This window comes from Lemur catta, chromosome X, assembly GCF_020740605.2.
Source record: "Lemur catta isolate mLemCat1 chromosome X, mLemCat1.pri, whole genome shotgun sequence".
NCBI lineage: Eukaryota > Metazoa > Chordata > Mammalia > Primates > Lemuridae > Lemur > Lemur catta.
The window spans coordinates 56,256,751-56,400,500 of record NC_059155.1 but is presented as its reverse complement, the minus strand read 5'-3'; the positions used below and the strand labels follow the sequence as shown (position 1 = coordinate 56,400,500).

At 44.5% G+C, this 143,750-nt stretch overlaps 3 protein-coding genes, 5 long non-coding RNA genes and 2 other non-coding genes across 12 annotated transcripts; 3 read left to right on the top strand and 7 right to left on the bottom strand.

Moving 5' to 3' along the window:
• Positions 1–20,480: 20,480 nt before the first annotated feature.
• Positions 20,481–22,025, bottom strand: LOC123628251 (putative uncharacterized protein FLJ39060). The gene is made up of 3 exons (XM_045537875.1): positions 21,911–22,025; positions 21,603–21,768; positions 20,481–20,619 (listed from the first exon to the last, which is right to left on the bottom strand). Exons 1-3 carry the CDS (start codon positions 22,023–22,025, stop codon positions 20,481–20,483), a joined length of 420 nt encoding a protein of 139 aa, XP_045393831.1.
• Positions 22,026–22,816: 791 nt separating this feature from the next.
• On the top strand, positions 22,817–26,809 carry LOC123628593. The gene is made up of 3 exons (XR_006731700.1): positions 22,817–22,993; positions 25,613–25,757; positions 26,090–26,809. It is a non-coding gene; the product is annotated as an uncharacterized LOC123628593 (long non-coding RNA).
• Positions 26,810–30,156: 3,347 nt separating this feature from the next.
• On the bottom strand, positions 30,157–37,087 carry LOC123628592 (melanoma-associated antigen D4). 2 transcript variants are annotated; one of them, XM_045538419.1, is made up of 13 exons: positions 36,955–37,087; positions 35,795–36,005; positions 34,681–35,529; positions 34,155–34,358; positions 33,988–34,051; positions 33,717–33,796; positions 33,254–33,345; positions 32,669–32,748; positions 32,538–32,580; positions 32,063–32,125; positions 31,285–31,399; positions 30,547–30,999; positions 30,157–30,361 (listed from the first exon to the last, which is right to left on the bottom strand). In XM_045538419.1, the coding sequence occupies exons 2-12, from the start codon at positions 36,002–36,004 to the stop codon at positions 30,565–30,567; spliced, it is 2,235 nt and encodes a 744-aa protein (XP_045394375.1). In that variant the 5' UTR covers position 36,005; positions 36,955–37,087; the 3' UTR covers positions 30,157–30,361; positions 30,547–30,564. The 2 variants fall into 2 exon arrangements, with proteins under 2 accessions (XP_045394375.1, XP_045394374.1); XM_045538418.1 differs by having other exon boundaries at positions 30,569–30,999; positions 36,955–37,086.
• On the bottom strand, positions 31,650–31,775 carry LOC123628993. Its single transcript, XR_006731868.1, has one exon. It is a non-coding gene; the product is annotated as a small nucleolar RNA SNORA11 (small nucleolar RNA).
• A 23,308-nt stretch (positions 37,088–60,395) lies between the features above and the next one.
• Positions 60,396–67,345, top strand: LOC123628591 (melanoma-associated antigen D4). 2 transcript variants are annotated; one of them, XM_045538415.1, is made up of 13 exons: positions 60,396–60,539; positions 61,497–61,707; positions 61,973–62,821; positions 63,144–63,347; positions 63,451–63,514; positions 63,706–63,785; positions 64,157–64,248; positions 64,754–64,833; positions 64,922–64,964; positions 65,377–65,439; positions 66,103–66,217; positions 66,503–66,933; positions 67,141–67,345. In XM_045538415.1, exons 2-13 carry the CDS (start codon positions 61,498–61,500, stop codon positions 67,148–67,150), a joined length of 2,241 nt encoding a protein of 746 aa, XP_045394371.1. In that variant the 5' UTR covers positions 60,396–60,539; position 61,497; the 3' UTR covers positions 67,151–67,345. The 2 variants fall into 2 exon arrangements, with proteins under 2 accessions (XP_045394371.1, XP_045394372.1); XM_045538416.1 differs by having other exon boundaries at positions 60,410–60,539; positions 66,503–66,955.
• LOC123628992 lies at positions 65,727–65,852 on the top strand. Its single transcript, XR_006731867.1, has one exon. It is a non-coding gene; the product is annotated as a small nucleolar RNA SNORA11 (small nucleolar RNA).
• A 3,347-nt stretch (positions 67,346–70,692) lies between the features above and the next one.
• On the bottom strand, positions 70,693–101,893 carry LOC123628525. The gene is made up of 4 exons (XR_006731682.1): positions 101,853–101,893; positions 74,509–74,692; positions 71,745–71,889; positions 70,693–71,412 (listed from the first exon to the last, which is right to left on the bottom strand). It is a non-coding gene; the product is annotated as an uncharacterized LOC123628525 (long non-coding RNA).
• On the bottom strand, positions 83,795–93,968 carry LOC123628526. The gene is made up of 3 exons (XR_006731683.1): positions 93,919–93,968; positions 88,350–88,406; positions 83,795–83,805 (listed from the first exon to the last, which is right to left on the bottom strand). It is a non-coding gene; the product is annotated as an uncharacterized LOC123628526 (long non-coding RNA).
• Positions 101,894–101,906: 13 nt separating the features above from the next.
• Positions 101,907–125,870, bottom strand: LOC123628524. The gene is made up of 5 exons (XR_006731681.1): positions 125,828–125,870; positions 123,459–123,659; positions 121,722–121,836; positions 119,011–119,164; positions 101,907–101,945 (listed from the first exon to the last, which is right to left on the bottom strand). It is a non-coding gene; the product is annotated as an uncharacterized LOC123628524 (long non-coding RNA).
• Positions 125,871–125,910: 40 nt separating this feature from the next.
• LOC123628390 lies at positions 125,911–137,280 on the bottom strand. Its single transcript, XR_006731621.1, has 3 exons — positions 137,151–137,280; positions 135,008–135,235; positions 125,911–125,945 (listed from the first exon to the last, which is right to left on the bottom strand). It is a non-coding gene; the product is annotated as an uncharacterized LOC123628390 (long non-coding RNA).
• Positions 137,281–143,750: the final 6,470 nt, after the last annotated feature.

The following is a 143,750-nucleotide window of genomic DNA, read 5'->3' as shown; positions in this document are numbered from 1 at the left end:
ACAAACAGTCCATTCCCGCCCACTCTTTCACATGGTTAGCCACTTGCCACACCCAATCCGACAGTCCTTGGGCAAAGTCCACGTCGACTCGCGTAGAGTTGACGTGAACTATACTAGCCTGCAGCTGTTCCATCAGAGTCTCAAACTCATTGGACCATGCACCCAACAACTGCTGTGACAGGGTTCGTGATAGGTTAGCTGCCCGGGAAGCGTTCTGAAAAGGGATAGAGGTGACACACATGCCAGGCAGGCGCCACTCGCATCCCAGCTGCATGACCTGCATCAACAAGTCCACTTGTTCTTGAACCAAGTCCACTCTTTGGTTGAGAATCATGATGCCTCCTTTCAGCTGAGCGTTGACGTTTGATTGGGTCGCCAGGGCGGTCGCCACCCCCGACGATAAGTTGTTCAAGGCGGTGGCCGTCTGCACCGAAGTGGTGAGCGCAACTGCAGCCGTCGCCGCGGCAGCCACCGCGGCCGCTACGGCGGCAACTATGGCTGCGGTGATGCCAAAGTCGCGTCGCTGCCGATACAGCATCGTGGCCGAGGGCGCCTCCACAGGGATATCAAACGGGAGGAAAGGTAGTTCTAGAGACTCGTTGGTGGTAAAAAAGCGGGGAAAAACCGTGGCGTCATGCCGGACGGGCATCGGCAGAGGGAAGACATCCATCAGGGCCCAGCGCGCTTCCGGTACCGCCGTCGCCGTCGTTAGGACTCCCGCCAGCATCAGCATCTGCAGTGACGCCATCCTGGCCCGCCGGACGCTCGTCCTCCTCAGCCGTGGTGTGCACCGAGCGGGTCAAGCGCGTCGGAACCCAAATAGGGTCCTCGTGATCCTGCGGGAAAACACAAACAGCTCCCCTGGACCTGGCTATAACCGGATCCGGGCCTCTCCACTGGCTCGTTAAGACGTCCTTCCATTTTACCGCCTCGCGGTGAGCCACCGGGGGGGACGTGTGTCTCTCTGCCGCAGAGCGGCCGGACACATCCAAAGTCAAAAAATTTAAGGTAAAAAGGGCAAGGGAAATGGTACCTTTAGGGGACCTCTGTATGGCCTCCAGGGCATCTCCCCCTTTCTGTTTTTGTAGATAAGCCTTGAGCGTGCCATGGGCACGCTCCACAATGCCTTGTGCCTGAGGATTGTAGGGGAGGCCAGTGAGGTGTTTGACTCCAAGGCGAGCACAAAATTGTTGGAAAACTCTGGAGGTATAAGCGGGGCCATTGTCTGTTTTAATAGTACTTGGCTTGCCCCAGGCAGCCCAAGCCTCCAAGCAATGGATGATGACATGACTGGCTTTTTCCCCCGTTAGTGGCGTGGCGTGGAGGACACCAGAACAGGTATCTATGGAGACATGAACAAACTGAGTTTTTCCCAGAGAGGGAATATGAGTGACGTCCATTTGCCACAATTGTAATGGTCGCAGACCCCTGGGATTTACTCCCGTATGCGCGACATTGCGAAAAGGAGCACAAGCGTGGCACTGCAAGACAATCTCACGCGCCTCGGCACGCGAGATGTGAAATCGGAGACGCAAGGTCTCAGCTGGCACATGGTAAAGTGTATGAAAATCTTTGGCGGCAGCAAGGTTATCAGCCACCCAAAGAGTGCGGGTGGCCTGGTCTGCCATTGCATTTCCCGCCGCCATGGGTCCAGGCAGGAGGGAGTGTGCTCTGATATGCTGAATAGAGAATGGGTTGGTCCTACTCAGGATGATGCTTCTGAGGTCCGTGAATAAGGAGAAAACTGTACTTTTAGGAAGGATATAAGGGGAAGTTTCCAAAACCTTCACCGCGTTAACCACATAATGAGAGTCTGAGATGATATTAATGGGACCGGTGATGGTGCTAAGGACCAGACCAACTATAGCACACTCCACCAGCTGAGGGGAAGTGTAAGGAAATTGCTTAGTAAACACCTGGTCCTGGATAACATAACTCCCAATGCCTGTTTTAGAGCCATCAGTATAGACATCCAGGGCATTTGGCAGCGGGTGTGCCGAAGTCATCTTCGGGAAAATGAGGTCATTCCTCATAGCAAATTGCAATAGGGGATGTTTGGGGTAGTGATTATCAATGCCTCCTGGGAAAGCACACCGCAGCACCGCCCATGCATCAAGAGTGGCACATAAAGTGTCTATCTGGTTGGCAGTGTATGGACAGATGAGGCTCTCTGGGTAGCGCCCGAAGTGGGAGAGAGCCATGTGAAGGCCCTTTAATGCGAGGTCAGCTACACAGGTCGGGTAGTGACCAATCACCTTTCCCGGAGAGGCTTGAGGATGTACCCAGAGAAGGGGACCATCCTGCCAAAGCACTGCTGTAGGAAGTGTAGGAGAGGGGAGCAGACATAGAAGAAAAGGGTCCTGGTGACGAATGCGTACTAGGTGCGCATTCTTAATGGCTTCTTCAACCCTATGTAAGACCTCTAGGGCTTCCGGAGTCAAGGTTCTAGGGGATGTGATATGAGGGTCTCCCTCAAGAATCTGAAATAAAGGTTTTAGTTCAGAAGTGGTAAGGCCCAGAAAAGGCCGAAGCCAATTGATGTCTCCTAATAACCGCTGGAAATCATTTAAAGTTCTCAAAGCATCTCTTCGAATGGACAGCCTTTGAGGTACAATTTTATCGGGAAGGATGCTACTGCCAAGAAATGAGCCCACCGCCCCTTCCTGCACTTTATCGGGAGCTATGGACAGCCCCCTTTCCTTTAACTGAGCGTGAAGGAAGGCAAAGACCTGAAGCAACAACTGGGCATCCCGATGGCATAGTAGAATGTCATCCATGTAATGGATGATTCTTACCTTAGGGTACCTCTGTCGAACAGGCTGGAGAGCCGCGCTCACGTAAATCTGGCATAGAGTGGGACTGTTAGCCATGCCCTGAGGCAGGACCCGCCAGTGGTACCTTTCATCAGGCTGCTCATGGTTCATGGAAGGGAGTGTAAATGCAAATCTAATTTTGTCAGATGAGTGAAGGGGAATAGAGAAAAAACAGTCTTTAATATCCAAAATGATCAGATTCCAATGCTTGGGCAAGGCAGAAAGAAGGGGCAACCCTCGCTGGACAGGCCCCATTAGGCGCATCTGGGCGTTGACTGCCCTTAGGTCCTGCAGTAAGCGCCACTTTCCTGACCTTTTCTTAATCACAAAAATAGGGGTGTTCCAAGGCGAGTGAGAGGGTTCAAGGTGCCCAAGAGTGAGCTGTTCCTGTACCAACTCACGGGCTGCAAGCAATTTGTCGGAGGGCAATGGTCACTGAGACACCCACACCGGGTCCTCCGAAACCCAGGGAATGGGCAAGGCAGCCTCAGCGGCCCCTAGGAAAAACCCAGTCCCTGTCTACCGGGATTGTGACTAGGCCTAAGTGGTGTTGTCCTGCCTTGCAAATTCTTTCCTAATCCTTTACCTGGGACCCATCCCATGTTACTCATCATGCCTTGGCTCTGAGCAGAATACTCATTTGTCAGCTTAAGGTCTAACTGTCTCAGGACGTCTCTGCCCCAGAGATTCACTGGCAAGGGGAGAACAAAAGGCTTAAAACTACCCCTACTGCCTTCGGGATCACTCCAAGATAGAGTTCGGGCACTCACGGCTGGGGCCGAAGCGTAACCCAGGCCCTGTAAAGTTGCCTCTGAGCGGGTGAGCGGCCAGCCTTTAGGCCACCACCGCTCAGATATGATACTAGTGTCTGCTCCCGTATCCAGCAAACCCTCAAATTTTATTCCCTGAACAGTCAATACAAGGGTCGGACGGGTGTTTAAATCCAAAGACAAAAATGTACAAGTGCCTCCGGACGACCCGAACGCCTTACTACCACGTGGCTCCTGCTTGCTGGGGAACCAAGCGTGAAGGCTAGGGAGGAGCAGAAGCTGAGCAAATCGGTCTCCGGGGTGGATGGAGATAATTCCCCGAGGTGATGAGCACATGACCTTTATTGGCCCCTGGAAGTCTGAGTCTATAACCCCCGGGTGGACAATCAGCCCTTTTAAGGTAGCCGATGACCTCCCAAGCACTAATCCCACAGTATGATTGGGCAGAGGTCCTTTAAAGTCTGAAGGGATAGGTTGACATCCTAACCCAGGTGTCAAAACTGTGAGGGTGGTGGCACGGAGGTCCAATCCTGCGGAACCGGGGGTGGCCCTCCTAGGTTCCCCCCCGGTAGCGCCGGATTCAAGGAGGGACGAGTCCCCGGGGTCAGCAGAGACGGGCCCGGGGGCCCCTGGGGGCTGTCCTGCGCCAGCATCGCCCCATATGTTTGCGGGCCCTGGGGTCGTGGGCCCCGCCTCCCGTTTTTTGGCGGTGCAGCCGCGCTGCCGCTAGGCCCACGGGAGATGGGCCGGCCGTCCTTATCTTTAACGGATCGGCACTCTGCGGCCCAGTGCCGGCCTTTCTGGCACACGGGGCAAATCCCCGGCTGTGAAGATGATTGCTTCACCTTACTTGGCGCTCGGCACTGTCTTTTTAAGTGACCGGGCTTGCCGCAGTTGTAGCAATTGCGTTGTTGTTGGGCTTGTGCTGCTATGACCGCGGCCGCCAGGCCTTGATTAGTCAGAGGACCCCCAATCTCCCTGCAAGCCTTCAGCCATGCATTTAATCCTTTACTTTTCCATGGCGTAATAGCATTCCGACATTCCGAAGTGGCCTGCTCAAAAACCAGTTGCTCAACCAACGGCAAGGCCGTGTCTACGTCCTCAAAAATCTTTCCCGCGGCGTCCATCATGCGGGCCACAAAATCCGAAAACGGCTCTGCCGGAGCCTGGACAATTTTTGTCAGATTGCCACGCACCTCCCCCCGGTTGGGCAAACACTTCCAAGCCTTAATGGCTATCTGATTTACCTGGACATACACCTCCTCCGGGTAGGCCGTTTGATTATTGGCCCACTGTCCCTGTCCGGTGAGCATGTCAAAAGTCCACGCTGCCCTGCCTCCTCCCTGGGCTGCATTCGCACGGGCCTGCGCGGCACACCCGTCATGATACATGGACTTCCAGTCTAGATATTGGCCCGTGGATAGCGCCGCGCGCACCACCTGCTGCCAATCCGTGGGCGTTAGGGCACTAGCGGCAAGCCTCTCCAGCAGTACTAAAGTGTAGGCTGCGCTATGCCCCCAGTTGCGGACCGCCTCTGCAAATTCCTTTAATTGCTTATGGTCCACAGGTTGCCAATATCTCTGATTATTGTTGTCCACATACACAGGGAAAGCAAATCCTAGCTCTCTCCGCGCTTCTGGGGGGAGGAGAGACGCTCCACCCCCCGGTGCGGGCCCAACGAGGGGCGCTGTAGGTGGGGGCAGGGAATACGGGGGAGGCCAGGTCTCTATATCGAGCCTGGGCGGGGCCTGCCTTCTCAGCTGGACCACATCCTGTTTTTTAAGTCCCCGTATTTCCTTTCTCAACTGCTGAAAAGAGGGGGTAGCTTCTTCCCCCTCCGAGGCGGACGATTCACCTTCCGCCTCGGACAAATGCAAATCTGCAAATTCTGGCAACAGCGGGTCGTCACCCGTTCGCCGGTTCTCTACCTGACATGACTGATCGTCCTTAACCGTTGCAACTCCTTCCCCTCTCCCTCCTTCTGAGAGCTGAGACTGCACTTCCGCAAGCTGTTCTGCTGCACTCTGCGAACCCTGCGGATCGCACTTTAGGCAATCCATAACTAACCTATGAAGTATCAAGACGCCAGGCCTTAAATCTAACGCCTCGCGTAGATCATGGCCCACCTTCCTCCAAGATGGTATGGTGAGCGAGCCGGAGGCTAGGAACCAAGGGGATACCCGGTCCACCTCCCTCAACAATCTCTTTAGGTCATGATCGTCAACATGGATTTTATTTTCAGCAAGCAGAGTTTTCAGAGGCCACAGAAACCGGCGTAGTGGTATGTTGCCCATGTCTCTCTTGGGGGCGGGGAAATTGGCCGTCCCACACTGTAGTTCTGAACTCACCTCACAAGAGGTCGTCTCCGCTGGTGCCCTGGTGGTACAGTTCCCGGGTTTCGGCACCACTTGTCGCGCCCGCCTCGCCAGCAAGGAAGACGCGGCAACAGGAGTTCTTCTAACAGTGCTTTATTGGGGATCCCTCTAAGCTTCAAGATGCGGAAGACCCTGAGCACAAGCTTTCACACAGTAATATACTCTCAGGGAAACAGGAAGTAACAGAGATAGGTCAAAGTCAATCACAAGCGGTCACCAATAGGCCAAGCCAGAAAACCTCATATGCATACTTATATAACAGATCTACAGACGTACTACGCATGCGCCACACTTGTTTACCTCAGCCAGGCCACCGGAAATCGGCGCCATCTTGCAATGGCGTCCGCGCTCCCCACACGGATTAGTGGTGACCTCCTGACTTTCTGCTCCCACAGAAGGAGGTGAAGAACTCGGACAGCTGCACAAGTGGATTTCTGCCCCCCCCCCCCAAGAACAGCGTTGTGAATCTGCAGAGAAACAGCACGGGACAGGCAGTGCAGGGGGCGGGTGGTGAATGGCAGATAGGAGGGCAAACACTGGACAGTGTGAGATACACAGTGGGGAATAGAGCGCGGGCCAGCTGCACCCGCCTGGCCAGCCAGTGCAGTGGGATCTGACCCACAGGAGGATGCCGGCTCCCCCACTGACCTCCACGCCCACTCAGACAGGGATGTGCATGAAGTTGGTACAAAGCTGCGGCACAGGATGGCAGGCTCTGTGGAGAGGAGACAACAGTGGGAAACATTTTGAACTCCCCCGGTGCTCTGTGCTGGACTGCACGGGGCGGGGGAAGGGACTGGTTTGAGTGGTGACTTCCCGTGACTGCGTGAGGGAGTTTGGAGACAGGCACCTCGCCTCTGGGGGTCAGCAGGGCCAGAACAGAGGACGTGAACACAGAAAAGGGGGCTCCGCTCCTGGAAACCACCGATGATACGGCCAGCTCAGAGTGGGACAGGAAGAGCAGGACCCTCTGCTAGGCAGACGTGAGACTCCGGGACTGTGATGCAGAGGTGTGATGCAGAGGGGACACCTGGGGGCCTGTTAATTCAGCCCACCGGACCGGCATCTGCCAAATCCTGAGTGGTTGCCCCCAGCCCTAGCTGTTGCGGTTTCGGGCAGCACCACCCCTCCCTCCCTCAGCCCGGGGACTTTTGCGCCGGGTGTGGCAGGCTCTGCACTTGGAGGTAGAGAGAAGTGAGAAAAGCCACTTTCTCTGTGCGGCTGGCGTTAATCCGTGGGACTTTGGTGCTGAAGAATAGTCCACAACCTGGGGAGCTGGCTAGCCAGGCCAGGGTTGGCGGGCGAATCTTCAGCGCTTACCCCCAACACTAGTACTCCAGGGGTGGGCGGCCGCCATCTGTGGGACCCCCAGCCCAGAGACGCTGGGGTGCGTGGCAGTCTCAGGCAACAGCCCCTCCCCCAGCCCATCCACTTTCATGCCAGGCACAGTGGGCTCCGCCCTTGGAGGTGAGGAGAAGTGAGAAAAGCCACTTTCTCTCTGTGGCTGGTGTCAATCTGCAGGGCCTTGGTTGAACAATAGTTAGCGGCCTGTTGATTTGGCCCGCAGGACTGGCTTAGGTCATCTAATAAGATCGTAACTCTAGGCCTTGCTCTCCACGTCCAGGCGGCTGCCAGCATTGGGGTTTGTGGACAGAGAAGGAGAAACCTGGCCAGAGACCTCAGCAATTGCACCAATTGACCCCTCCCCTCCGGAGCAGCCTCCCAAGTGCAGTGAAAAGGCCCTGGATAACATATTAGTGGCTCCCCCTCGCGGTAGATCAAGCAACCATAGAAGCACACACACCCAGGCTTGCGGGCACCAGCTGTGATCTATCTTGTGCTTAACCCCACCTTAAGGGGCAACAGGGTACAAGTTACCCCCGGTAGTGACAAGACCCTTCCCAAAGATCAGGGCATTCCTATATCCCATCCAGGGGACCAGAGCCTAACACAGAGCCGTCAGATTACCTTGATAACTAGCTCCTCCATGCAAACTACAATCAATGAAAGAGAGGGTAACCCCACAGCTTAATACAGTGCCCTCCATCTCATGCTATTAGAGATCAGTGGAGTCATACACACAAGTGTGATCGACCACCTGGGAGCTTAAGCTGGGGCACCAAACTCACTAATCTCCATTGGCAAGAGGTGAAGACAACAGGTCAGAGGTAACCCAACTTGCTAGAATACCTCCAAGGCAATACAGGACCACTGCACCTCTCCCCAGCACTGTCAAGAACGACCCTTGGGGACTTGGAGGTAGGGCCATAAATCAGTCCTAGCATCCCCAGTTCTTGACAAAGTAGCCTGATGAGAAAGAATCAGTGAAAGAATGCAGGAAACATGAAAGATCAGAGAGAAAAGTCACCCCCAGACAGATAGAACCAATAGGATATATATGAGAGGGAATTTATTAGGGATAATTGGATCACACAATCACAAAGGTGAAGTCCCATGTAAGGCCATTTGCAAGCTGGAGGACCAGAGAAGCTGGTAGCGTGGTTTAGTCCAAGTCCGAAAGCCTCAGAACTACCCCCAGTGTCAGGCTGAAGGCTTGAGAGCCCAGAGGAGGCTAGTGGTGCAAGTCTTAGAGTCCAAACACCAAAGAACCTGGAATCTGACATTCAAGGGCAGGAGGAAAGAAAGGCCTCCTGCTCTGGAAGGGACAGAGAAAGGAAGCTACAGCAAGCAGAATATTCCCCTTCTTCTGCCTGCTTTGTGCTAGTTGTGCCCCCAGCTGACTGCATTATTCACAATCACCAAGATAAGGAGACAACCTAAGTCCATTGACAGATCAATGAATAAAAGAAAGTGAGATTATATATATAGTATTCTTGTATCCTCTAAACAAATACTAGCCCCATACTGTCAGATTCTCACCAGTGATCCCCACATATTCAGATGTCTCTCAGTGACATTGAAATGTCACATGTATCCATTCAGATCTAATCATGCCCTCAGGTATTTCCATGCCCTCATCCAGACATCAGCACTTGGTGTTTTCCGATGTGGTTGGTGGACTCCATGCATGAAAAGATAAGATTAATGTCTATTGATGGGAGGACAGTCAAGGCCTCTTGAATCCCAGTGGTTCCCCCACACCTGTCCTTTGCCTCAGGGGCTCATGAAACAACCTCAGGTACCAGGAAGCCAGGGTTCTGGTTCTTCAGCTGGTTGCACAGTAAACAAGTTGTCCTCATTTAGGCTTCATTTTATCTCTCAGAAGTTTGAACTTTAAATTTAGACTGTCTAAACTGGCAAACACATCCCATGCCTAACTCACTGGCTTCTGCTATTTCTCTCTTAAAATTGGAAATTTCTGGTCATCTTCAGTAACTCTTCCCACATATTTAACGAATTATCAGCTTTCTTTTCACCTAAATGTTAATTATTTTACATTTGCTTTGAGAGACAACACCTGTCACTATTGCCCTTTTAGAAACACCTTTCAACTATCACTAAATTGTATATTATAATTTTTCTCCATTCCTAGAGGTAGCCCAGATGTCCTACAGAACTAGTACCACTTAGCAACATATAATATTGCCCTTGCACAAATATCTCACACTCACAAGCCCATGTCAATTGTTAATTATTCAAGGTCAAAATTGCATGAGTTAAGTTTCTCTTAGGTGATCAGTTTCCAAATATGACTACACATGAACAGGTGGTGACTTCCCTACAGTCTCCATAATCGGTTCCATAGTGCTGGTTCCACCAATGTTTTCTCTACCCCTGGAAAATCAATTCTCTGTTCCCATAGGCTCTGGTCAAGCCTGCATTCCTCTGCCATCCCAAAATAAATCCACTAGTGAGATCACACCCATATCACATGGTGCCGTCACTCAAATTGAGCCCTAGTGGAATAGTCAGAAAGTAAGTATTCCCTAATACGTGCTCAGGAAAGGGGAATGAAAGACCTCATGGCAAATTTAAGATAGACGTGGTAAGGTGGTTTCAGAATAGGAGGTACTTTGCCATTTCAGTTCATCTGAATACTAATTAGTCTTGGCTAAAAATCTCAATATCAGCCAGTGTTCAAAATATTTGTTCATGGTGAATTATAACACAACATAGCACAACTTGAGAAACAACCTTTTTAAAAAACACTTAGCTTAATGTTTAATGGTCATAGCTGATAATATTTATTTGTGCCAGAGGAATAATGTTTTCATGGCTCCTGAATGTAAGTTCTCTATTTAGTAGATTTATTTTTATCTAACAAATTAAAAATACCAGCATGAATATTTTGCTAAAAGAAGGGATTAGATGAGACATTCCAGTGTCTCAGAAAGGGGCATGGATACTTCATCGTAAAATATTCAAAGAATTCCCAAGAGAAACTTTTTAGTGATGCCAAATGCTGCAGTTTATGCTATTCACTACATGAGAGAGGGGGCCTTCATCACGCTTGTCTGTATCCTACAGTGCTTCCATCACGAATTTTACAAAAACACACCCTTGCTAAAATTCTTTCAACCATCACCTACAGAATAAAGTTAAAACTCTTTGACATGTGAGTTTTAAAGACTTTGTATGTTTGCACCAAAATACCTTAGGGGGCCCATCTCTCACCCTATCCACCTGAGATTTACCCCTCCACTGTCACCTGGCACCCATGTCAATGCAGAACTCTCTGTTCTTTTCCAAGTTACTGGTGTATTCTCTCCTAAGGGTCCTGGATCGTGCCTTATTTTTGATGATTGTTCTGTATTTCTTGCAGCCACTGCAGTTTGGTGCCTGCCTGTCCTAAATGGTCAATGCTTGTTGTTCTTCTCCCTGGAACCTGTGGGGAAGAATGGCGTTGTCATTGGCTCAGGAAGAAAAGACAGCCCTTTGACTCAGTGGTGCTGATCTGGGCGGGATTGGGGCTGAGCGACAGACTTTTCCTTACTTGCATGTGTGACTATCTTTTCAGAAACATTATATCTCTGGCCTCTAAATATTCAACATTGGGGACACTGGATGCACTCCAGTCATGGAGGAGTTTATCAAGAACTTTCCAAGGTGAAAGCCTCTTGGTCTTATCTTTCTGTTCTAACTGATTTTCTCCTGGTCCCACCAGGGCAATGCTGTGTTTCTGATCTTTCATGTTTCTTTTGGGGCTCCTCAATCCTCTGTGAAAGATGTTGGGGCACAAAGTTGAAGTCAAGGTGCCAGGAAGGTAACAGCAGTTCTCTGTAGAACAATGTGTGTAACAGACAAGAGGTGAGTCCACTTTCCCATCCTTTTCCCTCTCCATGCCCCACCTCCTTGATAATCCAAGCTACTTGCTCATTTCCTAATCCCATTACGAGAGAGGCGCAAGGGCTGCCTCAGGGATAATAGAGACCCTTGTTTTTGGTAGACTATTGTTCTGAATCTGGAAAACCTCTAACACTTGGGGTTTGAATCCCAGCAGTAAGGCAATAAAACACGAAAGAGGAGTAAGGAGGGTTTAGGTTTAGCAAGTGAGAGCTAGAATAGGAGTCTTTATGGCACTCCCCACACAGTACTGCTGCCTTAGTTTTCTTTTTGTAATGTTTTCAGAGAGGACTGACTTATTTTTAAGTGCATTTCTGAGATCAACATGAACTATCAGGCTCCCCAAATGACTCAAGGAAGGCTATAACAATTGTGTAATGTTTGCGTGGGCTGCAGTTTTGCAACCTGATTCAGATTGGCCATTGGCTGCTGGCTGACACTTCTACATAGCCTCTTCCACCTCCAGCCCGTGCCATTCTGGAGGAGCAGCACACATTTCCCATTACCAAGGTCAGTGGCCTTTGGTGAAACCATGTCCTTTTCAATTTCTGGTAGGCCCTTTGAGGTGTTTAATTTTTCATGGTCACTACTTATTAAGTGAACTCTGGTCAAAGAGGTAAATGTCTTGCTCCAGTTTATAGATTATGCAGAGTATGCAGGGAACTTTACAACTTGAGCAGAGCAATATTTTACAGTATTAACTAACTTTGCCTTCTCTATTTCCTTGTACTCCTGTGGATTTGCACTACAAAATCAGTTGGTCAATCAGCCAGTCAGTGATGGTCCTGGGGAAAGCAGAAAAGGTAGGTACCCCCACTCTTCCTCACATTAGGAGGTTGTTTATGTAGCAGTGAAGGAAGCCTCAGTATGGCCCTTCTCTTCCCTTACCACAATCCCATTCTATGGACTCAAAGACTGTTTCCCTGACAGGAGAAGTTAAATAACGTTTTCCTGGAAGAGACTGAGGCAGAAGTTTTATTTTATTTTATTTTATTTTTGAGACAGAGTCTCGCTCTGTTACCCGGGCTAGAGTGCCGTGGCATCAAGCTCACAGCAACCTCAAACTCTTTGGCTTAAGCGATCCTTCTGCCTCAGCCTCCCGAGTAGCTGGGACTACAGGCATGCGCCACCATGCCTGGCTATATTTTTTTCTATACATATTTTTAGCTGTCCAGATCATTTCTTTCTATGTTTAGTAGAGACGGGGTCTCGCTCTTGCTCAGGCTGGTCTTGAACCCCTGACCTCGAGCGATCCTCCCACCTCGACCTCCCAGAGTGCTAGGATTACAAGCGTAAGCCACTGCGCCTGGCCAAGGCAGAAGTTTTAGATCTCATATTGTGTCTTAATTAATCTGTGTTCTGCAAAAAGCAACAAAAATGTCTTAAGTACAGTTTGATTTCTTCTCTCAATAGAATGGTGAATGAGATTTGGAAAACTAGTTATATTAGCTGGGCTAGGACATAGTAACTGGCCCCTAACATGCACTAACAGTATAAACAGCTATAAAACCGGACAAAATTCATTACGAGACTGTTTGGGGACATTGGACAATAGGCAGCACAGAATCACGATCTTTGAGAGAATATCTGAAATCCCATGAATGAAAACAATGTTTGCCACAGGATATTGCCTGGGAGTATGTTCCGTACTGTAGCATAAGGAGGTGGAACCCAAACAAAGCACAAGGACTTCGCTGAGCTGAAGAGACAGAGAGAGAAGTTTGTAGCTGCTTAAGCACTTGAAATTGCTTTTCATATCTGGAGAAGAAGAAGCAGTTCTGGTCATGGGTTGAGGGTAAGACTCCAAGAAGCCTATGACAGAACAGATGCTGCGGGGCTGAACACAGAGAACTTGCTGAATGTCACAGGCATTCAATTCAGACTCCAGCTAGGCCAGGCATTAGGAATAAGGACCATGTCCCAGAGTAAATACTCCATTCTAGAACTAAGTTCAAAACTGATGTATACCCACCCTAACAAAGAATAAAAGCAAGCCTGGCAGGAAAAATGACCCAGTAGTAATTTGACTACCTGCCATAACAAAACTGAGCAACATTTATGGAAAATGACAAGGTCCAAATTTTAAAGAATGTAACATTCACAACATACTGCACAAAATTAAAAAAGAAAGTTTCCAGACATACCAGGAAGCATGAAAGTGTGAACCAGAATCAACAAAAACAGTAATTAATAGAAATGACCTCAATATGTCTAAACTGTTGGAATTAACAGAAAAGTTAAAGAAAAATATGCCAAAGGCTCCCTTCTTCTTCCCTCACCAACACAATTATCACCACTGATCCTTGCGAATCAAAGAGGTTTGCTTAATAACTTCCTCAAGGTCGCACAGCCAGTGGTGGAGCCAGGATTTGAACCCGGAGAAATTTTTCCACTACATTGGTATCAGTGATCATTTTTGATGCACAAATCACTTCCATACTTAGGAGTTTTGAAAATAGGTTCTTCTTTTTTACATGGTATAAAATGAAATGATAATAGACTAAAAACTATATGAGCTCAGATATTTTATAAGTTAATTTTTTTTTTTTTTGAGACAGAGTCTCGCTCTGTTGCCCAGGCTAGAGTGCCGTGGTGTCAGCCTAGCTCACAGCAACCTCAAACTCCTGGGCTTAAGTGATCCTCCTGCCTCAGCCTCCCAGGTATCTGGGACTACAGACGTGCACCACCACGCCCAGCTAATTTTTTCTATATATTTTTAGTTGTCCATATAATTTCTTTCTATTTTTAGTAGAGACGGGGTCTCGCTCTTGCTCAGTCTGGTCTCGAACTCCTGAGCTCAAACAATCCGCCCGCCTGGGCCTCCTGGAGTGCTAGGATTACAGGCGTGAGCCACCGCGCCCAGCCTTATAAGTTAATTTTTAATGTGATCGCAGAGACGAGAGAAAGAGAGAGAGGGGAGAGAGAGAGAAAGAGAGAATGGACATGTGGTTTATGAACTTCCTCTCCACTCCCATTGTTGTACCTCTGCCTCTACATTTTCTCCATATGGGCCTGGAATGGAGATGCTGAATTTAAACTCTTGCCCAGTAAGGGGGTTCCTTGACTTTATAGCATGAAGAATACTGGCCTCAAATGGTTGGCATGGCCTGGCATAGCTTGGCACTATGGCCCACACATCACCTTATGTGTGTACTTAGAATCTCTGTTTTTTAGGTCGTGATGTGGAAGCAGCCCCCTAAGATAGAGGGGAAAAGATGGAGCCATATCAGCTGGTCAACTGTAGTGTGAGGAACAGAGTCTACACTAGGCTCATCCATCTTGACACACATCACCTTCATTCCCAGCAAAATTCTGCTTTCACTAGCACTAGGCAGTGACTCAGCAGTACCTAAAATGCCATGCTGTAATGAAACAAAACATCAAAAGCCTTTACAAAATATACAAATGTAACATCTGCGATTAATGTACTTTCTGGTGAACTCTGAAGAATCTAATGCAAACCATGATTCCTCAAAGGAAATTTACAAGGCTAACCCCTTTCTAAACTCTCTTTAAGGGAAATGGAAGGAAAATATGGCAGGGGACCCATAAGAATCACTAAACCAGCATCACCAGCCTGTGACACACCTTTATTCTCCCCCTTCTTAATAAAGAACCCTCACTGCAAGGGTCTTCCTGGCACCTGGGTTACTATGATGAAGGGGAGAGCAATAATCTGAGAAAGCGATGGTCCCTAGTAACATGAACAATGGCAATAATGAAAGCTAACATTTATTGAGCACTTATTATGTGCCAGATATCTTCATAGTGCTTTACAGGGACCCTCTCCTTTAATTCTCTCAAACACCCCTTGAGTTTGGTGATTATAGAAATTTCACAAAAGAAGCATTTAGAATTGAGAAAGCAAGAGCAATTCTCTTAAGGTCACATGGCCAGAAGTGATGGACCTAGGATTTGGACCAAGGTCTGTATCCAGCATCCTCACTATTAATGATGATGCCAGTGTTTCATGGATTTCAGTAATCCCTTATTTACCACCTTTACCCTTTTGCCATATTTGAAAATGGTAAAACTATTATAATACTAAATGCTTCCAATCTACATAAATATTTCACTTGCATTTCTTATGTTTTTGCTTAGAATTTTAATTTATTAATCTCATATGATATCCTGATTGTTGTGTTTAGAAGCCCTAGTATTTTCCTTTGAACTAAGTCATTTTACATCAATACATCTATTTTCAAAGGAAACTTTACATCACTACCATAAGTGGAAATCCAGCATCACTTGTCATAAATGGCAAATGACTGAAAAAACAAATTTAAGTGAAACAAAATGAATCGTTTTTTAAAAATGATTAAATATGTCTTAAAATTTTAAATGGTTCATCCAAATGTAGCGCTTGAAATCATTTTGTGTACCATATGAGTATAATATTAGTAAATTTTATCAATTTGAGGCAGTCCTCTGTAGCCCAATTCTTTGTGGATGTATGGATAACATTTAATTTCTGGACCTAAAAAGCTGGGAATAATGGCGATTATGACATGGTACTAACTGCCCTTATAGAGGAACTGACTGGGTGACAAGATGGCCTTCCTCATACATCCTTTGAGTCATTATGCCTTTTACAATGATAAGAGCTGGTTTGTGAATGTTTTCTTCACCAGCCCAGCATACACGGGTTCATTAGTGATCTAGACAGAGGACATGTTGATTTCTTCTCTAGATCTCATACTTTGGAGTATTTGGAGAACACAAAGTTCTCAATAAATATTTGTCAAATAAGTTCTCTTGAGTCTTTTCAAATTCTGTTCCTTCTTCCTGGAACATCTTTCCCACAGCTTTGATGGCTAATAAATTCCAATTCACTCCCTTAAACTTGATGCAAGTGTTCCTGACCCCCTCAGGAAGTTATTTATTCCATCCTCTCTTTTCCTGTCATATATTGTTCATACCTCTATCATAAGTATTATTGTTTCTGAGGTCTATGTCCCCCACCAGACTCTGCAGTTTTCAATGGTGACTATTTTTAGTTCACCTTTTCAAAAGTTCTTCAAATTGTACAGAACCTTTTATTATGTTGGATAATGTCATAGATTGATTCTTCTTTTTCAAGCCAGTTTGGGAGTTCCTGTGGTAAAAGGGAGCCTGACTATCCAACTTGCATGTCATATGATTCCTCAGCCATCAACCCTACCCTAAGAGCTCAGTGAGCTCTTTCATTGTCACCAAATTCTGGGAATTGCCAAAATACAGAAGCCTCAGTTAAGCTTTTTCCTTCCCCGAGACTTCAATCTCTGGATTCAAGGACTTTGTCATCTATTTAAAGACTAAATATCCTGAGGGAAATTGGAAAACACTTCACTATGAGTAAAATAAATGCAAGATCCCAACCTTTGCAAGATGTGGCTATTTCAGCTCTTAGAAGCAAATGGTTGGCTATAAATTCCTATATTAACAAAGAGTAAAGTTCTCAATCTAAATGTTCATGTTAAGACAGAGGGAAAAGAAGGATGAACTAACCCAAAACAGGCAGAAGGAAGGAAATAAGGAATATTAGAGTGATATAAATAAAAAGAGAATAGGAAATAATAGGGGAAATCAACAAAACCAAAAGTTGGTTCTTTGAAAAGTTCAACAAAATTGACAAAATTTTACTAGCTTAAGAAAAACTAGAAAGATGCAAATTATAAAAATTAAAAATGAAATATAGGATGTTAATACAACCTTCCAGAAATAGAAAGGTTATGTGGAATAATGTAAACAACGGCATGCCAAAAAATTTGATAAACTACTTGAAATGGACAAATCTCCAGAAAGATGCAAATTACTGAAATTGCCTCAAGAAGAAAATGAAAATCTGAATAGTTTTATAACAAGTAAAGGGACTGAATTAATAACAAATACATCTCCACAAAGAAAGACATAGGTCTAACTAGTAAAGTCTACCAAATATTTAAAAAATGACATAACACCAAAGCTTCACTTCTTGCCCAACAAATAGAAGAGGTGGGAACACTTTCCAGCTGAATTTATGAGCTCAGCTTTAAGCAAATTCCAAAATCAGAGAAGACATCAGAAGAAAAAAATAAACAAAGCTACAGACTAGTATCCCTTATGAATGTAAGCACAAAAATCCTTCAAAAATTACACATATACCAAATGCAGGAACACACACACACACACACACACACACACAGAAGGATTATACACAAAGACCAAGTAGAACTTATTCCAGGAATCTAAGGTTGGTTCAACATACAACAATCAGTCAATGTAATACACCATATTAATCAAATTTAAAAACCATGTTATCATTTCAATAGACACAGGAAATGTATTTGATAAATCTAAATCCATTTCATAATTTAAAAATGAGGAAACTAGGAAAACAAAGGCACTTCCTCAACTTGATAAAAAGACTCTACCAAAACCCAAGAACTGCTATCAGTCTTACCAGTGAAAGCCTAAAAACTTTCACCCTCAACAAGCAACAATCTCTCCTCTCACTATTTCTAGTGAATATTTTACTGGAGTTTCTAGTGAATGCATTTAGGCAAGAAAAAGAAATAAAAGACCTCCAGACTAGAAATAAGTAAAATTATCTCTATTCACAGATAACATGTATATAAAAGGCACGAAGGAAGCCAGAAAGGAAAACACTATTAAAACACTATTAGTCATTGAGAGTAGCAAGTGTGTAAAGTGTAAGATCAATATAAAAAATACAGTGATATTTCTCTATACTAACAATGAATAATACACAAAAGGAATATAAAAACAATTTCATTTGTAATAGCCTCCAAAGGGAAAAATATTTAGAAATAAATTTTATAAAAGAAGTGCAAGACTTGTACAATGAAAACTATAAAACATTATTGAAAAACATTAAAGAAGACCTAAATAAATGGAAAGGCATACCTCATTCATGGATGAAGAGGCAATAGATCATTAAAATAGTCCACAAACCGATCCACAGATCTAACATAATACTTTTAAAAAATCCCAATAGGTTTTCAGTTTACCAAAAATTGACAAGCCAATCCTAAAATTTCCATAGCAATGCAAGGGATCCAGAGAAGCCAAAACAATCTTAAAAAGAACAAAGATGGAGGACACACACTTCTTGATTTCCAGACTTATCACAAAGCTACAGTAATTGATGTGTTGTAGTACTGGCATAAATATAGGCATACATATCAATGTAATAAAATTGAAATTCCTGAAATCTTTTCATTTAAGGTAAGTTGATATTTGACAAGTGTATCAAAACAACTTAAAGGGGCAAAGAACAGTATTTTCAACAAATGGTGCTGGGACAGTTGGATATGCATGAGCAAAAGATTGAAGTTCGACCACCATCTTACACCATGCCCGAAAATGACCTCAAAATGGACGATAGACATATATCTAAGAGGGAAACCTATAAAACCTGTAAACCTATAGAAGAAACCTTTGGGATAAATCTTAAAGACCTTGAAATAGGCAATGGTTTCTTAGGTATGGCACCCAATCCTGAGTGAAAACACTAAAACACAGATAAATTGTGCTCCATTGTGACCTTAAAAACTTCTGTGCTTCAGAACCCTCGATTGAGCACAAGGAAGACAACACATGAGATGGGAGAAAATATTTGCAAATCATATATCTGATATAGGACTTTATCCATAATTGTAAAAAATACTTACAACTGCATAATAAACAGACACATAGCCCAAATAAAAATGAGCAAAGGATTTTAAGAGATGTTTCTCCAAGGAAGATACACAAATGGTCAATAGGCACAAGAAAAGATGCTCAATATCATTAGTCATTAGGGAAATACTAACCAAAATCACATTGAGACACCACTTCCCAGTCACTAGGGTGGCTGAAGTTGAAAATATGGGCAATAACGAATGTTGGCAAGGATGTGAAGAAATTGGAATCTTAATACATTTCTCCTGGTATTGTAAACGGCTCAGTCACTTTTGAAACCAGTGGAGCAATCCTCACAAAGTTAAACATTGAGTTACCGTATGACGTAAGAATTCCACTCTAGATATCTATGCAAGTGAATTGAAAAAATATGTCAAGTAAAAACCTGTACAATAGTGTCTGTAAAGGCCTTATTCATAACAGCCCCAAACTGAAAACCACCCAAATGCCTACCAGCTGATGAATGGATAAACAAAATGTGGCATTATTACTAGGCTGTTAAAGGAATGACATATTGATACGTGCTACAACACTGATCTAGAAAACATTATGATTGCTGGTAGAAGCCAGTCAAAAAAGGCCATCCTATTGTATGATTCCATTTATATGAAATGGACCCGGGATCCCCTGAGAGGAGTGTGACCACAGAGAAGACCTGGCAGGGGGATACTCAGGAGTGGGTGTGACAGACTCTGCCTTCCCAATAGCAGACTGGACGTCTCCAAAAGATCCTGGAAGTCAGGAAGAGGGGCAAGTGTTAGCGTGGTTCCTTCCAGTGCAGGGCCTGGCTATGGATGTGGGCTGCTTAATTGGAGGGAAGATGTGGTTACTTGGATTGTTTGAACTGAGAGGTTGCAGGACATGGGAAATGGTGGGCAGTTGGGTCCCAGGAAATGAGGATGGGGCTGGACAAATTGGGAGACCTACACCCAGGTTTTGTGTTGCCTTGCTTCACAAATAATATTGCGGGAAGTCTCAGGTCCCACAGCCTCTGGAACAGGGAGCCCATCCAAAGGAGGCAGTTGGCTATTCGGGGAACGGGGCCACGGAAGAGGCCCTCATTAGTCTGGCTGCTTGCCAAAAGCCAGAGGCGACCAGGAGCCTCCTTCCTCTGAGTCTCCCAAGGTCCCGGTAGAACAGGGCTGGGGAAGGAAGTGGGAGTCCTACAAACTGGTCTCATGGTCTGGGCAGGGGTCACCCGGGCCACAGAGGGAAGGATGGAGGGGGACTGTCCTGTGTGACTCTGCCAGTGAGGACCAGAGAACTCTTCCAGGGGCAGCATTTCTGGAATTGGGCCGGGACTTACTTTTGTGTGCTCAAATTGGGGCTGCAGGAAAACCCTCCCACTAGGATGCAGGCTAGAGGGTGGGAACAGGGGGAGGGAGTTGGGGTGGCAACAATCCTAGATTCCACGGGCATGCTTTGGAGGAGAAAGAAATCTGGGTCTCCGAAACCAAGCAGGTTCACTGTGTGGTTGTAGAAATTCCGGATTCATATTGAACCCCCTGCCTTTCTGTCCTCGACCAAGCAGTGAGGAGAGGGCAGGGCAGAATGAAAGAGAACGTCCTTTTGAATCCCTGAATAGGAGCTGTGAACCTCAGAGGAAGACAGAGCACTCATTTCCCTGCGTTTCTCTTTGTCTCATCCTTAGTCCCTAGACCATTAGTCCCAGTTGCCATGGGAACCGAAGCTGAGTGTCTGATGCATTCATTGGACTGTGGGAGAAAAGCAGAGCTGGTCCTTGAAATAAAGGCCCTTGGGAGAGGAGATTTTAGCAAAGCCACCACAATGAAAGAGTTCCCAATTTGCACAGATATATTGATCGCTGAGATGATTATCTCTCTCACACACACGCACACACACACACGCACTCTCTCTCGCTTCATCCTGAACAGACATTCACAGGACTTTACACTGGTGGCCCATAGGTTTCTTGGGGGTGAGGCTGTGCTATGACGGCAAAGGGGTTGGATGTGTGCAGTAGGGGGGCCTAGGCAGGGGAGCGGTTCCCTTAAACAGGCCCCTTGAAACCCAAGTCTGACAGGGGAAGAGAGGATTGGGTGCAGAGCTTGCAATGGGTGGACGCAGCCTGTTGGCGTGGAAGGTCCCCCTGTTTGGGGTGGCAGGCCCTGGTATGACATATGTCCCCTGCACCCCTCGCTCTTGGTTTCTCGAGCTTCGTCCTCTGAAATGGTCCCCACAAGAAGTCCCAGGCAGGACCTGGGATGGCGGATGCCTCTTCGCAGAGGCAGGGCAGGGTTCCCAAACCTGGCCATTTCCTCCTCCCTCACGGCCCATGTCTCCTGCCCCCTGCTCTTAGGCTGTGCTCACCTGTGGCCCCTGGACAAGGACGTCTCTCCCTGTCCTTTCCTCTCCCTCACCCAGGTCCTCCAAAGCCCTTTCCTCTGCCCTCTCTCCTCCTACCTCACCTCAGCATCCATCATCACCCCTCATCTTTCCTCTCTCCCCTCCCTGACTGCCGCCGGCCCTGCCGCCCTGCACCCCCTCTGCTTTCGCCCACGCCTTGCTGCCTGTCCTCCCCTCTTTCCTTTCTCACTCTTGTCCTCCCTCACTCCTCCCTCTTGTCCTCCCTCCTCCTGTCTGCCTTCTCGTCCCTCCCCCCCTCCCCCCTCCCGTCCCCTGCTGCTTGCGGAGTGACTAATAATCAATTCGTTCGGTTATGATGGACCTAACGCCATGTGCCTGGAGCTTTCGACCTGGCAGGGCGGGCACATCACGTCAGCCACAGCCTGTTTGTTCTGCGACAAATTACAGAAGATGATATGGGATTAGATGACAAGGAGCTATGAGCGTGGACAATAGGGGAAGTCGTTTCTCTGGTGGGCTCAGACAGGAAAATGTCACTGATGTTTGTTGTTCTGCCATCCAGCACCCGCCTGTTGCCTCTTTACAGAGCTGGCTTCCCTTTTATTTCTGGGCCAGTGTCCTCTTCTGCCTTTTGCAGCGTGAAGGGACGCTCTCTCTCTCTCAGGGTGTCCTGCCCCCCGCACTCAGGTGTGGACACCAAGTCCCGCCAGATGCCCACTTCCTGCAGTCCGACTCACCAACAGCCCGTGCCAGGCGTTGCCTCCACTTCCCTGTGGACCCTCCTTCCTGCTACCAGGGTCCCCAGGGCACTTTTGTCCCCGTGCTTCCTTCATCCTGCTGCCTTCTCACCCTCACCCCTTCCCTTTCTCCCCGCCCTCCTGGCTGAATTCCTTTGTTTTTAAGGCTTAACCCCGCAAAGACAAAGAGGATGGGTGAGGAGACATTAGAAATACAGTGTCAGGAGATGGAAAGGTGACAGATGGGTGATATCTGACTGAGCTCATTTGGGAGAGCTGATCTTCCACCAGCAGTGAGGAAAGCTGGAAAACCACGGACTTTAACCCCTTCACCAGACCTTCCACCTGTCTGCCAGTTCGGCGCTGCCCTATAGCCCTGCACGTTGAGGGTGACGGTGGGGGCTGTCAGTTGCAGGACTGCTCTCAAGTACACTTAATGACCATTTAGACACCATTTACGCAGCTCCCTGTAGCTCAGCAAATCGCTCTCTGCCAACTGTGTGAGATGAAGGAGACATTTACTCTCTGCAGATTTATGGACTTTGGAACGTCAGGCTCCCTGGAAGGCATATCCCCAAACCCAGAATGGGGATTCAACGTACTGCCCTGCCCACAGAAATTTCTAAGCCCTGGCCCCCTTTGGACTTTGGGTTCCGCTTGCTGGCATCTTGCCCTTTCCCACACGTGCAGGAGGGTCTTCCCTGTGTAATCTCACCTTCTCGGGGCAGAAGACTTGGGGATATTGGCAGGCAAAGGCCTCTCAACTTGTCTTTGTCAGCTCACTGTGGTTTCTGATTTCAATATGAGTTTTTCTTAGCGCTTAGGTTACCTAGCAGGATATAGAGGGAACTTTCTACTGATCTTTGTTATTAATTTCTAGATTCCGTTGTGGCATTGTGGTCAAAGAATATACAAATCACTGAAGCATCAAGTCTTTGTGGACACTCCTGGGATTCTATGTATTTAAATATCTTCACATGAATGTAACAGAGTACAATACAGAAAGGGAACTGCCCCGAACATGAAAGTCCCATTCAGGAAGCTGTTACATTGCAAACATCGGAGTAAGTACCATCTGGGTCAGGAAATGGGGTCCTGTTGCCGGGCAAGTGGGGTCACGCCTGCAATCCCAGCGCTTGGAGAGGCTGAGGCGGGAGGATCGTTTGAGGCCAGGAGTTCCAGACCAGCCTGGGCAACAGGGCAAGACCCTGTCTCTACGCAAAGTAAAAAAAAACAGCTGGGCGTATTGTTGCGCGCCTGTGGTCCTAGCTCCTGGGATGGTGAGGCAGGAGGGTTGCCTGAGCCCAGGAGTTCAATGTTACAGTGAGCTTGGTCGCACCACTGCTCTCCAGCCCGTGCATGCGCCTGAGACCCTGTCTACTGTCTTGACATTTAACACTGTAGTGGAATTTTGCCTCTTTGTGACCTCTTTACACATAAGGAGAACCCTTGTAGTACACATTTTAACAACCGGGCTTTCTTTCAGCAACATTATTTTTATTTATTACTATTTATTTTTGTTGTCACTTGCAACTGTATTTCATTTCTCTTCAGTACTGAACAGTATTTCCATGTGCGAGAATGTAGCACAATTTATCTCTACCTTCTATTTCTGATGGACATGTCAGTAGTTTGCAGCGCTGGAGTGTTGCATTTATCACTGTGTGAACGTTCATCCCAGCATTTATCACTGTGTGAACATTCATGGCATGCGTGTCCTTGGGTCAGCGCGCGTGTGCTTTTAGGGCTGTGTTTGCCGGATCACTGTTGTTACTTTTTCCTCCTTTGTCAGCCTGACTGGTGGCCGCGGCTCTCTCTGGATCTTGTTCCTGATCTCGGAGGGAGAGCTTTCAGTGTTTCACCATGAAGTGTGACTGTCTTTGTAGGCTTTTAAAAGGTGGTCTGATTGAATTAAGAGAGTTCCCTTTAATTCCTCGTTGGCTAAGAGTTTTTTGTCATAAGTGGATGTGCATTTTTAAAAAATCCAGCGCATGAAATACTTTTCCTGCTTCTATACAGAGTACAGTCTGTTCCCTTAATACATTACTTCTGTGAGATCGACCACTTCATTTCTAGAATATTCTTGACTTGTCTGTGACATATGTTTTTAGAGATATAGCTGGATTTGTTTTGCTAATGCTTCATTTAGATTTTTCTCTCCGCGCTTATGTGCAAGATAGGCCTGTGCATTTCATTCCTTGTCACGTTCTTTTAGGGCTTGGGCCTCATGAAATGAGATGGAAAGTGTTTCCTCTTTTATATATTATCTGGCAAGAATGTAAGATTGACATGGTTTCTTTCTGAAACGCTTTGTGGAATTAATTAGGGGAGCGAACGCAGTCTGGAGGTTGTTTTTGTTGTTGCTGCCGGTGCTCTCTGCAGATTCCATTCACGTGGCATTCATCGGCCAGTTCAGACGGTCCCTTTGTTTGGTGGCCTTTTGTTGTGTTTCCTTGAAATTCGTACGTGATATCTAAATTTTCAAATGTATTGGCACAAAGTCGTTTTTTTTTTTTTTTTTTTTTTTTTTTTTTTTTTTGTGAGACAGAGTGTCACTTTGTTGCCCTGGCTAGAGTGAGTGCCGTGGCGTCAGCCTAGCTCACAGCAACCTCAAACTCCTGGACTTAAGCAATCCTACTGCCTCAGCCTCCCGAGTAGCTGGGACTACAGGCATGCGCCACCATGCCCGGATAATTTTTTCTATATATATATTTTAGTTGGCCAGATAATTTATTTCTATTTTTAGTAGAGACGGGGTCTCGCTCTTGCTCAGGCTGGTCTCGAACTCCTGACCTCGAGCAATCCACCCGCCTCGGCCTCCCAGAGTGCTAGGATTACAGGCGTGAGCCACCGCGCCCGGCCAAAGTCGTTCTTGACTAATGATCTCTCTAATACCTTCACTGTCCATAGCCGTGTCTCCTCATTCGTAGCAGACATTGGTTAGTTCGTGATTTCTAATTCCCTCAGACACACGCAAGCCATGGATCAATCCTATCGTCAGCAAAAAGAAGCAACTTTTGGCTATGTTGTTTTATCTTTAACTGATTTAAACTTTTATCCTTACTTCATGCCTCTGCTTTCTTTAGGTTTAACCTGCTGTTCTACTACATTTTTGAGGAAGATGCGTGGGTCAATTATTTCTGCCTTTTTCCCATGTAATATAGACATTTAAACTGTATCCTACAATTTTTTAGTTATTATTCAGCTTACTACATTTTGTAATTTTACCGATGATTTCTTCTTTGAGCTGTGGGTTATTTAGAAGGCTATTTCTTAGCTTAAAAACATAGAAAGGGGCCAGGTGAGGTGGCTCACGCCTGTAATCCTAGCACTCTGGGAGGCCGAAGCGGGTAGATCGCTGGAGGTCAGGAGTTCGAGACCAGCCTGAGCAAGAGTGAGACCCCAGTCTCTACTAAAAATAGAAAGAAATTATCTGGCCAACTAAAAATACATATAGAAAGAATTAGCCGGGCATGGTGGCGCATGCCTGTAGTCCCAGCTACTCGGGAGGCTGAAGCAGGAGGATCACTTAAGCCCAGGAGTTTGAGGTTGCTGTGAGCTAGGCTGACGCCACGGCACTCACTCGAGCCTGGGCAACAGAGCGAGATTCTGTCTCAAAAAAAAAAAAACAACAAACATAGAAAGGATGCCTTTTCTTTCTGTTTCTTGCCTGATTGCTCCAGCGAACCTCCAGTACTCTGCCCAGCAGAAGTGGCCAACGCGGGATCCTTGCCTCGTTCGTGATCTCAGAGGAAAGGCTCTCACGCTTCTGCCGTTAGCTATGATCTTCACAATGGACTTTTTATGTCTGGCTTATAGTACGTGGAGGTAGGTTCCTTCTATCCTAGCTCGTTGAGTGTTTTTATCATCAAAGGTATTGAGTTGTGTCAGAAGCTTTTACCGCAGCGACTGAGGTCATCCTGTGGTTTTGTCCTTCACTGGGTTGACATGTTGCCCTGCATTAACTGACTTCCACTGGCTGAAACTTCCTTGCCATCCACGAAGAAATCCCACGTGGTCATGGGCTTTTAACGTGCTGTCGAATTCGGTTTGCCAGACCTCTGCGGAGTATTTTTGCACAAATATTCTTCTGGGATGGTGGTCTTTCCTTTTATCCTCCTTTGTTTTCTTGTGGTCTCCTAATCTCCCTTTGCTGCCAGGTTCATGCCGGCCTCTTAAAATGAGTTGGAAGTGTTTCCTCCTGGTCAATTTTGGAAGAGATTGAGGAGCACCGGTGTTGATTCTTCTTGAGCTGTTTGATGGGATTCTCCACTGAAGCCGTCTGGTCCCGAGGTTTCTCTGCTGGGAGGTTTTTGATTAGGGATTCAATCTCCTAGCTAGTTATCGAGCTCTGTTCAGAGGTTTTATCTCTTCATGGTTCAGTCTCGGTAGGTGTTTTGTGTCTCAGAATTTACCCATTTCTTTTAGATTATCCAATTGCTTGGCTTATAATTATTCATACTATTGTCTTAAAATCTTCTTCTTTCTGCGTATCTGCTGTAATGTCTCCTCTGTCATTCTGATTTTAGCTATTGGAGTCTTCTCTGTTTTTCACAGTTAATCTAATTAAGAGTTTGTCCATTGTGCTGATCTTTTCATAGAAACCAACTCTTAGTTTCATTGCTTTTTTTCTATTACTATTCTCGGTTTCCTCTGGTTCTACTCTAATCTTTATTACTTCCTTCCTTCTGCTAACTTTGGGTTTATGAGGTTTTCCCATTTCTAGTCCTTGACACATAAAGTTAGGTTGTTGATCTGAGCTCTTTCTTCTTTATTAATGTAAGCATTTACCTCAACAAACAGCCCTCTTAACATTGCTTTTCCTGCCGCATCTGATAAGTTGTGCAAATTCGTGCTTCTGTTTTCATTTGTCTCAAGATATTTTCTAATTTGCTTTGTGGTTTTTTCTTTGACTTAGTAACAATTTGAGAGACTGTCATTTAATTTCAAACTATTTGTGAATTTTTCTATGTCCTTCTGGTGTTGGTTTGTGGTATCATTCCATTTGGGTCAGAAAAGCTACTTGGTAGGATATCAACCTTCTTAAATTTGTTAAGATGCTAAATGTAAACAAAAACGCTAACATATAAAACCTCTGGAAGAGAATGTAGGATAAGGTCCTTGTGAACGTGCTGTAGGCAGAGGACTCATGTCTATTACATAGAAAGTAATAGCTGCAGATAAAAACTGCGAGCTGAATTTCATCAAATTCAGGAATTCTGCTTTTCATCATTAGCAAAATGAAAAGGCAAGCCGTGGATTTTGAAAACGTTTGCAATATATACTCCTTACAAAGGAAAAGAACATGACATTAATGAGAACCCTCACAATTCATTCATTAGAAGACAAACAACTGAATAGTAAATGGGCAAACCATGGGAACAGACCTTCACAGGCACACGGCCGAGAGAAGAGCGTGGGCCAAGGTCACTAGTCGAGGCAGTGGCAGAGCTGGACCAGAGACCTCAGGCAAGGGGCTTCCCTTCTCCAGGTCTGTTTCCTCATGGGTACACTGAGGGGTGCAGAGCCCCAGAGGATCATGGAGGATGCAGTGAGATAGGGCACAAAGCACCCTCGGCCCAGGGCCTGAGGATGACCGAAGACGAGATGAGGAGGAGGAGCAGGATGGATGCCCAGCACCACGCCCAGCCTGATGTCTCAGGGGGCTGGCTGTGGGGGGCAGTGGCAGGCCTCAAAGGCCTCCGAGGAACCTAAGGGTCAGGGAAGCCGCCAGGGGAGGCGAGACTCCTCCATGAAGGGACCTTGCTCAATGAAGGGAGATGGGGAGCAGGTGTACAGGAGGGTGAGGGTGCCCAGCCGGTGGCTGTGGTGCCCCCAGGACGCTGCAAGCCCCTCCATGGCAGGGATACCCGACTGCAGGGCACAGAGCACACATCTTGGCCTCAGAGGGTCCTGGGTTCAAGTCCCTGCTCTGACGCTTCCAGGCCCCAGGACTCGCGGCAAGGGACTTCCCTCTCAGAGCCTCAGTTTCCTCATCCACAAAATGGGCCTATTGTCTCCTCCTCTCAGGCTTGCCTGATAAATGGAAACGGAGGCCCTGACAAGGGATTGTACATGAACACTCAGAGCCACTTGATGTACCAGGTCACAACTGCAACCAAGGGACTCCACAGATGCCTGTTGATCTGCAAGTGTAGGAGCAGGGGGAGGGAGCAGGCTGCGCTGGGGAGGAGGCTGTGGGAGCCCTCAGTGCCACAGCAGGGGCTCAGAGGACACTTGCTGACAGGGACCCTGGGACTTTGTGGCGGGGGGTTGCACAAGGCCCCAGGCTGGGACAGGAGGGAGGCCTGCCTCGGTGTCCCATTGGCCCTGGGAGTGAGGAGGTGGCTGTCTCTGGGGAGGCCGGCCTGACCCTCCCGCGGGACCCAGAGCCTGCCCGCCTTTCCCTCGGTGCTCCTTCCTCCCTGGCCCCAGGCAGCCTCCCTGCCATCCTCTGCCCTGCCCAGCCTGCTCTCAGTGCTGCCCCTGCAGGGTGGGCAAGCAGGGCAGGGTGGGGAGAGCGGGCCCTGGTGAGGCCCAGCTCAGGGTGGGGAGGGGCCGGGGGGAGAGCCCAGCCAGCACGGACGACTGGGAGGTGGTGCCCTGGCCGGTGCCCTATCTCTGAGGGCTGCTTCCTGCTCCTTTCCAGATGAGCTTCCCTATCTCAAGTCCTGCTGCACACAGTGCTCAGACTCACGCCTGGGCCTCCGCATCCTGATCCAAGGGAAGGCATTGCCTCCTGTGTGCATAAAAGCGGCCCGGGAGGCTCTACCCAAATGGCATATAACTGATGACACCAGGGCTGGTGTCCAGGCATCCCTCATCTCTGCCCTAGCCCCAACCATAGACCTGGAAACGAAGGGAAGAAGATTCCATTTCTCTGTGTGTGTGTGTGTGTGTGTGTGTGTGTGTGTGTGTGTTTGTGTGTGTGTGTGTGTGTGTGTGTGTTTGTGTGTGTGTGTGTGTACGTGTGTCCAGTTCCAGTCAATCTCTGGACTCCGTTTCTGTTAAAATCCCAGAAAGTCACTGTGGCCAAGGATGGACACAGGCACCAGAGAGGTAGAAATGACAGCAGCAGCCAGCACGGTGCAGACCCACCCGAAGTCTGTGTGAAGACAGGGTGGCTTCCTGGGTGTGTGACCTGTGCAGTGCCAGGCTCAGAAGGGCTCCACACGTGGTTGAATGCTGTTGTCGCTGTCTCGAAATTCTTACTAATTCTGAGCAAGGCGACCTGCGTTTACATTTGCCACTGGGCCGTGCCATTACGCAGCCCGCTCTGGGTCAGGATCGAGGTCTGGCAGCCATGGGAGCCTCTACTGGGGGCAAAGGGAAAGGGGTGGGGGAGGCAGGATCCTTACACTACTGTCCGCATCCTCTTTGTCTGGGGCTCTGTGCTCCCCAGCTCTGGACGTTACCACAGAGCTCCAGAAAGCCCTGGACTCTGTCCCTGCCTGCCACTGAGTCCTTCACAGGAGGCCGACCTGTCTCTGCCCTCACCGTCTTGCACCCAGAGGATCTACAGCCCTACCCCGGGCTCCCCCAGGTATCACCCGGCCCTTGGACACCCCAGGACCTAGGCCTGGCCCTGGCCTCCCTGGGAGAGCCCTGCTTCCAAAGGAGAAGAGCACGGAAGCCCCCAGACAGGCCTCCGGTCTGTCCCAGGCAACGGACCATCTAGGTGCGCACAAAGCCTCGTCTTCATTCAATCCGGCTCTCCCGGCAATCACGGCTCCTCCTTCTGCCCGCTGGAGCAGGGAGAGCATCACTGCCAGGCCCACCTCGCTGTCCTGAACACTCTGTCCCTAGGACGGGGTTCTGAATCGTGTGAATGATGAGCCAAGGGTTCCAGAACATCCTCTCCAAGATGGGGCTGCAGGAGGCGGGTCCTGCGGTCTGTTGACCCTGTCCCTGGGCGGGAGGGACAGTGGCACCAAGCCAGTCCTCCACTCCATCCCTCCTGCTGCCTCCCTCTTGGCCTGGAACTGGGGCTGCCCAGCAAGCCTTGCGGGAAGTCACACATCATGTTGCCGGGGGGCCTCCTCAAACTCATGGTCCCCACGCTCAGCGGGAACCCCCACACCTGCCAGCATCCCGCCTGCCGCTGGGGACCCTTACAGCAGAGCCGGGCCCACCTATGGCAGAAAGCCCAAGGAAGTTTCCTTGTTCCCAGCCCCGCCACGGGCCCCGGACGGCGCCGCGTACGCAGGTAAAGGAGGGAACAGCCCGGTTAATTCTGCAACTTTAATGGAACACTGATACCAAAACATGACAGCACAAGAAAAAGCACACGACGAAAGCCGGAAGAGCAAAGAAAGCTTCATCTTGCATGCCACCTTGAACTCATAGAAGCTGCCTGGGGCGCTGTGTCCACAGGGACTCTGAGGAGGCCCCCCGGCTGGGCGAGGAAGACTGCTGCAGCTCGTCAGCGGTGTCTGCAAGCACAAGGAATCAAAGTGGGAACATCCGAGGGAAACACGCGTCCACCAGGGAGGGAGAGAAATCAGAAAACAAGCGTCTTTCCACACGCACACCGCCGCTCCCGCCCCGCCCGCCCCCGCCCGCCGGCTCCCTCTGCCGGGTCAGGGCCCCTGCACCGCCCTCCCGCAGAGGCCCTTGCCTTTCTCTTCCGAAACTCTTACTGGATCCAGGAGAAGAAGCTGGCGCCAATCCTGGCGGCATTTCGGGTCCGGATGGTGGAGCTGGTGCTGGGGCCATCTAGGACGCTGGTGCTGGCCCCACCGTTGGTGCCAGTGCTGACACCAGCTCTCCAAGTGGCCCTCCGGTTGGCACGGTTGCTATTCAGAATGTACTGATGGTATCTGGCCCAGAAAGCAAAGGGGATCCTGGCCCAGGCGTCGCCAAAATCTCCGTCCTCGTCCCAGGTCAGGAGCTCGGCCTGGATGTCGTCCCAGCTCCACCGTCCAACCAGAGCTTCCTCCCCGATATTCATCTGGGCCCTCATCTGGGCCCTGGCGTGTTCCTCAGCCATGTCCACATCCATAGTCTTGAAAGCGTCATCCACGGCCTCCAAGAAATGAGCCTTCCATTCCCGGGGGTCTCGGTTCTGATTCTGAGGTGGAAACAGCAACCCCGACCACGTGGGGAGCGGCCCCACCCCCACCGAGCGAGCGCCCAGTGCCCACCTCACACCCTGGGCCACACCTGGGATGTCGCCCCATCCCTCAGGCCGACCACGCCTGCGACCCGCTGTAAGGTGCTCAGGGACCTCTCTGAGCCTTGGCACCCCCACTGGAAACACACGATAACGAGCAAGCCGCAACCAAGAGACAAGCAGGGTGAGGAGGCCCCCCCCCCCCCGCCCCAGCACAGGGCCCCGCACAGAGGCCTCCGTTACCTGGGCGATGAATCTCAGGACCCGCATCTTGCTGGTCTCGTGGCGGGCTCGCAGGCCCCACAGGAACTCGTACTCGGGGGGGTTGCTGTTGGGGATCTTCTTGTACTCCAGGTACCTTAGCGTGGGAGGGAAGAAGCCTCGCGTCTAGCCCAGCAGACCTGATGTTGAACTGACGGGTTCCACGGGGGCCCTTGTCGGCCCCTGCGACAGGCCTGCCCCGCGCCTCCAGCACCGCCCCCCCCCCCCCCCCCCCCCCCCCCCGCCATCGCAGTCTCACTCCCTGCACTTCTGCCTGCGACAGGCAGGCCCCCAAAGCCTCACGCCACTGCTCCTGCCTGGAAGCCGTGCGGGAGGGCAGGGGAGACGGGCCTAGGGCATTTGTTCCTAGGAAGGCCACAAGTGTTCCGTGCCCCTCGTCACAACGACCCCAAGTTCCTGTCGGGTGCCTTGGGAGCAGTCATTCTTCAGGCCCCCTGCTCTGAGCACACCCGCCGGGAGCGTTTCTACCTCGGCCTGGCCCAGCCCGGGAAGGACCCGCCAAGGAAACCCACGGGCGGGGAAGAAACACTCAGCCGCGAGCGGCTTGCTCCATGCCCTCGCCTGATGCTCAGGCACCGCGAGCTCCCTTCTCCAACACCGCCCTGGCGCCCTGCCCCCCACAGGCTCGCACGGGCCGCCCGCACCCGTGCCGCCCATCCCTCTAGTTTAAGATTTGGGACACGGAAAGGCCTTCTCGGCCGCACTCGCACGCAAGCAAGTGAGCTTCCTCCATACTCACTTCTGCTTCACAAATTCTTCTGTGATGAGTTTCCTCAGGTCGCCAAGGAACGGGTGCCTCACCCTGAGGGCAAGGACGGGAATCCATGAGCAGAGATGGTGGCAGTGCCCGACCCCTGGATGAGGGCAGGGGCACTCCCTGGCATGATTAGGAGCTTCCCAGCTCACAGGGCATCGCCACAGAGGCCTGGGCATGCAGCACAGGCCAAGTGACTGCTCGTCAGGGACGCCCCAGTAGGGTGTGACGCAGTCCCTAACTCCGACCCTCTCTCTTCCCGCTCATCTGGAGACACAGAGCAGAGAGGCGGCTGAGAGTTTGGCACCGTTCCCCCATCCGTCCTGACAAGACCCTTTGCCCTCCACCTAGTCTGGGGAGCCTCGCTCCCCTGCACCAGACCACCAGGCTGTCACCATCCCGGGACCCCTTCTGCCAGAGGACGGCGCCGAGGGGAGGATCAGGCAGAGCCCAGTCTCACCCGGGGCGCAGTCCCATCTTGCGTAGCGCCTCCCACAGGACAGCTGCAAGGGGAGAGGAGGTAAGAGAGATTGGCACCGCAGGCAGGCAGAGACTCTGGGCAAGCCCCCGGCTGCAGGCCCAGCCACTCACCCTCGCTGGCACGGTTGCCCTTCATGAAGATGACGCCCAGAATCACCAAGAGGAGACTCAGCCTGGGAGTGTCCTTGGTCCTAAAGGTGCGGAAAGCGGGATCCTGTCCAGCGCCCCTTGGCTGAGGCGGGATAGCCGGCTCACTCTCCTCGCCTCTCCCACACACCCCAGCGCCGGGGCACTTCCTCCCAGCCGTGGGCGCAGCTCACGCCCTGCTCCCAGCCCGTTCACACCTCTGCCTGAGACCTAATCACCTCCTCCCTAAAACATGGACACCAGGCCTTCCCTGCCAGGGCTCCGCAGAGCACAGGGTGAGGCAGGGAGCGGACGCAGGGCACAGGGCACAGGGCAAAGGGCAAGCTGCTTTCCTCGGAAGCCTTGGGAGGAAACCCTGACAGCAGCCTGGGGGGGACCTTGCCGGCAGCAAGGCCTCAGCCCAGGCCACTGTCCCTTTCACGCACACTAGTCCCCACCGTGTGGGAGCCGTGCTCGGCGCTCAAGCTCCGTGTTCCCGCTTCTCTGAGGGGCTGTGGGCCGGGAACGGGCACCACCCAGGAAGGCCACAGCCCTGCTTCCCTTTCTTACTTTCCAAGGAGGCGAGCTGAGGAATCCCGTGTGCAGATCAGAATATACAGGTGTTCTTCCTTGTCGATTTCCTTCAGGTGGATCCCAAACTTCTGCACGGGGGAGACAATGGTGGGGAGAGAGAGATCAAACCCCGTGCTGGGCACCTGGCAGGCAGGCAGTCACCTCCCGGTTAGAACCTCCTCGGCGGGGAATCCAAACTCATGGGCGAGGGTGGAAGGGGAGAGGACCCGGGGGACCTGCCCTGTGAGAGCCTTGGCGCTGGCAGAGCCAGTGAGACCCACCTCAGGAGACAAGGGAAGGCTCGGGGAGCACGAGAGAGGACAGGGAGGAGAGGAGGCGCGGCGAGAGCAGCCAGTGCAGGGGAAGCGCCCAGGCGGACAGGCAGGGAAGGCTCCTGAACCGGCGGCACCGACACCGGCCCCCAGTCTTATTCCGCAGAGCTGCTCCCACCCGCACCCACCTTTTCCAGAGTGTACGTTGCTCGTTCAATGATCTCGGGGAAATGTTCGTCGTATTCTCGGATGACGTCCTTCAGCATGTCTGCGGGAGGGGGCAGTTGGAGCGAGCACCTGGGCTGAGCAGGGGCCACAGAGCTGCGGCCCCCTGGTCGGCCCTGCGGGGCGCGGCACAGCCAGGACCCCGTTCTGTGGCACCGGAGGGACCAGCTGCAGCCTGCTGGGTGGGGGCACAGCCGCAGAGTAGGGGCTGGCGAGGGGGCACGGGCTGCCTACCTGAGCGCTTGATGGGAATCTTCTTGTAGTCCTTAATCATCAGGTATTTCACCAACTTATTTGCCTGCAGAAGGAGGGACACACGGGGAGACCGAGGCACGGGTGACTGCAGAGAAGTGGCCCACGAGGGAGGAGAGGAGGGAGATGGGGAAGGGCAGACTTCTTACCCTCTCTTGCAGAAGGGTCACGTTGCGGGGGGGCAGGCACAGTACGTGCCTTGAGGGTATCTGGGACCTCGGGGCCATCGGGGTCCGAGGGGCCGACTGAGCCCACGCCGTCACCGAGGGCTGCGATGCTCTCCAGGTCTGTGGGACCGTAGGAGGCTCCCTCTCCTCCTCACTGCTCTCATATTCATCATCCAGGTGCTTGGACTGTAGAATTAGAGCAGAGACCAGGGGCCACCAGGCTCGCCGTGCCAACGCGCCCGGCACACACCTTCCCCGAAGCAGGCACGTGCCAACAAGAGCAGGACGGGCAGCGGCTGGCACGTGCCGCGTGCGTACTAAGGGCCAGGCACCGAGCCAGCCTCTTCTCCCACCAGTCCTGAGGGTAGGAACTGCGTGACGTGAAAACATGCTCAGCAAACTTGCGTTGAAGCAACAGGGCCCAGCGGAGGGGAGGGCAGGGGAGAAGAGGGAAAGGAGGGGAGCACGGGAGGGGGGGGGGTGTGTGGAGACGGCAGGGAGATCTCACCTTCTTTGTCCTCTTGCCTCCCATCCTGGTCCAGGGCTCGGCACTGTGCTGAGCGGTGGCAGCTGCACCCTCGGGCTCAGGGATGCTCGTGGCCATCTTGGCCTTGGCAGCAGCTGCTGCCACAACATTCTGAGGCTCCACCCACCGGGTCTTGGCCAGAGCCTTCCCAGACTTGGTCGCCTTGGGCCGGGTGGCTGCCGCCTCCCTGGCAGGTGCGGCCTGGGCCACACCGGAGGCAGCACTGGGGCCCTCCGTGGCAGCCTCTTGGGCCGGGGCAGGTCTCTTGGGGCGCGGGAAGGCCATGCCGCTGACACCTGCCGGCTGAGTGAAATCAAAGCCATCGTTCTGGCCCAGAAACGCCGCCTTGGGCCGGGTGGCATCCACCTCACTGGCACGTGGGGCCTCAGAGAAAGCACAGGCCGTACTAGGGCCCTCGGTAGCAGCCTCCTGGGCCTCCTGGGCCGCGGAGGCTGCCTGGGACTGCGTGGAGGTTGCTGGAGCCCCAGGGACAGCCGCCTCACTGGTGACAAACATCTGGGAGATCTGCGGAGAAGCCAGGGGTGTCTCAGGGGTGGCCCTCTGAGCTTCGGTGCAGGTCGTGGGCTGCACATTGTCTCCCGAGGCCCGAGGTGTGGCCACCCGGTGGTCAGGGAACACCTGGTTCAAGGAGGCGCGGGCGGCAGCGGCGGCGGCCCGGGCGGCGGCCCGGTTGGCACGGTTGGAGGCGGCAGAGCGGGCTACGTTGGCGGCACGGGCGGCCGTCTCGTTGGCGAGTGTTTCCGGATCCAGCTGCAAGGCCTCCACCAGGGTCTGGGCCAGCACAGGGTTTTCCAGTTCCCAGGGCTCATTCTGCAAGGCCGGGGAGAAGGGCAGGGGAGGCAGACCACTCTACACGCTGGCCTCATGCTGCCCTGGGCCAGCCCCCCTCCCTGCCGGCAGCCAGCCCCGACCACCCCAAGACCTTCCCAAACCCCCTCCCTCCAACCAGCAGGAGAGGGAAGGTTTGGGGGAGCTGCGCAGTCCTCCCCCGCTCCACCCTCCCCTTCATCCAACCCCTTTCCCCCTTCACAGGGGAAAAGGCCCAGGCCAGCAGGTGGCCGAGAAGGGGCCTCACCGCTAAGATGCGAAGGCCTGGACCCAAGCTGCCGAAGGCTCTGAGGATGTGCATGTCAAAGCTGGTGAAGGTGCCATAGCCACCAAAAGCACCGAATTCTTCATAGTCGTTGCCTTCGGCCATCCCTCCCTCCCTGACCTCGTGGCTCCCCTCATCCATGGCTTCCACGCTGTGGTTTTCCGATTCCACACTGTAGCTTCCCTCAGCCATGCTGCGGGTCCCAGAGAGAGAGAGAGAGAGAGAGAGAGAGAGAGAGAGAGCTCAGCCTGAGAGGGAGGGGGAGGCAGCTGCAGGGGGAGGGGCGGGATCCAGTGGGAGCTGGGATCTCTAGGGAGGTCAGGGGCCACAATCATCAGGTAACCAGGCAGTAGGCAGTACGAGGGGGTGGCAGTGTCTGACGGGGGACGATTGGTCAGGGACAGAGCCCTAGGAAAGGGACAGCCCTCGCACCGAATAGGGAGTTTAGGACGGGCAGGCTCCCCGTCCCAGCGGCTGCATTGGGATAGCGGGTGTCCTGCAGGGCTGGGGTCCCAAGAGTCCCAAAGGGGATGCAGTGAGAGAGGCGGAAACAAAGGGCTTGAATTTAAGGGCCGGGGCAGGGCACCGGGCTGGGAGGGGAGCACGTGGGAGGGCTCAGAAAACAGGGACAGCGGCAAGCTCTGGGAAACTGAATCCCAGGGACCTTTTGGCCAGGTCCGGGAGGGGGGCATCCAGCTGACTCCGGCCTAGGTGGGGCTCGTGCTGGAGCGCTAGGCGTGGATGGAGTGGGCGCCGCGGACCTAGGTGAGGCTCCAGGTGGAGCGCCGCAGCTCTCACATCCAAGGACTGGCACTCCAGGAAGGGGCCGGCGGTCAGCTCGGCTGGAGTAATCTAGGAGCGGTGGGGTGGGGGTGGGGCCTCCGCGCTGGGGCAGCGCAGCTCGGGCACAGCGCACGGGGCTGCTCCAGGCGTTCGGGTCACGGGGTCCGCTGTAGAAAGGGCTCGGATCCCAGCGCCTGCGACTGACGGGGATGGGAGCGGGGGCTCCCGCCTAGACCTTGGGTCGAATGGGGTTCCGGTTCTGCGTGCTTGGGCTTTGTTCAGATCCGGAGGGGGGAGGAGGGCGCAGCGCGTCGGGTTCCACTCGCCCTCTCCGGTCCGGGCTGGGGCTGGATCCTTACCTTCCCTGGGGCTCCAATGGCGTCCGTGCTCAGCACCGGGAACCCCGCAGCCGCGCCCTCGCCTACTGCTGCCAGCACAGCAGCCCGGACCACCCCGCCCCTTTTCTTCGTACACCCCCCGCGGCTGGGGAGCCTGCGCATGCGCGGACCCCTCCAGCCCGCCCGCTTGCCCAACAAAAGCCCGTGCCTCCAGGTCCCCAGTGCGCATGCGGTTCCGCGGGTGGGGGGCTCCTTCCCGCCAGATTCCCCTCACCCCTCCTCCTCCGACCTCAGGCGCGCGCACTGGTACCCCCGCAGTGCAGCTCCACCCACCCAATCAGCTACTCTCAACCCCCCACTTTGCACAGTGCCTCTCTGTCCTGCCCTGTCCTTTCCCCCAGACCCCTCCAGGCTGCTTGGACATACGCTCTGCCCCGTTTCCCCAGCATAAGCCCTTAGGTCACAATTAACGCGGTCTGCTAGCTGGGGTCTCTAGCTGCAACAAGTGGAACTCCTCAACCTGCGGGGCCAGGAGGAAATGGAAATGCCAGAGGATGGCAGTCCCCTTTGTGTTCTTCTCCACTAGCCACCTCTGTGGCCCCCAGACACGTGTCCTTCCTCAGCTACCCATTTCGCAGCTCTGTACGTCGCCGCGGCATCTGTGCGGGGGCTTATCGTCGTCCTCTCACGGCAGCCCTGGGAGGTGGATGTCGGCATCCCCATCTTACACATCGGGAAGCTGAGGCACAGACACACCGCAGAACTAGACAAGGCCACAGAGCCAGTGAACGGAAAAGGCAAAATTTGAGCCTGGGTCTTCCTGACTCCAAAGCCCATGTCTAGCTAGTGCTGGGCTGGGGACCCAGGCACCAACCCCCTTCCTCCATCTGTCGCAAAACGGGAAGGTTTGTGTTCTAGGAGGCCTGAGCTCATGCTTTGCATACGGAGGGGGGGGGGGAGCGGAGGGACACAGGCAGAGGCCCCCAACCCACCAGTTGCCCACTCTGTGTGGGTCCATCCAGGCGTGGGAATTGTTCCTTGGGGTCCACTCTGTGCTATGACCGTCAGCCTTCTTCATTGTCAGTCACACAATCTCGCTGCCCCTGAGGCCTTCTTGGTGCCCGCTGGAGCAGCCCCGACAATCAGGCACCTGTGTGTGGGAGCCACGGAAGCCCTGGTTCCTTCCGGGGCCTGGGGCAGCTGTGGTCTTGCGGAAAGAAGCTGTCTGTCCCTAGCTGTGTGAGCCCACTAGGGCCACTGATCTTCTCTGAGCCTGGTTTCTTTCTCTCTCTCTCTCGCTCTCTCTCTCTCTCTCTCTCTCTCTCTCTCCTCTCTCTCTCTCTCTCTTTTTCTGTGCCTGGTTTCTCCATATGCAAAAGAGAAAGTGCAGTAAGTGGTTCCTACCCAAGGACACACAGGCTGCTCTGCTTCCAGGATGACTGGAGAAACTGCTTTTGAGGCAGAAAATGCTACAGTCCCAGCTCACATTGAACCTGGACTGTTTACGAAATCCGCAGTGGATTTTTATATTGGTTTTTATATCAGCCTTGCCAGGACCCCTGTGTGTGAATGGGACCTCAGCTTTCACTCTGCTGTGGCCATATCCATTCTGCTGGCTCTCTGGCTTTCTTCAGCTGCGGTATACCAATCTCCCCTGTCAGCTAGCTGCCTGTGTCTCTTTAGCCCTTCCTTCATAGCACGTCCTCTGTGGGAGGTGACCAGACCCTACAAACGAAAGCCTTGATAACCTGCTATCTGCTAATCACTCCAAAATCTACAACCCCAGTTTGAACGTTTCCCCGCCTACATTCATACATTCATCTCCACCGTTAACAGAAAAAAAGCCGAACTCTGTTAAATAATTTTAAAGAGATTTACTCTGAGCCAAGTTTGAGGATTATGACCCGGAGCCACGCTCAAGAAATCTTGAGCAAGTGGACTCCGTGTGGTTGGATTACAGTTTGGTTCTATGCATTTCAGGGAGACAGGGGTTACAGGTAAAGTCATAAATCAATACATGGGAGGCATACATTAGTTTTGCAGGAAAAGGTGGGCTATCTGGAAGGGGGGTGCTTACAAGTTATAAATCGGTTTAAAGATGCTTTCACTTGTAATTCTCTAAATGCCTGAAGCTTCGTCTAAAGGCTTGGAATGTTTTAACATAAGGAGCTATTTATCAGAGACAAGCCACCGGACATAGTTTTGTTGTGTAAATTGAGGACCTGCAGGTTTGCCTTGCATACGCTTAGAACTGTTAATGGGTTACAAAGGATGTCTGTCTCCAAGAAGGGAGGGGGCATGAGGAGGCACGTCTGCCACCTCTCCTCCTGGCAGGCTCTTTAGTTTTAGGATATTCCTTTGGCCAAAGGGGGTCCATTCAGTCAGCCGGTGGGGGGGTGAGCCTTAAGATTTTATTTTAGTTCACACCACTTGGCTGTCTTAAGGGCTCTTCATCGTTAGCCCGTGTAAAACTGGTCCCTTGCTATACTCGCCTCTCCCACACACTCGCCGCACATCCCCATGTCTCTTGTTTTTCTCCTATCTTCACAATCTCAGTAAATGGCACCGCTGCCCACACAGGTACACACTCCAGAAACTGCGAGGCATCTACCACCACTCCCCCTTTCTCATACCCTGCGTCAAAACCGGAAAGCTCCGAAGATCTGCAGAGCTGCCTCTCGTGCAGCTCTCTCCTCTCCATTACTCCCAGCAAATCCTAGTCCTATTGGCCTCTTGGATTCTCAATTCTGTCTCCTTCACTCAGGTTGTCCATCGGGCTCTGCTTGTGTTCAGTCTTCCCGTGTTGCAGCCCGCAAACTCCATCCAGGCAAGGAGCTGGCTGGGGGAGTTGGGCCATCAGAGGGCTCACCTGGTTAGGTTCCCTTCTCTCAGGGATCACTGTCCCATGTAGTGATGTAAAGTCTTATAATTTTTTGGTTTATGTGTATTTAGGGGGGAGGGTGAATCTGGTTCCTGTTAATTCATCGTCAAATTCCTAATTTTTCTTTCACTGAGCCCTGTGCTTTTAAGATGTATCCATGTGGCTATGCAAACATCTAAGGTGTATCCAAGGTGCTCTGCAGAGAACCCATGCTGTGCTTCATGACATTTTACCTATTCATTCTCCAAAATATGAAGAAACTTTTTTTTCATCTATGGTTATCAAAAGCCATTGTCAGTCCTAAGCAATGGGGGTGTGATAATTGTTTTTATGATCATTTTTTTAAAAAATGATGTCTCTGGAAGCAACATGGGGAATGTAGTGGAGGTGCAAGAATCAAGACACTGAAAAACTGGTTAGGAGGTTCTTTCTGTCAGATGTGAGAAATAATGATGACTTGTACAGAGGCTTTCAGCAAGATGGACGTGTTTCTTCCCCATTCATTGCTCGGGGAGTTCAATCCTCCTTGGTCTTTCTAGCATCTGGTCTCCTTTTCTGTGTTCCTATGAGAAGGCAGTGCTCTACTGACTTCTTAGACACATGGTGATGCAAAATCAGGACTGCAAGCAACTAGAATGTCTCCTGACTCCCAGTGGTTCCCCCACACCTGTCTTTTCCCTCATGGGCTCATGCATCAAGTTCAGGTACCAGGTTCTTAAAGTGGTCTCACAGAATGCAGGTTGTCCTTATTTTGGTCTTGGTTTATCTCACAGAACTTTGAACTTGACATTTAGATGATCCAAATTGCAAACACATCCCATGGCTGACTCACTGGCTTCTGCTATTTCTCAGTTGGAATTGGCCACTTCAGGGCCTCTTCAGTAAGTACTCCACCGTATCTAACCAACTATTGTCTTTCCTTGGGCACAATGCTATTTTATGTACCTCATATTTTATAATTGCCTTGAAACAGACAAAACGTATCACTATTGCCCTTCTGAGAAATGTCTTTCGGCTATTTCATATAAAACTTACAGCTAAGTTATATATTAAAAATATTCAGCAGAATTCTTTTTGGCTTCTCACCAATCACCACCCTTGCCCCCTCCCAAAAAGGATCTGAAGATAAAAAGGAATTATCTAATGATAACTTTCTTCTTGATGACCACTCTCTGAACATGCCTCACAAGTATGCTGGTGATCAGCCTCTTGGTTGGTTAGGGCTGTGGTAACTGTTCTAGAGCTGCTGATTACCATTGGAAAACCAATGTTGCACTCTTGTAAGCTGTCATCATGGTCTTTTCCTCTGTCCTCCCCAAATAAATCCCATTGTAAAGCCATATCCATGCCACATTCACCACTCAAAGGTACCCAATGTGGGAATCTTTGTAAACTTTTATCTACCTCATATCTCAGAAAAGAGGAAAGGAAGAGAATATGGGAAAATAAGATCATTATGTTACAGTGGCTTCAGTATGGGAAGTACTTCTCCATTCGAACCTTGAGATGTTGCCCATAATCCTCTATTAGGTTCAGGTAACAATTCAGGCCCATGGTGAATTATTTAATAAAACATAATGTAGAGCTTGGGAAACATCAGCATTTAAAAAATATGGCTCTTTGATTCCCCTGAATCTCATTACTATTACACCTGCCACAAAAATGTCCTTGGTATGTCATGGCCATGGTTCCAATGTTCTTATGGCTTGCTATATTCTCTATTTCATTTTACAAGTTTGATATGATAAATTCCCAATACTAGGAGCAGGGAAAATTTAATCTGGAATTCCTTGTTTTGTGCCTGAGAGGATTCAATTTCACCTCAGTGCCCCATCGTGGGGAATTCTCCGTGAGGTATTATACAAGACTTGATGTTTCCTTCTGTTTTTCTTTTCACAATAATGCATACATCAGTCTATTACCTTCACAGTATGTGTTTCCCACACAGACACATGAGTGCAGCTTGCTTCAGAAAGAGTAGTGCCTTCCTGTCCCTGTCCTTTTCCCTGCACCATTACTACTGGTAAGATCTCAGCTGCTAGCTTTTCACCAAAAGCAATGACTGGAGTGGGACCTTTGTTGCCTTAACTTTTACAAACAGCTTTAATTTTTCATGGCTAATGTTTAGAGTTGAAGGTAAGGAAAAGAAAAGTGGGAACTTCTGGAATTCACTATTCTTTTGTCTTTGCTTTTTTATTATAAGTTTTATTTTGTTTTTGGTTAACTCATAATAATTGTACCTATTTATGGGATACAGTGTGATGTTTTGATACATATATGCAATGTGTAATGATCAAATCAGGGTCACTAGCACATCTATCACCTCAAACACTTGTTATTTCTTTGTGGTGAGAACATTTAGAATCCTCTCTTTTAGCTGTTTTGAAGTATGCAACACATTATTGTTGACTATAGTTACCCTATTGTATAATAGAACACCAGAATTTATTCTTCCTATCAAGCTGTAACTTTGTACCCATTGACCAACCTCTCCCCATCCTCCTCTCACTCCCTACTCTCCTCAGTCTCTGGTAACCACTATTCTACTGTCTACTTATATGAAATCAACCTTTTTAGATTCCACATATGAGTGAGATCATGTGGTATTTGTCCTTCTGTGATTGACTTATTTAATATGATGTCCTTTAGGTTTATCTGATGTTGTCACAAATGACAAGATTTCATTCTTTTTATGACTGAATCGTATTCCATTGTGTATATATACCCCATTTTCTTTGTCCATTTATCCACTGATGGACACTTAGGTTGATTGCATATCTTGCCTGTTGTGAATAGTGCTGCAATAAACATTGATGTGCAGGTATCTCTCTGACAAATGGGATTACATCAAACCAAAAAGCTTCTGCACAATAAAGAAAACAATCAACAGAGTGAAGAGACAATTTATAGAATGGGAGAAAATATTTGCAAACTATGCATCTGACAAAGGGTTAATATCCAAAATAGGTAAGGATGTCAAACAACTCAATAGCAACAAAACAAATAATCCAGTTTGAAAAAGGCAAAAGATCTGAATAGACATTTCTCGAAAGAAGACATACAATTATCCAACAGGTATATAAAAAAATGCTCAATATCACTAATCATCAGGGAAATGTGAATCAAAACCACAATGAGATATCAATTCCCTCTAGTTAGAATGGCTATTATCAAAACGACAGGAAATAACAAATGCTGAGGAAGATGCAGAGAAGGAGAACTCTGACACACTATTGTGGGATTGTAAATTAGTGCAGCCATTATGGAAAACAGTATGGAGATTCCTCAAAAAATTAAAAATAGAACTACCAGTGATCCAGCAATCCCACTACTTTGTATATATCCAAAGGAAATGAAATATTTTGATCACTGTGCAGTTGTCAGGAGAGGTTTTTTGTTTTCTGTTTTTTTGGCTTTCTTCCTGCCCCTGGCTTTGTGCTTGCCACCTTGTAGTCTTACCTCCTGTCTTTAACCTCCATCTCTTCCTCATCTTCCTTGCTTCCCCTCCCCACCCCCACTGCTATCTCTCTCTTTCTTCCTCTCTCCCTCTCTCCCTCCTTCCTATGTATTTTCAGCCCTCCGATTGGCTTTTCATTCCATCCTTCTCCCACCCATCTGTCTCCTCCTATATTCCATATCTGGGTATCTTTCATCCCTTTGCTGTCCCTCACACATCCATGTCTGTTTCCCCACTACCAGGGACTTGGGGAACCACACATGAGGGAAGACCATGAGTACATGCATTTATCCACCAGTCTCTGTATCAAGCTATTCATCCTTTCCATTTGCTTTTTCAATTCATTCATTCATTGATTCATCTTTCCAACAAACATATTTGAGAGTCCAATATGTAGCAGGCACTGTACTAGGCCCACAAAATGTACAGTGGAGAACAAAACAGACATTAGTAACTTTTACTATAGGGCTTGCACTGGAATAGGGAAACAGATGTTTCAAAAAAGATCCCTCTAAATAATATACACCATTATGACACATACTGATAAGTGCTATGGAGGAAGTTGTCAGGGAGCTAAGAGAAAGTAAAAGTGCATGAATTAAAAAGTGGGCAAAGGACATGAACAGAAACTTTGCAAAAGAAGACAGAATAATGGCCATCAAACATATGAAAAATTGCTCAACATCTCTAATTATCAGGGAAATGCGAATCAAAACCACAATGAGATATCACTTAACTCCAGTGAGAATGGTTTTTATCAAAAAGTCCCAAAACAACAAATGCTGGTGTGGATACAGAGAGATAGGAACACTCATACACTGTTGGTGGGACTGCAAACTGGTACAACCTCTGTGGAACATAATATGGAGATACCTCAAAGAACTAAAAGTAAACCTACCATTTGATCCAGCAATCCCACTACTGGGCATCTACCAAAGTAAAAAAAGACATTTTACAATAAAGACATCTGCACTAGAATGTTTAGCACAATTCACAATTGCAAAGATGTGAAAACAACCTAAGTGCCCATCAATACATGAATGGATTAATAAAATGTGGCATATGTATATCATGGAGTACTACTCAACCATCAAAAACCATGATGAACTAGCACCTCTTGTATTATCCTGGTTGGTGCTAGAGCCCATTCTTCGAAGAGAAGTATCACAAGAATGGAACAACAAGCACCACATGTACTTACCATCAAATTGGTACTAACTGATCAACACTTAGGTGCACACATGGAAGTAATGCTCATCAGGTGCTGGGCAGGTGGGAGGCGGGTGGAGGGGGTGGGTAAATCCATAACTAATGGGTGCAGAGTGCCCTGTCTGGGGGATGGGCATGGTTGTAACTCTGGCTTGGGCAATGCAAAGGCAATATATGTAACCAAAATGTTTGTACCCCCATAACATTCTGAAATTTAAAAAAATAAAAAAATAACAATGGTAAAAAAAGACAAAAATGGTCATTATATAATGATAAAGAGAGTAATACAACAAGAAGATGCAACAATTCTAAATAAATATGCACCTAACACAGGAGCTCCCAGATTCATAAAAGAAATTCTACTAGATCTAAGGAAAGAAATAAAGAGCAACATCATAATAGCCAGGGACATCAACACTCGGCTGACAGAACTGGACAGATCATCAAGACAGAAAATTAACAAAGAAACACAGGACTTAAACAGCACTCTAGAACAAATGTACCTAATAGACATTTCCAGAACATTCTACCAAAACTGCAGAATATACATTCTTCTAATCAGCACATGGGGAATTTTCCAAGATAGATCATAGGTTAGCCACATAACAAGTCTCAGAAAATTCAGAAAAATTGAAATAATACCATGTATCTTCTCAGATCACAATGGAATGAAAGTGGAAATCAATTCCAAGAAGAACTGTCAAAACTACACACAAATACATGGAAATTAAACAACCTACTGCTGAATGATATTCTTCTCCTAGTTTGTAACTTGTCTTTCTGTTTTTTAATCCTTTTAATGAACAAAAGTTCTCAATTTAAAAAGGACAAATATCAAAAGATCTCTTGAATTGAAGGATAAAGATGAAAACAGCTTCCAAAATCTCTTCCAAAAAAGCAATGCTAAGAGGAAAATATGTAACCTTAAATGCCCACATCAGGAAGATTGGAGATCACAAATTAAAAACCTAATATCATACCTCAAGAAACTGGAAAAAGAAGAAAAAACCAAACTAAAAGCTAGCAGCAGAAAATAAATAACACAGCTCAGAGCAGAACTAAATGAAAAGGAAAGGGAAAAAAAAACAGCTATACAAAGGATCATTGAAACAAAAAGTTGGTTCTTTGAAAAGGTAAAAAAAAATCAATAAAACACTAGCCAGATTAACCAGAAATAGAAGAGAAAGAACTCAAATAAGTTCAACCAGAAATGAAAAAGGAGAAATTACAACTGATAACACAGAAATACAAAAGATCATCTGTGGCAACCTCTATGCACACAAACTATTAATAGAAAATCTAGAGGAAATGGATAAATTTTTGGAAATACACAACCTCCCACATTTGAATCAGGAAGAAATAGAAATCGTAAGCAGATCAATAATGAGTAGTGAGATTGAAGCAGTAAAAAAAAAAATCTCTCAACAACAACAAGCCCCAGATCAGACACTTTCATGGTCAAATTCTACCAGATTTACAAAGAACTGGCACCTATCTTACTGAAACTGTTCCATAACAGCAAGAACGAGAGAATCCTCCCTAACTCATTCTGTGAAGCCAGTATCACCCTGATACAACAAATAAACCTGCAGACCAATATGCCTCATGAACATAGATATAAAAATCCTCAATAAAATATTAGCAAAGTAATCCAACAGCACATCAAAAGATAATTCATTGGCCAGGCGCTGTGGCTCACGCCTGTAATCCTAGCCCTCTGGGAGGCCGAGGCGGGTGGATCGCTTGAGGTCAGGAGTTCGAGACCAGCCTGAGCAAGAGCGAGACCCCGTCTCTACTAAAAATAGAAAGAAATTATCTGGCCAACTAAAATATATATAGAAAAAATTAGCTGGGCATGGTGGCGCATGGCTGTAGTCCCAGCTACTCGGGAGGCTGAGGCAGTAGGATCGCTTAAGCTCAGGAGTTTGAGGTTGCTGTGAGCTAGGATGACGCCACGGCACTCACTCTAGCCCGGGCAAAAAAGTGAGACTCTGTCTCAAAAAAAAAAAAAAAGATAATTCATCATGATCAAGTGGGTTTCATTCTAGGGATGCAAGGATGGTTCACTATATGCATATCAATCAATGTGATTCATATGTAAACAGAATTAAAAGCAAAAACAATATGATCATTTCAATAGATGCAGACAAACGATTTGAGAAAATCCAGTACCACTTCACGAAAAAATCCACAACAAACTAGGCATAGAATGAACATACCTCTAAATAATAAAGGCCATTTATAAGAAACCCACAGCCAATATCATACTGAATGGGGAAACATTGAAAGTATTCCTCCTAAGAACTGGAACAAGACAAGGATGCCTGCTGTCACCACTTTTATTCATCATAGTGCTGGAAGCCCTTGCCAGAGTAACCAGGCAAGAGAAAGAAATGAAGGACATCCAAATCAGGAAAGAGATGTCAAATTATCCCTGTTTTCTGATGATCTTATGTCTAGAAAACCCTGAAGACGCCTCCAAAAGACTCCTAGAATTGATAAATAAATTCAGCAAAGTCTCAGATTACAAAATTATTGTTACACAAATCAGTAGCATTTCTATATATTAATTACAGTCAAGCTAAATCTCAAATCAAGTCCTCTATACCATTTATAATAGCTGCAAAGAAAATAAAATACCAAGGAATATACTTAGCCAAGGAGGTGAAAGATCTCTACAAGGAGAACAGCAAAATACTGAGGAAAAAATCATAGATGACACAAATGGAAAAACATCCCATGCTCATGGATTAGAAGAAACAACATTGTTAAATGTCCCTACTGCCCAGAGTGATTTACAGATTAAACACAATTCCCATCACAATACCAATGTCATTTCTCACAGATCTAGAAAAAATAATCCTGAACTTTATATGGAACCAAAAAAGAGCATGAATAGCCAAAGCAATCCTAAGCAAAAGGAACAAATCTGGAGGCATCACATTACCTGACTTCAAATTATACTTCAAGGCTATAGTAACAAAAATAACATACTACTGGTATAAAGGTAGACATGTAGACCAGTGGAACAGGACAAAGAACCCAGGAATAAACCTGGGTCATATAGGTACGACCAACTGATTTTTGACATAGCAGACAAAAACTTACACTGGGTAAAGGATGCCCTATTCAAAATATGGGCAAAAGATTTGAATAGACACTTCACCAAAGAAGACACATGAGGGGCAAATAAACATGAGTAAAGATCCTCAACATCATTTTTCATTAGGGAAATGAAATTTAAAACTATCAAATACCACTACACATGTATTTGAATGGCTAAAATAAAACCTGATGATTGTACATAAACACTGTACTCTAGTTGTTAATTTACCAGAGGATATATGTTAGCAATTCTGAAGCTACATTATATATACCCAGGTGTTCTAATGTCAAAGAAAGAAGAAATTACAAATAAGCAAGGGTAAAAAGGGTAAAAAGCTAGAATAAAATCTGTGGTATTAGAGTGAGAGATATCAATATGGAGAGAGAGAGGTGTATTCATGGATTAGTACACATAGCTCTTCCCACTAAGAGAACATAGAAGCAGTGATGCCATAGTAATAATGTGTACACCCTATGCCCAGATCTTGATTTCTAAATATCATTATCCAATAAAATGAACGAGAGCTTATGTTTGCAGTGTTGATTCTAGAAGAGAAAAAAGAAATGATGACTAATTGCAATGCGGTATCCCAGATTGGACTTTTGAATAGTAAAGGAACATTAGTAGAAAAAACTGGAGAAATCTGAATAAAGTCTATCATTTAGTTAATAGTAATGTGTCAATGTTAATTTCTTAGTTTTGACATATGTGCCATAGTTATGTAAGATGTTAATGTTAGAGTTAACCAGGTATAGGATACAAAAAACTCTCTGTACTATCTTTAAACTTTTTTAAAAAAATCTTAAACCATTCCAAAATGAAACATTTGTCTTAAAAACTAACTAATTTAATATATTGAAGACATTTTCCTTGTAATTACAATTAGTTCTTAAGATATCAGACTCAGATGTTGTATGAAATCATTCAAAGCTAACCTTGTCTCTCTTGACCACTGCTATACCCCCAGCATTTTTACAGTGCTTGACATACAATAGGTATGCAATAAATGTTTTTGAACAAGTTAAATAAATGTTTTTCACACATGTAGTTAAAACACACATTCAGATGTTACACTCATTTGGGACCCACTCACTAATTCAGATGTCAAACACACACTCAGGTATTTGTCAAATACTTTTTTTTTTTGAGACAGAGTCTTACTCTGTTGCCTGGGCTAGAGTGCCGTGGCGTCAGCCTAGCTCACAGCAACCTCAAACTCCTGGGCTCAAGCAATCCTCCTGTCTCAGCTTCCTGAGTAGCTGGGATTACAGGCATGTGCCACCATGCCTGGCTAATTTTTTCTAGATATTTTTAGTTTTCCAGCTAATTTCTTTCTATTTTTAGTAGAGACGGGGTCTCGCTCTTGCTCAGGCTGGTCTCGAACTCCTGACCTCAAGCGATTCTCCCACCTCGGCCTCCCAGAGTGCTAGGATTACAGGCGTGAGCCACCCCGCCCGGCCTCAAATACTTTTCATATATGGCACACAAGCCTTCACATAGCATACATAGTATCTTAGCTGTCATAGGTAGGCAGTTGTTACTTACACTCTTGAATAATACTCACATATTCAAATGACACACACCCTAATTTGTCCAGAGCCTTGAGGCCCGGCTACAGCATTGCCTCTGACCTTGAGCACACTAGTTTTCCACTCCACAAGCAGCAGCACAGTTATCTCCACCGTGGGAGAGACTGATGCTTCCCGCCTTGCTTAACGGTTGCTTTTTGTCTTTACCCCGCCTTCTCCTCTCCCGCCTTGCTGACCTATATAACCTGCCATTCAGCGTACAATAAATGAGACTTGATCAGACTCCTGTCTTGTCTCCATTTCTCGCATCTCTTGTCCCCCCAATTCCCACTCCCTCTTCCAGGGTCCGCGTTGACAGTCCTGCGGGTCGGGACACTAATTCAGGTGTTTTAACGCCAAGTTCAGGTGATTGGCTTGCTTATATGGGTGCCACATACACCCATTCAATATTTACAAACTAATTGGGATATTAGAAAAATATTCAGACGTTACATACATAGATGTCACCCTCAACCATCACACATTCATCATAATATCACATACACTCAAAAAAATATAATACACACTCTCTTCTCAAATACTCATTGAGAAGTTATAATACTTTTAGTCATTTCACTCATTCAGTTGTAAACCTCTCATAGAGTAGTCTCACACATTCATGCAGATGACACAAACAATTATTTAGTTTTAATCTACACATTCAAATATCACTCACACATTTAAAAGGTCACACTCAGATGATACATATGCATATGTCTTGTAGTGTTGCTCACAACCAGTGAAATGCAATATACTTATTCTAAGGTTAAAGCCTTCATTAGATGTCATAACCACTTATATTAAAATACATTAATAAGATGCAAACCACCTATTCTGATATTCCACATTTTAAGATGTAATTCATGTTAACTCTATATTTCACACAAATTTAATTGGATGTAAAATGCTACAATGAAATATTCAAAACATTCCTTTATATATCTCTCACTTCTTCATGTGACACACACATTCATTCTGATGTCACTCTCACAATCAGATCAAATATTTTACTTACATGTCCTCAAATCATTGCTGGATTCCCAACAGTCACATGACTCCGGACTCTCAGGTTTCCTGTCCATGGACTACTACATGTGGGCAAGTTTTCATCTAAACAAGTACTCTTGAATAGGATGGGAACTTGTATAAAAAGAGCAGATGGAAGAAAAGGATGGTCTATCATTAGTCTCTCTCTCTCTCTCTCCCTCCCCTCCTCCTCCACCTCCTCACCCCCCCTTACACACACACACACACACACACACACACACACACACACATACCTGTGACCAGGTTCCAGGTATCCTGAATAATATGCAACATTTCACTGATTTCTCCGAAAAGGACAAGACACTGGCCTTTCTAAGGCCTTTAACACACCTACTGTTTGTGTTTCTATGCACATTTCTCCCCAAGCTTTATTGTGGTATAATTGACAAATAAAAATTGTACATATTTAAGGTGTAAAACATGATGACTTTGATATATGCATACATTGTGAAATAGTTAACACAATCACGTTAATGAACACATCCATCACCTCACATAGTTACCACTCTTTGTGTGTGGCGAGAGCATTTAAGATCTACTTAGCAAATTTCAACTATACGATACAGTATTATTAACTATAGTTACCATGCTATATGTCAGAGTCTCAGAATTTATTCATCTTATATTATAAGAGAAAGATTATATCCTTCACCAGCATCTCCCAATTTCCCCTACCCATCAGTTCCCAATAACCACCATTCTACTCTCAACTTTCATGAATTCAACTTTCTTAGAGAAATATGTGAGATCATATGTATTTTTTTCTGTGTCTGGCTGGCTTATTTCACTTGGTATAATGTCCTCCAGGTTAATAGATGTTGTCACAAATGACAGGATTTCCTTCTTTTATGGATGAATAATATTCCTCTGTGTGTATGTGTGTCCCACATTTTCTTTATCCATTCAACTGTTGATGGACACTTACCTTGTTTCCATGTCTTGGCTATTGTGAATAATGCTGCAATGAACGTAGGAGTGCACATATCTCTAAAACATACTGATTTTATTTCCTTTGACTATATACTCAGAGTGGAATTGCTGGGTCATATGATAGTTCTATATGGGGGAGAATAGACAAATTTATCATACAGAAGAACACCAAATAATTTATGTAGAAACACCGTAGTCAAGGAGGCGAAACATCATCTCCGCTCCTGAGATGTGGGTTGCTCATAGTGACTTAATTCCAAAGAGTAAGGTATAGAAAGGTGAAAAAAGTAACTTTTCAGTATTCAAACCTGACAAACACTTTTCCAGCCAAGTGATCAAAGTTAAACTCAGTAGTGATAAATCATATTGATAGTAGGTACCCTTGACATAATGTGAAGAGAATAGCATTTTATCTCTCTGGGTGTTCTCCCAAAAACCCATAGCCCCAGTCCAATCATGAAAAAAACATCAAACAAATCCCAAGTAGGGGACATTCTACAAAATACCTGACTAGTACACCTCAAAACTGTTATGATCATCAAAAACAAGAAAAATCTGAGAAACTTTCATAGCCAGTAGAGCCTAAGAAAACATGATGACTAAATGTAATGTGGTATCCTGGATGGAATCCTAGAACAGAAAAGATACATTAAGCAAAACCACAGAAATCTAAGTATGGGCTTTAGTGTTAATATTGGTTCATTAATTGTGACAAATTTACGTACTAACATAAGATGTTAATAATAGAAAAACTCTCTAGACTATCTGTATTATCTTCAAAATTTTTTTTGTAAATCCAAAACTATTCTAAATTTTTTTCTAAATTATTTTTAAAAAGAATAATGTCAGGAAGAAATGGCTTGTGATCATTACAGTGAGTTTAAACAAGAAGATAAAATTATAGTAATTAGGGAAATAATTAAAATGGGGAACAAAGTTAATATCAAATTAGTTCAATTGGATCCCCGAAAGTATAGACTGCTACAAATGGAATATAATGTAATTTCAATAGTATAATGTAGGAAGTTTCCCTTGAAATAAAAAACATGATGAAGCTGTGGCTTAAAAAAGCACATCACATATTGGAAAAGTATGTAGAGAAATAATGACAAAGATGAATCCAATTTAAGTTATTTAAGTTGAAGGATAAAGACATAGTTATTCAGATATTCGGGCAGAAAATGCAAATCACATACAGGGAAGAAAAATCAGTTTGAGCTCAGATTTTCACACCAGCACTTCATGCCAGAAAGCAATGGAGCAATATCCACAACTGCTGGCAGGTTTTTTGTGTGTTTTTTTTTATCCATTCATCCAATGATGGACATTTAGGTTGTTTCCACATCTTGGCTATTGTGAATAGTGCTGCAGTAAACATTGGAGTGCAGATATCTCTTTGAGATCCTGATTTCAATTCTTTTGGATAAGTACCCAGAAGTGGGATTGCTAGACCATATGACAGTTTTATTTTTAATTCTTTTTGGAGGAATCTTCATACTGTTTTCTATAGCAGCTTCACTATTTTCCATTTCCACCAACAGGATACAAGGGATCCAATTTTGTCACATCCTTGCCAACATTTGTCTTTTCCTTTACTGACAATAGCCATCATAGGGATATTATGTTATGCGAAATAAGCCAGTCACAAAAGGACAAATACTGTATGATTCCACTAATATGAGGACTCCAAAATAGTCAAACTCATAGAATCAGAGAGCAAAATGGTGGTTGCCCAGCACTGGGGTGGAGGAGAAATGGGGAGATGATGGTCAAAGGATACAAAGTTTCAGTTATGAAAGAGGAATACATTCTGGAGATAATGTACAGCAATGTGACTATAGTTAACAATACTGTATTATATACTTGAAATTTGCTAAAAGGATAGATCTAAATTTCTCAACACAAAAAAGAAGGAAAAAACCCAAACTGATAACTATGTGAGGAAATAGATATATTAATTAACTTGATTGTGGTGATTATTTCATAATGTATATCAAAACATCAAGATATATACCTTAAATTTATATAATTTGATTTGTCAATTTACCTCAATAAAACTGAAAAAAAAATTCACTTTTTAAAATTCACATAGTTTTTCTCAATGGATCCACACATTTTAGCAGTTTCCAGAATTGGTGCATTTGGTACTTTAGCAATAAAATCAATTTTTACAGATGGCCTACTTTTTCTATGATCAGATGAGTTTCTACCCATGGTTCCAGGTCACTGGGTGTGGGGCAGCTTTCTCTTTCTAATGCTAATCATTTCAGGGAAAACCCTCTTCTCCCAATCCCTTTCCTCAGTCCCTCCTTGGAGAGGCAAGACTGATGGTCAGAATCAGGAGAACTATGAGCAGTACTACTGTGCATTGCTAGCTGACAATCACACATGGAGGATATGACCATGCTCTTCTCTCTCTTACACTACCCAAGTGGTAAGCTGAACCAGTGCCTACTTGTGAAGGCTGGGCTCTGCCACATTATTTTCTATTCCTTTCTTCTCACTGGATATTTTGGGCTCTGTCATCCTTGCACACTAGGAGTCAGTTGGTGGTAAGATGTAGAATGAGAAAGCAGAAGAAATCCTGCTTCCTGCTTGAGCCTAAGTCTGTTCTTTAACTCAACTTGACCAGAATGTTCTACATTGAGGGGTCATGGGAACTGGTCCAGGAAGTGATATTATGGGTCTTTGTGTGTATGTATCCTTTAGAGAAAGCCTGTGACAGGGCAGAGAAGCAATGTAAGGACATAACACATTCTTTTATCCTCAAAACAAATACTAGCCCCATACTGTCAGATTCTCACCAGTGATCCCACATATTCAAAATGTCTCCCAGTGACATTGAAATGTCACATGTACCCATTTAGATAATCATGCCCTCATGTGTTGCCATGCCCTCATCCGGACATCAGCACTTGATGTTTTAAGCCATGGTTGGTGGATTCCATGCATGAAAAATAAGGTAAATGTCTGTTGATGGGAGGACAGTCAAGCTCTACTGAATTCCAGTGGTTCCCCCACACCTGTCCTTTGCCTCAGGGGCTCATGCACCAACCTCAGGTATCAAGAAGCCAGTGTTTTGGCTCTTAAACTGGTCTCAAAGAAAGCAGGTTGTCCTCACTTTGGCCTTATTTTATCTTGTATAACTTTGAACTTCACATTTAGAAGGTCCAAATTTCAAATACATCCCATGGCTGACTCACTGGCTTCTGCTATTTCTCAGTTGGAATTGGCCACTTCAGGTCTTCTTCGGTAAGTATTCCACCATAGCTAACTAGTTGTTGCCTTTCCTTATGCACAGTGTTATTTTATGTACAGTTGACCCTTGAACAACATGGGTTTGACCTGTATGGGTCCACTTCCATGCAGATTTTAAAAAATAAATATCTTGGAAAATTTTTTGGAAATTTGCAACAATTTGGAAAAACTCACAGATAAACTGCATAGCCTAGAAATATCGGGAAAAAAATTAAGGAAATGGTAGATATGACATGAATGCATAAAATACATGTAGATACTAGTCTATTTTATCATTTACTCCCATAAAACATACAAATCTATGATAAAAAGTGCAGATGTCTTTATTATAGAATGTCTTTTTTTCCTTTGGATAGATGCCTAGTAGTGGGATTCCTGTATCAAATGGTAGTTCTATTTTTAGCTCTTTGAGGTATCTCCAAATTACTTTCCACAAAGGTTGTACTTATGTCCTCTTGATGAATTGGCCTCTTTAGCCTTATAAATGATCTCCTTTATTCCTGGTAATATGCTTTATTCTCAAATCTGCTTTGTCTCATCTAATATAGCTATTACAGCTTTTGTTGGTTAGTGCTAATATATCTTTTTCCATCCTTTTACTTTTAACCAATTTGTGTCTTTATATTTAAAGTGGGTTTCATGTACACAACATATAGTTGGATCTTGCTTTTTAAACTCCAGTTTATCATGCCCCAAATCGTATGTTCTTAGGGGAATGTAAGTTAAAACAATGAGATACCACTAACACACTTATTGGAATGGTCAAGGGCCAGAACACTGGCAACGCCAAATGCTGGCAGGGAAGTAGAGCAACAAGAACTCATTGCTGATGGAAATGCAAAATGGTACAGCCACATTGGAAGATAGTCTGGCAGTCTTTTACAAAACTAAACGTATTCTTACTATACATTGCAGCAATTGCACTCGTTGGTATTCATCCAAATGAATTGAACACTCATGTTCAAAACCTGTACATTGATGTTTATAGCAGCTATATTCATAACTACCAAGACTTGGAAGCAACCAAGATGTCCTTCAGTAGGTGTGTGGATAACCTGTGGTACAATGGAATATTATTTAGTACTAAAAAGAAATGAAGTATCAAGACATGAAAAGACATCGTGGAAACTTAAATATATATTACTAAATGGAAGAAGACAATCTGTAAAGGCTATATATTGTATGATTCCAATTATATGACATTCTGGAAAAGGCAGGACTGTGGAGACAGTAAAAAGATCAGTTGTTGCTAGGGGTTAGAGAGAAGGGAAGGATGAATAGGCAGAGCACAGAGGTGTTTTTTTTAGGACGTGAAACTAATCTGTATGATACTATAATGGTGGAAACATGTTGTTGTACATTTGTCCAAACTCATAGAGTGTACAATACCAAGAATGAATCCTAATGTAAGCTATGGACTGGGGTGATAATGATGTGTCAGTATAGGTTTATCAGTTGTCCCACTCTGGAGGGGGATGCTGATAATGGGGAACACTGTGCCTTTGTACAGACAGGGGGAATATGGGAACTCTATGTACTTTCTGTGCTATTTTACTGTGAACATTAAACTGCACTAAAAAATAAAGTCTATTTATTACAAAAGGAAAAAGAACCCAATTTGTCAATCCATACCTTTTAATTGGTGTGTTTAGACCATTTGTATTTTTTGTAGACAATATGATTCCATTTATATAAAATAATAAAACAGGCAAAACTAGATCATAGTGTTTAGGGAAGTGTACTTGGGTCATAGAATTATAAAGAAACACAAGGACATAATGACCACAAATGACAGGAGAGTAGTTATCTTTGGAAAGGAGTCAGGGATTATTTATTGGAAGGGGCACAAGAGGGGATTCTGGTAGACTACATTTAATGTGGTTATTGATATGGTTGGGTTTAAAACTAGCATCATGGAAATTGTTTTGTATTTGCTCATCTGTTCTTTGTCCTATTTCCCTCCTCTTTTTAGGACTTATTTTATAATAAGTGAGCATTTTATGATTACATTTATCCTCTGTGTTTGCCATATCCACCATGTGGCCATAATTACTTGGGTGGCAAAAACATGGTTTTATAATGGATGTGTCTTTAACTTATCACAGTCTACTTACAAGTAATACTGTACCACTTCCCATATAAAATAAGAACCTTACAACAGTATACATCTATCCCCCAGTCATTGTGTTATTAATGTCACTGAACTATTAATGTCTAAGAAATTAATTCTACATAACTTATAAACCCTTCACTGTATTCTTGTGAAGATGTGCTTTAAACAGTCAATTATCTTTTAAAGAGATTTTGAAAATAAGAAAATAAATATATCTAACCTCATGTTTACTATTTCCAGTAGTGTTCATTCATTTGCATAAGCCATATTTCCATTTAGTGTCACTTTTCTTGTGTCCGAAAAACTGTCTTCAACATTTATTTAAAGAATTCTTAGGCCGGGCGCGGTGGCTCACGCCTGTAATTCTAGCACTCTGGGAGGCCGAGGCGGGTGGATCGCTTGAGGTGAGGAATTCGAGACCAGCCTGAGCAAGAGCAAGACCCCGTCTCTACCAAAAATAGAAATAAATGATTTGGACAGCTAAAAATCTATATAGAAAAAATTAGCTGGGCATGGTGGCGCATGCCTGTAGTCCCAGCTACTCGGGAGGCTGAGGCAGTAGGATTGCTTAAGTCCAGGAGTTTGAGGTTGCTGTGAGCTAGGATGATGCCACGGCACTCACTCTATCCCGGGCAAAAAAGCAAGACTGTCTCAAAAAAAAAAAATTGTTAAAGTGCACGTGTAATGATGAGTCCTTTCAACATCTGTGTGTCTAAAAAACCTACTATTTTAACTTCATTTTTAAAAAGTGAGATATATTTATAGAGCTATGAGTAGACATTATTTTTATTTCACTATTTTAAAGATGGTGTGCCACTTTCATCTGACTTATACATTGCTGATGAGAAGTGTCCTGTCATTTGCTCCTTGGTCATCTGAATATTTCTCATATATTTCTGATGTCGTGATTACTTAGGATAAAGGGTAAATCCCTAGGAGAGCAGAGAGGTAAAATGTCATGAAGCACAGCATGGGTTCTCTGCAGAGCACCTTGGATACACCTTAGATGTTTGCATAGCCACATGGATACATCTTAAAAGCACAGGGCTCAGTGAAAGAAAAATTAGGAATTTGACGATGAATTAACAGGAACCAGATTCACCCTCCCCCCTAAATACACATAAACCAAAAAATTATAAGACTTTACATCACTACATGGGACAGTGATCCCTGAGAGAAGGGAACCTAACCAGGTGAGCCCTCTGATGGCCCAACTCCCCCAGCCAGCTCCTTGCCTGGATGGAGTTTGCGGGCTGCAACACGGGAAGACTGAACACAAGCAGAGCCCGATGGACAACCTGAGTGAAGGAGACAGAATTGAGAATCCAAGAGGCCAATAGGACTAGGATTTGCTGGGAGTAATGGAGAGGAGAGAGCTGCACGAGAGGCAGCTCTGCAGATCTTCGGAGCTTTCCGGTTTTGACGCAGGGTATGAGAAAGGGGGAGTGGTGGTAGATGCCTCGCAGTTTCTGGAGTGTGTACCTGTGTGGGCAGCGGTGCCATTTACTGAGATTGTGAAGATAGGAGAAAAACAAGAGACATGGGGATGTGCGGCGAGTGTGTGGGAGAGGCGAGTATAGCAAGGGACCAGTTTTACACGGGCTAACGATGAAGAGCCCTTAAGACAGCCAAGTGGTGTGAACTAAAATAAAATCTTAAGGCTCACCCCCCACCGGCTGACTGAATGGACCCCCTTTGGCCAAAGGAATATCCTAAAACTAAAGAGCCTGCCAGGAGGAGAGGTGGCAGACGTGCCTCCTCATGCCCCCTCCCTTCTTGGAGACAGACATCCTTTGTAACCCATTAACAGTTCTAAGCGTATGCAAGGCAAACCTGCAGGTCCTCAATTTACACAACAAAACTATGTCCGGTGGCTTGTCTCTGATAAATAGCTCCTTATGTTAAAACATTCCAAGCCTTTAGACGAAGCTTCAGGCATTTAGAGAATTACAAGTGAAAGCATCTTTAAACCGATTTATAACTTGTAAGCACCCCCCTTCCAGATAGCCCACCTTTTCCTGCAAAACTAATGTATGCCTCCCATGTATTGATTTATGACTTTACCTGTAACCCCTGTCTCCCTGAAATGCATAGAACCAAACTGTAATCCAACCACACGGAGTCCACTTGCTCAAGATTTCTTGAGCGTGGCTCCGGGTCATAATCCTCAAACTTGGCTCAGAGTAAATCTCTTTAAAATTATTTAACAGAGTTCGGCTTTTTTTCTGTTAACGGTGGAGATGAATGTATGAATGTAGGCGGGGAAACGTTCAAACTGGGGTTGTAGATTTTGGAGTGATTAGCAGATAGCAGGTTATCAAGGCTTTCGTTTGTAGGGTCTGGTCACCTCCCACAGAGGACGTGCTATGAAGGAAGGGCTAAAGAGACACAGGCAGCTAGCTGACAGGGGAGATTGGTATACCGCAGCTGAAGAAAGCCAGAGAGCCAGCAGAATGGATATGGCCACAGCAGAGTGAAAGCTGAGGTCCCATTCACACACAGGGGTCCTGGCAAGGCTGATATAAAAACCAATATAAAAATCCACTGCGGATTTCGTAAACAGTCCAGGTTCAATGTGAGCTGGGACTGTAGCATTTTCTGCCTCAAAAGCAGTTTCTCCAGTCATCCTGGAAGCAGAGCAGCCTGTGTGTCCTTGGGTAGGAACCACTTACTGCACTTTCTCTTTTGCATATGGAGAAACCAGGCACAGAAAAAGAGAGAGAGAGAGAGAGGAGAGAGAGAGAGAGAGAGAGAGAGAGAGAGCGAGAGAGAGAGAAAGAAACCAGGCTCAGAGAAGATCAGTGGCCCTAGTGGGCTCACACAGCTAGGGACAGACAGCTTCTTTCCGCAAGACCACAGCTGCCCCAGGCCCCGGAAGGAACCAGGGCTTCCGTGGCTCCCACACACAGGTGCCTGATTGTCGGGGCTGCTCCAGCGGGCACCAAGAAGGCCTCAGGGGCAGCGAGATTGTGTGACTGACAATGAAGAAGGCTGACGGTCATAGCACAGAGTGGACCCCAAGGAACAATTCCCACGCCTGGATGGACCCACACAGAGTGGGCAACTGGTGGGTTGGGGGCCTCTGCCTGTGTCCCTCCGCTCCCCCCCCCCTCCGTATGCAAAGCATGAGCTCAGGCCTCCTAGAACACAAACCTTCCCGTTTTGCGACAGATGGAGGAAGGGGGTTGGTGCCTGGGTCCCCAGCCCAGCACTAGCTAGACATGGGCTTTGGAGTCAGGAAGACCCAGGCTCAAATTTTGCCTTTTCCGTTCACTGGCTCTGTGGCCTTGTCTAGTTCTGCGGTGTGTCTGTGCCTCAGCTTCCCGATGTGTAAGATGGGGATGCCGACATCCACCTCCCAGGGCTGCCGTGAGAGGACGACGATAAGCCCCCGCACAGATGCCGCGGCGACGTACAGAGCTGCGAAATGGGTAGCTGAGGAAGGACACGTGTCTGGGGGCCACAGAGGTGGCTAGTGGAGAAGAACACAAAGGGGACTGCCATCCTCTGGCATTTCCATTTCCTCCTGGCCCCGCAGGTTGAGGAGTTCCACTTGTTGCAGCTAGAGACCCCAGCTAGCAGACCGCGTTAATTGTGACCTAAGGGCTTATGCTGGGGAAACGGGGCAGAGCGTATGTCCAAGCAGCCTGGAGGGGTCTGGGGGAAAGGACAGGGCAGGACAGAGAGGCACTGTGCAAAGTGGGGGGTTGAGAGTAGCTGATTGGGTGGGTGGAGCTGCACTGCGGGGGTACCAGTGCGCGCGCCTGAGGTCGGAGGAGGAGGGGTGAGGGGAATCTGGCGGGAAGGAGCCCCCCACCCGCGGAACCGCATGCGCACTGGGGACCTGGAGGCACGGGCTTTTGTTGGGCAAGCGGGCGGGCTGGAGGGGTCCGCGCATGCGCAGGCTCCCCAGCCGCGGGGGGTGTACGAAGAAAAGGGGCGGGGTGGTCCGGGCTGCTGTGCTGGCAGCAGTAGGCGAGGGCGCGGCTGCGGGGTTCCCGGTGCTGAGCACGGACGCCATTGGAGCCCCAGGGAAGGTAAGGATCCAGCCCCAGCCCGGACCGGAGAGGGCGAGTGGAACCCGACGCGCTGCGCCCTCCTCCCCCCTCCGGATCTGAACAAAGCCCAAGCACGCAGAACCGGAACCCCATTCGACCCAAGGTCTAGGCGGGAGCCCCCGCTCCCATCCCCGTCAGTCGCAGGCGCTGGGATCCGAGCCCTTTCTACAGCGGACCCCGTGACCCGAACGCCTGGAGCAGCCCCGTGCGCTGTGCCCGAGCTGCGCTGCCCCAGCGCGGAGGCCCCACCCCCACCCCACCGCTCCTAGATTACTCCAGCCGAGCTGACCGCCGGCCCCTTCCTGGAGTGCCAGTCCTTGGATGTGAGAGCTGCGGCGCTCCACCTGGAGCCTCACCTAGGTCCGCGGCGCCCACTCCATCCACGCCTAGCGCTCCAGCACGAGCCCCACCTAGGCCGGAGTCAGCTGGATGCCCCCCTCCCGGACCTGGCCAAAAGGTCCCTGGGATTCAGTTTCCCAGAGCTTGCCGCTGTCCCTGTTTTCTGAGCCCTCCCACGTGCTCCCCTCCCAGCCCGGTGCCCTGCCCCGGCCCTTAAATTCAAGCCCTTTGTTTCCGCCTCTCTCACTGCATCCCCTTTGGGACTCTTGGGACCCCAGCCCTGCAGGACACCCGCTATCCCAATGCAGCCGCTGGGACGGGGAGCCTGCCCGTCCTAAACTCCCTATTCGGTGCGAGGGCTGTCCCTTTCCTAGGGCTCTGTCCCTGACCAATCGTCCCCCGTCAGACACTGCCACCCCCTCGTACTGCCTACTGCCTGGTTACCTGATGATTGTGGCCCCTGACCTCCCTAGAGATCCCAGCTCCCACTGGATCCCGCCCCTCCCCCTGCAGCTGCCTCCCCCTCCCTCTCAGGCTGAGCTCTCTCTCTCTCTCTCTCTCTCTCTCTCTCTCTCTCTCTCTCTCTGGGACCCGCAGCATGGCTGAGGGAAGCTACAGTGTGGAATCGGAAAACCACAGCGTGGAAGCCATGGATGAGGGGAGCCACGAGGTCAGGGAGGGAGGGATGGCCGAAGGCAACGACTATGAAGAATTCGGTGCTTTTGGTGGCTATGGCACCTTCACCAGCTTTGACATGCACATCCTCAGAGCCTTCGGCAGCTTGGGTCCAGGCCTTCGCATCTTAGCGGTGAGGCCCCTTCTCGGCCACCTGCTGGCCTGGGCCTTTTCCCCTGTGAAGGGGGAAAGGGGTTGGATGAAGGGGAGGGTGGAGCGGGGGAGGACTGCGCAGCTCCCCCAAACCTTCCCTCTCCTGCTGGTTGGAGGGAGGGGGTTTGGGAAGGTCTTGGGGTGGTCGGGGCTGGCTGCCGGCAGGGAGGGGGGCTGGCCCAGGGCAGCATGAGGCCAGCGTGTAGAGTGGTCTGCCTCCCCTGCCCTTCTCCCCGGCCTTGCAGAATGAGCCCTGGGAACTGGAAAACCCTGTGCTGGCCCAGACCCTGGTGGAGGCCTTGCAGCTGGATCCGGAAACACTCGCCAACGAGACGGCCGCCCGTGCCGCCAACGTAGCCCGCTCTGCCGCCTCCAACCGTGCCAACCGGGCCGCCGCCCGGGCCGCCGCCGCTGCCGCCCGCGCCTCCTTGAACCAGGTGTTCCCTGACCACCGGGTGGCCACACCTCGGGCCTCGGGAGACAATGTGCAGCCCACGACCTGCACCGAAGCTCAGAGGGCCACCCCTGAGACACCCCTGGCTTCTCCGCAGATCTCCCAGATGTTTGTCACCAGTGAGGCGGCTGTCCCTGGGGCTCCAGCAACCTCCACGCAGTCCCAGGCAGCCTCCGCGGCCCAGGAGGCCCAGGAGGCTGCTACCGAGGGCCCTAGTACGGCCTGTGCTTTCTCTGAGGCCCCACGTGCCAGTGAGGTGGATGCCACCCGGCCCAAGGCGGCGTTTCTGGGCCAGAACGATGGCTTTGATTTCACTCAGCCGGCAGGTGTCAGCGGCATGGCCTTCCCGCGCCCCAAGAGACCTGCCCCGGCCCAAGAGGCTGCCACGGAGGGCCCCAGTGCTGCCTCCGGTGTGGCCCAGGCCGCACCTGCCAGGGAGGCGGCAGCCACCCGGCCCAAGGCGACCAAGTCTGGGAAGGCTCTGGCCAAGACCCGGTGGGTGGAGCCTCAGAATGTTGTGGCAGCAGCTGCTGCCAAGGCCAAGATGGCCACGAGCATCCCTGAGCCCGAGGGTGCAGCTGCCACCGCTCAGCACAGTGCCGAGCCCTGGACCAGGATGGGAGGCAAGAGGACAAAGAAGGTGAGATCTCCCTGCCGTCTCCACACACCCCCCCCCCTCCCGTGCTCCCCTCCTTTCCCTCTTCTCCCCTGCCCTCCCCTCCGCTGGGCCCTGTTGCTTCAACGCAAGTTTGCTGAGCATGTTTTCACGTCACGCAGTTCCTACCCTCAGGACTGGTGGGAGAAGAGGCTGGCTCGGTGCCTGGCCCTTAGTACGCACGCGGCACGTGCCAGCCGCTGCCCGTCCTGCTCTTGTTGGCACGTGCCTGCTTCGGGGAAGGTGTGTGCCGGGCGCGTTGGCACGGCGAGCCTGGTGGCCCCTGGTCTCTGCTCTAATTCTACAGTCCAAGCACCTGGATGATGAATATGAGAGCAGTGAGGAGGAGAGGGAGCCTCCTACGGTCCCACAGACCTGGAGAGCATCGCAGCCCTCGGTGACGGCGTGGGCTCAGTCGGCCCCTCGGACCCCGATGGCCCCGAGGTCCCAGATACCCTCAAGGCACGTACTGTGCCTGCCCCCCCGCAACGTGACCCTTCTGCAAGAGAGGGTAAGAAGTCTGCCCTTCCCCATCTCCCTCCTCTCCTCCCTCGTGGGCCACTTCTCTGCAGTCACCCGTGCCTCGGTCTCCCCGTGTGTCCCTCCTTCTGCAGGCAAATAAGTTGGTGAAATACCTGATGATTAAGGACTACAAGAAGATTCCCATCAAGCGCTCAGGTAGGCAGCCCGTGCCCCCTCGCCAGCCCCTACTCTGCGGCTGTGCCCCCACCCAGCAGGCTGCAGCTGGTCCCTCCGGTGCCACAGAACGGGGTCCTGGCTGTGCCGCGCCCCGCAGGGCCGACCAGGGGGCCGCAGCTCTGTGGCCCCTGCTCAGCCCAGGTGCTCGCTCCAACTGCCCCCTCCCGCAGACATGCTGAAGGACGTCATCCGAGAATACGACGAACATTTCCCCGAGATCATTGAACGAGCAACGTACACTCTGGAAAAGGTGGGTGCGGGTGGGAGCAGCTCTGCGGAATAAGACTGGGGGCCGGTGTCGGTGCCGCCGGTTCAGGAGCCTTCCCTGCCTGTCCGCCTGGGCGCTTCCCCTGCACTGGCTGCTCTCGCCGCGCCTCCTCTCCTCCCTGTCCTCTCTCGTGCTCCCCGAGCCTTCCCTTGTCTCCTGAGGTGGGTCTCACTGGCTCTGCCAGCGCCAAGGCTCTCACAGGGCAGGTCCCCCGGGTCCTCTCCCCTTCCACCCTCGCCCATGAGTTTGGATTCCCCGCCGAGGAGGTTCTAACCGGGAGGTGACTGCCTGCCTGCCAGGTGCCCAGCACGGGGTTTGATCTCTCTCTCCCCACCATTGTCTCCCCCGTGCAGAAGTTTGGGATCCACCTGAAGGAAATCGACAAGGAAGAACACCTGTATATTCTGATCTGCACACGGGATTCCTCAGCTCGCCTCCTTGGAAAGTAAGAAAGGGAAGCAGGGCTGTGGCCTTCCTGGGTGGTGCCCGTTCCCGGCCCACAGCCCCTCAGAGAAGCGGGAACACGGAGCTTGAGCGCCGAGCACGGCTCCCACACGGTGGGGACTAGTGTGCGTGAAAGGGACAGTGGCCTGGGCTGAGGCCTTGCTGCCGGCAAGGTCCCCCCCAGGCTGCTGTCAGGGTTTCCTCCCAAGGCTTCCGAGGAAAGCAGCTTGCCCTTTGCCCTGTGCCCTGTGCCCTGCGTCCGCTCCCTGCCTCACCCTGTGCTCTGCGGAGCCCTGGCAGGGAAGGCCTGGTGTCCATGTTTTAGGGAGGAGGTGATTAGGTCTCAGGCAGAGGTGTGAACGGGCTGGGAGCAGGGCGTGAGCTGCGCCCACGGCTGGGAGGAAGTGCCCCGGCGCTGGGGTGTGTGGGAGAGGCGAGGAGAGTGAGCCGGCTATCCCGCCTCAGCCAAGGGGCGCTGGACAGGATCCCGCTTTCCGCACCTTTAGGACCAAGGACACTCCCAGGCTGAGTCTCCTCTTGGTGATTCTGGGCGTCATCTTCATGAAGGGCAACCGTGCCAGCGAGGGTGAGTGGCTGGGCCTGCAGCCGGGGGCTTGCCCAGAGTCTCTGCCTGCCTGCGGTGCCAATCTCTCTTACCTCCTCTCCCCTTGCAGCTGTCCTGTGGGAGGCGCTACGCAAGATGGGACTGCGCCCCGGGTGAGACTGGGCTCTGCCTGATCCTCCCCTCGGCGCCGTCCTCTGGCAGAAGGGGTCCCGGGATGGTGACAGCCTGGTGGTCTGGTGCAGGGGAGCGAGGCTCCCCAGACTAGGTGGAGGGCAAAGGGTCTTGTCAGGACGGATGGGGGAACGGTGCCAAACTCTCAGCCGCCTCTCTGCTCTGTGTCTCCAGATGAGCGGGAAGAGAGAGGGTCGGAGTTAGGGACTGCGTCACACCCTACTGGGGCGTCCCTGACGAGCAGTCACTTGGCCTGTGCTGCATGCCCAGGCCTCTGTGGCGATGCCCTGTGAGCTGGGAAGCTCCTAATCATGCCAGGGAGTGCCCCTGCCCTCATCCAGGGGTCGGGCACTGCCACCATCTCTGCTCATGGATTCCCGTCCTTGCCCTCAGGGTGAGGCACCCGTTCCTTGGCGACCTGAGGAAACTCATCACAGAAGAATTTGTGAAGCAGAAGTGAGTATGGAGGAAGCTCACTTGCTTGCGTGCGAGTGCGGCCGAGAAGGCCTTTCCGTGTCCCAAATCTTAAACTAGAGGGATGGGCGGCACGGGTGCGGGCGGCCCGTGCGAGCCTGTGGGGGGCAGGGCGCCAGGGCGGTGTTGGAGAAGGGAGCTCGCGGTGCCTGAGCATCAGGCGAGGGCATGGAGCAAGCCGCTCGCGGCTGAGTGTTTCTTCCCCGCCCGTGGGTTTCCTTGGCGGGTCCTTCCCGGGCTGGGCCAGGCCGAGGTAGAAACGCTCCCGGCGGGTGTGCTCAGAGCAGGGGGCCTGAAGAATGACTGCTCCCAAGGCACCCGACAGGAACTTGGGGTCGTTGTGACGAGGGGCACGGAACACTTGTGGCCTTCCTAGGAACAAATGCCCTAGGCCCGTCTCCCCTGCCCTCCCGCACGGCTTCCAGGCAGGAGCAGTGGCGTGAGGCTTTGGGGGCCTGCCTGTCGCAGGCAGAAGTGCAGGGAGTGAGACTGCGATGGCGGGGGGGGGGGGGGGGGGGGGGGGGGGCGGTGCTGGAGGCGCGGGGCAGGCCTGTCGCAGGGGCCGACAAGGGCCCCCGTGGAACCCGTCAGTTCAACATCAGGTCTGCTGGGCTAGACGCGAGGCTTCTTCCCTCCCACGCTAAGGTACCTGGAGTACAAGAAGATCCCCAACAGCAACCCCCCCGAGTACGAGTTCCTGTGGGGCCTGCGAGCCCGCCACGAGACCAGCAAGATGCGGGTCCTGAGATTCATCGCCCAGGTAACGGAGGCCTCTGTGCGGGGCCCTGTGCTGGGGCGGGGGGGGGGGGGCCTCCTCACCCTGCTTGTCTCTTGGTTGCGGCTTGCTCGTTATCGTGTGTTTCCAGTGGGGGTGCCAAGGCTCAGAGAGGTCCCTGAGCACCTTACAGCGGGTCGCAGGCGTGGTCGGCCTGAGGGATGGGGCGACATCCCAGGTGTGGCCCAGGGTGTGAGGTGGGCACTGGGCGCTCGCTCGGTGGGGGTGGGGCCGCTCCCCACGTGGTCGGGGTTGCTGTTTCCACCTCAGAATCAGAACCGAGACCCCCGGGAATGGAAGGCTCATTTCTTGGAGGCCGTGGATGACGCTTTCAAGACTATGGATGTGGACATGGCTGAGGAACACGCCAGGGCCCAGATGAGGGCCCAGATGAATATCGGGGAGGAAGCTCTGGTTGGACGGTGGAGCTGGGACGACATCCAGGCCGAGCTCCTGACCTGGGACGAGGACGGAGATTTTGGCGACGCCTGGGCCAGGATCCCCTTTGCTTTCTGGGCCAGATACCATCAGTACATTCTGAATAGCAACCGTGCCAACCGGAGGGCCACTTGGAGAGCTGGTGTCAGCACTGGCACCAACGGTGGGGCCAGCACCAGCGTCCTAGATGGCCCCAGCACCAGCTCCACCATCCGGACCCGAAATGCCGCCAGGATTGGCGCCAGCTTCTTCTCCTGGATCCAGTAAGAGTTTCGGAAGAGAAAGGCAAGGGCCTCTGCGGGAGGGCGGTGCAGGGGCCCTGACCCGGCAGAGGGAGCCGGCGGGCGGGGGCGGGCGGGGCGGGAGCGGCGGTGTGCGTGTGGAAAGACGCTTGTTTTCTGATTTCTCTCCCTCCCTGGTGGACGCGTGTTTCCCTCGGATGTTCCCACTTTGATTCCTTGTGCTTGCAGACACCGCTGACGAGCTGCAGCAGTCTTCCTCGCCCAGCCGGGGGGCCTCCTCAGAGTCCCTGTGGACACAGCGCCCCAGGCAGCTTCTATGAGTTCAAGGTGGCATGCAAGATGAAGCTTTCTTTGCTCTTCCGGCTTTCGTCGTGTGCTTTTTCTTGTGCTGTCATGTTTTGGTATCAGTGTTCCATTAAAGTTGCAGAATTAACCGGGCTGTTCCCTCCTTTACCTGCGTACGCGGCGCCGTCCGGGGCCCGTGGCGGGGCTGGGAACAAGGAAACTTCCTTGGGCTTTCTGCCATAGGTGGGCCCGGCTCTGCTGTAAGGGTCCCCAGCGGCAGGCGGGATGCTGGCAGGTGTGGGGGTTCCCGCTGAGCGTGGGGACCATGAGTTTGAGGAGGCCCCCCGGCAACATGATGTGTGACTTCCCGCAAGGCTTGCTGGGCAGCCCCAGTTCCAGGCCAAGAGGGAGGCAGCAGGAGGGATGGAGTGGAGGACTGGCTTGGTGCCACTGTCCCTCCCGCCCAGGGACAGGGTCAACAGACCGCAGGACCCGCCTCCTGCAGCCCCATCTTGGAGAGGATGTTCTGGAACCCTTGGCTCATCATTCACACGATTCAGAACCCCGTCCTAGGGACAGAGTGTTCAGGACAGCGAGGTGGGCCTGGCAGTGATGCTCTCCCTGCTCCAGCGGGCAGAAGGAGGAGCCGTGATTGCCGGGAGAGCCGGATTGAATGAAGACGAGGCTTTGTGCGCACCTAGATGGTCCGTTGCCTGGGACAGACCGGAGGCCTGTCTGGGGGCTTCCGTGCTCTTCTCCTTTGGAAGCAGGGCTCTCCCAGGGAGGCCAGGGCCAGGCCTAGGTCCTGGGGTGTCCAAGGGCCGGGTGATACCTGGGGGAGCCCGGGGTAGGGCTGTAGATCCTCTGGGTGCAAGACGGTGAGGGCAGAGACAGGTCGGCCTCCTGTGAAGGACTCAGTGGCAGGCAGGGACAGAGTCCAGGGCTTTCTGGAGCTCTGTGGTAACGTCCAGAGCTGGGGAGCACAGAGCCCCAGACAAAGAGGATGCGGACAGTAGTGTAAGGATCCTGCCTCCCCCACCCCTTTCCCTTTGCCCCCAGTAGAGGCTCCCATGGCTGCCAGACCTCGATCCTGACCCAGAGCGGGCTGCGTAATGGCACGGCCCAGTGGCAAATGTAAACGCAGGTCGCCTTGCTCAGAATTAGTAAGAATTTCGAGACAGCGACAACAGCATTCAACCACGTGTGGAGCCCTTCTGAGCCTGGCACTGCACAGGTCACACACCCAGGAAGCCACCCTGTCTTCACACAGACTTCGGGTGGGTCTGCACCGTGCTGGCTGCTGCTGTCATTTCTACCTCTCTGGTGCCTGTGTCCATCCTTGGCCACAGTGACTTTCTGGGATTTTAACAGAAACGGAGTCCAGAGATTGACTGGAACTGGACACACGTACACACACACACACACAAACACACACACACACACACACACACACAAACACACACACACACACACACACACACACACACACACACAGAGAAATGGAATCTTCTTCCCTTCGTTTCCAGGTCTATGGTTGGGGCTAGGGCAGAGATGAGGGATGCCTGGACACCAGCCCTGGTGTCATCAGTTATATGCCATTTGGGTAGAGCCTCCCGGGCCGCTTTTATGCACACAGGAGGCAATGCCTTCCCTTGGATCAGGATGCGGAGGCCCAGGCGTGAGTCTGAGCACTGTGTGCAGCAGGACTTGAGATAGGGAAGCTCATCTGGAAAGGAGCAGGAAGCAGCCCTCAGAGATAGGGCACCGGCCAGGGCACCACCTCCCAGTCGTCCGTGCTGGCTGGGCTCTCCCCCCGGCCCCTCCCCACCCTGAGCTGGGCCTCACCAGGGCCCGCTCTCCCCACCCTGCCCTGCTTGCCCACCCTGCAGGGGCAGCACTGAGAGCAGGCTGGGCAGGGCAGAGGATGGCAGGGAGGCTGCCTGGGGCCAGGGAGGAAGGAGCACCGAGGGAAAGGCGGGCAGGCTCTGGGTCCCGCGGGAGGGTCAGGCCGGCCTCCCCAGAGACAGCCACCTCCTCACTCCCAGGGCCAATGGGACACCGAGGCAGGCCTCCCTCCTGTCCCAGCCTGGGGCCTTGTGCAACCCCCCGCCACAAAGTCCCAGGGTCCCTGTCAGCAAGTGTCCTCTGAGCCCCTGCTGTGGCACTGAGGGCTCCCACAGCCTCCTCCCCAGCGCAGCCTGCTCCCTCCCCCTGCTCCTACACTTGCAGATCAACAGGCATCTGTGGAGTCCCTTGGTTGCAGTTGTGACCTGGTACATCAAGTGGCTCTGAGTGTTCATGTACAATCCCTTGTCAGGGCCTCCGTTTCCATTTATCAGGCAAGCCTGAGAGGAGGAGACAATAGGCCCATTTTGTGGATGAGGAAACTGAGGCTCTGAGAGGGAAGTCCCTTGCCGCGAGTCCTGGGGCCTGGAAGCGTCAGAGCAGGGACTTGAACCCAGGACCCTCTGAGGCCAAGATGTGTGCTCTGTGCCCTGCAGTCGGGTATCCCTGCCATGGAGGGGCTTGCAGCGTCCTGGGGGCACCACAGCCACCGGCTGGGCACCCTCACCCTCCTGTACACCTGCTCCCCATCTCCCTTCATTGAGCAAGGTCCCTTCATGGAGGAGTCTCGCCTCCCCTGGCGGCTTCCCTGACCCTTAGGTTCCTCGGAGGCCTTTGAGGCCTGCCACTGCCCCCCACAGCCAGCCCCCTGAGACATCAGGCTGGGCGTGGTGCTGGGCATCCATCCTGCTCCTCCTCCTCATCTCGTCTTCGGTCATCCTCAGGCCCTGGGCCGAGGGTGCTTTGTGCCCTATCTCACTGCATCCTCCATGATCCTCTGGGGCTCTGCACCCCTCAGTGTACCCATGAGGAAACAGACCTGGAGAAGGGAAGCCCCTTGCCTGAGGTCTCTGGTCCAGCTCTGCCACTGCCTCGACTAGTGACCTTGGCCCACGCTCTTCTCTCGGCCGTGTGCCTGTGAAGGTCTGTTCCCATGGTTTGCCCATTTACTATTCAGTTGTTTGTCTTCTAATGAATGAATTGTGAGGGTTCTCATTAATGTCATGTTCTTTTCCTTTGTAAGGAGTATATATTGCAAACGTTTTCAAAATCCACGGCTTGCCTTTTCATTTTGCTAATGATGAAAAGCAGAATTCCTGAATTTGATGAAATTCAGCTCGCAGTTTTTATCTGCAGCTATTACTTTCTATGTAATAGACATGAGTCCTCTGCCTACAGCACGTTCACAAGGACCTTATCCTACATTCTCTTCCAGAGGTTTTATATGTTAGCGTTTTTGTTTACATTTAGCATCTTAACAAATTTAAGAAGGTTGATATCCTACCAAGTAGCTTTTCTGACCCAAATGGAATGATACCACAAACCAACACCAGAAGGACATAGAAAAATTCACAAATAGTTTGAAATTAAATGACAGTCTCTCAAATTGTTACTAAGTCAAAGAAAAAACCACAAAGCAAATTAGAAAATATCTTGAGACAAATGAAAACAGAAGCACGAATTTGCACAACTTATCAGATGCGGCAGGAAAAGCAATGTTAAGAGGGCTGTTTGTTGAGGTAAATGCTTACATTAATAAAGAAGAAAGAGCTCAGATCAACAACCTAACTTTATGTGTCAAGGACTAGAAATGGGAAAACCTCATAAACCCAAAGTTAGCAGAAGGAAGGAAGTAATAAAGATTAGAGTAGAACCAGAGGAAACCGAGAATAGTAATAGAAAAAAAGCAATGAAACTAAGAGTTGGTTTCTATGAAAAGATCAGCACAATGGACAAACTCTTAATTAGATTAACTGTGAAAAACAGAGAAGACTCCAATAGCTAAAATCAGAATGACAGAGGAGACATTACAGCAGATACGCAGAAAGAAGAAGATTTTAAGACAATAGTATGAATAATTATAAGCCAAGCAATTGGATAATCTAAAAGAAATGGGTAAATTCTGAGACACAAAACACCTACCGAGACTGAACCATGAAGAGATAAAACCTCTGAACAGAGCTCGATAACTAGCTAGGAGATTGAATCCCTAATCAAAAACCTCCCAGCAGAGAAACCTCGGGACCAGACGGCTTCAGTGGAGAATCCCATCAAACAGCTCAAGAAGAATCAACACCGGTGCTCCTCAATCTCTTCCAAAATTGACCAGGAGGAAACACTTCCAACTCATTTTAAGAGGCCGGCATGAACCTGGCAGCAAAGGGAGATTAGGAGACCACAAGAAAACAAAGGAGGATAAAAGGAAAGACCACCATCCCAGAAGAATATTTGTGCAAAAATACTCCGCAGAGGTCTGGCAAACCGAATTCGACAGCACGTTAAAAGCCCATGACCACGTGGGATTTCTTCGTGGATGGCAAGGAAGTTTCAGCCAGTGGAAGTCAGTTAATGCAGGGCAACATGTCAACCCAGTGAAGGACAAAACCACAGGATGACCTCAGTCGCTGCGGTAAAAGCTTCTGACACAACTCAATACCTTTGATGATAAAAACACTCAACGAGCTAGGATAGAAGGAACCTACCTCCACGTACTATAAGCCAGACATAAAAAGTCCATTGTGAAGATCATAGCTAACGGCAGAAGCGTGAGAGCCTTTCCTCTGAGATCACGAACGAGGCAAGGATCCCGCGTTGGCCACTTCTGCTGGGCAGAGTACTGGAGGTTCGCTGGAGCAATCAGGCAAGAAACAGAAAGAAAAGGCATCCTTTCTATGTTTGTTGTTTTTTTTTTTTTGAGACAGAATCTCGCTCTGTTGCCCAGGCTCGAGTGAGTGCCGTGGCGTCAGCCTAGCTCACAGCAACCTCAAACTCCTGGGCTTAAGTGATCCTCCTGCTTCAGCCTCCCGAGTAGCTGGGACTACAGGCATGCGCCACCATGCCCGGCTAATTCTTTCTATATGTATTTTTAGTTGGCCAGATAATTTCTTTCTATTTTTAGTAGAGACTGGGGTCTCACTCTTGCTCAGGCTGGTCTCGAACTCCTGACCTCCAGCGATCTACCCGCTTCGGCCTCCCAGAGTGCTAGGATTACAGGCGTGAGCCACCTCACCTGGCCCCTTTCTATGTTTTTAAGCTAAGAAATAGCCTTCTAAATAACCCACAGCTCAAAGAAGAAATCATCGGTAAAATTACAAAATGTAGTAAGCTGAATAATAACTAAAAAATTGTAGGATACAGTTTAAATGTCTATATTACATGGGAAAAAGGCAGAAATAATTGACCCACGCATCTTCCTCAAAAATGTAGTAGAACAGCAGGTTAAACCTAAAGAAAGCAGAGGCATGAAGTAAGGATAAAAGTTTAAATCAGTTAAAGATAAAACAACATAGCCAAAAGTTGCTTCTTTTTGCTGACGATAGGATTGATCCATGGCTTGCGTGTGTCTGAGGGAATTAGAAATCACGAACTAACCAATGTCTGCTACGAATGAGGAGACACGGCTATGGACAGTGAAGGTATTAGAGAGATCATTAGTCAAGAACGACTTTGGCCGGGCGCGGTGGCTCACGCCTGTAATCCTAGCACTCTGGGAGGCCGAGGCGGGTGGATTGCTCGAGGTCAGGAGTTCGAGACCAGCCTGAGCAAGAGCGAGACCCCGTCTCTACTAAAAATAGAAATAAATTATCTGGCCAACTAAAATATATATATAGAAAAAATTATCCGGGCATGGTGGCGCATGCCTGTAGTCCCAGCTACTCGGGAGGCTGAGGCAGTAGGATTGCTTAAGTCCAGGAGTTTGAGGTTGCTGTGAGCTAGGCTGACGCCACGGCACTCACTCTAGCCAGGGCAACAAAGTGACACTCTGTCTCACAAAAAAAAAAAAAAAAAAAAAAAAAAAAAAAAAAACGACTTTGTGCCAATACATTTGAAAATTTAGATATCACGTACGAATTTCAAGGAAACACAACAAAAGGCCACCAAACAAAGGGACCGTCTGAACTGGCCGATGAATGCCACGTGAATGGAATCTGCAGAGAGCACCGGCAGCAACAACAAAAACAACCTCCAGACTGCGTTCGCTCCCCTAATTAATTCCACAAAGCGTTTCAGAAAGAAACCATGTCAATCTTACATTCTTGCCAGATAATATATAAAAGAGGAAACACTTTCCATCTCATTTCATGAGGCCCAAGCCCTAAAAGAACGTGACAAGGAATGAAATGCACAGGCCTATCTTGCACATAAGCGCGGAGAGAAAAATCTAAATGAAGCATTAGCAAAACAAATCCAGCTATATCTCTAAAAACATATGTCACAGACAAGTCAAGAATATTCTAGAAATGAAGTGGTCGATCTCACAGAAGTAATGTATTAAGGGAACAGACTGTACTCTGTATAGAAGCAGGAAAAGTATTTCATGCGCTGGATTTTTTAAAAATGCACATCCACTTATGACAAAAAACTCTTAGCCAACGAGGAATTAAAGGGAACTCTCTTAATTCAATCAGACCACCTTTTAAAAGCCTACAAAGACAGTCACACTTCATGGTGAAACACTGAAAGCTCTCCCTCCGAGATCAGGAACAAGATCCAGAGAGAGCCGCGGCCACCAGTCAGGCTGACAAAGGAGGAAAAAGTAACAACAGTGATCCGGCAAACACAGCCCTAAAAGCACACGCGCGCTGACCCAAGGACACGCATGCCATGAATGTTCACACAGTGATAAATGCTGGGATGAACGTTCACACAGTGATAAATGCAACACTCCAGCGCTGCAAACTACTGACATGTCCATCAGAAATAGAAGGTAGAGATAAATTGTGCTACATTCTCGCACATGGAAATACTGTTCAGTACTGAAGAGAAATGAAATACAGTTGCAAGTGACAACAAAAATAAATAGTAATAAATAAAAATAATGTTGCTGAAAGAAAGCCCGGTTGTTAAAATGTGTACTACAAGGGTTCTCCTTATGTGTAAAGAGGTCACAAAGAGGCAAAATTCCACTACAGTGTTAAATGTCAAGACAGTAGACAGGGTCTCAGGCGCATGCACGGGCTGGAGAGCAGTGGTGCGACCAAGCTCACTGTAACATTGAACTCCTGGGCTCAGGCAACCCTCCTGCCTCACCATCCCAGGAGCTAGGACCACAGGCGCGCAACAATACGCCCAGCTGTTTTTTTTTACTTTGCGTAGAGACAGGGTCTTGCCCTGTTGCCCAGGCTGGTCTGGAACTCCTGGCCTCAAACGATCCTCCCGCCTCAGCCTCTCCAAGCGCTGGGATTGCAGGCGTGACCCCACTTGCCCGGCAACAGGACCCCATTTCCTGACCCAGATGGTACTTACTCCGATGTTTGCAATGTAACAGCTTCCTGAATGGGACTTTCATGTTCGGGGCAGTTCCCTTTCTGTATTGTACTCTGTTACATTCATGTGAAGATATTTAAATACATAGAATCCCAGGAGTGTCCACAAAGACTTGATGCTTCAGTGATTTGTATATTCTTTGACCACAATGCCACAACGGAATCTAGAAATTAATAACAAAGATCAGTAGAAAGTTCCCTCTATATCCTGCTAGGTAACCTAAGCGCTAAGAAAAACTCATATTGAAATCAGAAACCACAGTGAGCTGACAAAGACAAGTTGAGAGGCCTTTGCCTGCCAATATCCCCAAGTCTTCTGCCCCGAGAAGGTGAGATTACACAGGGAAGACCCTCCTGCACGTGTGGGAAAGGGCAAGATGCCAGCAAGCGGAACCCAAAGTCCAAAGGGGGCCAGGGCTTAGAAATTTCTGTGGGCAGGGCAGTACGTTGAATCCCCATTCTGGGTTTGGGGATATGCCTTCCAGGGAGCCTGACGTTCCAAAGTCCATAAATCTGCAGAGAGTAAATGTCTCCTTCATCTCACACAGTTGGCAGAGAGCGATTTGCTGAGCTACAGGGAGCTGCGTAAATGGTGTCTAAATGGTCATTAAGTGTACTTGAGAGCAGTCCTGCAACTGACAGCCCCCACCGTCACCCTCAACGTGCAGGGCTATAGGGCAGCGCCGAACTGGCAGACAGGTGGAAGGTCTGGTGAAGGGGTTAAAGTCCGTGGTTTTCCAGCTTTCCTCACTGCTGGTGGAAGATCAGCTCTCCCAAATGAGCTCAGTCAGATATCACCCATCTGTCACCTTTCCATCTCCTGACACTGTATTTCTAATGTCTCCTCACCCATCCTCTTTGTCTTTGCGGGGTTAAGCCTTAAAAACAAAGGAATTCAGCCAGGAGGGCGGGGAGAAAGGGAAGGGGTGAGGGTGAGAAGGCAGCAGGATGAAGGAAGCACGGGGACAAAAGTGCCCTGGGGACCCTGGTAGCAGGAAGGAGGGTCCACAGGGAAGTGGAGGCAACGCCTGGCACGGGCTGTTGGTGAGTCGGACTGCAGGAAGTGGGCATCTGGCGGGACTTGGTGTCCACACCTGAGTGCGGGGGGCAGGACACCCTGAGAGAGAGAGAGCGTCCCTTCACGCTGCAAAAGGCAGAAGAGGACACTGGCCCAGAAATAAAAGGGAAGCCAGCTCTGTAAAGAGGCAACAGGCGGGTGCTGGATGGCAGAACAACAAACATCAGTGACATTTTCCTGTCTGAGCCCACCAGAGAAACGACTTCCCCTATTGTCCACGCTCATAGCTCCTTGTCATCTAATCCCATATCATCTTCTGTAATTTGTCGCAGAACAAACAGGCTGTGGCTGACGTGATGTGCCCGCCCTGCCAGGTCGAAAGCTCCAGGCACATGGCGTTAGGTCCATCATAACCGAACGAATTGATTATTAGTCACTCCGCAAGCAGCAGGGGACGGGAGGGGGGAGGGGGGGAGGGACGAGAAGGCAGACAGGAGGAGGGAGGACAAGAGGGAGGAGTGAGGGAGGACAAGAGTGAGAAAGGAAAGAGGGGAGGACAGGCAGCAAGGCGTGGGCGAAAGCAGAGGGGGTGCAGGGCGGCAGGGCCGGCGGCAGTCAGGGAGGGGAGAGAGGAAAGATGAGGGGTGATGATGGATGCTGAGGTGAGGTAGGAGGAGAGAGGGCAGAGGAAAGGGCTTTGGAGGACCTGGGTGAGGGAGAGGAAAGGACAGGGAGAGACGTCCTTGTCCAGGGGCCACAGGTGAGCACAGCCTAAGAGCAGGGGGCAGGAGACATGGGCCGTGAGGGAGGAGGAAATGGCCAGGTTTGGGAACCCTGCCCTGCCTCTGCGAAGAGGCATCCGCCATCCCAGGTCCTGCCTGGGACTTCTTGTGGGGACCATTTCAGAGGACGAAGCTCGAGAAACCAAGAGCGAGGGGTGCAGGGGACATATGTCATACCAGGGCCTGCCACCCCAAACAGGGGGACCTTCCACGCCAACAGGCTGCGTCCACCCATTGCAAGCTCTGCACCCAATCCTCTCTTCCCCTGTCAGACTTGGGTTTCAAGGGGCCTGTTTAAGGGAACCGCTCCCCTGCCTAGGCCCCCCTACTGCACACATCCAACCCCTTTGCCGTCATAGCACAGCCTCACCCCCAAGAAACCTATGGGCCACCAGTGTAAAGTCCTGTGAATGTCTGTTCAGGATGAAGCGAGAGAGAGTGCGTGTGTGTGTGTGCGTGTGTGTGAGAGAGATAATCATCTCAGCGATCAATATATCTGTGCAAATTGGGAACTCTTTCATTGTGGTGGCTTTGCTAAAATCTCCTCTCCCAAGGGCCTTTATTTCAAGGACCAGCTCTGCTTTTCTCCCACAGTCCAATGAATGCATCAGACACTCAGCTTCGGTTCCCATGGCAACTGGGACTAATGGTCTAGGGACTAAGGATGAGACAAAGAGAAACGCAGGGAAATGAGTGCTCTGTCTTCCTCTGAGGTTCACAGCTCCTATTCAGGGATTCAAAAGGACGTTCTCTTTCATTCTGCCCTGCCCTCTCCTCACTGCTTGGTCGAGGACAGAAAGGCAGGGGGTTCAATATGAATCCGGAATTTCTACAACCACACAGTGAACCTGCTTGGTTTCGGAGACCCAGATTTCTTTCTCCTCCAAAGCATGCCCGTGGAATCTAGGATTGTTGCCACCCCAACTCCCTCCCCCTGTTCCCACCCTCTAGCCTGCATCCTAGTGGGAGGGTTTTCCTGCAGCCCCAATTTGAGCACACAAAAGTAAGTCCCGGCCCAATTCCAGAAATGCTGCCCCTGGAAGAGTTCTCTGGTCCTCACTGGCAGAGTCACACAGGACAGTCCCCCTCCATCCTTCCCTCTGTGGCCCGGGTGACCCCTGCCCAGACCATGAGACCAGTTTGTAGGACTCCCACTTCCTTCCCCAGCCCTGTTCTACCGGGACCTTGGGAGACTCAGAGGAAGGAGGCTCCTGGTCGCCTCTGGCTTTTGGCAAGCAGCCAGACTAATGAGGGCCTCTTCCGTGGCCCCATTCCCCGAATAGCCAACTGCCTCCTTTGGATGGGCTCCCTGTTCCAGAGGCTGTGGGACCTGAGACTTCCCGCAATATTATTTGTGAAGCAAGGCAACACAAAACCTGGGTGTAGGTCTCTCAATTTGTCCAGCCCCATCCTCATTTCCTGGGACCCAACTGCCCACCATTTCCCATGTCCTGCAACCTCTCAGTTCAAACAATCCAAGTAACCACATCTTCCCTCCAATTAAGCAGCCCATATCCATAGCCAGGCCCTGCACTGGAAGGAACCACGCTAACACTTGCCCCTCTTCCTGACTTCCAGGATCTTTTGGAGACGTCCAGTCTGCTATTGGGAAGGCAGAGTCTGTCACACCCACTCCTGAGTATCCCCCTGCCAGGTCTTCTCTGTGGTCACACTCCTCTCAGGGGATCCCGGGTCCATTTCATATAAATGGAATCATACAATAGGATGGCCTTTTTTGACTGGCTTCTACCAGCAATCATAATGTTTTCTAGATCAGTGTTGTAGCACGTATCAATATGTCATTCCTTTAACAGCCTAGTAATAATGCCACATTTTGTTTATCCATTCATCAGCTGGTAGGCATTTGGGTGGTTTTCAGTTTGGGGCTGTTATGAATAAGGCCTTTACAGACACTATTGTACAGGTTTTTACTTGACATATTTTTTCAATTCACTTGCATAGATATCTAGAGTGGAATTCTTACGTCATACGGTAACTCAATGTTTAACTTTGTGAGGATTGCTCCACTGGTTTCAAAAGTGACTGAGCCGTTTACAATACCAGGAGAAATGTATTAAGATTCCAATTTCTTCACATCCTTGCCAACATTCGTTATTGCCCATATTTTCAACTTCAGCCACCCTAGTGACTGGGAAGTGGTGTCTCAATGTGAGTTTGGTTAGTATTTTCCTAATGACTAATGATATTGAGCATCTTTTCTTGTGCCTATTGACCATTTGTGTATCTTCCTTGGAGAAACATCTCTTAAAATCCTTTGCTCATTTTTATTTGGGCTATGTGTCTGTTTATTATGCAGTTGTAAGTATTTTTTACAATTATGGATAAAGTCCTATATCAGATATATGATTTGCAAATATTTTCTCCCATCTCATGTGTTGTCTTCCTTGTGCTCAATCGAGGGTTCTGAAGCACAGAAGTTTTTAAGGTCACAATGGAGCACAATTTATCTGTGTTTTAGTGTTTTCACTCATGATTTGGGTGCCATACCTAAGAAACCATTGCCTATTTCAAGGTCTTTAAGATTTACCCCAAAGTTTTCTTCTATAGGTTTACAGGTTTTATAGGTTTCCCTCTTAGATATATGTCTATCGTCCATTTTGAGGTCGTTTTTGGGCATGGTGTAAGATGGTGGTCGAACTTCAATCTTTTGCTCATGCATATCCAACTGTCCCAGCACCATTTGTTGAAAATACTGTTCTTCACCCCTTTGAGTTGTCTTGATACACTTGTCAAATATCAATTTACCTTAAATGAAAAGGATTATTTCAGGAATTTCAATTCTATCACATTGATATATATCCCTATATTCATACTAGTACCACAACACATGGATTACTGTAGCTTTGTGGTGAGCTGGGAAATCAAGAAGTGTGTGTCCTCCATGTTTGTTCTTTTCCAAGATTGTTTTGGCTTTTATGGATCCCTTGCATTGCTATGGAAATTTTAGGATCGGCTTGTCAATTCTGGAAAGGAAACAAACCTGCTGAGATTTTTTAAAAGAATTATGTTGGATCTGTAGATCAATTCATGGACTATTATCATTTGTTTTTTGCCTTTTAGTATATTTATTTTTATACATTGAAGACAGAGCATGAATCAGTGAAAAATATCTATCACTTAAATTTTTCTTGAAATAATAAAATTATTTTGATAATTCATTTAAAACAATATTTATTTTGTCTTTTCTCCTCTTAGACTCCATTTTACTCATATAAGTTCACAGAACAACAATCTATTGATTGTTTTTCTTCCCTTTTTTTTGTAAGAAGTCACATTTTTCTCTGTCTGTGAAAAAAATATTTTCTTTCACAAGTTTTATGAAGTCCATATAATCTTTGCCCTTTCAGACATGAAACCTTTCAAAATATTTTTTTCTAATTGCATCCATATTTATCTTTTATCTTGTAGATAACAATACAATAAGCTAAACTCCACTAAAGCTAAAGTTCTTTTGTGACATTGACTAAATCAACTCTTCCAGGCCATGTGATGTAATAGAATTTACTTTCACTCATTCAAAAAAAAATAGTGAGTATTTACTACCTGTTAGACACAGTTTAGACCATTTGAAATCTACATAGTTGAAAAGGCATGATGTTTGCTTCCAAGGTGTTTATAGCACAGTAAAGAGACAGACTGACAACATGTGATAAATTCTAAAACAACAGTACAGGTTAGAAAAAATATAGTTTAAATGATAGATAACTATTTTAAGAGAGTAGGCTATATGGAATAAACAATGTTTGCATACATTATTTTAGAATTAAAGAGTTTTGGTAATTTTACATTAAATTCGGAGAAAACTATAGTCAGAATGTTTGTGTCCTGCCAAAATTCATATGTTGAAACAGAATCACCAATGTGATGAAATTAGGAGGCAGGGCTTTGGGGATGTGATTAGGTCATGAGGGTAAAGCTATTACGATGTCATTAATGCCCTTACAAGATACCAAATATGCCTCAGTGTAGGACTTCTCAGCCTCCTAACCTGTAAGAAACAAATTTCTGTTGTTTATAAGCCACCCAGTTTTTGGTATTTTATTATATTAATAGCAGCCCTAGTGGACTAAGACAATGTGGCAACAGTATGTAAAAAAAAGTCAGTATTTTAATAGTGCATTTGAAGAGTTACATATTCATCTGTGTCTCTGGAATATAAGATACAATGCTAGGAAATGAGGATCATAAAAATATATCAAATAGGAAAGCAAAGGGCATGCTGAGATGTGATTTCATTTTGAAAACAATGAAGAACCATATACTAATTTTGAGGAAAGCATAAACATGACCTAAAACATTGTTAGAATAATATAAACAACAAGGGAGAGAAAGGTACACATAAAATAGATTAACTAAGAGGATGTATCCACATGTTTTATTTAGTGATCATATAAAAGAGATAAAGAAGAAGAGAGAACAAGAATTATTGACAGTTTGCAGGTGTGCTTTTGGCTTGTTTCTGACAGGAGGATAGCAGAGCCATTATGAAGGCACAAGTCTTTTTAAAGTTCTTTCAAGTGAAATTTAATTTACATAGAATGAAATGCATGGCTATTACATGTTGGATAAATTTTGACAAAATCCCTATATCCCATAAACCCATTTGCATATCACATATAGATCATTTCCATCACCTAGAAATGCCCCTTCCTATTCAATCCTGCTACATTACCACCCTCTAACCTACAGTGCTAAAGACCACCACTATTCTAATTTCTTTCACCACAGACTGGTTTTGCTTGTCCTAGATGTTAATGATTTACTGTCTCTCCATTCATGAATAAGGAACGCCTTTCCATTTATTTAGATTTTCTTTCATTTCTTTCAATAATGCTTTGTGGTTTTCAGTACACAAGTCTTATACTTTTCGTTAAATTTATTTCTAAATATTTTATTCCTTTAGATGCTATTATAAATGAAATTGCTTTTAAATTCCTTTTGTGTATTATTCATTGTTGTTATACAGAAAAACAACTGTACCTTTTATATTGATCTCTGCAACCTTGCTAAACTCAATGACTAATTCTAATAGTAATTTTATTTCTGGCTTCCTTAGTGTTTTTTATATACATGTTATGTGTGAATAGAGATAGTTTTACTTATCTATTTCTAATCTGGAGGCCTTTTATTTCTTTTTCTTAGCTAAATACATTAGCTAGAAACTCCAGTAAAATGTTAAATAGAAATGGCAAGACCAGACTTTGCTGCTTTCAGGCTGTCACCAAGAAGACTGATAGCAGTTGTGGGGGTTTGATAAAGTCTTTTTATCAAGTTGAGGAAGTGCCTTTGTTTTCCTAGTTTCTTGATTTTTTTTAAATTATGAAATGGTTGTGGATTTGTCAAATATGTTTTCTATGTCTACTGAAATGACATTAAATAATATGGTTTTTAAATTTGACTAATATAGTGTATTACACTGATTGATTTTTTTGTCTGTCAAACCAACCTTAGATTCCTAAAATAAGTTCCACTTGGTCTTTGTGCATAATTCTGTGTGTGTGTGTGTGTGTGTGTGTGTTCCTGCATTAGGTGTGTGTGTAATTTGTGAAGGATTTTTATGCTTACATTCATAAGGGATACTGGTCTGTAGTTTTGTTTATTTTTTTCTTCTGATGTTTTCTCTGATTTTGCAATTTGCTTAAAGCTGGGCTCATAAATTTAGTTAGGAAGTGTTTTCTCTTCTTCTATATTCTGGGCAATGTAGTGGAGCTGTAGTTTAATGTCTTCTTTAAATATTTGGTAGAATCCACTAGTTAGACCTGTGCCTTTTTCTGTTGAGATGCATCTGTTATTAATTCATTCTCTTTACTTGTTACAAATCTATTTAGATTTTCATTTTCTCCTTGAGGAAATTTCAGCAATTTGTGTCTTTCTGGAGATTTGTCCATTTCAAGTACGTTATCAAATTAATTGGCATGCTATTGTTTGCACTATTCCACATAACCTTTTTATTTCTGAAAGGTTGTACTAACATCCTATATTTCATTTTTAATTTTTGTAATTTGTACCTTTTCTATTTTTTCTTAGGCTAGTAAAGGTTTGCCAATTTTGTTAATCTTTTCATAGAACCAACTTGTAGTTTTGTTGACTTTCCCTATTATTTCCTTTTCTCTTTTTATTTATATCACTCTAATAATCCTTATTTCCTTCCTTTTGCCTGTTTGGGGTTAGTTTATCCTTCTTTTTTCTTTGTCTTAACATGAACATTTACACTGCTTGAGAACTTTCCTCTTTGTTAATACAAGCATTTGTAGCTATCTATTTGCTTCTAAGAGCTGATTTAGCTGCATCTTGCAAAAGTTAGGACCTTGGGTTTATTTTACTCATAGCAAAGTGTTTTCTAATTTCCCTTAGGATTTCTTCCTTTATTTTTCTTTTCTATTTTTCCTTTTTATTTCAGAATATTATGGGGTACAAATGTTTTGGTTACACGGATCACTTTTGTACTGCTTGAGTCAAAGTTATAAGTCTGTCCATCACCCAGATAGTGTACATTGTACATGTCAGGTATGATTTCATGAACTCTTGGAAAGCATTTTCTGCATCCTGCTGGTTGTGAAAGCATTTTCTTTGCAAAAAGTTGTCAGGATGCTGGAAGAAGTGGTAGTCGGTTGGCGGGAGGCCAGGTGAATATGGCAGATGAGGCAAAACTTCCTAGTCCAATTTGTTCAACTTTTGAAGTATTAGTTGTGTGATGTGTGGTCGGGCATTGTCATGGAGAAGAATCGGGCGCTTTCTGTTCACCAATGCCGGCTGCAGGAGTTACAGTTTTCGGTGCATCTCATTGATTTGCTGAGCAAACTTCTCAGATGTAATGGTTTTGCTGGGATTCAGAAAGCTGTAGTGGATGAGACTGGCAGCAGACCACCAAACAGTGACCATGACCTTTTTTTGGTGCAAGTTTGGATTTGGGAAGTGCTTTGGAGCTTCTTCTCGGTCCAATCACTGAGCTGGTCATTTGCAGGTTGTTATATAAAATCCACTTTTCATTGCACTTCACAATCCAATCAAGAAATGGTTTGTTGCTGTTGCATACAATAAGAGAAGACGACACTTCAAATCAATGATTTTTTTTATTTTTGGTCAGCTCACGAGGCACCCACTTATTGAGCTTTTTCACCAATCCAATTTGCTTCAAATGCCAAACAACTGTAGAATGGTCAACTTTGAGTTCTCTGGCAGCATCTCCTGTAGTTGTAAGAGGATCACCTTCAATGATTGCTCTCAGTTGGTCATTGTCAACTTCCGATGGCTGGCCACTGCGCTCCTCATCTTCAAGGCTCTCATCTCCTTTGCAAAACTTCTTGAACCACCACTGCACTGTACATTAGTTAGCAGTTCCTGGGCCAAATGTGTAGTTGATGTTATGAGTTGTCTCCGCTGCTTTACAACCCATTTTGAACTTGAATAAGAAAATCACTCAACTTTGCTATTTGTCTAACATCATTTCCATATTCTAAAATAAATGTCAAATAAACAGCAAGCAATAAGTCATTAGCAAAAAAACATAAAGTGAGAAATGTGCATTAAAATGATGTATGATATAACCACATTTAAGAATCTATTTCAATATCAAATGGCAAATTTCAACAATGCTAAAACCGCAATTACTTTTGCACCAGCCTAACATTTCTGAACCTCAGTGACTAATGGGGATGTTGATGAGCTGAGTCTGGCAGGTTTTTTTGTCTCTAGGTTGTCTTCTCTAGGTGGTGATAGGGTGGAGATACCTGCTAGAAGTACAATGAGGCGTGAATGGATAATGTGGTCAGATATCATCTTGCATACTTCTTATCTCCCAGGTCCTCCCTTCACCCTCCTACCCATCCTATCTCCTTCCTCATTTATTAATACATCTGCCACAGGGAACTCAAAGATGTTTAGGGAAACTTTAGATGAAATTTCTCCAAAAGTAGATTTGATATGAGGCCAACAAGATAATTTCTGAACCGAAATATTTTTCAGAGAACACACTTTGATTAAGAAACAATGGTATATTGCTTCTATTTTTTTTCTCCCACACAGTAAAAAGCATACTTAGTCTTTAAAGTAGATGACAAAGTCCTTGAATCCAGAGATTGAAACTTGGGAGAAGGAAGAGGCTTAACTGAGGCTTCTGTATTTTGGCAAACTCCAGAATTTAGTGACTATGGAAGAGCTTAGTGGGGCTCTAATGATAGAGCCGATGGCTGAAGCATCATATAACATGCACAATGGATGGTCAGGCCCCCTTATACCATAGGAACTTTCAATCTGGTTTGAAAAAGAAGATCCAACACGTGACATTATCCAATATAATGAAAGGTGTTATAAACATTGAAGAACTTTCAAAAGTATGAACTAGAAATAGTAATTGCTATTGAAAAGTTCATAGTCTGGTGAGAGAGACAGGCCTCAAAAATAATAATACTTATGATAGAGGTATGGACAGTATCTGACAAGAACAGAGAGGAGGGAAAAAATAACTTTCTGAGGGCATCAGGAGCACTTGCAACAAGTTTAAGGACTGAGTTAGAGTTTATCAGTCATCAAAGCTCTGGAAATGATATTCCAGGAAGAAGGAACAGAATTTGCAAAAACTCAAGGGAACATATTTGACAAACATTTATTGAGAACTTTGTGTTCCCCAAATACTCCAAGGTTTGGGTTCTAGAGAAGAAATTAACATGACCTCTGTCCAGATCACTAAGGAATCCATGTACACTGGACTGGCGCAGAAAACATGCACAAACCAGTTCTCATCATTTGAAAAGGTACAATGACTCAAAGGATGCATGAGGAAGGCCATATTCTCAACCAGTAAGTTTTCCTACAGGGGTAGTCAGTGCAGTGGTATAACCAGCTTTTTAAATGCAGAAATTAAATTTTGTCCATACATCCAGAAGAAATTGGGCTACAGAAGATGACCTCACATTGACAAAATCTACCAATATTATACCCATGTACTATACAAAATGAATTCAGGAGCTACATTTGGATGAACCATTTAAAATTTTAAGACATATTTAATCATTTTATAATGTGATATATTTTGCTTCACTTAAATTTGTTTTTACAGCCACCTGCCATTTATGACAAATGATGCTGGATTCCCACTATGGTATACTACAAAGTTTCCCTTGACAATATAGTTATTGATGTAAAATAATTTTGCTCAAAGAAAAATGTTATGTTTTCTAAACAAAACAATGAAGATATCTTGTAAGATTAATAAATTAAAATTCTAAGCAAAAGTATAAGAAATGCAAGTGACGTATTTATGTAGACTGAATACATTTGGTATTAATATTATACTAGTTTTACCATGATCCAACATGGCAAAAACCGAAGAGGTGGTTAACAGGTGATTACTGAAGTAAAAACAGACTCTGTTTTTCTCCCACAGTCCAATGAATGCATCAGACACTCAGCTTCAGTTGTTCCCATGGCAACTGGGACTAATGGTCTAAGGACTAAGGATGAGACAAAGAGAAACACAGGGAAATGCGTGCTCTGTCTTCCTCTGAGGTTCACAGCTCCTATTCAGGGATTAAAAAGGACATTTTCTTTCATTCTACCCTGCTCTCCCCTCACTGCTTGGTGGACGAGGACAGAAAGGCAGGGGGTTCAATATGATTCTGGAATTTCTACAACCACACAATGCACCTGCTTGGATTGGAGATAGAGGCTTTCTTGTCCCTGAGGCACCTTCTTACCCAAAATTTGTTTTACTTCCAAAGCATGGCCACGAAATCTAGGAATCCTTCCATCCCAACTCCCTCCCTCTGTTCTCCACCCTCCAGCCTGCATTATAGTATGAGAGTTTTCCAGCAACCTCAATTTTATGGCACAAAAGTAAGCTCCAGGCCAATTTCAGAAATGCCGTCCCCAGAAGAGTTCTCTGATCCTCACTGGCAGAGTCACACAGGACAGACCCCCCTCTGTCCTCTCCTCTATGCCCTGGGTGACCCCTGCCCACACCATGGGACCAATTTGTAAGATCCCCACTTCCTGCCCCACCCCTGTTCTACCAGGGCCTTGGGAGACTCAGAGATGGGATATTTCTTTTTTTTTTTTTCAAAATATTAAGTGGGTACAAATGTTTTTGGTTACATGGATCACTTTTATAATGCTTGAGTCATGACTACAAGTGTGCCCATCACCCAAATATTGCTCATTGCACCCAGAGATTTATGATAGTCTATAGCTTTTGGAAAACAGCCAATCTAATGAGGGGCCTCTTCTCTGTCCACTTTCCCTGAGTAGCCAACATTTCAGAGGTGGGACAAACATGGTACAAGGCAGGATGTGAGATGTCCCACAGCATCCATTTGTGAATTTGTGAAGAAAGAAAACACAAAACCTGCTCCTAGGTCCCTAACTTCTACAACCTTCATTTCCATTATTCCAGCATGTCTCTGAAAGTCCAATTATCCAGACCCACTCTCATTTCCTGGGACCCAACTGCCCACCATTTCCCATGTCCTGCAAACCCTCAGTCCAAAGAATCCAAGTAACTTCATCTTCCCTCCAACTGAACAACCCACACCCATAGCCAGGCCCTACACTGGGAGGAACCATGCTAATGTTTGCCCATCTTCCTGACATCCAGGGTCTTTTTGAGATGCCCAGTCTGCTTTTAGAAAGGCAAAGTGTCTCACACCCACTCCTGAGTATCCCCCTGCCAGTGTCTCCTCTGTGGTTCACACTCCTCTCAGGGGGATCCCAGATCCACGTGAGTGCTGGTCTCTCTCTGGATGACCAGGACCAGTTTCCCAAGGACAGGGACCAATGAGGAATGCTGATGCAAGGGAGGCAGTGCTTCCCTTGACTGCTCTATTTCTTACATCCCCCAAAATACCACTCACAAGACTATTGACTATACATGACTTCAATAGAGGATGAAAAATTACTAGATAAAATTATAATGTGCAACAAAACTATAGGAAATGATGGCTAAATATGGTTAGAGTCCAAGAAGAATCACTCATCCTCTGCTTCCCACAAAATACATAAGGCCTTCTGGGGAGATTCCACTTGGGGTTAATACCTGTTTATAGCTTTTCTTCTGTTTTGGGGAGTGCCTTTTTCTCCCCCTGAAAAGAAGAAAGTCCCCTTCCTTAATTTGCTTCATTTGAGGGATTTCTTTTTTTCCTAACAATGTGATATATCCACATCTTCACCTTGCTCTGAACACACACAGACATTCACATAAACACCAAGAACTATGGTGGTACACAGCATGGTATACTATGGTACACGGTAATCCAAATCTGATACATTTTGCAAAATTTGAATTTGTCAGTCCATAGTAAACTCCATTACTCAGCTTGGATCTCAATGTGCTTCAAACCTCATTCCCTCACGCTCTGGATATCTCTGCCTTGACAATCCCTCATTCTCAATTTGGCTATCCACAGGGATGTAGGTTATCAGCATGTCTTTAACTAAGAATATAAAACTCAGGGCATCTCCAGTTGATCTAGTCTTTACTTCTCACACCTTTAAAGTTTTAATTCCCATAGATAGATCATTGCCATTTCTCTTGCATCTTCAAATTGTCCTACTCCAGTGGTTACTCACATCAGCATACATTTATGCTCCACTGTCCTCTATTTAAACAAATACCTTTCCTTGATGATACTTCCCTACCAGCTATTCCGTCTTATCTCCTGCCCTTCACAGCAAACCTTTTCTGGTAAGTTGTTGAAATGGGTTGTCACCACTCTCTCATCTCCACATGCAATGTCTTGTATCCCCTTCTCCTCTAGACACGCTTTTTCATGGTCTTTAAAAAATAATGTAAAGGCAGTACTAAGAGAGAAGTTTATAGTGATAAAAACTACATTAAAAAAGAAGAAAAGTATTAAATAAACCTAACATTACACCTGAAAGAACTAGAAAAAGATGAAAAAACGAAGCTCAAAATTAGCGGAAGAAAGAAAATAATAAAGATTACAGCAGATATAAGTCAAACAGAGAATAAGTCAAATAGAAAAACAGTAAATAAAATCATCAAACCTAGGGGTTGGTTTCATGAAAAGATCCACAAAATTGACAAACTCTTAGCTGGACCAACTAAGAAAAAAGAGAGAGAAGACACAAATAAATAAAATCAGAAATGAAAAGATAAGAATTACATTCTTGTGATACTTCACTTAGAAGAATGGCCTCTAGTTCCATACAGGTTAATACAAGAGGTATTAGTTCACCACTTTTTATGGCTGAGTAGTACTCCATGGTATACATATACATTTTATTAATCCATTCATGTGCTGATGGGCACTTGGGTAGTTTCCACATCTTTGCAATTATGAATTGTGCTACTATAAACATTCCAGCCTGGGTGTCTTTTTTATAGAATGTCTTTTTTTCCTTTGGGTAAATACCCGGTAGTGGGATTGCTGGATCAAATGGTACTTCTATTAATACTTTTAGTTCTTTGAGATATCTCCATACTACTGTCCATACAGGTTGTACTAGTTTACAGTCCCACCAGCAGTGTGTAAGTGTTCCCATCTCTCTGCATCCACACCAGCATTTGTTGTTTTGGGACTTTTTGATAAAGGCTGTTCTCACTGGTATTAAGTCATTTCTCATTGTGGTTTTGAGTTGCATTTTCCTGATGATTAGAGATGTTGAGTATTTTTTCATAAGTTTGTTGGCCATTAGTCTATCTTCTGAAAAGTTTCTGTTTATGTCTTTTGCCCACTTTTTTATGAGGATGTTTTGTCTCCATAACCTTGGAGTATCAAATGTTTCTTCTTTAATTACTCTATTCCTTGAATTTATTTTTAAATTTTTGATATAATTTAACTTACAGAAAAGTTACAAGAACAACACAAAAAAAGACCCATATGCATGCCTTCCAGGTTCCCCAAATTTTAACGTTATGCTATTTCCTATATTATTCTCCACCTCTCTAATTCTCTATATATCTAGCCACATAATTTTTTTCTGAAGCCTTTAAGAGTAAGTTGCAGGCAGGGCACAATGGCTCACGCCTGTAATCCTAGCACTCTGGGAGGCCGAGGCAGGAGGATCGCTCGAGGTCAGGAGTTCGAGACCAGCCTGAGCAAGAGCGAGACCCCGTCTCTACTAAAAATAGAAATGATTTGGACAGCTAAAAAATTATATATATATAAAAAAACTTAGCTGGGCATGGTGGCGCATGCCTGTAGACCCAGCTACACAGGAGGCTGAAGCAGAAGGATGGCTTAAGCCCAGGAGTTTGAGGTTGCTGTGAGCTAGGCTGACACAATGGCACTCTAGCCCAGGCAACAGAGCGAGACTCTGTCTCAAAAAAAAAAAAAAAAAAAAGAGTAAGTTGCAAACATAATGTCCCTTTATCTCTAAATACATTACTGTGTATTTCCTTAAAAACTATGAAATTCTCTTTCATAATCACAGTTCAGTTACAAAAATCAAACAACTAATATTGATGTATATCATCTAATTATAGAGCTTATATTTTATAAATTCAAATGAATCTATTTTTTATGGCCTCTGTATTTTCAGTCTGAGTTGGAAAGCCTTTCATTACACATAGGTTAAGGAGGAATTTACATATGTTCCTCTGGTATTTGTATGATTTCATATTTTTACATGTAAATCCTTGGTCTATTTGGAATTTCTTTTTTTTTTTTTTTTAAAGAGGCAAAGAGCATGGCACTCGGCCCCCACCATGGGGGCCAGTGGATCCCTCCCCCCACACTTGGAATTTATTCTTGTGTATAGCCTCAGGTATGGATTTAATTTTCTCTTTAGTAAAACCAGTCATCCCAACACTATTTATCAAACAGTTGATCTTCTATCAAGCCATTTGAAATGCCAACTGTATCACATACTGAAGTTTTACACATACTTTTATTTATTGATTGAAATTCTCTTCTGTTCCACTGGTCTTTCATTTCATGCATCAGTGCTACAATACTTCTTTGGTTTTATTGTTGTTGTTCATTGGACTTAGTGAGAAGTAGCACTACAGTTTTAATTATAGAGGCTTTATAGTGTGTTTTATGTCTTTAAAGTCTTAAAAGACTAGACCACCCTCTTTTGTGGCTTTTTCTTTCTTTCTTTTTAAAGATGGGGTCTCACTATGTTGTCCAGGCTAGATTCGAAATTCTGGGCTCAAGTGATCTTCCCACCTCAGCCTTCCAAGTAGCTGGGACTACAGGCATGCATTACCATGCCCAGCTGTAGCTTTTTGTTTTGTAGTGTTTTCTTGGGTATTCTTGCATGTTTATTTTACCATATGAAATTTAATATCAAAATGCCTGGCTCCATTGAAATGCTGATTGATATTTTTATTGAGATTGAGTGAAATTTATTAACTTAAAGAAAAAGTATAAATTTATTACATTGAATAATCCTATCCATGAACAACTGAAGTCTTTCCATTTGTTCAAGTTTGTGTCTTTCACAAGCACTAACATTTTTTTCTAAATAAATTTAAAATATATTCCTAAGTACCTTATCATCATCTTTTTCTATTTTAAATGGATTTATTCTATAGAATTATAATCTCTAACTAGTGTTTGTTTCTATAAAGACCATTAAGATCTATATGGTAAATTCTATCCTATTTATTGTATTGAATTGTTTCTTGTTTGAGTAACCTTTATCCTTGATTCTCTTGGGTTTTCCAGGTACATGATCATATCATCTGCAAATAGAGGTAGTTTTAATTCTGAGTTCTTATGCTTCCGATTAATTATTTTTTTCTTTTTATTTCAGCATATTATGGGGGTACAAATGTTTAGGTTAAGTATATTGCCCTTGCCCCACCCAAGTCAGAACTTCAAGCCTGTCCATCCCCCAGACGGTGTGCACTGCACCCATAATGTGTGTATATACCCATCCCCTCCTCCTCGCTTCCATATGCCTGACACCCAATGAATGTTATTACTATATGTGCACTTAAGTGTTGATCAGTTAAAACCAATTTGATGGTGAGTACATGTGGTGCTTGTTTTTCCATTCTTGTGACACTTCACTTAGTAGAATGGGCTCCAGCTCTATCCAGGATAATACAAGAGGTGCTAGATCAGCACTGTTTTTTGTGGCTGAGTAGAACTCCATGGTATACATATACCACATTTTATTAATCCACTCATGTATTGATGGGCGCTGGGGTTGTTTCCACTTCTTTGCAATTGTGAATTGTGCTGCTATAAACATTCTAGTCCATATGTCTTTTTTTGCTTCTAATTAATTTAACTAATTGCATTGGTTAATACCTCCAGGACAATGATAAACAGTCGTGGAGATAGAAGGCATCCTTGCCTTTGTCCTGATCTCTTAATGTATTAATGTGACATGTATTTAGTGTTTTATCATTAAGAAAGATGAAGGGTTTAGTATGAAGATTGCATGTGTGTGTCTGTGTGATATACAACATGACTGAGTGCTATCTATCTGTATGATTCTTTTTGGTACTACCTTATCAAGTTTAAGCATCAGTGTTTTAGTTGCTTCATAAACACACTTATGAGGTTTCCCTTAATTTTCAAAGCTCTGGAACAGTTAATGGAGCATTGGGACTATCTGGTTTTTGAACACTGGGAAAATCGCCCTTTGAAACCATCTAGGCTTGGTGCTTTTAATGAGATAATTATAAATTTATCTTTTATTCTTTCTACGGAAATTAGTCTGTTTAAGCTTTCCATCTCTAATGGAGTCAATTTTGATAAACAATGTTTTCCTAAGGAATTATACATTTCATCTGTCTATAATCCATAGAGCAATATAAATATTTTATGATTTTTAAAAAGTATGCCTGTCTTAACTATTATCCCTTATAGTTTAGATTGTATATTTGTAATTTCCCTGCTTTTATTAATGAAGTTAGCTAGTGTATCATCTATTTTACTTTTTCCAGAAATCGATGGTTTTGATTTATTAATTAGTTCTAACATTTATCTCTCTTCTAAATCATTACTTTCTCCTTTTTTCTTTATAGTTTCCTTCCTTGTGCTTTCTTTTACTTTATTTTGCAGCTTTGTTTTTAGCTTTTTGAGGTAGAAATTCAATTAATTTATTTTCTTTTTTTTTTTTTTTTTTTTTTGAGACAGAGTCTCGCTTTGATTCCCGGGCTACAGTGAGTGCCATGGCATCAGCCTAGCTCACAGCAACCTCAAACTCCTGGGCTTAAGCGATCCTACTGCCTCAGCCTCCCAAGTAGCTGGGACTACAGGCATGCGCCACCATGCCCAGCTAATTTTTTCTATATATATTTTTAGTTGGCCAGATACTTTCTTTCTATTTTTAGTAGAGACGCAGTCTCGCTCTTGCTCAGGCTGGTCTCGAACTCCTGACCTTGAGCGACCCACCCGCCTCGGCCTCCCAGAGTGCTAGGATTACAGGCGTGAGCCACCGTGCCCGGCCATTCTTTTATTTTTATTGATGAAAATGTCTAAGACTATGACACTTTTTTCTGTGATCACAGTTTTAAATGTATGTCACAGATTCCCATATGCCGTGTTTTTTCATTATTTTTTGTTTCAAAATCCTAACATTTTTGTTTGCATTTCCCATTTTACCTGAGAGTTTTATAAATAGACTTTAAAAAAAAAATTCCAGGTGGAAGGTTGTATGTGCTTTATCATTTTATTTATAATTTTTAGTTTTATTAAATTGTAATCAGGTAGTATGGTTTGTAATATTTCTACTTTGAGGAATAAAATAAGGTTTTATATGTAACCTAATGAAGATGTTTAAGCAAAGCCCAAATGGCCAAAAAGTTTTTTTACGTTTATATATGTGTGTATGCAAGCTATGAAGGATAAAAATTGATAAATATTCTATTTTATTATTTACAGCTAACATGAAGAATTTCTGTTCATCAAAAGATACTAGTAAGACAGTGAAAATGCAAGCCATAGTGTAGCATACACTATTTGCGATACATATGCATATCTCCAAAAAAATTCTTTTACTTAGGATGTGTAAAGAACACTACAAATCAATACAAACAAAACAGACAAATTGGCACAGAAAAATGGCAAAAGTATAGAAGAGGCACTGCACAAAAGAAGATTCCAAATAGCTAAAAAATATGTAACAACAAGCTTGACATCATTAGGCATCAGGAAATTAAACCTATAATGACATTGCCACTATGTGCTAACTTGAGTGGCTAAAATGGAAAAAAAATAATGCCAAATTTTGGTGATTGTGGAGAAACACGAACTGTAATACACAGCTGATGGGAGTGTAAATTGATATGACGATTTGGAAGTCTCTTTAGTAACATATAATAAACCTGGAAGTATGAAATGTCCTATGATCTAGTAGTTTCACATCTAGGTAAATAGGGAAATCCTTATACATGAGTATAATTATCACCAAAAATATGTAGAAGATTGTTTATACAGCACAATACATAATATCCCAAACAAAAACATCTACCCAAATGTCCATAATAGATACAATTAATGAATAAATTTTGCTGTAGTCATATGATGGAATACAATGTAGCAATATAGTAACTGAATAAATACCATACCCAAGAGCATGAATAAAACACAAGAAAATTATGTTGAGCTAAAGAAGGCAAACACAAGACTCCATACTGTATGATTCTACTTACAGAAATTTAACATCAGACAAAAGCAGACCATGGTGCTGGAGGTGAGGACTGTGGTTATCCTGCATGAGTGAGAGCGAGACGATTGGAAAGGCGGGTAAGGGGAGGCTTGCAGGGAGTTATGCAATACACTACCTTTTGATCTGAGTGCTCATTACATATGTGTGTTCACTTTGTGAAATTTCATGGAGCAGTACACTCATTTCTATACCTTTCTATATTTTATACTTTAATGACTAAGTATATGTGAAAAAAATCTAGAGACAGAGGAGAGTGTAGCAGAAGTACAAAGGGCCTATCCTCCTGAAATTTCATCTCTCAAAGCGAAGAGTCTCCTAACCTTGTATAAATTTTAGCATGCCACTAAAAATAATTGTGGTTCCAAACCTGTATTGTTTTTTAAATTCTCTTAGCTTAACTTTGGAGGAATCTTTTAGGAACCAATATCTTTTCAGTTAAAGAAATCATTAACCAAAGAGTCCCCTCATTCTTGTTCCCCTTCCCTTTATTTTATCGTAGTCTAGTAAAACGAAATCTAATACTTTTAAAATGTGAATAGCATGTATGCTATAAGCTCATCGTTGTAAAATTTATTTCTGTAAAGTTACCTCTCTTTCTTGCTATCCACCTACTAGCCTATGCATTTATTTCATAAGTGAATAAAAAGATGTTTTTATGTAATGACTTTGACCCAGTTAGGACTAATTTTGGATGCTGCAATTTGATATAATTTATTACATCTGCCTTCATATTTTCTTGCAGTGCTTGATTTTTTAAACAATGAAAATGTTATAATAAATTTATGAAGTCACTATCCTTCATGTTTAAAGTTATATATTCCTCACCCTGCTATATTTTGTGAATGTAACTATATGTTGTCAATTAAAACATGTGGTCAATGCTGTGATTAAAACTTTAAAATATGTTAGAGTTTGTTGCTTTATTTTCTAATGAAAATTCCCTTTTGTGAATTCATATGTTTTTGTCAACAGTCCCACATTTTAAGTTTTCAGATTTGATATATTTGAGATTTTAACAGCAAAATTGTTTTTTACACATGGCCTACTTTTTCTATGATCAGACCAGTTTCTATCCATGGTTTCAGGTCATTGGGTGTGGGAGCAGGTTTCTCTTTCCAATGTTCCTCATCCCAGGGAAAACTCTCTTCTAAACCCTTTCCTCACTCCTCCCTTGGACGAGGGAAGACTGATGGGAAGGGTCAGATTTAGGAGCACTATGAGCAATATCACCTTGGACTGTGAGGTATCACCCATGCATGTCGGACATGTCCACGCTCTTCTGTCTATTACACTACCAAAGCAGTAAGCTGAGCCAGTGCCTGCCTGTGAAGGCTGGGCTCGCATTATTCCCTTTTCTTTTCTTCTCATTAGAAATTTTGGGCCATCATTCCTGCACACTAAGAGTCAGCTGGTGGAAAGATGTGGAATTAGAGAGTGGAAGAGATCCCGCTTCCTGCTTGAGCCTGAGCCTGTACTTCAACCCAACTTGGTCTGAGGGCTGTGCATTGAGGGGTCGTGGAAACTGGCCCGATAAATAAACATTCCAGGTCCTTGTGTGTATGTCTCCTTTAGGGAAAGTGCTAGGAGGGGGCAGAGCAGCAGTGTAAGGTAGGAGTGGGGCATTCTTGTGTCCTCTGGACAAATACTAGCTCCACACTGTCAGATTCTCACCAGTAATGCCACACATTTGGCTGTCTCTCAGTCTACTGCAAATGGTGCAGATGGTGACCCACATTGAAATGTCACACGTACCCATTCAGATATTCATGCCCTCAGCTGTTGCCATGCCCTCATCCAGACATCAGCACTTGGTGTTTTAAGCCATGGTTGGCGGACTCCATATGTGAAAAGATAAGGTAAATGTCTATCGACGGGAGGACAGTCAAGGCCTCCTGAATCCCAGTGGTTCCCCCACACCTGTCCTTTGCCTCAGGGACTCATGAAACAACCTCAGGTACCAGGAACCCAGTGTTCTGGTTCTTAAACTGGTCTCACAGAAAGCAGGTTGTCCTCACTTTGGCCTCATATTATCTCGTAGAACTTCGAACTCTACATTTAGATGATCCAAATTGCAAACACACCCCATGGCTGACTCACTGGCTTCTGCTATTTCTCAGTTAGAATTGGCTATTTCAGGTCCTCTTCAGTATGTACTCCACCATATCTAACAAATCATTGTCTTTCATTGCATATAATGTTATTTTATGTACCTCACATTTTACAATTGCCTTCATATAGACAACACGTATCACTACTGCTCTTTTAAGAAATGTCTTTCGGCTATCACTAAGTCGTATATTTGAAATTTTCTCCTTTCTTAGAGGTAGTCCAGATGTCCTCCATCATCACTACCACTTACATATATATAGCAAGAGAGAGAGACAGAGACAGAGACAGAGACCAAGAGAGACAGAAATAGATCGAGAGAAAGCTATATTTTCCTTGTACAAAAATCTCACACGGACCAATATCAACTATGAATAGAGTCAAAATACGATGAGATAAGCTTCTTTTTGGTGATCAGTTTCCAAGTATCCCTCCACATGAACAGGTGGTGTCTTCTCTATAGTCTCTATAATCCGTCCTAAGCAACAGTTCGTCCACCACTGGAAAATCAATTCTCTGTTCCCATAGGGTCTGGTCATGCTTGCATTCCTCTGCCATCCCAAAATAAATCCACTACTGAGATCACACTCATATCACATGGTGCCATCACTCAAACTGAACCCTAGTGAAATGATCATACATTAAGGATCCCTAAAACATGTTCAGAAAAGGGGAATGAAAGACCTCATAGCAAATTTAAGATAGACATGGTAAAGTAGTTTCAGGGCAAAACACTTTCAGGGTGGGAGGAACTATTCTATTTAAGTTCATCTGAATATTGCAAGAAAGACTTGGCTGCAAGACTCAGTATTAGACTGTGTTAATAATACTGACTCATGGTGAATTATAACATACAACTTAAGAAACATTGACAACATACTGCCACTTATTTTATTAACACTCACCTTGGTGTTTAATGGTCATAGTTGATAATATTTACTTGTGCCAGGGGACTAATATGTTCATGGATCCTGAATATTAAGTTCCCTGTTTAGTAGATCTATTTTTATCTAACAAATTAAAAACACCAGCATGAATAATTTTGCCTAAGAGAGAGGATTCAATAACATTCCAGTGTTCCAGAAAGGGGTATGGATATTTCATCATGAAATATTCAAAAGACTTAAGTGCTAATATTATATAGACCTACTTTTAAAATTCATATTTGCCTTCCCTCAATTATTTTGAGCCTCATTTTATACACTGAGGGCAAATGGAAGCATATAACTTATCTAAGAGAACTCCTTATTTCCTAATACACAACATTTGTGGATAACTAAGGACTACAGTAACAGTGCCTGAGTTGCATCTGTTCATTAATATTTCATTTAAACTAATTGGGAAATAGCTGCCATTAATATTACACTGTGTAGTATTATGCTGCACTATTAGCACTGCTTATTTCAGGATAGCTACACCTATCAACGATTTTGTGTATACTTATATTTATTTAGATTTACTAATAAATTTTCTAATAATTAAAAAAAGAAATGTTCAAAGATTCCCAAGAGAAACCTTTTAGTGATGACAAATGAAGTAGTTTATACTATTCGCTACATGAGAGAGGAGGTCTCCATTACTCTTGTCTCTTCCCTACAGTGTGATATTGTGAATTTTCTAAAAACATACTCCTGTCAAAATTCTTTCAAACATAACCTATATGATAAAGTGAAAATTTCTTGGCATGTGACTTTTTTTAACTTTATCTTTTAGAGCACTTTCAGGTTCACAGCGAAATTTAAAAGAAAGTACAGAATTCCCATACTTCCCCTGCCCACACACACTCAACAGCCTTCCCCACTATTAACATCCCCCACCAGAGTGGTATATTTGTCACAATCAATGAATCTACATTGACACAACATCATCACCCAAAATGCTAGGATTACAGGCCTGGGCTACTGCGCCCCTCCTATTTCTTTTCTTAATATTGAGTTTTAAGAATTATTGATATATTTTGGATAACAGTCCTTTGGTACTGCATCTAAAAAGTCATCACCAAACCCAAGGTATCTAGATTTTTATTGTCCTGAAAGTGTCATTCACAGAACAGAAATTTTTAATTTTGCCTGGTTCCTGATCTTAGTGGGAAAGCTTCTAGTTTCTCACCATTAAGTATGATGTTAGCTGCAGGTTTTTGTATATGTTCTTTATCAAATTGAGGAAGTTCCCCGCTATTCCTAGTTTACTGAGAGTTTTTGTCATGAATGGGTGTTGGATTTTGTCAAATGCGTTTTCTGCATCTGTTCATATGATCATGTGATTTTTCTTTTTTAGCCTGTTAATGTGATGGATTATATTAATTGATTTTTAAATGTTGACTCAGTCTTATATTCCTGGGATAAATCTCACTTGCCCATGGTATATAATTCCTTTTATACATTGTTGGATTTCATTTGTAAAAATTCAGGATTTTTGCATCTGTATTTATGAGACATATGGTCTGTAATTTTCTTTTCTTGGAATGTCTTTGTCTAGCTTTGGTATCAGGGCAATAATGGCTTCACAGAATGAGTTATAAAGTATTCCTTATGCATCTACCTTCTAAAAGATATTGTAGATAACTGATATAATTTCTTCCTTAAATGTTCAGAAGAATTTACCAGAGAACTCATCTTGGCCTGGTGCTTTAGTTTTGGAAGGGTATTAATTATTATTTTTTTTAGTGGTAGATAGAAAAGAAATTTATTTAATGAAATTAGCTTATGAAATTGTGGGGCCTGGCAAGTCTGAACTTTGTAGGGCAGGCCAGCAGCCTGGAAATTCTTGAGAAGGACGTGACGCTATAGTCTTCAGGCAGAATTTCTTCTTCCTCAGGGAAACCTGTTTTACTTTCAAGGCCTTCCAATTGATTGGATGAGGCCCACCTAGATTATCAAGGATAATCTCCTTTACTTAAAGTCAACTGATTGTAGATGTTAACCACATCCACAAAATACCTTCATAGGAACATCTAGATTAGTGTTTAATTGAATAACTTGGTACTATAGTCTAGCTAAGTTACATAAAATTAACCATCACAATTATCTTACAGTTCTGTTTTTCTGTGGCAAATTTAAAATTGCAGATTGATTTCTCTCTAATATGCTTTTGTATTTCTCCCTCAGTTTATAAAATGGAATATGTCCTCAAAAAGTGGTTTTCTTTTTTATCCTAGTCATAAATATTTATTGAAAACCTACTCGTTTTTTTGACTTGTGGTCTTGTAATCCTTCCCACCATTCTACATTCCTTCTGGAGATGATGCGAGCCCACCTAGTGTATCTTTTATATGTGGTCTGTGTTTTGTTTTGTTTTGATTTTAATAGATTTAGGGGGTACAAGTGGTTTTTTGTTATATGGATGAATTGTATAGTGGTGAAGTCAGGGACTTTAGAGTACCTATCACTCAAATAGTGTACATGGTACCTGACAGGTAGTTTTTGATCCCTCACCCACTCCCACCCTCCCCCCTTCTGAGTCTCCCGAAGCAATTATACCATGCAGTATGATCATGTATACCCATCATTTAGCTCCCACTTATAAGTGAGAACATGTGCAATTTGTTTTTCCATTCCTGAGATACTTCACTTAGGATAATGGCTTCTAGTTCCATTCAAGTTGCTGCGGAATACATTATTTCATTCTTCTTTATGGCTGAATAGTATTCCATGGTGTATATACATACCACATTTTCTTCATCTACTCTTTAGTTCATAGGCACTTAGGATGCTTCCACATCTCTGCAATTGTGACTTGTGCTACCATAAACATACAAGTACACATTAGTCTGATATAACGACTTCTTTTCCTTTGGGTAGATATACAGTAATGGGATTACTGGATTGAATGATAGGTTGACTTTTAGTTCTTTATCTGCATACTGTTTTCCATAGAGATTGTACTAATTTACATTCCCACCAACAGTGTATAAAACATTCCCTTTCCACCACATCCACACCAATATTGACTGTTTTTTGACTTTTTATAATGGCCATTCTGACAGCGATATGGTGGTATCTCATTGTGGTTTTAATTTGCATTTCTCTGACAATTAGTAATGTTGAACATTTTTTCATATGTTTGTTGGCCGTTTGTATATCTTCTTTTGAAAAATGTCTGTATTTTGCCCCCTTTTTAGTGAGGTGGTTTTTTTCTTGTTCATTTGAGTTTCTTGTAGATTCTGGATATTACTCCTTTTTTGGATATATAGTTTGCAAATATTTTCTCCCATTCTGTAAGTTCTCTATTTACTCTGTTGATTATTTCTTTTGCTGTGTAGAAACTTTTTAGTTTACTTAAATTCCATTTACTTATTTTTATTTGTGTTGTATTTGCTTTTGGGATCTTAGTAATTAATTCTTTGCCTAGCCCAATGTCCAAAAGAGTTTTTCCTAAGTTTTCTTCTAGATTTTTATGGTGTCAGGTCTTACATTTAAGTCTTTAATCCATCTGGAGTTAATTTTTTTGTGAGAGATAGGAATCCAGTTTCACTCTTCTGTATGTGGTTCTCCAATTTTCCCAGCACCATTTATTGAATAGGGTGTTCTTTCCCCAGTGTATATTTTTGTCTACTTTGTCAACTGGAGACACTGAAAGATGTCTTCCTTGGAAGGGAGTCATTTTGTTTCTAATTGAGCAGTTTTAGGGGCTGCTTTGGTCCTGGCCAAAGCAATAAAACTGTAGGCCCAGTTACTTTTTACCCCAATATATGCAAGTATACTTTTCTATCTATGTTGTATTTGTGGAGGGCCTTTTGTTTCCCTCAAATTGTTTAAGTTGTAGTGCTATACAATTGTGCATGTAGTTTTGCCTTTGTTTTTCAGGCTATCCTCAAAATGCTGGGCTAATTGTTATATCTCATGGATGGGCATGGTCTGCTAGCCTGTTTTCTGCTTCTTAACAGCAGCTGATATTTAAGGCTTAGGCATATTAACATAAAAGGAGGCAATCTCAGCGGTGATGTTAGCATTAATGCCCAACCCTGAACACGCTTTAAAATTGTTGCTAAAAGGTCCTTATATTAGTAATTAGAGACAGATTCATCCTGCCCCTGTCAACAGGATTAGATTGTTCTCCAGTCATTGTGACAGGGGTAAACTTCAAGATGCCAAATAGAACATTTTCTTCTATCTCTAGGGCATCAGGGTTAGCTAAATCCTCATTTATGGTGACCTATTTGGGCTTGTCACACAAGGTTCTAGAATCTCCTAGTTCTACTAAAAGGTGTGCTAAACGATACAGATCTGGGAACCACTTCAGTCAGCCTCTTAGTTAGTGGGAAATCCTCTCAGAGTTTGCCAAGTAGTTGGAGGTCAGTTTTAACTTAGAGGACTAGAATCCCAAAGAATAGGGATAAAAATAAGCAATAGGACAGGTGGATTAGGAAGCCATTTCAGCTTTGTACCAAAAAGAGAAGTTATGCACGAAAAGATTTTTAGAATTGACTTCCTAAAAATAAAATTATCTATGCATTTGAAAACTACAAACACATATAAAAAGCAAAAACCAAGAAAAGTATTTCCAATGTATGTGACAGAATGGACAGAAAAGAGGAGGGAGTCAATATCTTTACATATAACTGTTAAAATCAATAAGGTAATTTTTTAAATCACCCAGCCCAAAATGTCAATATGGTAATTATTTTTAAAAATATTAATAAATGTTAGTTAGAGTATGAAAAACCAAGAATTCTTATAGAATGTCAGTGGCAATACAAATGGGTATTATGTTCCTTGCAACATGCACCAAGAAATTAAAAAGCATTCACACCTTTCAAGTCAGTAAATCTACTTCTGGAAATCTATTCAAAATAATCAGAGCTAGGCATACCTGTAGTCCCAGCTACTTGGGAGGCTGGGGCAGGAGGATCGCTTGAGCCTAGGAGTTTAAGTTCAGCCTGGGCAACACAGTGAGACCCCGTTTCTGAAAAAACAAAAACAAAAACAAAAACAAATCAGAGATGGTGAAAAATAAATATGTGCAAAAATATTCCTTTCATTTGATAGAGGCATAAACTTTAAGGAGCATATCAATGTACTTTCCTCCTATGCATTTCCTTGACTGCATTTCCCTAGAAATTACTAGTGTGTGTTTTCTACTAGAAGGCAGAAATGGCAAGTTGAAGAACAAATATCAGCTATTAATAGAAATAAATCTAAAGAGTACATTTTATCAAACTCAGTCTCATGCTTTGAAAATTTGTACATAATACATACATTATAGCAAATACTGGAGATAATAATAATAATTATATGATATTTACAACTGCCAGAAACCAAGTAAGAACTTCTGTTATTTATGGTGACCACCGCCCCATGACACAGATGATATTAACATCTTCATTATACTCAGGTGGAAATTGTGGTACAGAAAGAAGCAGTAAATTGCTGAGGGTCTCAGGGCTCCTGAAAGAGGGCACCAGCATTCATGTCACTGGTATGTCAGACACTAGATTACACAGTGGGTTACAGAACGCTTTCCTGCCCCCAGCACTAGAATAAAATAAAAGACACCCTGGGGAACAGTGTTAACAGCCAATAAAACTTTTTTAAAAATTGTGATAGCATAGTTATTGCTTACAATAAAGTGCTAAACGGAAAGGGAAAAAACCACATAGGTTCATACAGTACCATCCCATGATTATGAAAAGTATACACTGTACTTAGAAAAACATCTGGACTAAATTAGGTACTTGTTCATTTATTCAAAAATATACATTGAGAACACACTACTGCATGCTGCGTTGTTGGTGTGCCAACAATACAATGGTGAGCAAAAACAAAGCAGTACCACCATAGCTCCTGTCCTTAGGAAGGTTACGTTATTATATTTACCTTTGAGATAGAGGGTCAGGGGTTATTTGTTTTCCATCTCAGTTATTAAATAATTTTTCCACTCTTCTAGACTATGTATTGTGTTAGGAAAAGAAATGAATAAAACCTTTTCAAGTCTTTTTCAAATGATGTTTAGAACAGGGTAACTCATGCTAAAATTCTGAGTTTAAAAAAAGATGTTGAACTCATGATGCAATAGTTTAAAATGCACCTTTATTAATAAAAAACCTCTAAGGAAACATACCACAAAATATTATTAATGGCCATCGCTAGGTGATGGGACTGTGAATAAGACTGGCTTTCTTTATTACCCCTTATCTGTCTTCCAAATTTTCTACAGTGAGGTTGAGTGTCTTCTATAATGAAAGAATACGTATATTTATCAATATAAAACCAGGTCCATAAAGCTCAGTACAAAGTGGGTAAAGAGAAGGACTAGACCATTCAAAGCAGCAGAAATACAAGTTGCTAAGGAACCTAGACAGCCCCGCAGGACAAATGCCAATTCCAAAAGCAAAACGGTTTTGTCCACTGGCTGTGAGTTTTCGCAAGGGACCCCCCACGCCCGCAAAAAGCGGCAGCCCCAGCACCCTATCCTGGCAGGCATAAACAAGAATGGGCCTCCTCGCTAGAAAAAGGCTCTGCAGCGTTTTTTCAAGCACGAAGGGCGGGGTGAGAGGCGGGCAGGACCAGTCCACGGCGCAACACTGCCATCTGCAGGCCAGAGAGACTGAGCGCCACCAACCCCAAAGAAAAATCCATCCTATCCGCTGCTTTTCTGCCCAGAACCCGAAGATCATGGCCGAGGAAGCCCAGTAGGATGAAGACAAGGACCAGAAAATGGACTGGTATCACCTGGAATGGCCACCGCGAACCGACCCTTGCATGGACACCTTCCCTAGTCCCGCCCCCAGAACCACAGCGACAGCAGCAGGAAGTCCCAGCGCCACCGGAAATACGCAACCCGGGGGCCCAGGCTGGCCTGGGATTGGCGGGTTCTGGGCCTGCGCTTCAGAGCGTAGTGAGGTCGGTGCCAGTCTCGCTCCAGCTGCCGGTCTGGGGGTTTCTTTCCCTATTCTGTCGTGAGCTGGCGCCTAAGGGACGGAACCGGTGGTGTCCAGAACCTGGGACACGACTGCCCCAGTCACCCCGACGCCCCACGTTCAAGACCTGTACCAATCCTCTGTCATTCTGCCACCTACCTCTTACATGGCTGCACTCACGGTATTCCTCTAAGCCCACGGTCTGTCCTCTGATCCTTCCTGGCAACCTAAGCGCCCACGAGGCTGGCCAGGCCACCACCGGAGCCGCTAGGTCCTCAGGGATCTTCTCCTCCCTCCCGGTCTCCCCTCCCACCTAAATCTCCCACGCCTGTGGTCATGCCCTGGGCCTCAGGGACTCAGGGAAGACCTCGCCCCCTGCCCCCGCCCATGATGTCCATTACTTGCATCCCCCTCTCATCAGCGCTGACACCATCACCCATGCTTCCAGCTCCCTCCCTCTACTACCTCTGCATCAACAGCCTTCAGTCTCATGGAGGCCTCCAGTCCACCCATTTTTCTGTGTTCTTCATCCACCAGACTCTCCCTTACCCAGCTTACCCAGAGCTATAAACTCTCTCCCTCAAACACACCTTTTCTCCTTACCTCCTACTCTCCAGACAACACCCCAAAATTGGACAAAGATTCTGCACCCTCCACACCTGTATCTTCTTCCTCCTCTTCCTACGGTAGCCCTCCACAAGCACCAAAACCTACTCTTATCATGATATTCACTAATAATTCACTGAGAAAATAAATGATCAGACAGGAACTCTCACCACTTCCCAACAACACTGATCTGTACTTGCAATCTCAGCCGCCTGTCTGGAGTATGTAACCTGATAATGTTTGAGGCCAGGCCCTTCACCTGGATCCTATGTTTTCCACCTTCTCAAAAAATAGGCTTTTCCAGTTTTAATTTCTTTCTCCCAAAACATCATATTCTCCATCTCTGCTGGATCATTCCATTACCTATGAACGTGCTCTTCTTTCTCACACCTTAAACAAATTGAAGCAATACATAGAACATCACTATATCCCATGTGCCTCCAAGGTCCTGTCACATTTCCTTCAAACTCTGAACAGGAAATCTATCTCTACTTCTATAACCATTCTGTTTAGCTCCATTTTGATAACCATTCTCGTCACTAACCACTTCAGTCCTTCTATACCTGCCTGCCCCCCACAAGAAAACTGATTTTATCAAGGACACCAATGACCTTTATATTGACTAAACTTGTGATCATGTCATCTTCAACTTAACATATCTCAGAGGCCATTGGTACATTTGACAATTCCCTCCTTTTTGAAACTGTCCCCCTCCTGCTTCTTCTCTCCCTCCCTCTCTTCCTTCCTTTAATTTTATATTTTACTTTTGGGTTTGTGACAATACACTCTCCTGGTTGGTGTTCCTCCAACCACAGTGGCCACTCCTCAGTGTATGCATTACTTGCTTCTCACTTTCTGCATGAATTTTAAAAGGACCCCTTCTGGTGCTACTCTCTGGCGCTGAGTTATTTCATTCATTTTACCATCATATAGCATATAGCATATATATATAATGTGACTTCCCACATTAATGTCACCCATGAAATTGTGTTCTGATATCACAATTTGTCTGTCTCTTTGTTTAAATGACCAAGAGGCATCGTACATTTAACATGTCCTAAGCACTACTCTTAAATGTGTTACATTTTGTTTGTTTCCACTGTAAGCCATCAGAATGTCCTTTTTTTCTTTTTAACCTTTTAATTATGAAAGTTTTCAAAATTCACAGAAGCAGACTAGTATATTGAACTCGTATACCTGTCCCCCAGATTCAACAGTATTCAATTTTGCCATACTTGTTTTATTACCCCTGCTGTTGCTATAGTATTTTAAAGCAAATCCATGACATCATACCATTTTGCCCCTAATACTTTGATATGTATCTCTAGAAAAACAATATGTTGTTGTGTAATTACTTGATTATCACGTTAGCATGTAATTATCAAGTAATTGTAGATAGCATGTAAATATTAAGTAATTATGAAACAATATAATTGACTTTTAAAATTGATTTACTTAAAAGATTTTGAAAGGGAGATGCTCTTGCCTTCATGAAGATAGTAATACAAATATTATAATAAAAGTTAATATTTACTGGGTACTTACAATATGCAAGGCATTGTGCTAAGCACATGCATTTTCTTGTACTTTACTCCTCTGAACGATTTTATGCAGTCAGTACTGTGTTTTTGTCCTGATTTTTATCCTGATTTTACAAATGAGGGAAGTGCTATTCTGAGAGGTAAGGTAACTCAGCAAGTCCTCTTGATATGATCTTCCAAATATGTACTGTACCCTTCCCCTTCTTTGAGTATCTACTACTATTTTAATGTCCAAACAATCTCATCATCTCTTCCTTCACTACAGTTACTCTGGTCTATTTCTTTTCCTTGAACATGCCAGTAGTATCTCTTCATTAAGGCATTTGGAATTGTAGTTCCTTTTATCTGGAAGATTCTATCCCAGATCTTTGCATGGCTGGTTCCTTCTCAGCCTTAGAGTTTCTGCCCCATTATTACCTTCTCTGGAAGGCTCTCTCTGTGTGACCACTCCGTGTAAAGTAGCCCAAGATCTGGATTATTTTCTACCTAACATTTATCTCACCAACTCATTTACTCATTGGTTAGTTGGCCTTCTGTCTCCTCCTCAGCTAATTAGTAAGTTACCAGCTACTATTAACACAAGAGTACCAAACATCTATTAAGAAAGTTTCCAGAGCCGGGCACAGTGGCTCACACCTATAATCCTAGCACTCTGGGAGGCCGAGGTGGGTGGATCGTTTGAGCTCAGGAGTTCAAGACCAGCCTGAGCAAGAGCGAGACCCCGTCTCTACTAAAAATAGAAAGAAATTAGCTGGACAACTAAAAATATGTAGAAAAAATTAGCCGGGCATGGTGGCGCACGCCTGTAGTCCCAGCTACTCGGGAGGCTGAGGCAGAAGGATTGCTTGAGCCCAGGAGTTTGAGGTTGCTGTGAGCTAGGCAGACGCCACGGCACTCTAGCCCAGGCAACAGAGTAAGACTCTGTCTCAAAAAAAAAAAAAAAAAAAAAAAAAAAAAAGAAAGGGTCCATTAATATTTGTTGAATGCTGAATAACGGGCCACTTGAGACCTGTTGTTGCTTCTTTGCAGTTTTGTTGGAGGGTGTGGGATTAGAGGGGGTGTTACTGGAGAATCCCCCTTCTCCAGTAATTTGCAATGCATATGTGCCCCATAATAACTCCTATAGGATTCTGGGTGTGTGTATTAAAGTCATAAAGAACCTTGCCATGTCATGCTTTCCTTCCAAATCATTAAATTATTTTATTTCTATTTAAAATCTATCTCCATTTTAAGAGAAGATATTAGCCAATCATAAGGTCACCTAGGGTGGGCTGCAGTGCCTTCATGACTCATCTGGGAAGCACTGTGGCTGCGTGACATTGGCCACATTCCTTAATCTCACTGTGCCTTGGTTTCCCCATCTGCACATGGGGCAGCCAAGGTGTATATACACATATGGGGACTGATACTGTACATTCTCAGAACAGTGCAGGCATGTGTGAGCTCTCAAAATATGTTTGATAACATCATTGTTTTTCCCATTAGCAGCTGCCGGCTGGAGAACTAAGAAGCCTGAGAAAAGGCTGCAGGATGCCAGAATGCTCCCAGTATCTGGACAGGACTGACACTCATAAGAGAAAGTAGGAAAGAAATGCCTTGTTTAGGACGGAGCCATAAACCTGTATTTGTAATTTAGTACAAAGGCCGCTGAAGGCTATTTTCCCAGGATAGGAAGTTTTTAAGCAAATATTCACTTCAGTGACTTTATAATTATGACAGTTGAACTTTCATTCTGTTTTCCAATAATGTAGAATGTACTATGTACTCAAGCCAGTAATGAGAAAAGTATTTTTTTAAAAGATTAAACCACTGAGCCTACATCAAATACTGCCATTTTAATTTATCTGGCAAATATGACAATGTGAAGAAGAAAAAAGAAAGATTCCTTAGCCTCCACAAAGTTCCTGAACTAACACAGACTTGAACACACTCCCAACCTTGCCCGCATAACTCCTGGAATACCTCTCAAGCTCCAGGATAGTTCATCTCTGCTGATCAACAATCCCTAATAGTTATTAGATGATGATGGGAAGAGATTGCTTAGAAGTGAACCTCTCTGGGCATTCACATTAAAACTGTTGACACAGCACCTCATAGGCCCCTTTTAAAGCATGATGGCTCTCTTCGAACCCCAAGCTTATTTTTACAAACAGCTTGTCCTGCTTGCTGTGGATGACAAAAATGGTCATAGATGATAATCCCGCCTATATTATGATGCTTTGTCAATTAGCCTATGTATTACTCCTGAAGAGAAAACTCAAATCTTAAAAGACTTCTCTTTATGAGCTGGGTATACTATGGGAATTCTTGTGTCATCATGAAAGATCAGCAAAAGAAAAACAGTGTGCAGTTCCAGCTACCTACAGAGGAGTAGAAGACACAAAGAGGCAGTGGCGGGCAGAGGTAAGGTTCTCACTTCTCAGTTTTCCCCCTTGGGGCCTCATTTCAGACAAGTGAGATGTGTAGAGAAGTGAAGGAGGGGTTTTGCCCCCATTCATATTCAGGACTCAGATGAGATCACTTTGCAGGATGACCCAGCAGTCTCTTTGGACAGAGGGATTACTGCAATTTAGGGATATACCTTTCTGGAGCTGATCTTGGTGTATGCTGTGTTGTGAGTGAGACCCCAGGGGGCTACATTCCCTGAGGGGGGGATGTGGAAAGTAGCTGATTCAAGAGCCGGGGGTGCAGGAAGTTTAACCTGGTTAAGAGCTAGGTGACCCTGCAGCTGAGGCTGTGCAGTGGACAGCCCTGGCCAGGGGCAGGGTGGAGGATGAGACCCAGACTCAGAGGGTGTGATAAGTAGACATAAATTCTGGTCTCTCCAGTTAGGCAGAAGACCAGAGTCCACCCCAGATGCAAAAAAAAAAAAGGTCTCGTGCTTATTAACTGTGTTGATGATTATCTGCTAACATAATACAATGGGTAAAGTGACCTAAGACAGGTCCTAGGTCCAAGGGAAGGGGGAGTCAATTTAACAATACCACCCAACTATATGAAATTAAATTTTATAATACTTATTTAAGAAATTGTAAGAAATTGTACTTTGTTCTGATACTATCTACTTCTGTAAACCTACTTACTTTTTACTCAATTCTTTAAAATAAATAATCAAATAAGATCAGACAGAGGATCTTTAGATAATCTCATAACCTTAAAACTAGAAATTATTGCCTAAGATGTCCCAAGGTATATATGTTTAATGTTCCATATAATACAATAATAATAAATATATAAATTGTCACAAAACCCATACTCAGGGCCACACTCCGAGCTCAATAAAATTCCCTGCCGGAAAACGTGCCCCTGGCCAGCTAATAAAGACTCACCAAATGTCAATCAGTCTTTCGCGGTTGACTTTCTCACTCTGGTCCATAACATTTGAAGGCCCCAGCGAGATTTCAACCACTGGTGTCTGGTGGGATCGCGGAAGCCGAGCCTGCCCTAGGAGGGAGCTCCTGAGAGACGTGCCTCAGCTCCAGGACATTGCTGGCTCTTGCAAGGCCCACGGACACCTCAAATTAGTCAACAATTGGCGAAAGGTGAGTCAACTTGTCCTGTCTGTCTGTCTGGAGGGCCCGATAGTCTGAAATTCCTGTGGAAGCTGGACGCAGCCTAACTCCCAGGAATTAACTCCAATGAGACGTCATCTGGAGTTCTGGAAAGCAGAAATAGCTGCACCTGGAAGGGTTGTGTTTTTCGTTATATATATCTCCTGGTGTAAATGAAAAACCAAATGTATATATAAATAAATGGCCGCTCCACGGCCAAAAAGGCCACGGAGCATGAATAGGCCCACAGCTGCGGTTCTGTGGCGACGTCAGACAACATAACGGTGATTCCCTCTCTCCTCGTCAGCTAGAGGGGGACCGAGCCTGGGGCTTATACGGGAACACCTTAGCCAAGACGCGCCTAAATCTCCGCGAGGGGAGCAGCCAGGCGGGCATCTGAAGGTATACCCCACCTTCATATTTGCAGTGTTGTATGTCTGTGTTTGGTGTTTGTACGTTTGTGATGGCTGTGCGGCCTCATGTTGTCTATTTGTGTCTGTCTTCATCTGTTACCCATGGGCTATAAGGAACTGCCCACAGAGATTGTTTTTAACCAAGGACCATGGCAGACCCCAACAGTGAGTCATTGGTATTCCTTTAGGCCGGCCTATTGTCCGGACCGCCAGTTACATTTGTTACACTCCAAGGAAGGCCGAGAAATCTTATCAAGCTTCTTGAGTGTGGGAGTACCGCTCCTAATACCCCAGCAGCAGTTACAGGTCATTCCGGCTGGGTACACATTCCTAAGAGAGCTCACTGGATTGTTTGTTTGACTTCCCCTGTGAATTCTTTATAATTCTTTGTAATTCCTATGGATATCTCTAGTGTTTCTGCGGGTCAGATCCGTCTCACCCTATATAAAAAATCTGTGTCCCTGTGTCTCTATGTCTTGTCATTGTAAAAAAACATTATGACACGAAAAACCGTACACCAAATCATGCCCAAAATCTCTGTGCCGGGTAAGTTTAAATTGGAATCTGATAAAAAGTGTTGCCCTTATTATAACAAAAAACAGCTATAAAAAACAAAAAAAAATTTTGGTGGTTGCCGCCTCGTCGGCACCTATTTCACCTAACAACAACTCTCATTTGTCTCCTTCTCCTCCTAGTCAGTAAATCCACCAATTTTTCTCTATCATCATTCCAGTCTGTTACTTATGAGTTATAAAAATTCACTGTACAAACTGCCCTCTGTCCAAGCGGGGAACCACCTCCGGCGCCAAAGATCCTGCCTATGTATATATTTTACATTATAACTAGACTAGTATTCTTTTTCTCTTTCAAAGTGACAATTCCAATCAGACTTTATTTTTAATGTATTTTTCCTTTCCAGGAAAAAATTTGTCCTAGATTTCTTTCTTTTCCATCATGGGTTTTAAGAAATTAACTGTAAAACCTGGCCAGGATCCAACTAATAATTTGAGACCTTATGGCCAGAGACGGCGGCCAACTAAACCCAGCCCGGGGTCTATTAATTATAATCGATGCCGCCCTTGCCAAAGATGGCTTTTGACAAAAAGACCTATATATTATCTTCAGTAGATTCATGAGCGCAAGGGGGTACCTCTTCTAGTAAAATTGCCACCACAAGAGTAAAAAATGACTAATCAAAAAAACCAAATATATGACCTAGTAAAGGGTTTCCTAAACTACAAGATGAGACAGGTGAGATATACTGTCCCATTAGGACCTCACTCTAATACTGCCCTATTTAAGACAATACAAAGGACAAAAGACATACTCGAGTCACAATGTTGACCTGTTTTAAAAGACCTACTAATAAGACTACATACTTCGCCAGTCGTGACACAACAACAATTTACCCACATAGCCGAGGAACTTTTCAGAGATGAGATAAACTGGGGTAAAGTGGTGGACTTCTTTATTCTAAAAACAACATTATACATCCAATATACTAATAAAAGACAAAACTTTGACAAAAAATTCATACAAAAATTAATACTAGACTTTTTAAAAGTTCGACTAACTCCCTGACTGACAAAAAATAGTGACTGAAAAACCTTCATTACATTATATGAAAAAAAAAAGACAGGTCACAAACCTCCTGACTGTCACTACACAAACTCTCTTACTAAAATTTATACTAGAAACTCTTCTATATCTACACACACACTAGTCTCCTATCTAAAAATGACTTACTCGTTTCTATTTGTCTGACTGTCTTTTACAGGCTTTCTGGTTGCAGTTAGTATTGTGTCTTCAAAAACTTCTACAAAAACTACTATTCGTGTTAAAACTACTACACCTGGTACCATGGGCCAAGCTGGGTCATATAAAATTTGTACCCCTCTTGAGTGTTTCCTTTCAAATTTCCAAAATTTTAAAAAGAGGGCCAAGCCGTATGGGCATACTGTAAATCCTTTTGATTTACAAAAATTCTGTGAACAAAAATGGCCCAACTTTGGGGTCGGATGACCCCCTCAGGGAACTACCCAGATAGCCATAGCTAACTGGGTACAGGCTATAGTCTTTAGTCAACCTGGACATCCAGACCAAGTACCTTACATTCAAATCTAGAGCAATGTCCTGCTTAATAACCCCAGGTGACTTCAATTGTGTAAAAAACATCCTAGAAAGGCCTGAACTGTTTTACTATCAAAGCCTTTGGGGCCAGGAAAAAAAAAAAAGTCAAAATCATTATACCCGGTTCTATCAAGACCAACTAAACACCCTTTACTGAGTGAGCCTCCCCCATATATATCCCACCCGGCCTCAGATCCCAGTTCCCAACCCGTTTCTAAATTCAAAAATGAGACAGAGTCTTCACCAGGACAAGGGGAGGAACCAAAGAGTCCCAACAACTTGGCGAGTCCTCCCCATACTCGGAGTGGGTTTCAGTACCAACCTGGGGCCCCAATCCTCCCTTTGAGACAAGCTCCTGTTCCCCCAGGATTTGACAGGCCACCCTTCATGATATGTGTGCTGTTTTCTACTAGTGATTTATACAATTAAAAAAATCAAAATCCTTCTTTTTCTAAAAAACCTCAGAACTTATATCTCTCTTAGAGACAATCTTTTTCACTCATCAACCCACTTGGGATACTTGTCAACAGCTATTACAGGCTCTCTTCACGTCGGAGAAAAGAAAACAAATCCAGAGAAAAACAATCAAAACTGTCCTGGGCCCTGACGGCCAGCCCACCACTGACCCTACTCACATCCAGGCCCAATTCCATTCTGTTTGACCTAATTGGGATCCTAATAAAGATCAAGGTAAAATGACTCTAGACCAGTATCACCAGACTCTGCTCCAGGGTATACAAACAGCAACAAAAACGCCAACTAACCTATCAAAAATAAACAAAACTGTACAGAGACCCATGGAGGCCCCGGCTACTTTCCTTAAATGCCTTTTCAAAACATATCATTTATATACCCCTATAAATCCTGGAACACCTGAAAATAGGCGGGCCATTAATATTACTTTTACTACCCAGTTGGCCCCAGACATTAAAAAAAAACTACAGAGACTAGAAAAATTCGAGGAAAAGTTACTCTCTAAATTAGTGAAAATTACCCAAAAAATTTACAATAACCAGGAGGATCCTGGAGCAATACAAACTAAAAAAATGACAAAGATATTAATAACTACAATGTCAAAAAACCAAACAATAAAAACTAAGGAAGAGGGAGGACGGAGGAGACCCGGAGGAAAAAAAAAAAAAAACACCTTAGATCCCCGCCAATGTACATACTACAAAAAATTCAGACATTGAAAACATAAATGCCCCCATAAAATTAAGACAAAACAACCAAAAACAGTTTACAACTGTCCTATTAAAAGATAATACATAAAAAAACCGGGACTCCGTCTTAATGAGCCCCCGGGAGCCCAAAATGACATTATAAATCGGGGACAAACCCATTGAGTTCGTGGTAAATACAGAGACAACTTTTTTTGTACTACAAGAGACAGAAGACCCTCTTTCAAAAGACACCGTGATGATACAGGGGGCAACAAAAAAAACAAAAGCCTATCCATAGACTCAAACAAAAATCACTAACTTAGAAACAAAAACAACCACTCATTCTTTTTTAATAATGCCTGATTGCCCCTATCCACTGATAGACAGGAACTTGTTACAAAAACTAAAAACCACTATTTCCTTCCAAGATGATAGAGTTAACTTTTCCTTTAATCAACAGCTTCCAACACGCCTAGGGGAAATTTTACTAACATGCCCGCTGTCAAAAAAATATATATTGGCCGGGTGCAGTGGCTCACGCCTGTAATCCTAGCACTCTGGGAGGCCAAGGAGGGAGGATCGCTCGAGGTCAGTAGTTCGAGACCAGCCTGACCAAGAGCGAGACCCCATCTCTACTAAAAATAGAAATTATCTGAACAACTAAAAATATATATAGAAAAAATTAGCCGGGCATGGTGGCGCATGCCTGTAGTCCCAGCTTCTTGGGAGGCTGAGGCAGTAGGATTGCTTGAGCCCAGGAGTTTGAGGTTGCTGTGAGTTAGGCTGACGCCACGGCACTCTAGCCCAGGCAAGAGAGCGAGACTCTGTCTCAAAAAAAAATATATATATATATGCATATATATATAAATAAAAATTAAGATGTCTCCTCGCGAGACCACCCCATTGTTACAAAAACTACAATTCAAAATTCCTGAGATATAGACAAAAACCAATCTACCTGGACTGATGAGACACAGGCCTCCTATTGTGGTACAACTAATTCTGCCAGCCCTGTTCAGGTAAGACAATGCCCCATAAGCCTGAAGGCTCAAAAAAAAAATTACAGTCCACAACAAAACACTTTGTGAGGTGGGTATTTTAGTTCCTTGCCAGTTGGCTTAAAATACTCCCCTGTTCCCGGTCCAGAAGCCAGGGACTGATGACTATCGGCCAGTACAGGACCTCCAGAAAATTAACAAAAAAATTGAGACCATTCATCCAACTGTGCCTAACCCGTATACACTTCTAAGCCTTACTGCCCCCAGGCCACTGTGTCTACACTGTATTAGATCTAAAAGATGCCTTCTTCTCACTTCCCCTATCCACAGTAAGTCAATCCATTTTTACTTTTAAATAGACTGACCCAGAGGAAGGGTATTCTAGACAGTTGACTTAGACAAAATTGCCACAAGACTTCAAAAACTCACCCACCCTGTTTGACGAGACTCTAAGTAAGGACCTAACTCATTTTAGACAAAAACACCCAGGAGTAACTCTCCTACAGTACGTGGATAATCAATCTCCTCCTAGCCACGGAGGACTATGCCACGTACAAAAGGACAACTGAAGACTTACTGTTAAAATTGGCCCAATTAAAATACCGGGTTTCAACTAAAAAGGCCCAACTATACACCCAAACTACAACTTATCTGGGTTATAAACAAACAAACAAAAAAACCCTCTCTCTACCAATGAAATTAAAACTATTCTAAAAATCCCACAACCCCAAACTAAGAGACAAGTACAGAAATTTCTGGGGACAGTAAAATACTATAGACTCTGGATACCCAAGTTCACTGAGATAACAAAACCCCTGTATGCCAGCACAGACAAAAAAATAAAAAAAGACGCCCTAGTCTAGACTAAAATTAAGTCTAAAACTTTTAAAAATCTCAAACAGACACTTGTAAACGCCCCTACACTGACACTGCTTGACCTAACCAAGCCTTTCCAGTTATATGTTGCCAAAGCCCGAGAAATAACAAAGCGGGTCCTCATCCAAAAATTAGGGCCATAAAATAGACCAGTTACATACTTATCTAAAAAACTAGACCCAGTAACCTCCAACTGGCCGGGATATGTACAGGCCATCACCACTACAGCCGTCCTGACAAAAAAAAAAACCTCTAAACTCACTCTGAGACAAAACTTATATATAATAGCCCCTCACTCGATAGAGGCCCTACTAAAAAGCTCACCTAAAAAATGACTTTCCAACTCACACATAACCCAGTACCAAGTGCTGTTACTAGATCACTCCAGGATTCACTTCGTAAAGACAACTACTCTTAATTCTGCCACTCTACTGCCAAATAATGAGCCAACAGAGCCACTACATAACTGCCAAAAGATACTAAAGTCATTGGCCAATCTGAGGACAGATCTCACTGATCAGCCATAGCCAGACCCTGATAAAAAATTATACACAGATAAAAACAACTGCATGTCTAAAAAGTCAAATATACAAAAACAACTATAGTGACTACTGACCAAATTATCTAGACACAGATTCTGGGACGTGGGACCTCAGCCCAAAAGACAAAACTCATACCCCTAACACAAACTTTGAAATAAAAAAAGACAAAAACTGTTAACATCTACACAAATAACAAATATACATTTACAACAACACACATACACAAAACACTCTATCAAGAACGAGACCTCCTAACCTCAAAAGACAAAAAAATAAAAAATAAACTTATAATACTGACTCTACTAGATGCCATTTAGTTACCAAAAAAAATAGCTATCGTTCACTATAAAAGACACCAAACTACTGATTCCCCAATAACAAAAAAAAATACCTTTACAGACGTGACAACTAAAAAAGTCACACAAAAACCAATGGGGCCACTTCAAATCCTCCCCGTTCTGCCTGAGTGGCTCTTACCTAGATCCCCCAATTATACAAAAAAAAAAAATTAAATTAAATTTAAAAAAACTTTAAAAATAAAAACCCCAGAAGACTAAAAACATCTTCCAGATGATCAAATTCTAGTACCTAAACATGAGACAAAAACTAATTACACAAATTCATCACAGTGCCCACTTTAAAAACACGAAACTAATTAAACTTATCCAAAGAAATTATTATATCCCTCAACTTCATCAAATGGTCCAACAAATAACTACAAGATGCCTTACTTACACTCAAATAAATTCAAATAAAAACAATAACCTTCCTCAAAAAACCAAAATACAAAGACAGACTCCAGGAGAACAATAAAAAATAAATTTCACTAAAGTAAAGCCAGGTAACTATAAATACCGGTATTTACTTATATTTACTAACACTTTCTCTAAATAGACAGAAACTTTTCCTACAAAATCAGAGACAACACAAATAATTGTAAAAAAACTAATAACTAAAATTATTCCCAGATTTGGCCTCCCCTTAGCGTTGGGGTCCGACAATGGCCTGATATTTATCACCAAAACAACTCAATTATTATCTCAAGTGCTAAAAATCAATTAAAGGTTACATTATATATATAGGCCACAAAGTTCAAGACAGATAAATAAATCAGACTATAAAAAAAACTTTAACTAAAATTAAAAACTGACAAAAATTAGATAAACTTCCTACCCTTTACTCTTTTAAAAATACAATATACACCCTACATAAAGGGTTTGACCCCATATAAAATAATATTTTTATACAAGAGATAACAAAAAAAACACCTGTATTTAACAACACCGTCACAAATAAAACAAGCCACCCCCGTACTGATTCCATTGCTGATTAAATTAAATATTACTAAATCAACGACAATAAAAACTACAGCCCTTATTACTAATAACCAAAATTTTAGAGCCTTAAGCCAACAAATAAATTTAAATTTAAATAAATTAAAAAAATCTGTTAGTCAATTAAAACAATCATTAAACTCCTTAACTAAAATAATATTACAAAATAGACAAAGACTAAATCTCCTGTTCTTTAAACAAAAAAAATTACATATGGCCCTAAAAAAAACCTACTACTTCTATATAAACCATTCAAAAGTCATTAAAGAAAATTTAGCCCAAGTACATAATCGACTCCATAAAAAAAAAAAAATACCAACTAGTATAAAAGACTTTTCATGGTCTCCCTGACCGACCACACTATTATCCTCTCTCACAGGGCCACTAATACTTCTCCTACTCACTTTGTTAATAGGGCCATATATTTTAAACTTTCTATTATCATACATACAAAAACATATTCAGAATATTAAGTTAATAATATTACACAGACACTACCATCATGTGTACAATAAAAAATCAAAAATTTAATTCAAAACAAAAACCAGTGGGGAATGTGATGAGCAGACATAAATTCTGGTCTCTCCAGTTAGGCGGAAGGCCAGAGTCCATCCGAGATGCAAAAAAAAAAAAAAAAAAAAGAAGGTCTCGTGATTATTAACTGTGTTGATGATTATTTGCTAACATAATATAATGAGTAAATAATCAAAGTGACCTAAGACAGGTCCTAGGTCCAAGGGAAGGGGGAGTCAATTTAACAATACTGCCCAACTCTATGAAATTAAATTTTACAATACTTATTTAGGTTGTAAGAAATTGTACTTTGTTCTAACTAATATTATCTACTTCTGTAAACCTACTTACTTTTTACTCAATTCTTTAAAATAAATAATCAAATAAGACCAGAGGATCTTTAATCTCATAACCTTAAAACTGGAAATTGTTGCCTAAGATGTCCCAAGGTATATATGTTTAAAGTTGCATATAATACAATAATAAAAAATATATAAATTGTCACAAAACCCATACTCAGGGCCACAATCCGAACTCAATAAAATTCCCTGCCAAAAACCGTGCCACTGACAGACACAGGTGAGCAGGTCAGTGCCACCAGCAGGATCCGGGAGACTAGAGTCATTACTTCCCTCAGAAAAGACCCAAGACACTACAAACAGCATAAGATGTCATAGACCCCCCTGTCCCCATTATCATGGAGACCCCGCCCCCATCTTGGAAAGGAATAGGGACGTGGGGTGGAAATCCGAGAGAGCATTTTCACCACACAGATTGAGCCTTTATACAAACGGACCAGTCACATGACTGCAGCAGATGACACCAGATTAGAGAAAAATCCCATGGGGTTTCCCCCTTACTATCCAGTCCAGAGGGCAGACACTCACGATGAAGACCCGATCAGTCTGAGTGAATAAATGAACCTAAAGTCCCCGTGGGGTCTGAGGGGCACGAGTGACTGGTCCTTGCACACCATCTCCTCCGGCTCCTCTGCCTGCCGTCTTATCAGTCCACCTTAGAGGGGGATTGGGGCGTCCTAGCCTCCTCTTCTCCTTTAACCCAGGACAGAGCACAGAGAGAGGAAGGGACCAGAAGACAGACACGCAGAGTGGAGTGACTGATGAGAGTTGTCACTGAGGCGAGCAGGGCTTCCTCAAGGCCCATCATTGCCCTCCCCAAGCAGTGCCAGGCTTCTGTCCTTTATCAACACACACCCCATGTCCCAGGGCCTGAGCCCTGGAACTGGGGGTCAGAAAATGGTTGTAGCACCATGTACTGCTGGGGAAAATGACAGAACCACACTGCACTTTCATAGTCATCACCATCTCCTGGGGTCTCAGTGCTAGACAGGAGGCTTTCTTTGACTCTGGTCCCTCCGTCTCCTGGAAGCCCCTACCACGCATGTATTTCCTCCCTCCTGGCCAAAGCACATTCCCATTCTCACCGGAGATGCAAGCAGGGAGTAGGAGGGAGAAGGGCCTTAGTGCTGGAAAGGGGTATGGATTCTGTTGCCTTGGCGACAGTCTTCTGCTCCTCAGCACCGGGTCACTCAGCTCAGATCCAGAGTTGGTTACCAGGGAAACCGAAGCTTAATCCACCTGACCCAAGAGAATAACAAACAAACAAAGGAGCAGAAACTGACACAGGATGTATTGTGGGAGGCCACCCATAGATGTGGAATTGTGACTCTCGTTAAATGTGTTTGTCACAAGGGTCCTTGCACATGCACAGACAAGTGTACACGTGTGTGCTCAGGAGCACTCCCTCCAGACCAGGGGAGCACAGTGCCTGGGGTGTTCGGTACACATGGGGGAGGCAGGGGCTGAGACAGGTGCCATATCATGAAGAACATGGGACATATATCAATGATGTATCAATAGCATCCTCCTCACTGGACCTGACCAGGATGCTGTCTCACAGGCCATCACAACCCTGAGTGAACACTGCATTGCAAGGGGATGGGCAACTTCCCCCCATGAGGTAAAAGGCCCTTCCTAGTCTGTTAAATTTGGAGGCTACATTTGGAACTCAAAATCTCAAACTATTCCCGATCCTATAAAAGACAAGCTCCTATAGGTCCAACCTCCCACACTGGTAAGGAGGCCCAGCATTTGGTAGGAATGTTTGGATTCTGGTGCCAACACATTCCTCCCTTCCAATATTTGCTGGACTGTTTCTATTGAGTCACCGATAACTCTTCCACTTTTCAGTCAGAACCTGAGCAACTAACACTAGATAAACTAAAAGAGGCTATTATTTCAGCTGTCCCACAGGTCCTGAGGGCAAGACTTAGAATTAGAAGTTTCCACCATCCCAAAATTTGCATCCTAGGGCCTCTGGACCAAATGGACAGGGAAACACCTACCCATGGGCTTGTGCTATAAGCCACTCACAGACTCAGCCCAAAGGTACTCACCACTGGAGAGGCACCTCCTGGCAGTGGATCGGGCACTTCTCAAAACTGAAGCCCTTACTGGGCAGAGCCAATTACCCTACACACGGATTCCTATTATGCCCTGCACAGTGGAAAAAGCTCTCTGTAAAATTAGATCAGGAACAGAGACTCTCTTATTAAACTAGAAATGGTATCCACCATCTCTTTTAGAGTTTAGGCTCCAGCTAAACGTGGCCCTACTGGAGTGTCACAACTCCATGAAGAAATACCACATACCCTGCCAGTGAGACTAACTTGCCAAACCAAAGAAATGCCTCCACCCCTTGCTCAACAGGGACTGGAGGGAGGATGGTCAGCCCTCTCAAAACAAGAAAACCAATGCTGTTTCTTACAGATAGAGTGGACACTGGGAATAAGGCAGCCAGAAAATGGACAGCTGTAGCCTATCGCCCCTATTCAAACACTCCAATATCCACATGGGGAGAGACCAAAGTGCTCAGTGGGTTGAGCTGTGTGCAATACTCCTAGCAATAGAGTATGCCCTTGACAAATATACTCCTAAGGTTCATATTTTTACCAACTCCTGGTCAGTGGTTAATGGGCTGATTACTTGGTTCGGACTTTGGCAAAATCAGGGCTGGAAAATACAAGGCTGAGACATTTGTAGGGAAGAGATGGGGGGAAAATTGCCACATTGGCTCCCACTCTACCCATCGTGGTGTGCTATACCTTGGCTCATACCAAACAAGACATAGAGGAAGCACAATACAATACCAAAGCCAATGAACAACAAACAACCAGAGCACGTAAGGCTCTTTCTTGGAGGGGTAGTTCTCAGACCTTTGGGATGAGCCTGGTCAGGGCATTTGGGCATCATGGGGTTATGAAAATGGATTGTTAATAGAGGAGGTGATCCAACAGAGAGAGATTTACATAAAGACAATAGGGCCCATGCCAGATACCAGAAATCTAGACACTAGGGCTGCCACATGGGAGGAAAAATTTCGTGAGAAGGGCTCTATCAGAACTGGTAGCAAATTCTATCAAACTGATCTCATTGGGCCTGTCCTTGCAGCTGCAGGAACCACTAAATATGCCTCAACAATGAGGGATACCATACAGGCAGCTGTCCGCTTACCCATGCAAGGCACCAACCCCTGCGAATGATAGTGAGGCGTTAACACAACAGCTTTTACAGCATTTGGAAGTGCCACAAGACATACAATCAGATGAAGGCTCCTAGTTCACCACAAAGCAAACACAAGAATAGACATTACAAAATAACTTTGCTTGGATTTTTCACCTACCCTGTAATCCTACAGCAGCAAGCATCATAGAAAGACAGAATGGGCTTTTAAACCAAGAGCTACTGAGAGAACCTGGAGGACAGTGGTCCCCCAAGTGGTCCAAAATATTGCCCATAACCTTGATTATATTAAATTCATACTCTATGATGCAGCTACACCATATTTAAATTCATAACAAATGAGACCACTAACAGAGATGCTGTGACCTCCGCTGGTATACACACCCACGATGAACACAACGAGTTTTCACAGGACATGAGAGCCCTGACATTGCTGTCCATGGTGAGGGAACATCCACCTAGATACTTTCACCTTTACCTTCTCCCTCATAGAAAACGCAGAGTCTAGCCACTTCCCCTTCAATCCTGATGAGGACCTAATGTGGACCACCCACTCTGGGGCCATCCTCAGCCTGTATCTGCTCCTCGTCCAGTGGAGCAACAAACCACCTACCATTATCTGCTGCCCAAGTACTCCACTAAAGGCACCATGGAACATGATGGAGTTGGACAGCCATCACAGCGAGGCATTGGTCTCCGGATTCTTGTCTTTTTCGGGTTTCTCCAGACTATAAATAAGCACAAGCAAAGGATTAAAATAATGCCAAAAGTTACTATGGTGGAACTCCCACAGATCTTAAGATGATAAAGTGGATCACCTGATTCCAAACCAGAAGAGATGCCATTAATAATGTCAGCTTCAGAGAGCAAATTAAGTTTATGACTGAAGGTACTTACTTAATATTTCTTGTTGTAAGTTTCCAATCTCTTCAGTTAGATTTCCTTAAGTAAATGTTTTTTAATGTTTTCCCAAGGAAATCAAGTTTGATTACATATATGAGGTGTAACACAAAATTGAGTGATATTCCAATCTCAACGGAGTCTAATTTGCTTTTGTAGACTTATAACCTGGTCTCCCAGCAAGGTGACTGCTTGTTGTAAGTCAGCCACTTGAGTAGCCAATTTGCTGTCAATTTGATTTTGGGTAGACCATAATTGATTTGAATTGTAGTGCCAATTTTGAACAAATTCAGTGGTCTGAATGGTCTGATACAGAGCCACACCTGCGGTGGCCGCAGAAGCAGTGACAACAATAATTCCCAAAATAGCTGCTATTAAGAGACCAATAAATCTTTTTGTATGTTTAAGAATGTGGTTAAGTAGTTTGTCCAAAAGGAACATTGCTGGTGTTTCTTGCCAGACTCTATTCATTCTAACAGGTAACCACAGTCCTGTTCTGGCTTTGAGAATATAAAGTGTTTCTTTATAAGGATTGAACTTTATGGAATTGTCAATACAGGTATAATAAGAACAGTTGTTACAGGTCACTAGGAAAGAAGATTAGTTATAGACAGCATGTCCAATCATAAATAAGTAAGGCAGTCTAACACAAACTTGGATATAATGAGTAGAATTCAAATTAAAAGTCCATTCTCAGCTATTGTTTATATCCAAAATGTGTGTGCTAATCCAGACCTGTAAAGGGTGCAAAGCAGCTGATAATTTCCACAATTGATCGTGAATAGGGCCATCTAAAATATGAGGGGCTGGAGAGCTCATACCGTTACTGAGCCATGTAATATGACTTTTAAGGTCAGTGTCTCTTACAGACATCGAGGTGGCAGTTTTATTCCAATGAAGCTTTTTAAGATTGTGAGAGGAGGCAGGATGTCCATAGGGACTCCAGTCTAGAACAAAACCATAAGATGTGGACCCAGCAAGAATGAGCCCCATGTGAGCTCTACAATTTTCCCATTGTACCCAGGTTTTAGGGTCAGAAATTATTACTTTCTTACAAATGGGTACATCTGTGGGTGCAATTTTAGAATGCCCAAAAGAAGAAAAAGAAGAGACAGTCAGAAGGAATAACTGGGCTTTAGTTTTATCACCGGTTGAATTGCTGGTGACTAACCAACCAGGTTTGAGTAGCAGGTTTTAAACAATGAATACCTTTGCCAATACATATAGGAGGGCCTTCTGTCCCAACTTCATATTTATTAATTCTGGTGCCCTCTTCATTGGGTTTCATTGGACCACGATAATCATAAGGCCCTGGTAGCCAATTAGAATCATTAACAAATACTAAGAAAGGCATGTCAGCTCAATTGACAATCTTATTTAAAGGTGGATTAGGAATATAGGCCTAATAGTGATGTGTCTGGTTGCCAGACACTCTTACCGCCATGCTCACCACACAGATCATGGCAAGAAAAAGGTTTACAGATGTTTTAGGTACAGATATCCGGTCCAATATCCTGTCTGCTTCTTCGTATGTTCTCTTCAGCTGTCCCCACGTCATGGTCTGTGCCTGACGTGTCTTCCCTTTTTTCCCCTCAGGTTTCCACTCTGGGCTTGATTCTTTTGTTTGGAATCCAGACTGTTTGTCTGTCATCTGTCAAAACATAAGCAAAAACTTGCCCATCCTTCTTTCCATTTATTTTGTATTTCATCTTTCCACCAGATAGGCTGGTGAGGGAAACAGTCTGATTGTCGACTCCCATTCCAATGCTTTTCTGTTGTTAACTTGTCTTCCTTACGAATATTCAAAAAATTTAAAGTAAATAAGGCTTGATTTATTCTATCTCTGGGTGACTGTCTACCTCCCCCTTTTTGTTTTAATAACAAGTTACTTAAAGTATAAGTAGGAATTCCTAACATAGGTTTAAGCCAATTTGTCTTTTAATAACTTTTGAAAATCATTTAAAGTTTGTAATTTGTCTATACATAACTGAACTTTTTGAGGAACTACTTTATTTCTATCAATGAGAGACCCCACATAAGTAAATGGATAATCCTGTTGGACTTTATCTTCAGCAATTATTAAACTGAACTGAGGCAAAATTTGTCTGGCCTGTTGGTACAGTTGTTTTAATTTTTGTTTTGATGAACATGCAAACAAAATATCATCCATATAATGAATAATATAACTATGAGGAAAACAGTTTCTTAATATATTTAAAGGCTGATTAACAAAATGTTGGCACAGGGTTGGGCTACTAAGCATGCCCTGAGGCAAAACTTTTCATTTAGTTTAATTTTTAATTGAGGTCTCTGGTCATTAATAAAAGTTTGCCAGTATACTTTAGTTCCAGTACTTCCAAAACCTCCTTGCCTTAGAACATTAGATTCTCCAATCTGCATATAAGGTAACAATAGAAGTTGTGCAATATAGTCTCCAGCCTGAATAGGATAATCAAAATTGGAACTCATCATAACTGATATTTCTCCTGAATACTCTGAATCAACTACGCTTAAAATGCACTGAAATTCCTTTTAATGTAAGAGAGCTCTGGTCATTGATAAAAGCTCCAGAAAGTTGTTTACAATCTTTTCTTAAATGTCCTTTACGGCCATAATTGAGACATTTTACTACAGTTCTTTGTTTTCCGGGGATTGCTTTTCCCGCGGCTAGCCTCAGACAACATTTGCATTTTAAAAGCGTTTGACTCGACTTTTCGGCAAAATTTTCTTTAAAAATTTTTTGAGCAGCGGATGTAAAAGCCGCTAACATGTTGAATTAGCATTATTAAAAGCCAATATGTGTAACATCAAATTTTTCAAGTCAGGCGGACTAACCGTTATTTGCACAACATCTTGCAATCTAGCAATAAAATTTATTACTAAGGTAATAAATCATCAATTAAGACAACCAATGAGAACTATAGGTTTTTCTTTTGAAGCTTGTTTTCAGAGGACATGGAAACAGTTTCTACAGTCTTAGGAGTCTTAGAACAGGGGTTCTCAAACTTTTTGTTTTCAGGAGCCTTTCATACTCTTAAAAATTTTTGAGGACCCCCAAACAGCTTTGGATTATGTGGGTTATATCCATATTTACTATATTAGAAATTTAAATATTAAATTATTTTTAAATAATAATAAACCCCATTACACGTTAACATAAACAACATACTTTATGAAGAATGACTGTATTTTCCAAAACAGAACAAAAAGTGAGAAGAGTGGCACTGCCTTACAATTTTGCAAATCTCTTTAATGTTTAATTTAATGGTATATAGCTGAATTCTCATATCTGCTTTTGTGTCCAACCTATTATGTTATCTCACATCATACAGTTTCTTTTAACAATCCACTGTATACTTGTAACATAATGAAATTTTAAAAGGCAAATAACATCTTAGTGTTACTTGAAAATAGGTCTGATCTTGAAAAGCCCTGAAAGGGTCACATGGACACCCAGGGCTCCCTGGACCACACTTTGAGAACCTTTGACTTACAGGACTCTATTTGTTGAAATAAAAATTTGAAGGACAGATTTATATTAACCAAGAAGAGAACAGGTTGGTTAACAGTCCTATATATTCATACAAGTGTCCATGTAGCAAAAGAAAACAAGATAAAAATACTTGTGGACATACTGATTTTTACATCAAATAAGATTCCTTGAAGCCAGGTGCAGGGGCTCACACCTGTAATCCTAGCACTTTGGGAGGCCGAGGTGGGAAGATCACTTGAGCTCAGGAGGACAAGACCAGCCTGAGCAAAAGCAAGACCTTATCTCTACTAAAAATAGAAAAATTAGCCAGGTGTCATGGTGTGTACCTGTAGTCCCAGCTACTTGGGAGGCTGAGGCAGGAGGATCACTTGCGCCCAGGAGTCTGAGGTTGCAGTGAGCTGTGATGAGGCCACTACACTCTACCTGGGGTGACTGAGTAAGACTCTGCCTCAAAAAAAAAAAAAAGATTATTTGAATTAGTTTTATAATACAAAATGGTATGTGTCCCTTTATAGCTATAGGCAGGGGGACTCATTTTGCCAATTATGAACACTTGAATTTTTAAGGCTAGGTACTAGAATTTTATTAGGTAAGATTGTAGGGAAAAAGTAAGCTTGCAGAACACAGTTCTTTTTCTGGCAGAAATGGAGGAAGGTTGAATTTTATTTAAAAACAGAGAAATAAGGAGAATATAGAATTTTCTTATAAAACAGTTCTCTTTCAGAAAGAACAAAAGAATAAGTATGGCACAGGAAGGGAAAGGTTTGTCACGGATCTGAAGCTGTTTATGCAGTCGACTGCTCAAAGGTTTCTGCCTGGATCAGGTTTCCATACACATAGGACACAGAAGACACATCTTCCCACAGATAAGGAATTATCCCCTAATGTGGACTCACTAGTAATTCTTCATATGAGAGGAATAAAAAGAAAAATAAGGACGGGCAGTGAGACTTGATAGATTGAGATAATTTTAAGTACTGAAACCATCAGTAAGATTTGGGATAAACGTTCAAATAGTAGTGAATCTAACTGGAATAAAATTAAGAAATACTGCTCTCCAAAAGAGCTCTGACAGAGGAATGGCCCTAAGAAACCTTCACAAAAACGGTCTCCAAAGTAGCGGAGATTTGATTTTTTAAATGATTCCAAAAAATCCACCTTTAGATTCTTAAGTCACTTATAACTCTACGGAAACAGATTCACTCCAGAGTCCTTTTTAATACTATCTGTCTTTTAAAATTTATGCCTAGTATATATTGTTATATAGACCTTTGTTGAAACGTGCTAAATACTACTTCACAGTCAGAAAAACACATAAGCAATTTGAAAGTGATTTTACTTTGAAGTGATTTTTACAAGTGTTTGCAAGCCAGCTTTCCTTTGTCAGCTTTACACTTTATGGCAGAATTTTGTATCCTTACCACTGAGGTCAATTTAAGCCACTGAGAAACCTCACCCAGATCTTACATAGAAATTCCTACTTTCACAAAGACATGATTTTTGGTTCAAACCCTTATTCTTCTCATCAGTCCTAAGTCCACTTCAGCTCTTTTATCGCTAGAAAATTACATTCATAAATCCTTTTAAAAAGACAGCTACTAATCTATTAAGATATTTATAATTTGTCCAAATATTTCCTGGTACCTGGGTTATTTAAATCATAGATAGGCCTTACATTAGTCCTGTAATCTGTCAACAGGAAAGAGAAGAAATCTTTGTGATAGAATTACTGCATTCTTGTTATAGACACCTAAAGATTCCAAGCAGCATCTTTACATTTCTTTAAATATCAGCTTTGCAAATGGCTATGGGCTTAGGTCTGTTTCTTAAACTTGTCCAGAAAGAAGTTAATTATTGACATCAAAGAGTAAATGGGGTGTCCTAGGCAGCAGTGTGTATTTTATTGGTTTTTAACTTTATAGTTAAGAACCTCTGAATCTTTTTCTAGAGCAAATACCTGGAGTTAATTGGAACCATTAGGGCAGGACACTAAAGCATTAAGACAGCAGAAAGTGCAAACAGTCAATCCCCAGCCTTCAGCCAGTAAAACTCATGGGCTAGCAAGAATCATGGAACTTTGATCTAGTAGGCAAAATTCCTCAAAACCAACCTGCCAAGAGGGCTATAATCTTAATCCCTAGTCTCCTCCTATGGGGAAATATCTACTATTTATAACGTTTGTTAATAGTGGTTACTTGGCTGGTATAAATAATTGAAAAGTGAACACAAAGTGCTGGAAGTGTCTTTGTGGTCATTTAAATGAGCCAACTGACAATTATATTTAATGCTCTCATATTAATTAAGAGTAGGTGCAGAGAAGTGCAGTGCAGAAGAAGCCTGGGATCTGGAGCCAGATTTCCTGGATTTGAATCTCAGTTTCACCATTTATTATGTACAACCTTAGGAAAACTATTTAACCTCACTGTCTCTCATCTGTAACGTGGGGATTATAACAGTACCTACCTCTTAGGTTTGTTGTGGGCATCTCATGACTTACTATAGGTAAGTTCTTTGAAAGATGACATACAATAAATATTGTTCAACAGTTAAGTCCTCAAGTGTTAATCATTTAAGGGCTTGCAGGAAACTCTTGTCAATCTCTACTTCTAAACTGGTGTGGAAGAAGAGCATAAAGGTTTCATTATAGAAAACAAATAATGACATTAGAAATGTGTTTCCCTTTTAATAATGGGAGTCAGGAATCACTGCTATCATCCCTTTCATTCAGCATTACACTGGAGGTCCTATCCAGATGTGTGGGAGGAAAACGAAGGAAGGAGGAAGAGGAGAAAGAGAAAGAGAGTGAGCATTAGAAATGAATAAAGGAAATGGTTAGTATTTACAGTTGATATGACTCCCTACATAGAAAACTTATGAGAATCTTAATACTCCTTAAACTGTACTCTCAGGAGAACTTAATAACAGGGCGCATTTACCCTACTGGTTGAAAAATCAAAAAGAAGATATATAAGGGACCATTACTTTCAGGACAATAGATATTAGGCAGTGAAGGACAACAATTCTTGAGAAATGGTAAAGAAACAAGGTGACCCTATAAAATGCCTCAGCTTACTGCCTTTAGTTTCCAGATCTTGCCATGGGCAAGGGTAGCTGAGGTGGAGCCTGGCAGAACCCCCAAAGTGAGGAGATAAAGCTTAGAGTCCAGGGAAATAAAGGCAGCTAAAATTTGCAGGCAAGAGTAACAGAATGGGGGGACAGCACAGAAAAAGAACTCCTGAGATCTGCAAAGGATCCATTGAGTATTCAACAAGGTATCCATTAGTGTATGTTTGAGGCAACTACCCAACGTAGGATAAAAAACCACCTGAAACAATTAGAAAGAATAGTTTTCGGCCGGGCGCAGTGGCTCATGCCTGTAATCCTAGCACTCTGGGAGGCTGAGGCAGGAGGATCGCTTGAGGTCAGGAGTTCGAGACCAGCCTGAGCAAGAGCGAGACCCCGTCTCTACTAAAAATAGAAAGAAAACATATAGACAGCTAAAAATACATATGTAGAAAAAATTAGCCGGGCATGGTGGCACATGCTTGTAGTCCCAGCTACTGGGGAGGCTGAGGCAGGAGGATTGCTCGAGCCCAGGAGTTTGAGGTTGCTGTGAGCTAGGCTGACGCCATAGCACTCACTCTAGCCTGGGCAGCAGAGCGAGATCTGTCTCAAAAAAAAAAAAAAAAAAAAGAATAGTTTTCATTACTTACACTGGGCCAGGAACAGTACCTATTACCAACAGGCAGCATAGAGTAATTTCCCTACACTGAGCACTGCCCTGGTTCCACCTAACCAGTCTTAGAAGAAAGACACAAAAGTTATCAAACTGTTTCCATGTAACTTTATCACATTCCAGAATAAAGGTCAAGAAATTTTAGGTATACAAAAATTTCTAGCATCCAACAAGGTAAAATTCACAAGGCTTGAATGCAAAGAAACATTACCAGCAATGCAAAGAAGTTTGAAATTACAAAAAGAAAAAAATGAATCAATAAATCGAAACCAACCAAAACTGACATGGATACTAGAATTACCAGATAAGGACATTAGAACAGTTACGATACAATTTATTCATTAAAATAGTAGAGGCATGGAAAATATAACAAAGACCTCAAATTAAAATTTTAGAGATATAAACTATAGTATCTGAGGTGAAAAATACACCTAATTGGATGAATACATATTAAACAATGGAAAAGGAAAGATTAAAGAACCTAAAAAGATGGCAATAAATATCATCCAAAATGAAAGAGAGAAAACAATTTTTTTCAAAGTGAGCAAAGCATCAGGGGACTGTTGAACAATGGCAAACAATTTAATACATAGGTAGTTAAGAATCTCAGAAGGAGATTAAACAAGTAGCAACATAGAAGATATCTGACGAAATAGTAGCTAAACATTTTCCAAACTTGATAATTTTAACCAAAAAAATCCAAGACTGGGCATGGTGGCTCACGCCTGTAATCCTAACACTCTAGGAGGCTGAGGCGGGAGGACACTTGAGGTCAGGAGTTCACGACCAGGCTGAGCAAGAACGAGACTCCGTCTCTACTAAAAATAGAAAGAAATCAGCTGGACAACTAAAAATATATAGAAAATATTAGCTGGGCATGGTGGCACATGCCTGTAGTCCCAGCTACTAGGGAGGCTGAGGCAGAAGGATTAATTAAACCCAGGAGTTTGAGGTTGCTGTGAGCTAGGCTGACCCCACAGCACTCTAGCCCAGGCAACAAAGTGAGACTCTGCCTCAAAAAATAAATAAATAAATAAATAAAGTTCATAGTAAAAGAAACAATAAAGGAATTGAAATGGTACACTAGAAAATATTTATTTAAGACAAATGAAGGTAGTAATGTAAGAATAGAAGAAAATGACTTAAGACATATGGAAAACAAATAACAAAACACGTATGTACATTCTACCTAAACAGTAACTGTACTAAATGTGAATGGATTGAACTCTCTGATAAAGAAGCAGAGATTGGCAGAAAGGACCAAAAAATAGTATGGGCCAAATATATGCTGTCTTCAAGAGACTAATTTTAGATTCAAAGGCACAAAGAAGTTGAAAATAAAAGAGTGAAAAGAGAGATACCCCATAAACAGTAACCAAAAGGGAGTTAGAGTAGCTACACTAATGTCAGACAAAATAGAATTTAAAACCATTATTGTTACTAGAGACAAAGAAGCACTTTTACGATTATTAAACTGTCAATCCATCAGAAAGATATCACTATCATAAACTTATATTCGCCTAATAACAGATCCCAAAATACATGAACCAAAAACTGGCAGAATTAAAGGGAAAAATAAACAATTCAATAACATTTGTTGGCTGCTTCAACACCCCACTTTCAATAATAGAACAACTAGACATATGATAAACAAAGAAAAAAAAAGACTTAACAATATTTATCAACTAGATCTAATGGGCACACACAGAACACTTCACCCAACAGGTGAAGACACATTCTTCTCAAGTACACATGAAATGTTCTCCAAGATAAACGATGTGTTAGATCATAAAACAAGTCTAATTTAAAAGGATTGAAATTAACAAAAAACCCCAACCACCATGGAATTAAATTAGAAATGGGAACAGGAGGATATTTTGTAAATTCACTTAAAAAGTGGAAATTAAACAACACACTCCTAAATAAGCAAAAGGTCAAAGACGAAACCACAGAGGAAATTAGAAGGTTCTTTGGGATGAATGGAAACTTAAACACAACCTACCAAAACATATGAGATGCAGCAGAAACAGGACTCATATGGCAATGTATAGCTGTAAATGACTACTTTAAAAATCAAGAAAGAAATCTAGCCTTTCATTTTAATAGACTATAAAAAGAAAACTAAACCCAAAGCAAGCAGAAGGAAGAAAGGACATAATAAAAACTAGAAAGTAAATGAAATAGAGAATAGAAAAACACTAGAGAAAAATCAATGAAACCAAAAGTTGGTACTTTGAAATGATCAACAAAATTGACAAACCCATAGCTAGACTTAGACCAAGAAAAAGAAGACTCAAATTATCAGAATAAGCAATGAAAGAGGGACCATTACTACCAACCTTATGGAATTAAAATCAAGGAATGCTATCAACAAGTGTATGGCAATAAATTAGATAACTTTAATTTGAAATAAACAAATTCCTGGAAAAACATAACCTATTGAATAGACCTATAACAAGTGAAGAGATTGAATTAGTAATCAACCACTATCTACAAAGAAAAGCCAAGGCCGAGACAGCTTCACTGCTAAATTCTACATAAACTCCTTGAAAAGGCAGAAAGGAACAATTCCTAACTTTTTCTGTGAGGCCAGTATTATTCTGATACCAAAACCAGACAGAGACATTACAAGAAAAGAAACCTACAGACCAATATCCCTTATGAATATAAACACAAAAGTCCTCAAGAAAATACTAGCAAACCAAATTCAGATGCATATAAACAGGATTATATACCATGACTAAGTGAGAACTATTCCAGAAATAAAAAGTTGGTTAAATATATGAAAATCAATCTAATATACTATATTGATAGAATCAAAGACAAAAACCACATGATCATCTCGATGGATGCAGAAAGAGGTTTTGATAAAACCCAATACCTTTTCATGAAAAAACACTCAACAAACTAGAAATAGAAGGAAAGTTCTTCAACCAGATAAAGGCATGTATGAAAACTCCACAGATAACATCACACTTAATGGTTAAAAATTGAAAGCTTTCCCCCTAAGATCAAGAAAAAGATAAGGATGTCTACCCTCTCCACTTTAATTCAACCATGTACTAAAGGTTCTAGCAAGAGCAATTAGGAAAGAAAACACAATGAAAGGCATTGAGGTTGTAGAGGAAGAAGCACTACCTCTGCAGATGGCACGCTCTTCAATGCAAAAATTCTATGGAATAGGCCAAGCGTGCTGGCTTACGCCTGTAATCCTAGCACTTGGGAGGCCGAGGCAGGTAGATCGTTTGAGCTCAGGAGTTCGACACCAGCCTGAGCAAGAGCGAGACTCCGTCTCTACTAAAAATAGAAAGAAATTATCTGGACAACTAAAAATATGTAGAGAAACTTAGCCGGGCATGGTGGCACATGCCTGTAGTCCCAGCTACTCGGGAGGCTGAGGCAGTAGGATCGCTTAAGCCCAGGAGTTTGAGGTTGCTGTGAGCTAGGCTGACGCCATGGCACTCTAGCCTGGGCAACAGAGCGAGACTCTGTCTCAAAAAAAAAAAAATTGTATGGAATCTACTAAAAACTATTAGAACTAATGAATGAGTTCACATAGCTTCAGGTTTCAAGATCAACAAACGAAAGTCAAACTGTAGCTCTACCTTGCAATGAATAATCCAAAAATAAAATTAAAAAAACAAGTCTAAGTCCTGGTGTTCTACATTGCACAGCAAGGTGACTACAGTTAACAATACTGTATATTTCAAAATAACTAGATGAGAGGATTTTGAATGTTCTTATTACAAGGAAATGAAAAATATTTGAGGTGATGGATATCACCTAAATATCCTGATTTGATCATTAAACAATGTATACATGTATCAAAACATCACACTGTACCCCATAAATAAGTACAATTTTATGTGTCAAATAAAAAACTTTTAGGCCGGGTGCTGTGGTTCACGCCTGTAATCCTAGCCCTCTGGGAGGCCGAGGCAGGTGGATCGCTGGAGGTCAGGAGTTCGAGACCAGCCTGAGTGAGACCCCGTCTCTACTAAAAATAGAAATAAAAATTATCTGGACAACTAAAAATATATATAGAAAAAATTAGCCGGGCATGGTGGCGCATGCCTGTAGTTCCAGCTACTCGGGAGGCTGAGGCAGTAGGATTGCTTAAGCCCAGGAGTTTGAGGTTGCTGTGAGCTAGGCTGACGCCACGGCACTCACTCTAGCCAGGGCGACAAAGTGACACTCTGTCTCAAAAAAAAAATAAAAAAAAAAATAAAAAACTTTTTAGAAAGCCCATTTACAATAGCATAAAAAAATAAAATACTTAGGAATAAATTAAGCCAAGGGAGTGAAAAACTTGTACACTGAAAACCATAAAACATTGCTGAAAGAAATTTGAAACACCATAAAAAATAGAAAAACATTGTAGTTCACACATTATAAGATTTAATATTATTAAGATGACAATAATCCCCAAACTGACCTACAGATTCATTGAAATTCCTATTAAAATTCTAACTGCCTCTTTTGCAGAAACAGACAAGCTGACCCTAAAATTCATACTGAAATAGAAGGAACCCAAAACAGTCAAGACAATTTTTAAAAAGTAGAACAAAGTTCAAGGAGTCCCACTTCCCAATATCAAAACTTATTACAAAGTTTCAGTTACTAAGACTCTGTACTATTGGAAGAATTATACAGACTGATGAATAGAATTGAGAGTATAGAAATAAATCCTCACATTTATGGTAAATCAATTTTTGACAAGGATGCCAAGACCATTCAGTGGGGAAAGAATAGTCTTTTCAACAAATGATGCAGGGACAACTGGATATCCATATGCAAATAAAATTGGACCTCTACTTCACACTACATATTAATATAAAAATAAACTCAAAATGGATCAAAGACTTATATGTAGAAGCAAAAACTATAAAACCCATAGAAGAAAGCATAGGTGTAAATCATTGCGAATTTGGATTAGGCAACAATTTTTTATGTAAGACAAAAAAAGCACAAGCAACCAAAGAAAAACTAGACAGATAGGCCGGGTGCGGTGGCTGATGCCTGTAGTCCTAGCCCTCTGGGAGGCCCAGGAGGGTGGATCGCTCGAGGTCAGAAGTTCGAGACCAGCCTGAGCAAGAGTGAGACCCCATCTCTACTAAAAATAGAAAGAAATTATCTGGCCAACTAAAAAATATATATAGAAAAACTTAGCCAGGCATGGTGGCGCATGCCTATAGTCCCAGCTACTCGGGAGGCTGAGGCAGGAGGGTCGCTTGAGCCCAGGAGTTTGAGGTTGCTGTGAGCTAGGCGGACGCCATGGCACTCACTCTAGCCCGGACAACAAAGCGAGACTCTGTCTCAGAAAAAAAAAAAAAAAACTAGATAGACTAAACTTCATCAAAATGAAAACCTTTTGTTCATCAAACATACTATCAAGAAAGTGAACAGACAACCCATAAAATGGAAGAAATATTTGAAAATCATATACCTGTTAAGGATCTAATATCCAGCATATATACAGTCACACAATTCAACAATAAAAAAGGTAAATAATGCAATTAAAAAAGAGAAAAGGAATTCAACTTTCTACAAAGAAGATATACAAATCGCCAATAAGCACATGAAATACACCCATCATCATTAGTCATTAGGAAAATGCAAATCAAAACCTCAACGAGGTACTATTTGACACTGTGTTGGCCACTCTGAAGAGGAAGAAGGGACCCCCACCCAAGATTTAGTTTAGGTGGGTGATGAGACTGGTTTGGTTACACCACACACACAAGGGGGTACACAAAGGTTTAATACTTACATAAATGAAGATTTTCTTGGTAGAGGAGGGGAGGCTTCCCAAGCAGGTTAGATATGGCTTGAAAGAACAAGGAAAGGAGATCAGCTTGGATTTTCATTGTGATTGGGGCCTGAGGTGAGGCACAGGAAGGGGCTTGCATGGTTTGAATCTTTTCCGGGCACCAAGGAGGGAGCACCAGGGCTTCTTATCAACTCGTCCAGATGTGGGGCAGAGGGGAAGAGGGTGAAGCTTAAAAGATGTAAGTGAATATCAGAAACTCAAGTCAGGAAAAAAAAATTGAGTCAGAATCTTTTATTACAATTCACCCCTGATATTTCCCTTTATGGTTAAAATGTACTATGCTTCATTTAATTAAATCTGAATTTGTTTAATGAAGGTATTACGGTGCTCTATGAGTCCTGCAGGATAAAGTCTGTAAAGGAGGTAAATGTTTTGTTGAATGCCTTCATTAAGCCCAGCATGCCCAGCAGTCTAAGAAATGAATAGAGTGCTTTGGTCATTATAAACAATGTCTCAAACACTAAAGGAATAAGGATTCTCTTGGTGAGATCTTACTTTGTGACTTTACTATGTGTAGATACATGTGTTACCTTGACATTTTGACTATCTGTGAGGTTAGGGATTCTTGAATTCTTTTCCCCAAATGGGGTAACTCTTAGGCAATGGCCCATGAGTCTATAAAAATGTGCAGATGGGGCCAATTGTTAGCTAGAACATTCAGTGCTAAGGTGAATGCCTGAAGTTTGGCCAACTGTACTGATCCCTATGTCCTGTCCTTATCAGGAACATCCTGCTTACGGCATGAAAAGCATCAGCTCTCCAGCAAATTCCATTGTATGCAATGGTTGTGATGCCATCCGTGAAGTACACAAACTCCCACTGCTTTTCACCCTGCTGATCTCAAAGGGCTCTACACATGGCCACGGGGTCTGAGACAGAGGTGACCTCCTCTAGCACCACACTTAGCAGGGAACTGAAGACAGGGGAGGCCACTCTCCTCCTACATGTACTAGATGCCAGAAGGCCCAGGTTTGGCTCCATCTTGTAGCTAGGCCTTAGTAGCCATGCCCAGCTATGGTGCATGACTTCCATGACCCAAGGGCATAACAGGCAGCTGGGTATAGAGGGTCAGGGGCTCAACGGTTGTCACAGCCTCTATTTCTAGAGAGCCCACTATGTAGCCAGCAATTGTCACTCTAGTGGTGTACAGAACAGCTCAAAGGCAGGCAATTTTTTGCATCAAAAATCCATGGGAAATTTGGGGCAATCACGGGTGGTCCAGAGACTCTAGGAGAAATGAGGAGGCTGCTAAAACCTCTATGGTGAAGCAGCATCTGGGGTCATAACAACAGTGTTTGTCATATTGCAATTCTGACAGATTCTGGAGCCTTTGTTAGAGGAATCCCCATTTAAGATGTATTAATTTGCAAGAAACAGTGTAAATGGGTTTCAGTAAAATTTATAAATGAGGAATATTTTGCCTCCAGAATGCAAATGAGCCTAAAGGAAAAGTTGTGGGTGCTAGGAGGGTCGATAGCTGCTTTCTTGACAGTGTCAGAGACAGAGTGGTCCTCAATTTACCAAACAATTTTTAGGTATTTAACACATTAACTGCCATGTGAATTGTATTCAACTCACACTAGTTTTGAGCCCAGGGCCTCATGAAGCATATGTAACTCACATGTCTCTTTACCTTGGGAGCCGTGTGGTACACAGGCAACTCATGCTGCCACGCTGTAGCATACATGTTATGTGATGGGTGGCCCCCTGGGCAAAACCCTGCAGTTGGTTCATGAAAATCTTACTTGTTGATGTTCTTATTGTTATAATTAATATTGACAATTTAATTGCATATAACTCATACACAAAAACAATAAAAAGTAACAAATTTTTCACTAAATTAGAAAGGATTGTTTTCTTTTTGAAGTTTTTATTCTATTTTCATAATAAAACACCATGGCCCCAAGGAAAAAATTATTTTTCTAGTGTGGCAGTCAATGTGTTAAACAAGGTGGTAGGGCCTTGTACTATGTGTGGCACAATGACCCATCTCATTTTGTGAGCAACTTATTACTATTTGTATTTCCTGAATGAGTGTGTCACATGAATCTCCTCAGGGGAAGATGTCAATGTAATGTCATACCTGTGCTCCTGAAAGAAGCTGGATGCAGTTAAGATCTTGCCTGAGAAGACTGTGTGATGGGAAGGCCGTTGAGGTACCCCATGAATTGCCAGGTAAATGGATATTGTGTCTCTTCAGAGGTGAAGGCAAACTGAGGCTGAAAGGCTGTTGAAATAGGCACTGAACAGAACATATTAGACAAATCTATAATGGCAAAATACTTATGAGTCTCAGATTGGATGGAATCAATAATATCAATAATATTGGGTATAGGGACCACAACATTAGCATTATGGTAATCCACCATTAGATGCCATTCATTTGAAGTTTAAGAACAGGCCAAATTGAGTTGGTTAAAGAAGCAGTGGGGAAAATCACCCTTTCAACAAATAAGCCTTGTACCATGGGTTTTGATCTTTGTAGACTCTGTTCTAATTTACAGTGGGCTGTATTAACTATTTTAACTGGAGGTATAGTCCATGGGATCTTAATTTGTCAAACCGATCCGTATGTGCCAAAGACTTAATTAAATTTTAATTTTATCATTCATTTGATCTGAGTGCTCATAACCACTATAGGATATTTTAAGCCAATGAGTGGTACAAATGTGAGGAATTCAGGCAAGGAAATAGTTCTAATTGTCAAGATGAGGCATACTTACTTGTCCTCTTTTTTAAATTCAGGAATTATCCTAAGATTATAGGAGGTATCTTGCTTAAACTTAGTGGGATCCTGAGGTTTAACTAATTTGAGTCCCAGTATTAAGCTCTAGAACATTTGCTAACTGCTGCATTTCAGCACCAATCAGCAAGTACCCTTTTTTAATCTTTCTGCTTTAGTAAAATCTTCTGGTAAATTTTGGATTCTAACTGGGTCAAATTGTGGATCTGTTTCTGCTTCTCTCAAGTCCAGGTTTTTTTCTTTCTTTTACAGTCATGCATCACTTAACAATGGAGATGTGTTCCGAGAAATGTGTCATTAGGTGATTTCGATGTCATTATATAAACATCATAGTGTACTTACACAAACCCAGATGGCATAGCTTATTACACATCTATGGTATGACTTATTGCTCCTAGGCTACAAATCTGTACAGCAAGCTACTATACTGAATACTGCAGGCAACTATAACACAATGGTAAGTACTTGTGTATCTAAACATAGAAAAGATACAGGAAAAATACAGTATAAAAGATAAAAAAAAAAAGTTAGTACATCTGTATAGGACACTTACCATGAGTGGAGCGTGCAGGACAGGAAGTTGCTCTGGGTGAGTCAGTGAGTGGTGAATGAATGTTAAGACCTAGGACATTACCATACACTTTATAAACACTATACAATTAGGCTATGCTAAATTTATTAAAAAATTCTTTCTTCAATAATGAATTAACCTTAGCTTACTGTAACTTTTTACTTTGTAAACTTTTTAATTTTTTAAACTTTTTGACTCTTGCTGGTAGTAACTCTTAGCTGAAAACACAAACACATTGTATAGCTGTACAGAAATATTTTCCTTCTTTATATCTTTATTCTATTAAATTTTTTTTCTAATTTTTAAAGTTTTTTGTTAAAAACTAAGTCACACACACACTAGCCTAGGCCTACACAGGGTCAAGATCATCAATATCACTGTCTTCCATCTCCATACCTTGTCCTACTGGAAGGTCTCCATGGGCAATAACACACATGGAGCTGTCACCTCCTGTGATAACAATGCCATCTCTGGAATACCTCCTGAAGAATCTGCCTCAGGTTGTTACAGTTAACTTTTTTTATAAGTAGAAGGAATCATTCTAAAATAATGATAAAAATTATAATATGTAAACATAGTCATTTATTACCAAGTATTAATATCATATACTATACATAATTATATGTGCTATACTTTTATATGACTGGCAATGCAGTAGGTTTATTTACCCAGCATCACTGCAATCATGTAATGCAGTGGTCCCCAATCTTTTTGGCACCAGGGACCAGTTTCATGGAAGACAATCTTTCCATGGACCAAAGTGGGGGGAGGGGGGAGGGGGAGCTCAGGTGGTGATGCAAGCATGGGGAGTGGCTGTAAATACCACTGCTCACCTCCTGCCCTGAGGTGAGGTTCCTAAGTTTTTTTTGGGGGGGGCAGGTGGAGCTCAGGCGGTGTTGTGCGGCCCAGTTCCTAACAGGCCATGGACTGGTACCGGGCCACGGCCTGGGAGTTGGGGACCGCAGATGTAACGCATTGTGCTATGATGTTACAACAGCTACGTCACTAGGATAGGAATTTTTCAGCTCCATTATAATCTTATAGGACCACCATTGTATACACAGTCTGTCATTGACCAAAACATCATTATGCCGCATATGACTGTACTTCCTTTTTCTGTTGTTGTTGTTACTGGAGATGTTTCAGGGGTTTCTCTGCCTTGTTCATATTTATAAATTTCTTCCTGCAGAAAATCTCAAATTAGCATTATTATTGTAAGGGGCCTCCCCCAATGACAATGGTGGTTATATAGGATTTAAAGACCAGGGACTTGGCCGGGCGCGGTGGCTCACGCCTGTAATCCTAGCACTCTTGGAGGCCGAGGCGGGTGGATCGCTCGAGGTCAGGAGTTCGAGACCAGCCTGAGCGAGACCCCGTCTCTACTAAAAATAGAAATAAAAATTATCTGGACAACTAAAAATATATATAGAAAAAATTAGCCGGGCATGGTGGCACATGCCTGTAGTCCCAGCTACTCGGGAGGCTGAGGCAGTAGGATTGCTTAAGCCCAGGAGTTTGAGGTTGCTGTGAGCTAGGCTGACGCCACGGCACTCACTCTAGCCCGGGCAACAGAGCAAGACTCTGTCTAAAAAAAATAAAAAATAAAAAAAAATAAAGACCAGGGGCTTTAGGTGGGTTTGAATTATCCCGTTTCTGTGTGCCACAGGGGTGCCATGGATGTTTTCCCCATAATCTTGAGGATTAGGATCTTTGTTGCAAGAGAGGCACAGGGGTGGGCGGCAGTGGCGGCGGTGGTGGGCGGCGGCAGCAGCAGCAACAGAGGTATTTAAGGGTCCTGGTGAGCCATCTGCTCTTAGGAGTGCAGATACCTCAGCAAGCCACATAATGGCTGTTCCTTTTCTCTTCATTCTCTCTCTCCCTCTTCCTCCCCACCATGACTGCTCTTTGGAGAGTGACCACCTGATGGGGAGTCAGCTGTCAAAGTCAAAGCCTGATTGAGACAACCAATTGTTCACAGGCATAGTCATTCTCCTAAGCCTGGCGTCAGTCACAGCTTTACTCTAAGACACACAGATAGGTCTGGGCCAGAACACATGTCCCAGGGCCACTTTAAGGAGGGCCCTAATCTCATACTCCAGTTCCTAAATGCCCAATTAAATTATCTACACTTATGCCTTTTTTAAATTTTTTTTTATTTCAGCATATTATGGGGGTACAAAAGTTTAGGTTACGTATATTGCCCTTGCCCCCCTGCTGCCCCGAGTCAGAGCTTCAAGCGTGTCCATACCCTAGATGGTGCCCATCGCACTCATTATGTATGTATACACCCATCCTCTCCCCCTCAACATCTGCCCAACACCCGATTAACGTCTTGTCTAAATCTGTAACAGGTTCTGTAGGAATCAACAACGCAACAGAGCATAGCACAACTAAAGCACAAGCTAGCCTGAAAGCTCAACGTCCATGCTTGCCATCAGGCAGCAAAACCAGTTAGCAAGCCAAAGCAATTAAAGAAAGACACCCCTTCCCCCATGGTAGCTGGGTACCATGTACCTGTCTGGGTACCATGCACACTATGCCAATTGTTCTTGCCACTCTGCAGAGGAAGGAGGGACCCCACCCAAAATTTGGTTTCAATGTTCAGATTGATAACCCCTCACAAAGAAAAGGTTTACTACTCACATAAATGTAGCTTTTCTGGGGAGAGCAGGCCAAGCCTCCAAAGTAGGTTACAAAAAGCAAGGAGAGAAGACTGATTTGAGTTTTTATCATGGTTAGAGGGTGAGATCAGAGTGAGGGTACTCTCTTGCAGGAAGGCACTTGCATGATTTGAATCTCTTGCTAGCTCTGAAGGAGAAAGCACCACATTTTCTTACCGACCTGTCCCGACCGACACGCAGGACTGTCAACGCGAACCCTGGAAGAGGGAGTGGGAATTGGGGGGACAAGAGATGCGAGAAATGGAGACAAGACAGGAGTCTGATCAAGTCTCATTTATTGTACGCTGAATGGCAGGTTATATAGGTCAGTAAGGCGGGAAAGGAGAAGGCGGGGTAAAGCCAAACCGCAAAGCGGCCGTTAAGCAAGGCAGGAAACATCAGCTCCTCCCACAGTGGAACTGACTGTGCTGCTGCTTGTGGAGTGGAAAACTACTGAGCTCAAGCGTCAGAGGCAATGCTGTAGCCGGGCCTCAAGGCTCCGGACAGGTCCCCCTTTTTTATTATTTTTAATGCCGAGAGGGTTCCCTCGGGGACTGCGCCTGTCTTAGGTTGTCAAGTCTTAGGAAACCACCTGTACCCATCATCGGTCGATAGTCTTCAGAGTGACTAAGACCTGTCTTAGGTTGGTGTGGTTTAGACCCAATCTTACCCGTCCTTGGCTGTCCAGTCCAGCTCGCAGGGAGGTGGCCGACAATGTGTTATATCTTATTTAACGACAAGCATGAACCACCCTGTTCATTCATCTCAAGGCGATGATAATGGACCTGTATAGGCTTAGCCTGAATGGCCTCAACCTGTTGTTTAATGAATGCCATGAGCTTATTAAGCAACAAAGGTGCCAGTGTAAGGAGGAGCAGCAGGGTAATGAGGGGACCCCAAAACGGTAAGAGGTAGGGCAAGAGTCCATTTAATCCGGTCCAGAACGGGTGGGCTGCCATCTCCTTTCTTCGCCGTTCTAGGTCGTCTTGCAGTTGTTTAATCTTGTCTCTGACGACTCCGGATTTGTTTGCATAGAAGCAACATTTCTCCTGTAAGGTCAAACAGATGCCTCCCTCCTCTGCTGTAAGTAGGTCTAAGCCCCTTCTATTTTGTAGCACTACCTCAGCCAAGGAGTCCACCTGGTCTTGTAGGTCCTGGATAGTGTCTGATAGGATCTGAACATCTGAGATTAGCTGTCTGGATAGTTTGGTGTATTGGGTGATGGAGACGCCCAGGCCTGTAGCTCCAGATGCTACGGCGGTAGTTACTCCCAAACCTACAAGCAGCGGGATTAGCTGCACTGCTCTTTTGGACCTTCCTAGGACGTGATCTATGGTAGGAATGGGAATAGGCTCGTCTCCAGAGATGATGTCTATGTCTGGAAAGAGGTAAGCGACCGCACACTTGCCTGTCCAGTTCCCAGGCAATAGAGTGTAAGCCCTATTGCTACCGCAGACAAAAACTGTACCATTTGGAGCACATAAACGACCCGTAGCGTTAAACGCTTCGCTGCAGTTGGCAAAGCCGGCCATACCAACGTCTACCTCATCAGTGCTGTTGACAGAGGGGGAATAGACACAGGGGAAGCTGGAGAACTGCACGGGCTGAACCTGCAGGGGGAAATCGGTAAGCAAGACCTGTTTTCCGAATGGTAATCTGAGGGAAATGAAGAATAGTTGTTGTAAGGTACAGCGAGGGGGATGGGGTACATCTGTCGCACACAAAGCCAGCAGCCCTGAGCATAGGAAGAATTTGAAGCATTAAGCAGGGAATAAGTGGTTACAAGTATCTCAAAAGTCTGAGGGTCAAGCCCCACGTGGCCCCTGGCCTTAGGCAAAGCCAGAGGGTGATAATGGAGTTCAGGATAAGAACTTTTACGTAATTCCTCAATTTTCTTTTGTACTATGATCTCCCTAATCAATCCTGTGGGCCGCCTCCATCGGAGACATGAACGGGGGGCACTCTGTGCCAACACACAGGTTTTCCTACTTTACCGGAACAAGAGGCCTGTGCGTACTTGTTCGTAGTCCCTAGGACCTGGGATCCGGTCCCCCAATCACCTCCAAAGGTCCCTGAATATTCTCTCTCTAGGGTGGTAGTGAAATATGTTTTGTTACCCGAGGTACATTCCTGATATGAAGAATAACAGGAACTGTGCATAGCCTCATGGAAGGACGTGCACTCTGTGGGGCACGGTCCAGGACGCCCACTGTCGGAGGGGAGAGGTGTTGGTGTTCGAACACACTCCCACCCGGGAGAGGTGGACTGATAGGCGGTATGAGTGCCACAAGCCACAGTGGAAATGACAGTGGTAGGTGGGGAGGACACATACCCTCTAGTGCAATCACAAGGCTTACCAAGTTTCTGTCGCAGTTTTTGAGCAGCTCTAGGGTCATCGAAACCAGCATAGATTCCGGGCATGGGGTAATGCAGGATTGTAAGCCACAGGAGCATCCTGACAGGAATCATCTCTGGAATAAGAGAGAAAGGATATTCTCAGGGAGAGGCCTCATCCTTGGATTGTTTGTTATAGTCAACTTGTCTTACCAGTCGTTCCGGCAACCATCGGGCCGCGTCATGCCCCGAGAAAAAATGCAGGCCAAGCCCCTACCCCAAACCAGTACTGGATCCGGGCCATGCCACGTATTATCCAGTGGATCTCTCCACTTAACCATGGCGAATTGTTTTTGAGACTCAGGATGCCAGAAG

Bases quoted from the DNA above. Each gene is read 5' to 3' on its own strand.
- LOC123628251 (XM_045537875.1), bottom strand. From the start codon at position 22,025: ATGAAGGAAGCACGGGGACAAAAGTGCCCTGGGGACCCTGGTAGCAGG. The intron at 21,769-21,910 runs GTGGGCATCTGG...CTCTGTAAAGAG, and splicing joins GGTGAGTCGGACTGCAGGAA to GCAACAGGCGGGTGCTGGAT. The intron at 20,620-21,602 runs GTGATGTGCCCG...TCCTCTCCCAAG, and splicing joins ACAAACAGGCTGTGGCTGAC to GGCCTTTATTTCAAGGACCA.
- LOC123628592 (XM_045538418.1), bottom strand. From the start codon at position 36,004: ATGGCTGAGGGAAGCTACAGTGTGGAATCGGAAAACCACAGCGTGGAA. The intron at 35,530-35,794 runs GTGAGGCCCCTT...CCGGCCTTGCAG, and splicing joins CAGGCCTTCGCATCTTAGCG to AATGAGCCCTGGGAACTGGA. The intron at 31,400-32,062 runs GTGAGTATGGAG...TCCCACGCTAAG, and splicing joins GAAGAATTTGTGAAGCAGAA to GTACCTGGAGTACAAGAAGA.
- LOC123628591 (XM_045538415.1), top strand. From the start codon at position 61,498: ATGGCTGAGGGAAGCTACAGTGTGGAATCGGAAAACCACAGCGTGGAA. The intron at 61,708-61,972 runs GTGAGGCCCCTT...CCGGCCTTGCAG, and splicing joins CAGGCCTTCGCATCTTAGCG to AATGAGCCCTGGGAACTGGA. The intron at 64,965-65,376 runs GTGAGACTGGGC...CCTTGCCCTCAG, and splicing joins AAGATGGGACTGCGCCCCGG to GGTGAGGCACCCGTTCCTTG.